Source organism: Rana temporaria, chromosome 2 (genome assembly GCF_905171775.1).
Source record: "Rana temporaria chromosome 2, aRanTem1.1, whole genome shotgun sequence".
In the NCBI taxonomy this organism is placed as follows: domain Eukaryota; kingdom Metazoa; phylum Chordata; class Amphibia; order Anura; family Ranidae; genus Rana; species Rana temporaria.
This window is the reverse complement of record NC_053490.1, coordinates 15,854,545-15,980,312: the sequence shown is the minus strand read 5'-3', so window position 1 is coordinate 15,980,312 and position 125,768 is coordinate 15,854,545. Positions and strand designations below refer to the sequence as shown.

Sequence of the window (125,768 nt, the reverse complement as noted above, 5' to 3'; positions counted from 1 at the left end):
TAACTTTACGCCTGAAAACGCCTTAAGTAAACGGCGTATCTTTACTGCGACGGGCAAGCGTACGTTCGTGAATAGGCGTATCTATGCATTTTCATATTCTACGCCAAACTCAACGGAAGCGCCACCTAGCGGCCAGCCTAAATATTGCACCCTAAGATACGACGGCGCAGGCTGTCGTATCTTAGATAGGCTTAAGTGTATCTCAGTTTGAGAATACACTTAAACTTAGGACGGTGTAGATTCCGAGTTACGTCGGCGTGTCTACTGATACGCCGGCCTAACTCTCTCTGAATCCACCTATAAGACCTGAAAGATAGTCTGGGACCAGTTTCTGGAGTTCTCTGCCCCTCTGTGTTTTTTAGAGGCACCTGCTACTTCTTGGAACGAGTGTCATGTAGCTACCCTAGTGTCCATTTCTGGCATCCTCTTTGTGGGACACTCAGACACACCCCATGGAGAGGGTCCTTGAGCTTTGCATTCAGAACCCTTCTAAAAGGGTCTAACATCTACAAGCTTCAATCAGATCGCATCTCTGGGATCAGTAACCGTTATCACTGAGAATGAAAGAGAATGCTTTTTGTGCTCATCTTGTTCTTCTGGGGCTCCTTTTCACAATTCTGGGGTTGCAGAATACTGTTCATTCAGCAAGATGGTTTACAAAAGTTCTGTCCCCGGTACTTCACAGAGTAATCCACACACATGGTCATACGGAACGGACGTGTGTGACAGGAGCTCCGTATAGTTAGTCAGAGCTCTGTGGTGTAGCAGGTGCTCCCGAGTCTGCTCTCACCCAGGGCCAAGCCAGTTAGGCAGCAAGGATCCTAGGACAACCGATCCTCCATCCCCCCCTGACTTTCCCTCCTCGGCCTCCTCTGCCTTCCATAGGCAGCTTCTTCTAAGGTAAGGCCTGCACTATCTGGCCTGGTCTGTCCTCCAATCCGGGGATCAAATGTGGCCGTCCTTTTCAGGATAAGCCGCGGCTTAGATCCTGGGATTCGGACGACCAACACCCCCCTCGGCACTCCCATCGCATCCCTAACACCCCACCGTCATCTTCCCCATATCCCCCCGATATCCCCCACGGCCATCCTTCTACCATCTGAGGCCTGTGAAAGCCCCGCTACTGGATCGCGGCTGCCGCATCCAGGAAAGTCCGCGGCTTCAGCTGCGGCCTAGCGGGACTCCCTTAAAACTCTCCCTGGTCACTGCATCCTGTCGCACACCACACATTCAAAACTCCCCAGGCCCCCAAGGACTCTCCTCCACCTCCCCTACAGGGCCTTCTCTCTCCCCTCTCACTGTCCTCGTACCCCAGCCCCCGGCTCGGGCCTAGTCCCGGTCGGCGGCCATATTGGTACTCCCATTCAAGGGAGTTTCACCCTTACCTCCCCCTCCACAGCCTACATTGCCCTGAAATCAAGGTCACCCAGGGGCACGTATTCCCCACACCCCCATCCACAAAGGAATTGATCCAGGGTTTCTTATCACCGGTCGCCAGCGAGGGATCAGGAAGGAATTTTTTCCCTGGTCGTTGCAGATTGGCACAGCACGCCTGTTTTTTTTTGCCTTCCTCTGGACCAATCCGGGGAAGGAAGAATTAAACGAGTGACGGTTTCACTTAAATATTCTTCCTCCCAGTGCCCACAAAGCCCTCTAACCAACATTCACTTCCCTGCATCTTTCTGCAACCATGAGTTACTTGAAATACTCTGCAGAAACTATCTGGGAACTAAAACCATTCGCCTCTACACTTCCAACGGTCACCAAAAAAGAGCTAAAAAGTGAGCAACTGTTAAGAATCAACCAACGATTAACAGTAAAAAAACGCATGCAGGTACCCCAGCCCAAACGCATATCATGCGCTTTGGTTAACACAAGATCAGCAGTAAAACACTGGCAAGAAATCTTTGATTTCATCCTCCAACATGATCTAGATTGCCTCTTCATCACAGAAAGCTGGCTCACAGCTGATTGCAACACCATTCTGGGAGAACTGGTGCCAGCAAATTACCGCATTCAAATGCAGAACAGAGTGGGGCAAAGAGATGGAGGCCTGGCGGTGATCCACAAGACTCACCTCTCGATCACCAAACCAGTCCTTCAAAACTTGCTTCCATTCATGGAAACCCTCACTCTGCAGCTGCAAACAAATCCCCAAGACATGGTCCATATTCTCCTTTGTTATAGACCACCAGGCCCAAAAACGCACCTTCTCATGTCGCTGACAGAATTCATCTCCTTATACACCCTAAGCATCAAACACCTTTTGGTGCTTGGGGATTTCAATCTCTTGGCCAACTCCTCGTTGGACCCCGTCGCCGACGCTTGCATCGACCACCTGGAAGGATTAGGTCTGCAGCAACTAATACTAGCCCCCACCCATGCCTCAGGTCATACGCTCGACCTCATTTTCAAACAAGATTTGGAAATTGACGTCCTGGAAATCGAGCCGCTACCATGGACCGTTCATCATGCCATTGAGTTTAAAATCACCACCAACGCCAGCCCAAAAAAAACGACAAAACCGGTGACAACTCACTGATCGCAAAAGAAGCTTCACTCGGAACTCTTCAAAACAACACTAGGGAACAAAATAAAAACAATTAAACAAAAACAAACAGCCACAGAAACTCTTGACGCCATCACCAAGGCGCTACTACAGTCAGCTGACTTGGTGGCACCAAAACGCAAAACTTGCGTCCGAAAAAACAACTCCAGCTGGTTTAATGACCAACTGACGTTGCTAAAACAAGAGCGTAGAAGAGCAGAAGCTGCCTGGAAAAGGAGCTCTTCGGATAAAAAACACACCATCTACAAGACAATAACAAAAAAATATCATAAAGAAATCTTTATGGCCAAAAAAAATCACTTCTCCAACATCATCGCCAATGCCCTAAACCGCCCCCGCGAACTCTTCAAGCTGGTTTTGCAGACTATGAATCCTGCTTGTTTAGAGGCCCCCAATTCTGATTCACAAGAATTTTGTAACGAATTATTGGATTGTTTCATCAATAAAATTGAAAAAATCCGGGAAAGCATTCAGCAAAATTGAATCGTCACCAACCCTTCCCCAAATCCCAAACCAAATACCCACATAAACCTGCCACAACCCCCAAACTTCACTCTAAAACCCATTACCATCAATACCACAAAAAACATCATTGGGACTGTGCGTGACAGCACAGCACCCAATGACATCATTCCCACTAAATTGCTGAAAGAAAGTGCCGATATACTGGCACCAGCTATCACGCAGCTTATTAACCAATCATTCAAGGAGGGCATGGTGCCCACCTTGCTGAAACAAGGTACAATAAAACCAATCCTAAAAAAAAACACACTTGACCCCAAAGACCCAAACAACCGGAGGCCCATAACAGCTCTAAATGTCTTCTCCAAGGTAATGGAGAAAGCAGTTGTACAACAGCTGCAACTACATTTAGACACCCATAAATTACTCGACCCGTTTCAATCAGGCTTCCGTCTGGGCCACGGAACAGAAACGGCGCTGCTTAAAATATGGGATGACGCTTTAGAGGCCGCAGACGAAGGAGAATCTTGTCTCCTGATACTGCTGGACCTAAGTGCGGCTCTCGACACTGTAGACCACGGACTACTACTGGCTAGGCTAGCTGAAGTAGCCGGAGTCACTGAAGGTGTTTTACCCTGGTTCTCCTCCTTGGAAAACCGATCACAAATAGTGAAACTGTGGTCTTTCACTTCTGAAAAACGTACAGTGTCATGCGGAGTCCCTCAGGGATCTCCCTTATCGCCCGTATTGTTTAATATCTATCTTCGCCCTCTCTTTGAAATCATCAGTAACCAGAAGTTACTCTACCACTCCTATGCAGATGACACACAACTATATTGTTGCATCTGCAACAAAAAGGATCATTCTCTTGGACTAGAGAAATGCCTCACTCTGATAGATAATTGGATGACATCCAGTTATCTTAAACTCAATGGTTCAAAAACAGAACTTCTTCTGTTTCACGCTAATCGGAAAAGTCACCCCGCATCAACGTGGACCCCCCCGCCCAGAATGGGCAAAATCATCACCCCTAGCCCCAAAGTCAAAAGTCTCGGAGTCATTTTTGACACCTACATGACAATGGATGCACAAATAGGGTCAGTAGTCAGCGGATCCCACCATCTGCTGCGCCTACTACGCCGTCTCACCCCCTTTATCCCGAAAGAGGACATTGCAGTCGTGGTGGGAACAATCATCAATTCCAGACTTGACTACGCAAATTCCCTCTATCTAGGACTCCCCAAATACCAAATCACTCGTCTGCAAGTCGTTCAAAATACGGCCGCTCGACTTGTGACTGGAAAAAAACATGGGAATCAATCTCACCTTCACTGAGATCCCTTCATTGGTTGCCAGTAAAAGACAGAATCACTTTCAAGGCACTCTGTCTAATACATAAGTGTATTCAAGGAAACGCCCCCCCAATATCTATGCGAAAAAATAAAAGCCCATAACCCCAATCGCATTCTGCGATCCACCAATCAAAACCTCCTCCAGATACCCAAAGCCAGATACAAGTCCAAAGGAGATCGAAGATTTGCAGTCCAGGGACCTCGCCTGTGGAATGCACTACCAACCACCATCCGATTGGAGTCGGACCACTTGGCCTTCAGAAGAAAGATTAAAACCCATCTCTTCTGAGGTCAAGGGGTTTCCTTGCCCATGAAAATGGAAACAGCGCCCAGAGGCGATTCAGTTCGCATGTGTTGCGCTTTACAAGTTTCTCACTCACTCACTCAAGAGGAAGATAAACTTGTAGCAGAGGTAGTGAGACAGTCAACAGTAAATGGCTTCAAATACGGTATGCTCAGGACAAACACAGATCTATACTCAGACAAAAAAGTCTGCCTTTTTCTGCCGTCCCTTTTCAATGTTTCTATCCCTGTCTACCCTTGTAGGGTAGCTTTTGTGCACATTACCTATGTTTCTTAGTAAGGAAAATCGCCCTAAAAAGCTTACTGACACATCTGTTATGTCAGCCACAGGGGAGGATCAGCTTCAAAATGGCCCCTGCAGCTCTGAGGTAAATTCAACCTCCTCATACACTGATCTCCCAGATGAGAATCTGGGCTCCTGGGACTATGAAAATCACACAGCGAATGCAGAGATCTCTCCTTTACACAGTCCATCTTCTCAGAGCCCAGCTAAAGCTAAGATGAGATATGATTATACTGACCAGGCCTCAGTCAGTGACATGGCGTTGCTATGCCAACTATCCTACTTCAGGACAACCGGTCCTTGACACAACCATGAAGGACATGCTTCTGTCTCTTCAATCTTCTCTCATGGTGAATATTTCAACTATGTTTAATAGCTTTACTGTTGAAATGAAAGGCTTAGGTGAGAGAGTTTATCATATGGAAAATAAAATGGAAGAACAAGCTCATACTGTGAATGACTTGGTGAATGCCTATAGAGAGCAAATGGAAGATGCAGATTGGATGCGCACAAAAATCGAATTTGCGGGTGACATGATAGCGACTTTACTGCCAGACATATCCCCTATTGAAAGAATGATAGATCGCATACATCGCATCCCTAAGCCTAAACACCTAGAAGCATCCATCCCACGTGACGTTCTTATGAAGATCCATTTTTTTCCCACTAAAGAGAAGTTATTGGCTAAAGCTAGATCACAACCGGAGCTTCCTGCACCTTATAATGGGGGGGGGGAGTGAGGGGTTCTCCTTGTTGCTGGGTGTACCAAGATGGCCGCTGAACCGGCATCAGGGTCCAGGCTTGGGGCTAACTTTTTAAATTGATATGGTTCTGCTGTAACAATTCCGGTCGTTGTAGGTATCCTTTAGGGGTAGGGGGGGGGGGGGGGGGGGGATACTGAGCAGTTGGTGGAAGATTGCAGGGTGTGGGAGGCGGCGCGCCACTAGGCCTCAAGTGAAGCCGCGGTCTTTCCTAGATCGCGGCTGCCGCGATCTAGGATTCCCCGTGCTTCACTGTGGCGGCGTATCGATCGTGTCATCCCCTTTATAGGGGAGACACGATCGATGACGTCACACCTACAGTCACACCCCCCTACAGTAGTAAACACACACAAAGTGAACCCTAACTCCTACAGCGCCCCCTGTGGTTAACTCCCAAACTGCAACTGTCATTTTCACAATAAAGAATACCAGTGGTTCTCAACCTGGGGGTCGGGACCCCCTTGGGGGTCGAATGATGATTTGCCAGGGGTCACCAAATCCTGGCCTTTTTCTGAAGACCGCACCGCTCTCCCAGCCTTTTCTCGGCCGCCCAGCTGGGCTGTTCCTGGAGCCTGCGGGCGCCCACTCAGCCCTTTTTGCAGCCGCCTGTTCAGTTCACAGCATGGCTGGGGGGGGCAGAGACTAGAAGTCGGCTGACGGGTGAGGAAAGTGAAGTGGGAGGGGCTGAGGGAGACCCTATCTCCTGATTTCAGCATAGGTGTCACTGCTGCGAGACACCACTGTAGTACGGGTTCCACGCTACGAAAATAATTTTACTGTTAGGGGTCCCCACAATTTGTGAAATGTTATCAAGGGGTCACGACACTAGAAAGGTTGAGAAGCACTGGTATATACGCAGACCTGTCACAATACACTTTGAATTTGAGGAGACAGCTAAAATCTACCACAAAAGCCTTGAACAACCATAAAATTCCGTACAAGTGGAGACATCCAGCCACACTGCTGATAACCTATAATGGGACTACCACCACCATCTCTAAACCTTTGGACGGACTACGACTACTCCACTCATGGGGCATCATCCCTGAAATTTCTGCTGAAGAAAGAAAGGCTTTGGAAGGAGCCCGCCTAGGGAAAGGAAAACACACAGGATATCATAACCCCTCTGCAAAGTGACACAATGGAAATGTATTTATTATACCTGTTATTTTACATTGCAACAATATCCCCTGGATACTTGTCTTGCACCCTTTTACTGTTTGAACATTACCCACCATTTCTGTCGGTTTGATTTCTCTTTTGTTCATAGACGGACACAGCCTTCATTGACCTTAGGGTTATGCTTCTTCCTACCAGGAGATTTCTCCTGGTAGGAAGAAGCATAACCCTAGGGTCAATGAAGGCTGTGTCCGTCTATGAACTCAGAGAAATGGATTTTACGGTGAGTACAAAAATCCTTTTTTCTCTTTCGTTCATAGACGGACACAGCCTTCATTGACCTTAGGGTTATGCTTCTTCCTACCAGGAGATTTCTCCTGGTAGGAAGAAGCATAACCCTAAGGTCAATGAAGGCTGTGTCCGTCTATGAACGAAAGAGAAATGGATTTTACGGTGAGTACAAAAATCCTTTTTTTTACACCCGTCATTTTTTTTGTTTTTGTTTTTTCACTGCATATGTTATTGCATTGCTCATCGTCCCACGGAAGTATTTTTATTTTTTCTGGTAAACATAAGTTGCTATAGGAAAGCAACATTTTTTTTAGTTTGTTTTGCTTTAAGCAACTTTTTGCTACATATTTTCTCTTTGTTTTTGTTTTTCCTTTTGCTTTGTTCCACTTCCTTCCTTATTTGTTTTTTCTTTATATGCAGAGGTGATATTATATAAGTAAATATTTTCTTCATAAACCTCCAATCTCCAGAGTTTACCAACATATAATTTCCTTTTTCTCTACAACTTCTTTTCTTGGAAGTGAGTATTTTCTCATTTTACAATACAAGTTATTCAATTAATCCTTGAAATGTCTATTAATTTTCTAACGTTAAATGTAAAAGGGTTAAACCACCCGGCCAAAAGAACTTCACTGTGGAAATCTCCCACAACAGTGATGTACTTTGCGTACAAGAGTCGCACTTTATTCATGGAGCAGCTCCTCAATGTTGTCATAAATCTTTTCCACACATTTTTAAGGCTGACTTTTCCAAAAAAGAAAGGGGAGTCTTCATTGCTATCCGTGACACTCTATCTTTTCAGCTACTGTCTTGCACCACTGAACCTGGCGGTAGATTTATTATTTTGGTTTGTATGTTGGACAATGTCCTCTATACTATTGCTAATATCTATGCACCAAACCACGGTCAAATGAAATTTCTTAAATCTTTTACTTTATAAATTTATGAGGTACAGAAAGGTCATTTGCTAATTTGTGGGGATTTTAATTTGGTTCCAGATGTGACTATTGATTCATCCTCCAGTTCTAAAAGGCTATCATCTCCACTAAACTCCTTTTTTAACGATAATGATCTGTTTGATATATGGAGATGTTGTCACGCGACAGAGAAGGATTATACGTTCCTTTCTTCACGTCACAACACTTACTCCAGAATTGACTTGTTCGTGTCTGATAAATGGTTTTTACAAAACATATTAGAATCCTGTATCCACACTATCACCTGGTCGGACCATGCACCCGTTAGTATTAACCACTTAAGGACCGCCTCCTGCACATATACGTCGGCAGAATGGCACGGCTGGGCACATCAACGTATATATACGTCCTGTACTTGTACCCAGCCGTGGGTCGCGGGCGCGCGCCCCGGTCCGAAGCTCCGGGACCGGGACCGCGGGTCCCGCTGACCCGATCGCCGCTGGAGTGCGGCGATCGGTCCCCAGAGCTAAAGAACGGGGAGAGCCGTGTGTAAACACGGCTTCCCCGTGCTTCACTGTGGCGGCGTATCGATCGTGTCATCCTCTTTATAGGGGAGACACGATCGATGACGTCACACCTACAGCCACACCCCTCTACAGTAGTAAACACACACAAAGTGAACCCTAACTCCTACAGCGCCCCCTGTGGTTAACTCCCAAACTGCAACTGTCATTTTCACAATAAAGAATGCATTTTAAATGCATTTTTTGCTGTGAAAATGACAATGGTCCCAAAAATGTGTCAAAATTGTCCAAAGTGTCCGCCATAATGTCGCAGTCACGAAAAAAAAAAATGCAATAAAACTATCCCCTATTTTGTAAACGCTATAAATTTTGCGCAAACCAACCGATAAACGATTATTGCGATTTTTTTTACCAAAAATAGGTAGAAGAATACGTATCGGCCTAAACTGAGGAAAAAAAAAATTTATATATGTTTTTGGGGGATATTTATTATAGCAAAAAGTAAAAAATATTGAATTTTTTTCAAAATTGTCGCTCTATTTTTGTTTATAGCGCAAAAACTAAAAACCGCAGATGTGATCAAATACCACCAAAAGAAAGCTCTATTTGTGGGGAAAAAAGGACGCCAATTTTATTTGGGAGCCACGTCGCACGACCGCGCAATTGTCTGTTAAAGCGACGCAGTCCCGAACTGTAAAAACACCTTGGGTCTTTAGGCCTCATATTGGTCCGGGGCTTAAGTGGTTAAATTGGCTAATAACACTTCTAAACAAAATTCATATTTATGGCGTATCAATAATTATTTAATGCAAAATCCGAACAATGCTTCATTTCTTAACCAAAAATTGGCCAATTTTTTCTCTGACAATATTGGATCAGTGTCCGACCCGGCGGTGGTGTGGAACGCTCACAAGTCTTTTATGCGAGGCCTTTTTATCCAACTTGGATCACGGGCTAAAAAATTACGAATTAAAAAACTGGATGAACTGACTACCAAAATTGCAGACGCTGATTTAAAAAATAAAACTAACCCATCGCAATACCTTCAATCCTAACTATTTATACTTAGGCATGACTTACGATCCCTGCTCCTTGACTCTTATGAGTTTAAACTGAGAAAATTAAAAGCCACCTCATACACTGCCAACAATAAAGCGGGTAAGATTATGGCCAACCGCATTAGAGGTCTAAGATTCAAAACTAGAATAGCCTATCTCTATCACCCATTATCAGGAGATAAACGTATTAATCCTCAATCCAGTGCTGATGCATTTAGCACATACTATAATGACTTATACAATCTCAAACTGGACACCGACACACACCAACCAACATGCGAGGAAATCAATTCTTTCCTCGATCATATTAAACTTCCTACATTATCGAAAGACCAACTTGAACAGTTGAATGCCCCTTTTACGGAAACCGAGATTCTTAAGACCATAGACAATCTACCTCCGTCCAAATCTCCTGGCCCAGACGGCTACACTGGAGAATATTTTAAGTTATTTAAAAGCTTACTAACCCCACATTTGACGACTTTATATAACTACTCAGTCTCCTCCTCTTCCTTTCCGAACGAAATGCTTTCGGCCATTATAATAACTTTACCCAAACCCGGTAAAGAACCCACCTCCCCCTCCAACTTTAGACCAATATCCTTACTAAACGTTGACTTGAAAATATACGCCAAATTGATTGCAAATAGACTAGTTCACATTCTCCCAGGACTGATTCACACGGACCAAACTGGTTTTACCAAAGGACGCCAAACTTCAGACGCTACTAGAAGACTAATAAATATAATACATAATGTGGAACTGACGGGAACACCTTCTCTGCTTCTTTCTTTAGATGCAGAGAAGGCGTTCGACAGAGTTAATTGGGATTACCTGAACCTGACCCTTCAAAAATTTGGCTTTAAGGGTCCCATTCTCGATGCTATACTGGCCCTTTATACCACTCCCACAGCCCGAGTCTTTACTTCTGGCCTTCTTTCTAAACCTTTCCATATCTCTAATGGTACCCGACAGGGCTGCCCATTGTCCCCTCTAATTTTTAATATGATGATTGAACCCCTGGCTGAGCACATTAGAACTAATGACAACATATCAGGAATTCATATAGGAAAACTGGCCCATAAAATGAGCTTATTTGCAGACGACATAATCTTGATGTTAACCGATCCTTTTTCCTCTTTAACTGAAGTTCAAATTTTTTTATCCTGGTTTGGTGAGGTCTCTTTTTACAAAGCGAACGCTTTAAAATCATCCATTTTGGACATCGGAATTGATGCTGTGTCCAGAAATTTATTACAGCACCAGTTCCCTTACATCTGGGAGGACACTAAAATTCCATATTTGGGTATCAACCTCCCCAGAACTACCAAATCACTATATGAATATAATTACCTTACCCTTAGAAGTAAATTACAAGCAGACCTTCAAAATCTGAGCCAGCACGAATTCTCTTGGTGGGGCAGATTATCTGCTTTCAAAATGATTCATCTTCCACAGGTGTTTATATTTTTTTCGGAATTTACCTATTCCTATTCCCAATATTTTTTTTAAATCCTTGCAAACGCTTTTATCCAAATTTGTTTGGAAGGGAAAGAGGTCTAGATGTGCTCATAACAAATGAATTAAACATCGAATGTCTGGAGGAGTGGGATACATTGACTTTTAAGATTATTATCATTCCTCCATTCTAACCCAAGTGAGAGAGTGGTTTAACACTACTTCTACTACTCAATGGGGTAATATTGAATCCAGTTACTGTACGTATGGCCCAACCAATATTTGGTTGTATGGGGCCTTTTTGGGGGTTAAAATCCCAACACATCTACCACCTACAATGCTGTTTCCATTAAAACATGGCTTAAATTCTTGACCTCTTCTGAACTAACAGATCCCAGCATTGATATTAAAGCGGAGGTTCACCCGTATATATTACTTTTTCCCCTTAGATGGATGCACGTTTTGTCTAGGGGAATCGGCTAGATGTTTTAAAATATGAGCCGTACTTACCGTTTACGAGATGCATCTTCTCCGTCGCTTCCGGGTATGGGCTGCGGGACTGGGCGTTCCTATGTTGATTGACAGTCTTCCGAGAGGCTTCCGACGGTCGCATCCATCGCGTCACGATTTTCCGAAAGAAGCCGAACGTCCGTGCGCAGGCGCAGTATAGAGCCGCACCGACGTTCGGCTTCTTTCGGCTACGAGTGACGCGATGGATGCGACCGTCGGAAGCCTCTCGGAAGACTGTCAATCAAGAAGGAACGCCCAGTCCCGAAGACCCATACCCGGAAGCCGACGGAGAAGATGCATCTCGAAAACGGTAAGTACGGCTCATATTTTAAAACAATTAGCCGATTCCCCTAGACAAAATGAGCATCCATCTAAGAGGAAAAGATCAAACAATAAATAAATGGGTGAACTCCCGCTTTAAGGTCCCTATCCAAGCTTTATACCTTCTTATTAGTCACATTCCGATTGCTTCCTGGCACAAAAAAGGCATTAATTATCTACAGGACTTTTACTCGAATGGATACATTAAATCCTTCCAATCTATTCAATCCGAATATGACCTACCTCACATTAATTATTCTCAATATACACAAGTGGTACATTGTTTATATAAACTAGGCCATTTCTTTAAGCTCATTCACACTTCGGCTTGGTCCTATTTGACATCACCAGTACAACAAAAAAGAGGCGTTTCCTTATTCTGTAATTTAATGCAACAAAAACGTACTTTCACTAAATCTTCTTCTCATCTACAGTGGGAAAAAAAACTTAAATGTTCCTTTACAGATAACCAATGGCATATAGCTTGCAAAGCCAATCAATCTGCTTCTAAGTGCACCTCCCTATGGGAATTATCTGCCAAAATTACTCTACGTTGGTATTATACTCCAGCAGTAATGTCCAAATTTAATTCCCAATCCCCCAACACGTGTTGGAGACTTTGTACTGCTAAAGGGGACATATTTCATATATTGTGGAGCTGCCCTAAGCTTAACAACTACTGGACAAAAAATTTCCAAACAATTTCTGATTTGACACAAACACGAGTAACACCCGATCCGGCATCGGCTCTGTTATCCCTGGGAATAGAAAAATTCCCAGCTAATCTACAAAGAATTGTGACTCACTTCCTCTTAGCGGCTAGACTATCTATTACTAGGAAATGGAAAGATTCTAATCTGCCATCTCCCGATGATGCTGTTGACCTTACCAACCTTCATAACTCCTATGAAAAAATACTGGCATCATCCTTAGGCTTACTTCATAAATATACGATCCATTGGGCTACTTGGAATCTCTGGTACGATACCCTGACATGATTTGCTTCATTTAATTTAATACTATTATTTACTCTTTTTGTTTAGTTAACCACTTGCCGACCTCCTCATGTAGATATACGTCAGCAGAATGGCACGGACAGGCACATCAACTTACCTGTACGTGCTCTGCTTGACGTGGGTGGGGGGTCCGATCGGGACCCCCCCCGCTACATGCGGCGGTCGGTAAGCCTCGGGTCGCGATCCGGGACGACGGCGCGTCGATTCGTTTATAGCCGCTCCGTCGCGATCGCTCCCCGGAGCTGAAGAACGGGGAGAGCCGTGTGTAAACACGGCTTCCCCGTGCTTCACTATGGCGGCGCATCGATCGAGTGATCCCTTTTATAGGGGAGACTCGATCGATGATGTCAGTCCTACAGCCACACCCCCCTACAGTAGTAAACACACACAAAGTGAACACTAAATGTTACAGCGCCCCCTGTGTTTAACTCCCAAACTGCAACTGTCATTTTCACAATAAACAATGCAATTTAAATGCATTTTTTGCTGTGAAAATGACAATGGTCCCAAAAATGTGTCAAAATTGTCCGAAGTGTCCGCCATAATGTCGCAGTCATGAAAAAAATCGCTGATCGCCGCCATTAGTAGTAAAAAAATAAAAAAAAATAAAGATGCAATAAAACTATCCCCTATTTTGTAAACGCTATAAATTTTGCGCAAACCAACCGATAAACGATTATTGCGTTTTTTTTTTACCAAAAATAGGTAGAATAATACGTATCGGCCTAAACTGAGGGAAATTTTTTTTTTTATATATATATATGTTTTTGGGGGATATTTATTATAGCAAAAAGTAAAAAATATTGCATTTTTTTCAAAATTTTCGCTCTATTTTTGTTTATAGCGCAAAAAATAAAAACCGCAGAGGTCATCAAATACCACCAAAAGAAAGCTCTATTTGTGGGGGAAAAAGGACGCCAATTTTGTTTGGTAGCCACGTCGCACGACCGCGCAATTGTCTGTTAAAGCGACGCAGTCCCGAACTGCATATTGGTCCGGGGCTTAAGTGGTTAACATTTCTTATGGAAGGATTGCCTCGGGGGTGTTCGGGAGTGTTCAATCCTCCCTTCTACGATTGAAATTAGATTTTTGTTTCAACATTAAGTATCACTAGGAATTCTGGGCCTGATCCACAAAAACCCGGTGTAACTTAATTTTGCCCGTTTAAGTTACACCGCCGCAAAATCTCTACCTAAGTGCCCGACCCACAAAGCACTTACCTAGAAATTTGGAGCGGTGTAACTTAAATTCGTCCGGCGCAAGGCGTTCCTAATCTAATGGGGCAAGTCCCATTTAAATTAGGCGCGCTCCCGCGCCGGACGTACTGCACATGCTCCCGACGCGATTTTCCCGACATGCATCGCGCGAAATTACGTTACGCCGAGTTTTGTGAATCGCGCCGGGTAAAAAAAGTTGCGTCGGGAAAAAAAAGAGATGCGGCGGGAATTTTTTTTTTTTAAATAAAAATTTGACAGCGTCGCGGGAAAGAAGGGTCTACTTTTACAAGGTGTACTAACTTTACACTTTGTAAAAGCAGCCCTAATTTTGCGACGGCAAACTAATACTTACGGAGAAAAAACGAAGCGTAAAAGCTTTGTGGATCTCTGTAAGTGCTAATTTGCATACCCGACGCTGGATTTCGACGAGAAATGCCCCCAGCGGCGGCCGAGGTACTGCATCCTAAGATCCGACAGTGTAAGTCTGATCGTGTGTACCAGGCTTTAGTCTATTTCCGTGTGTCGGTTGTGATTGCAATATATATGTTTTAATTAACCGCTTGTCAACCTAAGCGCGACTATTTAGGTTGACAGAATGGCAAGGGCAGGCAGATTGGCGTACAGGTACGTCCCTTGAAATTTGCCGCCCAGCTCGCCCGCCGCTTGCCTCGCGAGTGCCGAGTTCCCGGGAGTCCCGCGATTGCGGTTGGCAAAGGCAGAACAGGGGAATGCCTTTGTAAACAAGGCATTCCCTCTATTCTGCCTAGCGACACTGGCCTGGATTCAAGAAGCAATTGCGCCTGTGTAACCATAGTTACACAGGCGCAATTGCTTACTTGCCCCGGCGTAAAGAATGCTCCTGATTCAGGAACCTCGTTACGCCGACTGCAGCCTAAGATATGCGTGGCATAAGGCTCTTATGCCCGCATATCTTAGGCTGCATTCTTGCGATGGCCGCTAGGTGGCGTTCCTGTTGTGCTCAGCGTATAGTATGCAAATTGCATACTAACGCCGATTCACAACGTTGCGCGAGCCCTGCGTACACAGTTTACGCCGTTTCCGTACGGCGGTTTTCGCCTAAGGCTGCCCCTGCTATTAGCAGGGGCAGCCAATGTTGCGTATACCCGTCGTTCCCGCGTCGCGAAATCTGAAATTTACGTAGTTTGCGTAAGTGATTCGTGAATGGCGCTGGACGCCATTCACGTTCACTTTGAAGCAAATGACGTCCTTGCGACGTCATTTGCCGCAATGCACGTCGGGAAAGTTTCCCGACAGAGCATGCGCTCTACGACGCGGGAACGCGCCTAATTTAAATGATTCCCGCCCCCTACGGGATCATTTAAATTGCGCGCGCTTGCGCCGGGCATTTTGCCGGCGCGCCCACGCAATTTACGGAGCTACTGCTCCGTGAATCAAGGGCAGCGCAGTAAATTTGCGGGGGCGCAGGGCAAAAACTTTGCCCTGCGCCTCCGCAAAAAAAGCGCAATTGTACCTGAATCTACCCCACTGTCACTGATGACCATTCCCCGTGATCGGGAACAGTCATCAGTGATGTGTCACGTGTAGCCACGCCCCCTAACAGTAAGTATTACTTCCTAGGGAACACTTAACCCCTGCAGCGCCACCTTGTGGTTAACCCCTTCACTGCTAGTGTCATTTTTACAGTAATCAGTGCATTTTTATAGCACTGATTACTGTAAAAATAACAATGGTCCCAAAATGGTGTCAAAAGTGTCCGATGTATCCACCATAATGTCGCAAGCGGGATAAAAATCGCTGATTGCCGCCATAAATAGTAAAAAAAATTATTAATAAAAATGCCATAAAACAGTCCCCTATTTTGTAGACGCTATAACTTTTGCGCACAAATATGTAGAAGAATACGTATCGGCCTAAACTGTGGAAAAAAAATGTTATATATTTTTTGGGGATATTTATTATAGCAAAAAGTAAAAAATATAGATATTTTTTTTCAAAATTGTCGCTCTTTTTTTGTTTATAGCGCAAAAAAAAAAACGCAGAGGTGATCAAATACCACCAAAAGAAAGCTCTATTTGTGGGGAAAGAAGGACGCCAATTTTGTTTGGGAGCCACGTCGCACGACCGCGCAATTGTCAGTTAAAGCGACGCAGTCCCGAATCGCAAAAAGTGGCTTGGTCTTTGGCCACCAAAATGGTCCGGAGCGGTTAACCACTTAAGGACCCCTTCACGCCGATATACGTCGGCAGAATGGCACGGCTGGGCACATCAACATACCTGTACGTTGCCCTTTAAGCCCAGCCGTAGGGTCGCGCGCGCCACGGGCGCGAGCACGCGACCCAGTCCAAAGCTCCGTGACCGTGGTCCCGATCGCCACTGGAGTCCCCGCGATCGGTTCCCAATGCTGAAGAACGGGGAGAGCTGTAAACACAGCTTCCCCGTTCTTCACTGTGGCGCCGCCATCGATCGTGTGTTCCCTTATTTAGGGAATCACAATCGATGACGCCACACCTACAGCCACACCCCCCTACAGTTAGAAACAGAGATGAGGTCACACATAACCCCATCAGCGCCCCCTTGTGGTTAACTCCCAAACTGCAATTGTCATTTTCACAGTAAACAATGCATTTTAAATGCATTTTTTGCTGTGAAAATGACAATGGTCCCAAAAATGTGTCAAAATTGTCCGAAGTTTCCGCCATAATGTCGCAGTCACGAAAAAAATCGCTGATCGCCGCCATTAGTAGTAAAAAAAATTTTTTTTATAAAAATGCAATAAAACTATCCCCTATTTTGTAAACGCTATAAATTTGGCACAAACCAACCGATAAACGCTTATTGCGATTTTTTTTACCAAAAATAGGTAGAAGAATACGTATCGGCCTAAACTGAGGAAAACATTTTATTTTTTTATATATATTTTTTGGGGATATTTTATTATAGCAAAAAGTAAAACATATTGCATTTTTTTCAAAATTGTCGCTCTATTTTTGTTTATAGCGCAAAAAATAAAAACCGCAGAGGTGATCAAATACCACCAAAAGAAAGCTCTATTTGTGGGGAAAAAAAGGACGCCAATTTTGTTTGGGAGCCACGTCGCAGGACCGCGCAATTGTCAGTTAAAGCGATGCAGTGCCGAATCGTAAAAACTGTCCGGGTCCTTTAGCTGCCTAAGGCCCCGTACACACCAGCGGATCTGTCCGATGAAAACGGTCCGCGGACCGTTTTTATCGGACATTTCCGCTGGCGGATTTTGGTCTGATGGCTGTACACACCATCAGACCAAAATCCCCGTGGAAAACAAACGCGGTGACGTGTCGCGACGTGGCCGCGCCGTCGCCGCGACGATGACGCGGCGACGTGCGCGACCCTGGAAGGTCAATGCTTCCACGCATGGGTCGAATCACTTCGACGCATGCGAGGGATGGCGGCCGATCGGACGTGTCCGGTGAGTCTGTACAGACGACCGAACACGTCCGACGGACAGGCTTCCAGCTTTTTGTCCGCTGGAAAACGGTCGGCTGGACAAATGTCCGCTGGAAACCTGTCCGGTTGGCCGTACACACGACCGAACATGTCCGCTGAAACTGGTCCGCGGACAAGTATCAGCGGACAGATCCGGTCGTGTGTACGGGGCCTAAGTGGTTAAAGTAGAGATCTTTAAAAAGATTTTATGCCATGTGATGTTTCTGCTCTCTCCTATATCGGTACGATTAGGTCCACTGGGAGATTGTTGTCTATTGGGTAACAGCAGAGGATCACACCGCAAAGATCACTGTAGAGCAGGCATGTCCAAAGTCCGGCCCAGGGGCCAAATGCGGCCCCCCTGTTGATTTAAAATTGCCCCCCTGGGGATTTTGATATATGTATTGTTTGTGGGCCCCAGGGCCACAAAAGATATAGGGCCAAATCCTCAAAAGAGATACGACGGAATAACTGCTGTTACTCCGTCGTATCCCTGGTCCTAACTATGGAACTGATCCACAGACTCAGTTTCCCATAGTTAGGACGAAGATCCGACATGTGTAATTGAATTACACTGCCGGATCTTAAGGATGCAATTCTAGGCCGGCCGCTAGGTGGCGAGGCCATTGCGGCCGGCCTAGAATATGCAAATGACCAGTTACGGCGATCCACGAACGCTCCGACGGGCCCGTCGCTCTAAATCTACGTCGTTTACGTCGAGTTCCGCCGCGTAAAACTAGGGCTGAGCCCTAGTTGTCTTAAGCCATGTTAAGTATGGCCGTCGTTCCCGCGTCGAATTTTAAATTCTACGTCGTTTGCGTAAGACGTCCGTGAATGGCGCTGGACGCCATTTACGTTAACTTCTAAGCAAATGACGTCGAAGCGACGTCAGTTAGCGCAATGCACGCCGGATAAGTTACCCGACGGAGCATGTGCAGTACGTCCGGCTAATTTAAATGGGGGCGAGTCCCATTTGAATAGGAACTCCTTGCGCCGGCCGGATTTAAGTTACAGCGCCGCAAATTTCCAGGTAAGTGCTTTGTGGATCGGCACCTAACGTGGAAATTTTGCGGCGGTGTAACTTAAATCCGAAAAGTTACGTTGCGCCGCTTCTTTGTGGATTACCCCCATATACTGTATTTATTGGCGCTGCCTTGGAGGGGACAGGGAGGGGGCAGGACGAGCGCCGTCAGATTACATGAAGAGAATCTCCTGTTTACTCAGCAGCGTCTCTATTGGAAGTCCCGTCTCCTGGGATGCCATTGGACGACTGTTCTGTCTATCATAAGAGGCGGGACTTTGTATAAAAGAGGCCACAGGGTAAACAAGAGCTTCTCCTGTTTGTAATCTGTCGGCACTCGCCCCGCCCCCCTCCCTCTGCCCTCCGAGGCTGCAGATGGGCATCGTTCAGGCTGCACTGATGGCAATGGTAAGGCTGCACTGATGGCAATGGTAAGGCTGCATTCATGGCACATGTGAGGCTGCATTTATGGCACATGTGAGGCTGCATTTATGGCACATGTGAGGCTGCATTTATGGCACATGTGAGGCTGCATTTATGGCACATGTGAGGCTGCATTTATGGCACATGTGAGGCTGCATTTATGGCACATGTGAGGCTGCATTTATGGCACATGTGAGGCTCCAATCATGGCAATGGTGAGGCTGGTGGACACCCCTGGTGTAGAGGATTGCTTCCGTAACAGGGAAGGTGCTTTGAGCTGTTTTATAATCTGACCAGTATTGAGAGTCGTGAGTTCATTTAGGGCATTAATGGTGGTGGATCATATATGGATGCTGCATAGAGAAAACGTTGCAAAGAGAATTTGAAGAGACTTTTATGTTATAGGTTTATGTTATAGGCTCGCGGAAGTGTCCGTGCTCGCCGGGGTCCACGGGACCCGGCGCAACACGGATCACGGTGAAGAGCCAACGATGGCGGCTCTTTACCACCTGATCGCACCCTCGAATGAGGAAGCGATCAGAATGTAAACAAAAAGAGGTCACGCTGAGGTCTTACTCTCTTCTCTCCTCACACCGATACAGCGTGTGCGGAGAGGAGAGGGAACAAAAGTGAGTGGCTTTTTTTTCTGTGCCACAGCAGTGACTACAGTGCCCTTCAGTGCCACACAAGTGCAATCTGTGCCCTACAGTGCCACTACACTACCCATCAGTGCCCCTACAATACCCATCTGTGCCACCAGTGCCACTACAGTACCCACCAGTGCCGCTACAGTCCCCACTAGTGCCACTATAGTACCCATCAGTGCCACCAGTGCCACTTCAGTGCCCATCGGTGCTGCTAGTGTTTGTCAGTGCTCCATCAGTGCCGCACCAGTGCCACTACAGTGCTCATTGGTTCCGCCAGTGCTCCATCAGTGCCACACCAGTGGCACTACCGTGCCCAGTGCCACTATAGTGCTCATCTGTGCCGCCAGTCCATCAGTGCTCCATCAGTGCCACACCAGTGACCAGTGCCACTAGAGTGCTCATCGGTGCCATCAGTGCCCATCGGTACCGCCAGTGTCTGTCAGTGCACCATCAGTGCTACTACAGTGCCCATCTGTGCTGCTAGTGTTCGTCAGGGCTCCATCAGTGCCGCACCAGTGCCACTACAGTGCTCATCGGTGCCGCCAGTGTCCACCAGTGCTCCATCAGTGCCACACCAGTGGCACTGCCGTGCCCAGTGCCACTATAGTGCTCATCTGTGCCGCCAGTGCTCCATCAGTGCCACACCAGTGACCAGTGCCACTAGAGTGCTCATCGGTGCCATCAGTGCCCATCGGTACCCAGTGTCATCTTAAGAGCATTATAGGCCCCCGGGCAATACAGTGCACTGGGGCCCTGTCTACACAATCACGCACGAGAATTTACTGACAAAAATCATAAAATTTACTGACAGAACCACATCTTTTACTGCCACTGCAAAAAAAGTACCTAAAATTACAGTTTTCAGTGTCGAACAATGCAAATGTCAGTATTTAAACTATAAACATATACAGTAGCTAGTGCTATTAGCAATGTGTTTAAGTTAAACAAAAGTAAAAAAAAAGAAAAAAAAATGTCTTCATTGACATGAAGGTCAGGTTACTATAACCCAGCCAGCACAGAGTTTCCTCTTACATCAGAGTCTGCAGGATTCCCCCTTACAGTGAAAGGGAACTCTTATGTAAAGGGGAACGCTGCAGATCATGATCTAAGGAGGGAACTCTGATGTGGAGGAGGGCTCTGGTGACCAGAGACCACCTTATATAAGAGTCCACTGCTTTCTTTTTCCCACTTACATCAGGGTCCGCAGACTGAGTTCCCCCTTGCATTGTAAGGGGGAATCCTGCAGACTCTGATGTAAAGGGGAACTCTGATGTGGGGGGCACTCTGGTGACCAGAGACCACCTTCCATAGAGTAAATACACTAAGGTAAGGGGGGGTCACTAATATAGGAGGGGGAACCTTTATCAGTGCCCCCTTACATTTTTGCATTCACTCCCCCCTTACATCAGCAACCCCCCGCACTCGTGGAGGATCAGATCTTCTCTGTGATTTCCGCAAACTGGGCATGGGCAGTTCTAACCCGTCACTCTCCACAATTTTTTACTTGCTGGGCAGCCGGTGGGGCCCCCCAGGCAAGCGGGGCCCCCGGGCAACTGCCCAGCGTGCCCAATGGAAAAGATGGCCCTGTCGGTACCGCCAGTGTCTGTCAGTGCTACTACAGTGCCCATCTGTGCTGCTAGTGTTCGTCAGTGCTCCATCAGTGCCACACCAGTGCCACTACAGTGCTCATCGGTGCCGCCAGTGTCCGCCAGTGCTCCATCAGTGCCACACTAGTGGCACTACCATGCCCAGTGCCACTATAGTGCTCATCTGTGCTGCCAGTGTCCGTCAGTGCCACTACAGTGCTCATCGGTGCCATCAGTGCCCATCGGTACCGTCAGTGCCACTACAGTGCCCATCTGTGCCGTCAGTGCTCCATCAGTGCCACTACAAATTTATGAAGAAAAATTACTTATTTGCAAAATTGTATAATAGAAATGAAGAAAAATTCATTTTTTTTTTACAAAATGTTCAGTCTTTTTTCATTTATAGCACAAAAAATAAAAAACCCAGAGGTCATCAAATGCCACAAAAAGAAAGCTCTGTTTGTGGGGAAAAAAGGACGAAAATTTCATATGGGTACAGTGTTGCATGACTGAGTAATTGTCATTCAAAATGTGAGAGCACCGAGAGCTGAAAATTCGTCTGGTTAGGAAGGGGGTTTAGGTGCCCAGTGGTCAAGTGGTTAAAAGTCAGAAACTCAGAATTCTGTAGAATTTTTAATTTTATAATTTTCAATTCTGACTTTTAATCTCAGAATTATGATTTTCGAACTCAGAATTCTGTATTTTTTTTTATGATGGTCCCAGGGCTCTTCCATACAGCAATGTATGAAGATAAGTTGCTGTAGGTCGTCATTGTTTTTCGACGGAGTAAATTCACAGCAGCCGAATGCTTCAGTGCTTACTTAGGATCCCAGACTATGGAGTTTGTTCTCTCTGGCCCGGATTCACGTAGGAGAGCGTATATTTCAGCGGGCGTAGCGTATCCTATTTACGCTACGCCTCCGCAACTTAGTCAGGCAAGTGCTGTATTCACAAAGCACTTGCGTCCTAAGTTACGGCGGCGTAGCGTAAATGGGCCGGCGTAAGCGCGCGTAATTCAAAGTAGGCTGGTAGGGGGCGTGTTGTATGCTAATCAATCGTGACCCCACGTAATTGACGCTCTTAACGAACGGCGCGTGCGCCGTCCGTGAATGTATCCCAGTGCGCATGCGCCAAATTACGCCGCAAATAGTCAATGCTTTAGACGTGAACGTAACTTACGCACAGCCCTATTCACGTACAACTTACGTAAAAGGCGCAAAATTCGACGCTGTCCCGACATCCATACTTAACATTGGGTACGCCTAAGGCCTCGTACACACGGCCGAGGAACTCGACGTGCCAAACACGTCGAGTTCCTCGGCGAGTTCAGCCCTGAAGCCGCCGAGGAGCTCGGCGGGCCGAGTTCTCCCATAGAACAACGAGAAAATAGAGAACATGTTCTCTATTTTCTCGACGAGTTCCTCGGCGGCTCCATCGGGCCGAAAGTGTACACACGACAGAGTTTCTCGGCAGAATCCGGCTCTGACCGAGTTTCTCGGTGAATTCTGCCGAGAAACTCTGTCGTGTGTACGAGGCCTCATATAGCAGGGCTAACTTTACGCCGGAAAATACCTTACGTAAACAACGCATCTTGATACGCCGGGCACACTTACGTTCGTGAATCGGTGTATCTAGCTCATTTTGCATATTCGGCGCGGCCAGCGTAAATATGCACCCCAATATAAATATTTAATAATAATAGTGTGTGACTGTGGGGGGACATTAGAGTGTAAGCTCCACTGGTACAGAGACTGATGTGACTGGCTGTGTTCTCTGTACAGCACTGCGGTATATGTCAGAGCTATATAAATAAATACCTTGGATTACGAGCAAAATTTGTTCCAGAAGCATGCTTGTAATCTGAAGCACTTGTATATCAAAGCCGTTTTCCCCATAGGAATCAATGGAAACGCAGATCATTTGTTCCAGTGCCTCTGTTGAGTGTATGCAGTACTGCATGTGGCCAGAGGTGGGGGGGGCGCCGGAGACACTCGGAAGCGCTTGGGAACACTCCGGCGCCCCTCCACTTCTGGCCACATGCGGTACTGCACACCCCAGAGGCCTGAATCATGCTCATCTTGTGAGACAGCGCTCGCAATTCGAGTCAGGATTTAAAAAAAAAAAAAACGCTCGTATTGCGAAACACTCATAAACCGCATTACTCGCAGTCTGAGGTTTTACTGTATTTAATAATAGTGTGTGACTGTGGGGGGGGGGGGAGACATTAGAGTGTAAGCTCCTCTGGTGCAGAGCCTTATGTGATTGGCTCAGTCTTTTCTGTACAGCACTGTGGTATATGTCGGAGCTATATAAATGTATAATAATAATAGTGTGTGACTGTGGGGGGGCATTAGAGTGTAAGCTCCTCTGGTGCCAAGACTGATGTGACTTGCTTAGTGCTCTCTGTACAGCACTGCGGTATATGTCAGAGCTATATAACTATAATAATAATGGGCCAGATTCACGTAGTTCAGCGGATCTATAGATCCGTTCGATCTACGTGAATTAAGATCCGCTCCCGCAAGTTTAGGAGGCAAGTGGCTAATTCACAAACCACTTACCTCCAAACTTGCGGCGGCGGATCCTAAATCCCCCGGCGGAATTCAAATTCCGCGGCTAGGGGAGTGTACTATTTAAATCAGGCGCGTTCCCGCGCCGATTTAAATGCGCATGCGCCGTCCGCGAAATTTCCCGGCGTGCATTGCTCCCACTGACGTCGCTAGGACGTCAGTGGTTTCGACGCTTATGTAAACGACGTCCGTCCGTATTCGAGAACGACTTACGCAAACGACGTAGGAAAATTCAAATTCGACGCGGGAACGCCGGCTATACTTAACATTGGCTGCGCCTGATAAAAGAAGGGGTAAGTATACGACGGGTACGCCGCTACGGAAACGTCGTAAGAAGACTGCGTCGGGTCCGCGTACGTTCGTGAATTTGCGTATCTCGCTGATTTACATATTATTTATCGTAAATCAGCGGGAACGCCCCCGGCGCCATTTTTAAATTGAAAAAAAGATCCGACAGTGTAACACAGTCGGATCTTAGCCCTATCTATGCGTAACTGATTCTACGATTTAGGCGCATAGATAGGACCAGTGTAAGTCAGAGATACGATGGTGTATCAGGAGATACACCGTCGTATCTCTTTGTGAATCTGGCCCAATAGTGTGTGACTTTGGCGGGACATTAGAATGTAAGCTCCTCTGGTACAAAGACTGATGTGACTGGCTCAGTGTTCTCTGTACAGCACTGCGGTATATGTCAGAGCTATATAACTATAATAATAATAGTGTGTGACTTTGGCGGGACATTAGAGTGTAAGCTCCTCTGGTACAGAGACTGATGTGACTGGCTCAGCGTTCTCTGTACAGCCTTACAATATATTTCAGAGCTATATAACTATAATAATAATGTGGGACTGTGGGGGGGGGGGGACATTAGAGTGTAAGCTCCTCTGGTACAGAGACTGATGTGAGTGGCTCAGTGTTCTCTGTACAGCGCTATGGTATATGTCAGAGCTATATAAATGTATAATAATAGTGTGTGACTGTGGGGGGGGGGGCATTAGAGTGTAAGCTCCTCTGGTACAGAGACTGATGTGAGTGGCTCAGCGTTCTCTGTACAGCCTTCCAGTCTATGTCAGAGCTATATAAATAAATAACAATAATAGCGTGTGAAGATATTCACCCTCCCCGCTTCTTCGTATGTACAGAAATACCCAGAGAGGAGAACGCACGGCATTAACCCTTTCACCGCTCGCCTGCTCTTCCAGCCTCCACCATATACAAGTCACCCTCTTCTCCCCTCCGGCAGCCAAGGGGTTAATGACAAAGTGAAAAAAACACCAACGAGAGACAAACACATTTAATTATGCTGTCCTGAGGGGCCGCTGATTAGAAGAGAAACTCGCTTTCTTTCCATAATGGCCGACGCTCTCCCCTGAGATCTCACACTGGAAACAGAGTGCGGGGTGAGAGACTGTCAGACAACTGCGGAGGTCGAGACCGAGAGGAGCGCCTGGAGGACAAGACACCTACATGGGCTGAGGAAGAGGAGCGCCACGCCACAGCCGCGGGACCCGAGACATGCAGCACTTAACAGTAAGTATCAAACCATCTCCTCCCCACTGACAGGAGACACTGAAAGGAGCTTCCAGCATATGCTGAGACTTGTAGTTCCTCATCAGCTGAAAAGTCACAGGCATGAATAATTTCCTGCGTACCATGTATACACCGATAAGTATGTATACGGAGTATGTCAGAGCTGTATAAATGTATAATAATAATAGTGTGTGACTGTGGAGGACATTAGAGTGTAAGCTCCTCTGGTACAGAGACTGATGTGAGTGGCTCAGTGATCTCTGTACAGTGCTATGGTATATGTCAGAGCTATATAAATGAATGACTGGGGGGGGGGCATTAGAGTGTAAGCTCCTCTGGTACAGAGACTGATGGGACTGGCTCAGTCTTCTCTGTACAGCACTGTGGTATATGTCAGAGCTATATACCGTATTTATCGGCGTATACCGCGCACTATTTTGCCCTGAAAATCAGGGCAAAATCGTGGGTGCGCGATATACGCCGATACCCGCTTTCCCGCCACGAGTTTGAATACTGCGCCGGCATATACCGAGCGCAGTACACTCGTGAATCTTCGGGCGGTCTCGGCGCCTCTCGCACTGACGTCCTGAGCGTACAGGACGTCAGCGCGACAGTTGCCGAGCCTGCCCGAAGATTCACGAGTGTACTGCGCTCGGTATATGCCGGCGCAGTATTCAAACTCGTGGCGGGAAACGAGCGGGGAGGACGCGAGGACGCCGCAGAAGGACGCCGGACCCGCCGAAGAGGACACCCGACCCGCCGAAGAGGACACTCGACCCGCCGAAGACGGACGCTGGACCCGACGAGGCCACTGATGGACGCCGCGCAAGACACCAAAACTGTAAGTACAAAAAAACGTTTTTTTCCACAGGATTAGGGGCAACTTTAGGGGTGCGCGGTATACGCGGGAGCGCGTTATACCGCGATAAATACGGTAAATGTATAATAGTGTGTGACTGTAGGGCAGGGGTGGGCAATTATTTTTTCGATGGGGCCACATGAGAAACTAAAAATATTTTGGAGGGCCGGGCCAAAAGGCTAAACTCAACTTGCTTGTCTTGAAGGGAACGCCTATACCAGGAAGTAATCCCCGCTCGGAGGCATAGAAGAGATACGGCGATAACGAGAAGTACCAAAATAAAATAAAAAAGACCAGCATACTGCAGATGTCAGCAGTATGCTGGATCTAACTGCAAAAAGGTGATTTTTGGGTGAACTACCGCTTTAAGGTAGAAAAGCATAAAAATGTGTTATTTTACAAAACCCTCATACGGACAGGATACAGGAGATATCAGAGACAGCAGACAGAGATTGCATACAATGATTTTGAACAATCTCACCGCTGCCATTTTTGTCTGGAAACTGCTGCCTGTGCCTGTATGACAGCAGAAACCCTTTAATGGTTAACAGCACCATTATACCTAAAATCACTGATAATCCACAAGCTAATTGCTCATCAGAATAAGGGGTTTTCTTTTAATTAGCACATCAAGTTCAGGTAACTGAAAACATCATGCATGCTGTTAAAAAAAATTAGCTAAAATAGAGCATTTTTAATAGCAACCACGCAGAGTGCTGTCAGACAGGCACAGGCAGCAGTTAACAGACAAAAATGGCAGTGGTGAGATTGTACAAAATCATTGTATGCAATCTCTCTGTTGTCTCTGATATCTCCTGTATCCTGTCCATGTGAGGGTGAGCAGGGAGGCAGCCAGGCTGGAAAGATTTATTGATGGTGGAGGGGGCTCAGGTGGACCTGTGGTAGGTCCACCTGAGCCCCCTCCTCCCTCCACCATCAATTAATCATTCCAGCCTGGCTGTCTCCCTGCTTACCCTCACACAGTCAACGGCGGGCAGCAGGCTCCACAAACTTTACTCACTCAGTCGGGCAGGTACTGGCAGGGGTCCGTTCGTTGCTCCGGTGGGGCTCTGTTATCCAGTCCACCAGTCCCGACTGGTCAGGCTCCCTCCGCAGCCGCTCAGGTCACAGACCGTGACTCTAAGATTGCTCTGGCTCCACCGTCGCGTCTGCCTGTTCATAGGCTGGCGGGAAAATGCGCTCACTGCATTGGCTGCACGGGCAGGTGGGCTGGGCAGGAGGTAGACTCGGCGGCTCAGCATCGGCACCTTTCCCTTACATTTACCTACAGGGGAAAAGCGCCTTGTTTTAACAAACTGTCCGTGGGCCGGATTAAAAGGTCCGCCGGGCCGTATACGGCCCGCGGGCCGTAGTTTGCCCACCACTGCTGTAGGGGGACATTAAAGTGTAAGCTCCTCTGGTACAGAGACTGATGTGACTGGCTCAGTGTTCTCTGTACAGCGCTGCGGTATATGTCAGAGCTATATAAATGTATAATAAAATGTGTGACTGTGGGGGGACATTAGAGTGTAAGCTCCTCTGGTGAAGAGATGTGATGCAACTGGCTTGATTTTCTTTGTACAACACTATGGTATATGTCAGAGCTATATAAATGTATTATAATAGTGTGTGTGATTATGGGGGGGGGGGGGGATTAGAGTGTAAGCTTCCCTGGTACGGAAACTGATGTGACTGTTTTCTCTGTACAGCACTGTGGTATATGTCAGAGTTACCTGTATATAAATGTATAATAATAGTGTGTGACTGTGGGGGGACATTAGAGTGTAAGCTCCTCTGGTACAGAAACTGATGGGACTGGCTCAGTGATCTCTGTACAGCGCTGCGGTATATGTCAGAGCTATATAAATGTATAATAATAGTGTATGATTGAGGGGGACGTTAGAGTCATAGGCGTGCGCACAGGGTGTGCCAGGTGTGCCCAGGCACACCCTGATCACCCTGTGCAGCATAGATTCCCTTACTGCCCTACCCCCCCTTTCCCCCCACAAAGCTGCTGGCTCCCCCCTCCCTCTCCCGGTGGCTGATGCTGCGGGGATGTTTTAGGATGAACGGAGGAAGGGGCCAGTAAATATGTCATTTACCGATCCCTTACCTTTCTGAATGAACACAGTGGGCGATCAGTAGTTTGTAGTGTGTTTGAGCGTTGGGGTGAACACTCTAATGCAATAGGCTACGCACACCTATGATTAGAGTGTAAGCTCGTCTGGTACAGAGACTGATAGGAGTGTTCTCTGTACAGCACTACAGTATATGTCAGAGCTATATAAGTGTATAATAATAGTGTGTGACTCTGGGGGAACTTGGGGACATTAGAGTGTAAGCTCCTCTGGTGCAGAGACTGATGTGATTGGCTCAGTGTTCTCTGTACAGCACTGTGGTTTATGTCAGAGCTATATTAATATATAAAGTCATTAACCACTTAACCACCGCACGCCGTAGAATAACGGCGGCAGGGTGGTTCCTTAACTCTGGCAGGACGTCATATGACGTCCTCCCAGAATTGCGCTCCTGCACACACCCTGGCGCGCGCACATGGGAGTGTCCGAGAACCCGGCGCATCACGGTAAATCGCCGCTGATAGCGGCGGTTTACCATGTGATCGCTCCGTCCAATGACGGAGCGATCACTTGTAAACAAACCGGCGCCGGTTCCTCCCTCCCCTCTCTGTACCGAACGGTACAGTGTGAGAGGAGAGGGGAGAGAGCGGAGGCAGCAGCAGTGCTGCGGGCTGGATCTGTGACAAATGCAGTCACAGATCCAGCCATCCCTGCTCAGCCATCCCTGCCCCATACTAACAATACTCTGCCCTATACTGTGCAATCCCTGCAATGCCCCGCAATACTCTGCAATACCCCGCAATGCTCTGCAATACCCCGCAATACTCTGCAATACCCCGCAATGCTCTGCAATACCCCGCAATACTCTGCAATACCCCGCAATACCCTGCAATACCCCACAATACTCTGCAATACCCCGCAATACTCTGCAATACCCCACAATACTCTGCAATACCCCACAATACTCTGCAATACCCCACAATACTCTGCAATACCCCGCAATGCTCTGCAATACCCCTCAATGCTCTGCAATACCCCGCAATACTCTGCAATACCCCGCAATACCCCACAATACTCTGAAATACCCTGCAATACTCTGAAATACCCTGCAATACTCTGAAATACCCCACAATACCCCACAATACTCTGCAATACCCCACAATACTCTGCAATACCCCGCAATACCCCACAATACTCTGCAATACCCCGCAATGCTCTGCAATACCCCGCAATACTCTGAAATACTCTGCAATACTCTGCAATACTCTGCAATACCCCTCAATACTCTGCAATACCCCGCAATACTCTGCAATACCCCGCAATACTCTGCAATACCCCACACTACCCTGCAATACCCCGCAATACCCTGCAATGCCCCGCAATACTCTGCAATACCCCGCAATACTCTGCAATACCCATTTTTATTTATAATTTTTTGCGGAAAAACATGTCAAACTAAAATATAGTAAAGTAAAGTGAACAATAAAATATGTATATTTTTTAAAGCGCCCCTGTTCCCGTGTGCTCGCATGCAGAAGCGAACGCACACGTAAGTCCCGCCCACATATGAAAACGGTGTTCAAGCCAAACATGTGAGGTATCACTGCAAACGTTAGAGCGAGAGCGTGCCCGGCGGACATCGCGGCCGCCGGGCACGCGCATCGGGTCCCCAGTGACGCGGAGGCGCGTGTCCCCCTAGTGGCCTGGGAAGGAGAATACGTCATATGTCGGCGCTCGGTAGGCAAGTAGTTAAACATGAAGACTCTCTCTACACTTTACAAGACATTTCAAGGAGACAATATGTTCCCATAACCTCTTCCTGCAAAGTCATTCTAGCAAGTAAATGGGTTATTATATAAAGTGTCTAACATTAGCATATAAGCACCAAATATTGTCACCTAATCATCAGTAAAACTTAAATAATTATTTTTCTTTAATCACTGCTAGAGATAATGGATGTGGGAGTTCTATCCCCAGTAGTGTTGTGTAGTTTTGTCACGCTCAGAGTTAGTGTATCAACCTCTCTATAGACGTGTCACCTTATCACTGCTCACACCTGAGCTGCCTTCAAAGTGCTGCTCGATCCTTGGAGACTGCGAGTGCACTCATGCATCTTCCTGCCTAATGACCATTTTTCATCATAATCCAATGCAGTCCGGACATTGCTTTCCCAGATTGAACTACAAAACACCTGATCCCTATGTAATGGAGATGAGAAAAGGGAAGGTGTTTCGTAGTCCTGTCCTGGGGTGACAGCGCTGCTCCTCCATATATACAGTGCGGTGAGAAAGCATAGTCACTTTAGGAAAGAAAATTACCGTATTTATTGGGGTATAGCGCACTCCCGCGTATAGCGCGCACCCCTAAAGTTGCCCCCGAAATTCCTGTAAAAAAAAATGTTATAAGATTTTATTACTTACAGTTTTGGTGTCTTCCCAGCGTCCATCATCCGGTTCGGCGTCGGTCTGCGGCCTCGGTGGTGTCCTCCCGGCTTCTCCAGCGTGCGCCTCAAGTCGAGTCCCCGCTTCCCGCGCTCAGTTCGAACGCCTCCGCCGACATATACCGAGTGCAGTACACTCGGGTACATTCGGCAAGGCTCGGCTTCGCTCTGTGACGTTTATGCGTGAGCACGAGCGGAGCCGAGCCTAGCCGAATGTACCCGAGTGTACTGCACTTGGTATATGTCGGCGGAGGAATTCAAACTGAGCTCGGGAAGCGGCTATCGACGTATATCGCACACCCGCGATATACGCCGATAAATACGGTAGTTACTGGCAGGATCAATGGGTAAAAGAAGCCTGGGGAAAAAAAACGAATGCAGCCACCTCAAGGACTGGTAAGCTGCAATATATTTCATTTTTGTTCCACCCAAAAATGGAACTTCCGCTTTATGTGAAGGTGACTCCCCATTTGGCAATTTGGCATGTCGTTTTTTTTGGGGGGGGGGGTGGATTCCCCCCTTTTTTTTTAGAGGCATCCAGCTCCCACTTCCTCCAGGGGCTCCACGGCACCGGAAGTACGTTCACATCTCCCCCCACCCTCCATGCAGTCTTCTGGTCCCAGAAGATTACATGGAGAAAGGGGGGGTCCCAGGTCCCAGAAGATTGCCCGGCCACAGCCGGGACGCCCACAGTCAGAATTCGGGCACTACGGAGAGGAGAGGAGCGGGGCTTCATTCGCCCGCATTGCTAGATCGTGGGACCGGTGAGTGTCCAATTATTAAAAGTCAGCAGCTACACTTTTTGTAGCTACTGACTTTTATGTGGGTGGAACTCCGCTTTAACCACTTCAGGCCCGGGCCAATTCTGACACTTCGTTTTTACATGTAAAGATCATCTTTTTTTGCTATTTTTTGCTAGAAAATTACATTAAACCCCCAAACACTATATATATATATTTTTTAGCAGAGACCCTAGAGAATACAATGGCAGTCATTGCAACTTTTTATCTCGCACAGTATTTGCGCAGCAATTTTTCAAACGCGTTTTAAAAAAAAAAAAACTGTTTCATGCTTAAAAAAAAAAACCAGTAAAGTTAGCCCAATTTTTTTGTATAATGTGAAAGATGAAGTTTTGCCGAGTAAATAGATACCTAACATGTCACGCTTCCAAATTGCACACGCTCGTGGAATGACGCCAAACTTCGGTACTTAAAAATCTCCATAGGCGAGGCTTTAATTTTTTTTTCTGGTTACATGTTTTGAGTTACAGAGGAGGTCTAGAATTATTGCTCCCGCTCTTACGTTCGCGGGGACACCTCACATGTGTGGTTTGAACACCATTTTCATATGTTGGCGGGTCTTATGTATGCGTTCGCTTCTTCGTGCGAGCTACTGGGGACAGGGGCACTTTAAAGAAAAAAAAAATTATTATTATTGTTGATTTTTATCTCTATGATCTGCATCCGGGAGCCGGCGGTTCCTGTCACCGACTCACCGATCGCACAGGTGAGTCGGTAGAAGCACTGGAGGGAGGGGGGGGGACGTCCCCTTTCGCCGCCCGTAGGAACGATCAAGCGGCATAACAGGTGCTATGATCGTTCCTATGGTGTAGGGAATCGCCGGCTGAAAATGCCAATATCTGAATGATGCCTGTAGCTTCAGGCATCATTCAGATATGCAAAAAGGAGTGGAGTTGCGCTAAAAAATGTTAAATATATGTGACTTATCAAGTTATAAATAGTGAACACTATAAAGTCCCAAGGAAGAGAAGAAAATTCTTCTTAGACAAATATAAACGGTGTAAAAGTTCTGCGAATAATTAAATTCCATATAGAATCACAACGTGAAGAGAGATCTGGATCACTGCTCCCTGAAAATGCTGACCCTTACCGGATAATCAGATCCAAATGGATCAAGCCGAGCAAGTAGCCAAACACCTGGGCTGCACAGGAGATCTAAATCTTGATATGGTCTTCCCAGCAGTCCGTCAGTGGAACATCCAGAAAGCAAAAAAAATAAAACTAGATAGTGTGATATTGTCTGGTAATCACACACAAATTCTCCCCCTGTGACTGGCAGACGGACAGTGTGACATGCAAACCACCACCAAAGTACACACTGACCCTTACCAGAGCCCTGGATCTAGATAGATCAAAAACCGCAAGGGGGATATAGGCAGCCAATGGAAAGGATCTTCTCTCAAAACAGTCCTCGGATTCACCAGGCAATCTCATCTGCTGCCAATTCCTGCATTGTCTTCTCTATACAGTAGCCCCTCAAAGAACCACAAAGCCCAGGACGTCAAATGACGTCCTCTGGGCGCCAAGTGGTTAAGGTGAACCTGTACATACATTTAAAAATCCCACCTTAGAGTAGACTCTACAAGACGCCTTTGTTTACCTGTGTTTGGACTGATATCCTGCCTTGTGTGCCCCTCTGAATGAGTCTCACTTCAGGGCTAAAGCTGGCCCTACATAGCCAGTAGGCTGAAGAAAAAAAATGAACAGATTCCTCCATCCACTCAAGCAAGGTGAATGGAGAAATGCCCCCAACCCCCCCCCCACCCACCCCCAGGACATTATATTCTGAAAGTGTAAGTTCCTGCCAGACTATGGCCAGTTTTAGTTCTGCCATACCACTGTCCAGTCAGAGGACTTATCGGCAGTTGGTGGAATGTAATGACATTTAGAAAAAAACATACCTGTGGGTAATTGTCAGAGCTTTATAACACAGACATTTTTTAAATATTTGATGAGGTCTTCCATGTCTGCTCGGGAAGTGGAGTAACTGGAAAACCACAAGCACTGTATAGCTGTTTGTTTTTTTAATGGACATCCTCTGTAAGTGCTAGAGAGACATGAAAATGGATTATTTAACTCATTAACATATGCAAGTGCCATGTCCATTGTATAAATGAATATGGAAGTGAACCTATCCAGGAAACCGGTCTTCACACACCTAAAAAACTGAATTACGGGATAAACAAATATTGTCCAAAGAGGCATGTATATTCTCACTTAAAATCTTGGTAACTTCTTGTATTTCTTTGAGATCTCTGATAATTTTTTCTTGAAGCTGGGCACACATGTTGCAATCTGATTTAAATGTTCTCTATACAATTTTATTTAGCTTTACCTAAACAACAGATGCCACTTATGTCTGGTTAGGTAGGTTCTCCCACTATTGGTAGGTTTAACAGGGATTGTACAATCAGATTATGAGGTACGGTATATAGGCAAACTCAACCTTCCCCAAAGCATATGGCCAACCTCAACTCAATAAATCCAACCTTCCCCAAAGCATATGGCCACCCTTAACTCAACAAATCCAACCTTCCCCAAGCATATGACCAACCTTAACTCAACAAACCCAACCTTCCGCAAAGCATATGGCCAAACTTATCTCAACAAACCCAACCTTCCCCAAAGCATGTGGCTAACCTTAACTCAACAAACCCAACCTTTTATGGCCAACTTTAACTCAACAAACCCAACCTTTTATGGCCAACCTTAACTCAACAAGCCCAACCTTCCCCAAGCATATGACCAACCTTAACTCAACAAACCCAACCTTCCCCAAAAGCATATGGCCAACCTTAACTCAACAAACTCAACCTTCCTCAAAGCATATGGCCAACCGTACTTCAGAAAACCCAACCTTCCCCAAAGCATATGGCCACCCTTAACTCAATAAATCCAACCTTCCCCAAGCATATGACCAACCTTAACTCAACAAGCCCAACCTTCCCCAAGCATATGACCAACCTTAACTCAACAAACCCAACCTTCCCCAAAGCATGTGGCCAACCTTAACTCAACAAACCCAATCTTCCCCAAAGCATGTGGCCAACCGTACTTCAGAAAACCCAACCTTCCCCAAAGCATATGGCCACCCTTAACTCAATAAATCCAACCTTCCCTAAGCATATGACCAACCTTAACTCAACAAACCCAACCTTCCGCAAAGCATATGGCCAACCTTATCTCAACAAATCCAACCTTCCCCAAAGCATGTGGCCAACCTTATCTCAACAAACCCAACCTTCCCCAAAGCATGTGGCCAACCTTAACTCAACAAACCCAACCTTTTATGGCCAACCTTAACTCAACAAGCCCAACCTTCCCCAAGCATATGACCAACCTTAACCCAACAAACCCAACCTTCCCCAAAGCATGTGGCCAACCTTAACTCAACAAACCCAAACTTTTATGGCCAACCTTAAAGTGTAAGTAAACCCACCTATCATTTTCAGGCAAGGAAGCTGCCATCTTTGCCTATGTTTAATCTTCAACTGCCAAGATGCTGCACATGTGATCAGTTATGGCACCAGCCATTGGATGTTTGACAGTTTGGTTGAGAGCACAACCAATGTGACAGTTAGCAATCCAGGCATGCCGGAAATGTAACTGCTTTTTGAAACTGTTAGATCGATGGGTTTACTTCCGCTTTAACTCAACAAACCCAACCTTTTATGGCCAACCTTGACTCAACAAGCCCAACCTTCCCCAAGCATATGACCAACCTTAACTCAACAAACCCAACCTTCCCCAAAAGCATATGGCCAACCTTAACTCAACAAACTCAACCTTCCCCAAAGCATATGGCAAACCGTACTTCAGAAAACCCAACCTTACCCAAAGCATATGGCCAACTGTAACTCAATAATCCCAACCTTATATGAACAACCCTAACTCAACAAACTAGGGCTGCAACTAACTATTATTTTCATAATGGATTAATTGGCCAATTATTGTTTTGATAATTCAATAATTATAAAAACGTAAAAAGAAAATTTTAAATATAATATAGTTTAAAAAAAGATAATTTATTTTTGAATATGTATTAGCAGTGGTAAATATAAATAACCATCTATATGATTGAGGAAAAAAATATCTAATCTGCTCTGAGAATAACAGACAGATGCTATTAGAGGTTGAATCTGGTACATATCATCAGACTCGGAGATTACAATTTTTATATATATATATTTTTTTAAAAGACCTAAAATGCTGTTTTGCAGATTCTCATACAGGACTGTAATATAATATAATATTATGCATGAAAGAGTTCCTTGTCATAGGCAGGTAGCTTGAATGCACCTTCACCTGCTGTCACTTATGCCGGCCATGTAGAGTTACGTAATTCTTTTAAAAATGTTGGTTTTAAGAACGTTATTTAGATTTTCTAACCGTTATTGGGGTCAAATCGATGTTCATTTTCTATCACAGTGAAAATTCAAAGGAGCAGAATGAAAAATTCTTCTCAATCAAACTAATTATCGGACAGTGTAGTGTATGAGGTTTTCGTTTTGAAATTACATACATTTTAAAATTGAATGATAAAAGCAATTCTTCGAATGTACAAAGGAATTTCATCTTAAAATTTGTACGAATATTCTAGTCCAAAAATCGATATGTGTGTCGCCAGCATACATTTTAGTAGCAGCATGACTTCTTGTATCACCTGTCATGATGGAGTTAAAAACACAAATAAATAGCCCTGTAGAGAACAAAAACAGCATATAATCACTACTATAAGGGGTTAATTTATACTGTGAAGCATTGAAAGTAATAATTAAAATATATATTTATATACACATACAGTATCTCACAAAAGTGAGTACACCTCTCACATTTTTGTAAATATTTTATTATATCTTTTCTTGTGACAATACTGAAGAAATGACACTTTGCTACAATGTAAAGTAGTGAGTGTACAGCTTGTATAACAGTGTAAATTTGCTGTCCCCTAGAAATAACTCACCATAAGGTGCCATGTTGAACTTCCAGTGACCAGCATGAGAGAGTGAGAGTGATAACACCAAATTTAACACACCTGCTCCCCATTCACACCTGAGACCTTGGAGCACGAACGAGTCACATGACACCGGGGAGGGAAAATGGCTAATTGGGCCCAATTTGGGCATTTTCACTTAGGGGTGTACTCACTTTTGTTGCCAGCGGTTTAGACATTAATGGCTGTGTGTTGAGTTATTTTGAGGGGACAGCAAATTTACACCGTTATACAAGCTGTACACCCACTACACAACATTGTAGCAAAGTGTCATTTCTTCAGTGTTGTCACATGAAAAGATAGAATAAAATATTTACAAAAATATGAGGGGTGTAATCACTTTTGTGAGATACTGTTTGTGTGTATATATATATATATATATATATATATATATATATATATATATATATATAAAACCAGAAGTTGGATATACAGTATACAGTATACATGTATGAACAGTGTACTGAGCTGTATGTGTGCTGCAGTGTGTTTTCTGATATGCAAACAAATAATGTATTCTGCATGCAGGCCAACTAATCGGCTGACCAAATAATCGATTATGAAAATAGTTGACAATTATATTCATAATTGATTATGTAGATTAGTATGTTTCAGCCCTACAACAAACCCAACCTTCCCCAAAGCATATGGCCAACCTTAACTCAACAAACCCAACATCATCAAAGTATATGGCCAACCTTAACTCAACAAACCCAACCTTCATCAAAGTATATGGCCAACCTTAACTCAACAAACCCAACCTTCCCCAAAGCATATGGCCAACCTTAACTCAACAAACCCAACTTCATCAAAGTATATGGCCAACCTTAACTCAACAAACCCAACCTTCCCCAAAGCATATGGCCAACCTTAACTCAACAAACCCAACATTCATCTAAGTATATGGCCAACCTTAACTCAACAAACCCAACTTCATCAAAGTATATGGCCAACCTTAACTCAACAAACCCAACCTTCATCACAGTATATGGCCAACCTTAACTCAACAAACCCAACTTCATCAAAGTATATGGCCAACCTTAACTCAACAATCCCAAGCTTCATCAAAGCATGTGGCCAATCTTAACTCAACAAACCCAACACCATCAAAGTATATGGCCAACCTTAACTCAACAAACCCAACCTTCATCAAAGTATATGGCCAACCTTTACTTAACAAACCCAACCTTCATCAAAGTATATGGCCAACATTAACTCAACAAACCCAACCTTCATCAAAGCATGTGGCCAATCTTAGCTCAACAAAGCCAGCATTCCTCAAAGTATATGGCCAACCTTCCTCAAGGTAAGGAAATAGATAATCAAATATAGTAGGACAAACCCCCAACAAATCTTCAAATATATTAATAGTAAAAAGGTCAGGTTTAAGCTTGTAGGCCCTTTACGAAATAATCTAGAGTGGGTCACTGGGGACAAAGAGAAAGAAAATGCATTAAATGCTTTTCTCAGCTCTGTGTATACAAAGGAGCATGGGGGAGCTCATGTCCATAATGGGGGTGGTATTGACAAAGCCCCAAATGATCCATGATGGCTCAAAATTTATTTGGTCCAGAAATATTACAGAATAAGGGTGTATAAAGCACCTGGACCAGATGGCATCCACCCATTGATCCTTAAAGCCTAACTCCACTTTTGTTGAGAAAAAAACATTCCCCTCTGGGTGATCTATGTACATTGCAAGGATTAACAAATTGGAGCATGCTTTTCTGGGGTTTTTCCCCTTCCTCTGGATCAACCGTGGGTATAGGATTGTGTATATGGGATTGTATGTTTTATTTTTTTCCCCTTGGTTGAACTAGATGGACTTGTGTCTTTTACCTGACTAACTATGTAAGGTATATGGCCAACCTCAATAAATTGTCTGTCTATGACTGGTCATTAACACATTCTGTATCTTCATTTCCCCAGCCAGCCAACTGGAGGGAGATTGTCAACAAGAAGCTTAAGTTTCCAGTGTCCCTCATCAATGCCATTCATGATGGCAACCTCATCCAAGTCCAGCAGCTCTTACAGGTTAGCGATGGGATCCTGCGGCAACTGGACGATAGCGAGGACCGATCATGGCGGGAAGCTCTCAATCTCGCCATCCGGACGGGGAATGAGGAGATCATGAAGACCTTGCTGCACTGTGTAAAGTTTGACTTCAGACAGATCCATGAAGCCCTGCTGGTGGCCGTTGACACCAACCAACCACACGTGGTTAAAATGCTGCTGGACCGCCTGGACCAGGAAAAAGGGATCAAAATGGACATAAAGTCATTCTCCCTGGCTTTCTTCGACAACTCTATTGACAACTCCCGCTTTGCTCCTGGGGTAACCCCGCTGACCCTGGCCTGTGAGAAGGACCTCTATGAGATTGTGGAGATGTTGATGAAGAAAGGCCATATCATCACAACACCACACAAGATCTCTTGTGCATGCATGGAGTGCGGCAATGGACGAAAGTACGACCTGCTAAAATTTTCGCTGTCTCGCATCAACACATACAAAGGATTAGCCAGCAGGGCCTATCTGTCCATCGCCAGTGAAGATTCCATGTTGAGGGCCTTCAAGCTGAGCCGGGAGCTCAAGCGCCTTTCCAGGAAAGAACCTGAATTTAAGGTCTGATTCAGTAATACTGTTTTATAAGAATGCCAATGTAGGGGATAGCTGTATGGATATGCACGGGCACTTGCAAGCAATATCCACCATGTTCAAGTCAGTATTCTATTGTTGTTATTGCTCACCTAGGCTAACTGTCTTTTGCTGTCCACCCTTTCCTGTCACGTGTGTATCACTGCTTGAGTTTTGGCAATGAGGAGTTTTAAATGTTGCAAATAGAGTTGGAATGTATTGGGGGGGGGGGGGGTTCAACTTCCCCATACTTTATGAACATTCTGACAAATACAAGCATGCAAGTATTCTAATCTCTGATGAGATGTAGACACATACTTGGGTTGACAACAAAGCTGAGAATTCAGGGTACAAGAAAGCCACAATCCAATTACATAATTTCCGTTTATCAAACTTTATTGACACAGACGCTGTATGGCACCAGACCCATCTAGAAACCAGCCCCGCTGACGTGTTCCACTTTCCTAGTGAGACGTGTCATAGAGGGGCAGGAGGGAAAATATGTCCAAGTTTGATGAACAGAACTGACGTCATTGTATTTGTTATTGTGTTCTATATAGAGTTTATACAAAGCATGGATGACCTCCTATAGCCAGCACCCTACTGTTGTTGAATGTTGAGCATGCAATAGATTTGGTCACCCTTCCCCAACACACACTTTTCGTTGACACTCTTTAAATAGTCAGCTCTGTTCTACAGATGTTTTAGCTTCACTGACCAGGTACTCCAGCAATTAAGGGTTTGAAAAGAAAGGTCTCTCCTGGCCCTCCTAATGTCAGCCTGCTACAGGTCAACTCAACCCCCTACTGACCCCCTACTGACCCCCTAAGCTGCCTACCGTGTTTCCCCGAAAATAAGCCCGGGTCTTATATAAATTTTGTCAACAAAAGACCCAGTAGGGCTTATTTTCGGTGTAGGTCTTGATATATTCTCTCTCTCCCTGCCTGTCAGGAATGCCTAGTTTTAAAAAACTTAAAATGCCCAAATTCTTTCTTTTACAGTAGCACACAATACAGAATGTGTGTGCCCCTGCAATCCAACAGTGCTAAACACCTCAGCCTTCCTCCACCTCTCCTAGCCACCAGTGAGGGACCCCAGCCCCCCTCCCTCTGCAATACTCGAAGCAGGGAAGAGGGCACACCAGCAAGTGAGGAAAAAAAAATACCTGTAAACCTGTATATACCTTTTGGAGACCGGAGTATACATGCTGCATACCACACACATGTTGATTGCAGAGACTCTGCACCGTACGGAACTTTCAATGACCCGCCGAAGCTCTGTGAAGGGAAGGGGGGCAAGATCCCACGCAGATAGGCGGGAGAAGAGGAGACCAGCCGGGAGATCAGCTGAGCGTCGCTTTGTATCAAAAGCACCCGACACCGCTAGAGAGACACAATCACCTTAAACTAGGGCTTATTTTCAGGGTAGGGCTTATATTGCAGCCCTGATGGAAAATAGCGCTAGGTCTTATTTTCGGGGTAGGTCTTATTTTCGGGGAAACACAGTAACTAGCCCACTTCAGTTTTACTGCTACAGGGCAGCACCTGTGCGCCAGATCACGTATACACATGTGATCTGACACTTCCAAGTAGGGGGCAAGTGTGCATGCTGCCGGTGACTCACTTTCGCTGTAATTACACTTAGAAAAAGCCGATCGATGGGCGCATGGTTACCCAATGTCCTCCGGCACCCGCCGATCGTTAGGCAGGGAGGCAGAATAGCGATCTGCAATTGTAAAAACAGGCAGATCGCCTTTCTGACAGCAGGGAAGGGATGGAAGTTGTGTCCCTGCAAAGCAGGGAATAAATTCCATCTCTCCCCTAGTGAAAGCACCTCACACAGTACACATAAACACTGGTTAGGCACACAGTTTTCCCTTTAATCGCCCCTAATGTTAACCCCAGCCAGTATCAATAGTACAGGGACAGTGCATATTTTTAGCAATGATCACTGTATTGGTGTCACTGGTCCCCAAAAAGTGTCAGTTAGTGTCAGAATGTCTGCCGCAATATTGCAGTCCTGCTATGAGTCGCTGATCGCCACTATCGCTGATGAGTCGCTGATCGCCACTATTGCTGATGAGTCGCTGATCGCCACTATTACTAGTAAAAAGGAAAAGAAAAATTTAATAAATGTATCCCATAGTTTTTAGACCCTATAACTTTTTGCACAAACCAAACAAAATACGCTTATTGGGATTTTTTTTAACCAAAAATCTGTAGCAGCATACATATTGGCCTAAATTTCTAAAGAATTTTTTTTTTTTTTTTTAATATTTTATTGGATACGTTTTATAGCAGAAAGTAAAAAAATATGTCCCTTACATTAGTGATCAGTGAGAAGAATGTTCCTTACATTGGTGATCAGTGGGAAGAATGGGCCAGATTCAGGTACAATTACGTTTCTCCACGGCAGCGTAACGTATCTGATTTACGTTACACCGCCGCAGGTTTACAGCGTAAGTGCCCGATTCTCAAAACTCTTACCTGTAAATTTGCGGCGGTGTAACGTAAATGCGCTCGGCGCAAGCGTGCCCAATTCAAATGGGGCGGGCACCATTTAAATTAGGCGCGTTCCCGCGCCGAATGTACTGCGCATGCTCCGTCGGGTAAATTACCCGACGTGCATTGCGCCAAATGACGTCGCACGGACGTCATTTGTTTAGACGTTAACGTAAATGGCGTCCAGCGCCATTCACGGACGACTTACGCAAACGACGTGTTTTTTTAAATTTCGACGCGGGAATGACGGCCATACTTAAAGCGGGAGTTCAACCATTTCTTTTTTTTTTCCCTTAGCTTCCTGCTCGTTCGGTCTAGGGGAATCGGCTATTTGTATTAAAATATGAGCTGTACTTACCCGTTTTCGAGATGCATCTTCTTCCGTCGCTTCCGGGTATGGGTCTTCGGGAGCGGGCGTTCCTTCTTGATTGACAGTCTTCCGAGAGGCTTCCGACGGTCGCATCCATCGCGTCACTCGTAGCCGAAAGAAGCCGAACGTCGGTGCGGCTCTATACTGCGCCTGCGCACCGACGTTCGGCTTCTTTCGGAAAATCGTGACGCGATGGATGCGACCGTCAGAAGCCTCTCGGAAGACTGTCAATCAAGAAGGAACGCCCATTCCCGCAGCCCATACCCGGAAGCGACGAAGAGGATGCATCTCGTAAACGGGTAAGTAATGCTCATATTTTAAAACAAATAGCCAATTCCCCTAGACAAAACGAGCAGGAATCTAAGGGGAAAAAGTGCCCTCTAAGGGTGAACCACCGCTTTAACATGGCTTAGAACAACTAGGGCTCAGCCCTAATTTTACACGGCGTAACTCGACGGAAACAACTTGGGGATCGCCTTAACTAGTTATTTGCATATTCTACGCCGACCGCAATGGCCACGCCACCTAGCGGCCGGCCTAGAATTGCATCCTTAAGATCCGACAGTGTAATTCACTTACACCTGTCGGATCTTAGGGCTAGCTATGCGTAACTGATTCTATGAATCAGCCGCATAGTTAGGACGGGCGGAACACAGAGATACGACGGCGTATCAGGAGATACGCCGTTGTATCTCTTCTGTGAATCTGGCCCAATGTTCCTTACATTGGTGATCAGTGGGAAGAATGTTCCTTACATTGGTGATCAGTGGGAAGAATGTCCCTTACATTGGTGATCAGTGGGAAGAATGTCCCTTACATTGGTGATCAGTGAGAAGAATGTCCCTTACATTGGTGATCAGTGGGAAGAATGTCCCTTACATTGGTGATCAGTGAGAAGAATGTTCCTTACATTGGTGATCAGTGGGAAGAATGTTCCCTACATTGGTGATCAGTGAGAAGAATGTCCCTTACATTGGTGATCAGTGAGAAGAATGTTCCTTACATTGGTGATCAGTGAGAAGAATGTCCCTACATTGGTGATCAGTGGGAAGAATGTTCCTTACATTGGTGATCAGTGGGAAGAATGTCCCTTACATTGGTGATCAGTGAGAAGAATGTCCCTTACATTGGTGATCAGTGGGAAGAAAGTCCCTTACATTGGTGATCAGTGGGAAGAATGTCCCTTACATTGGTGATCAGTGGGAAGAAAGTCCCTTACATTGGTGATCAGTGGGAAGAATGTTCCTTACATTGGTGATCAGTGGGAAGAATGTTCCTTACATTGGTGATCAGTGAGAAGAATGTCCCTTACATTGGTGATCAGTGGGAAGAATGTTCCTTACATTGGTGATCAGTGGGAAGAATGTTCCTTACATTGGTGATCAGTGGGAAGAAAGTCCCTTACATTGGTGATCAGTGGGAAGAATGTTCCTTACATTGGTGATCAGTGGGAAGAATGCTCCTTACATTGGTGATCAGTGGGAAGAATGTTCCTTACATTGGTGATCAGTGGGAAGAATGTTCCTTACATTGGTGATCAGTGGGAAGAAAGTCCCTTACATTGGTGATCAGTGGGAAGAATGTCCCTTACATTGGTGATCAGTGGGAAGAAAGTCCCTTACATTGGTGATCAGTGGGAAGAATGTCCCTTACATTGGTGATCAGTGGGAAGAATGTTCCTCTTACATTGGTGATCAGTGGGAAGAATGTCCCTTACATTGGTGATCAGTGAGAAGAATGTTCCTCTTACATTGGTGATCAGTGAGAAGAATGTCCCTTACATTGGTGATCAGTGGGAAGAATGTTCCTTACATTGGTGATCAGTGGGAAGAATGTTCCTTACATTGGTGATCAGTGGGAAGAATGTTCCTTACATTGGTGATCAGTGGGAAGAATGTTCCTCTTACATTGGTGATCAGTGGGAAGAATGTCCCTTACATTGGTGATCAGTGGGAAGAATGCTCCTTACATTGGTGATCAGTGAGAAGAATGTCCCTTACATTGGTGATCAGTGGGAAGAATGTCCCTTACATTGGTGATCAGTGGGAAGAATGTCCCTTACATTGGTGATCAGTGAGAAGAATGTCCCTTACATTGGTGATCAGTGAGAAGAATGTCCCTTACATTGGTGATCAGTGGGAAGAATGTCCCTTACATTGGTGATCAGTGGGAAGAATGTCCCTTACATTGGTGATCAGTGAGAAGAATGTCCCTTACATTGGTGATCAGTGGGAAGAAAGTCCCTTACATTGGTGATCAGTGAGAAGAATGTCCCTTACATTGGTGATCAGTGAGAAGAATGTTCCTCTTACATTGGTGATCAGTGAGAAGAATGTTCCTTACATTGGTGATCAGTGAGAAGAATGTTCCTTACATTGGTGATCAGTGGGAAGAATGTTCCTTACATTGGTGATCAGTGAGAAGAATGTCCCTTACATTGGTGATCAGTGGGAAGAATGTCCCTTACATTGGTGATCAGTGGGAAGAATGTCCCTTACATTGGTGATCAGTGAGAAGAATGTCCCTTACATTGGTGATCAGTGGGAAGAAAGTCCCTTACATTGGTGATCAGTGAGAAGAATGTCCCTTACATTGGTGATCAGTGAGAAGAATGTTCCTCTTACATTGGTGATCAGTGAGAAGAATGTTCCTTACATTGGTGATCAGTGAGAAGAATGTTCCTTACATTGGTGATCAGTGGGAAGAATGTTCCTTACATTGGTGATCAGTGGGAAGAATGTTCCTTACATTGGTGATCAGTGAGAAGAATGTCCCTTACATTGGTGATCAGTGGGAAGAATGTCCCTTACATTGGTGATCAGTGAGAAGAATGTTCCTTTCATTGGTGATCAGTGGGAAGAATGTTCCTTACATTGGTGATCAGTGGGAAGAATGTCCCTTACATTGGTGATCAGTGAGAAGAATGTTCCTTACATTAGTGATTAGTGGGAAGAATGTTTCTTACATTGGTGATCAGTGAGAAGAATGTTCCTTACATTGGTGATCAGTGAGAAGAATGCTCCTTACATTGGTGATCAGTGAGAAGAATGTTCCTTACATTAGTGATTAGTGGGAAGAATGTTCCTTACATTAGTGATTAGTGGGAAGAATTCTCCTTACATTGGTGATCAGTGGGAAGAATGCTCCTTACATTGGTGATCAGTGAGAAGAATGTTCCTTACATTGGTGATCAGTTAGAAGAATGTTCCTTTCATTGGTGATCAGTGAGAAGAATGTTCCTTACATTAGTGATTAGTGGGAAGAATGTTCCTTACATTGGTGATTAGTGAGAAGAATGCTCCTTACATTGGTGATCAGTGAGAAGAATGCTCCTTACATTGGTGATCAGTGAGAAGAATGTCCCTTACATTGGTGATCAGTGGGAAGAATGTTCCTTACATTGGTGATCAGTGAGAAGAATGTCCCTTACATTGGTGATCAGTGGGAAGAATGTTCCTTACATTGGTGATCAGTGGGAAGAATGCCCCTTACATTGGTGATCAGTGAGAAGAATGTTCCTTACATTGGTGATCAGTGGGAAGAATGTTCCTTACATTGGTGATCAGTGAGAAGAATGTTCCTTACATTGGTGATCAGTGAGAAGAATGTTCCTTACATTGGTGATCAGTGGGAAGAATGTTCCTTACATTGGTGATCAGTGAGAAGAATGTTCCTTACATTGGTGATCAGTGGGAAGAATGTCCCTTACATTGGTGATCAGTGGGAAGACTGCCCCCCTTACAGATAGCTAAAAAGATTATTGGCGTTGGTTACTTGGATGATTTTTGAGTGACTGCAATTGCTCATCTCTCAATGAACCCCTAGCAACTGGCAATCTAGCATTGGTCCTGCAGCTGGATTTGTCATCAATCTGCATTCCACTTAAAGCGGAGTTCCACCCAAAAGTGGAACTTCCACTTAATCCACTCCTTGCCCCCCTACATGCCACACTTCCTGTCCCACTTCCTCCTTCCGCCCAGGGACCGCTTAGGCGATACGTCATATCGCTTACAGCGGCCCCTGTAGGCGATCGCCTGGGACACGTGACAGCTCCCAGGCGATCGCCTGACCAATCACAGTGCGCAGCGCCGCTCGGGCATGTGCAGTGAGTGCCCGGCCGTGAAGCCGAAAGCTGTCACGGCCGGGTGCCCACACTAAGAATGAAGACGCCGGCCGGAGAGGGGGGGAGAGGAGCGGAGCTCCGGCGGGCGCGTCGCTGGACAGTGGAGCAGGTAAGTGTCTGTTTATTAAAAGCCAGCAGATACACTTTTTGTAGCTGCTGACTTTTAATAAACATTAAAAAAGCCTGGAACTCCCCTTTAACGCTGCTTCTATTTGCTGTGCTAATGCTGCCATCTAATGGCCATTAAAGGTTAGTGCAGACAAAACTAAGACTATTAGGGGTTCCCACCATAGCTGTGGTGAGTTCCCAGGTCTGCAGAGATGCTGTGGCCATTATGAGAGTTTCCCAACTCTACATTCACTCCAAGAGTCTGTACATCTGTGACTGTGGGGGGACATTAGAGTGTAAGCTCCTCTGGTGCAGAGACTGATGTGACTTGCTTAGTGATCTCTGTACAGCCTGGTGTGGTCAGTTTGTGATAGGAAAGCAGAGGGACTGGCAGGAACACCAGGGATTTTACACAAAGAGAACAGTAGACTTTCTCATACAAGTACACATATGTCAGGAACATGATATTTTGGGTTGGCATATTCTTTAAAAGGAAGCAAATCAGAGAAGTTAATTGTTGGGGTTTCTGTAATTAAAATGTTTCTAATTCTGTGATTCTCGCAGCCAGAGTACCTGTCCCTGGAGGACCTGAGTCAGGAGTTCGCGGTGGAGCTGCTGGGCATGTGCCGCAACCAGAGTGAAGTAACGGCGGTGCTGAATGACTGCGGAGACGACAGCGACGAGGAAGAGTTGGACATTCAGGCCTTCGAGGAAGGGATCCCCAACCTGTCCAGGCTGCGGCTGGCTGTACACCACAAACAGAAGAGGGTAACATCTCCTGCCATTATTTCTGTAGATTGAGATAACTGCCCATTGCCAGGAGGCGGGCGCTGGTCATGTGACTGGGTGTATCCAGTGATGTCTGAATTATAGGAGGAGCCTGATGAGCTGGCTCGGTCCTTGGCTTCTTACACCCCAACGTCTTCTGTAACCACTTCCTGGACCGCCGCACGCCGATATACGTCGGCACTTCGAAGAGGGATATCTCTGTTATGGCAGGTTAACCCAGGTATCCATCTCTTCAGCCGGCGGTCCGGTTTCCGATAATGGTGGTCTCTGCGGTGGATTCGCCGCAAGATCACCGCTATCGGCGGCGGGAGAGGGCCACCCCCTCCCACCGTTCTCCCGCGCCCTCCGCCGCTTACCGGAGCCGTCGGTAGCGGTGGAGAAGATCGGGTCCTCTCTCGTGCTGGGTATGGAGACGAGTGAGGGGAAGTTGGCTCCCAGCCGTCTCCATACCATAGCAGGGGGCGGAAGTGACGTCAAAACGTTTTATCTTGCACGGTATTTGCGCAATAATTTTTCAAACGCCTTTTTTTTGGAAAAAAATTGTTTCATGAATTAAAAAAATACCAAAACAGTAAAGTTAGCCCAATTTTTTTGTAAAATATGAAAGATGATGTTACACCGAGTAAATAGATACCTAACATGTCACGCTTTAAAATTGCGCACACTCATGGAATGGCGCCAAACTTCGGTACTTAAAAATCTCCATAGGCAACGCTTTGAAATTTTTTACAGGTTACCAGTTTAGATTTACAGAGGAGATCTAGTGCTAGAATTGTTGCTGGCACTCTAACGCACGCGGCGATGCCTCACATATGTGGTTTAAACGGCGTTTACATATGTCGGCGGGACTTGCATGTGCGTTCGCTTCGGCGCGCGAGCTACTGGGGACAGGGGCGTTAAAAATTTTTTTTTTATTTCTTTTATTTTTTTACATATTTATTTATTTTTTTACACTTTTTTTTTATTTTATTTTTTTTATTATCACTTTTATTCCTATTACAAGGAATGTAAACATCCCTTGTAATAGGAATGTGTGTGACAGGTCCTCTTTATGGAGAGATGCGGGGCCAATAAGACCCCACATCTCTCCTCCAGGCTGGAAAGCATGAAATCGGTGAAAAAAACTTCACCGATCTTATGATTACTGTTGCTTAGCAGCCGCAATTGCGGCTTTGTTTACATACGGGGACCTGGGCGTGACGTCATCACATCGTGCCCGGGCCTCCGACGGTCATAGAGATGACTGGTGACCATCTGGTCACCAGTCATCTCTATGCTTCCTGCCTACGCTGGACGATTCTTTCTCGGGGGCCCGATGGCACGGGAGAGCCCGGAGAAGCACCGGATGGCGACGGGAGGGGGGGATGTCCCCTCCTGCCGCCTATAAGAACGATCAAGTGGCGCTATGATCGTTCTTATGGTGCGCAGAATCGCCGGCACTAAAAAATTATATCTGAATGATGCCTCTAGCTGCAGGCATCATTCAGATATCCCCCCCGCAAAGCCTAGGACGTCATATGACGTCCACCCAGGATGGGAGATCCCATCTGTGGACGTCAAATGACTATGGGCTAGTATTGAAGTGGTTAAAGAGCCCCATCCCGACGAGCTCACGTGCAGAAGCGAACGCATACGTGAGTAGTGACCGCTATGAAAATGGTGTTCAAACCACACATGTGAGGTATCGGCGCAATCGTAAGAGCGAGAGTAATAATTCTAGCCCTAGACCTCCTCAAAACATGCAACCTGTAGAATTTTTTTAAACGTTGCCTATGGAGATTTTTAAGGGTAAAAATTTGTCGCCATTCCACGAGCGGGCGCAATTTTGAAGCGTGACCTGTTGGGTATCAATTTACTCGGCTTAACATTATCTTTCACAATATAATAAAAAAAATTGGCCTAACTTTACTGTTATCTTATTTTTTTTTTAGAAAAAAATATATAGGGCCAGATTCAGAGAGACTTACGACGGCGTATCAGTAGATACGCCGTCGTAAGTCCAAATGAGCGCCGTCGTATCTTTGCGCGCATTCTTTAAATGAGTTACGCCTCACTGTTGCCAAGATACGACCGACGTAAGTCTCCTACGCCGTCGTATCTTGGCTGCATATTTACGCTGCCCGCTAGGGGCGTTTATGTTGATTTACGTGTCGAATATGTAAATGAGCAAGATACGCCCATTCACGAACGTACGTACGCCCGTCACAAGTAAGCTACGCCACTTACATAAGACATAAAACACCTCTATAGGTGGCGCAGCCCATGCAAAGTATTGACGTCGGAACTGCCGTCAGATTTTACGTCGTTTACGTAAGTCGTACGTGAATGGGGCTGTGCGTAAGTTAGGTTCACGTCGTACGCATTGAGCCGTCGTATCGTAGGGAGTATTTGCAACGTGATTCTGAGCATGCGCGCGCATGCGCCGTACCAACGACCATTCATTTACATGGGGTCACGGTTACTTTACATGTAACAGCCCCACTACCTGCCTAATTTGAATTAGGCGGGCTTACGCCGGTGTAGTGTCACCGTTTGCTCCCTATCACAGAATGCAGCCTAAGTCACGTGGCAGCGAACTACGCATGCGCAATGCGTTCCAATGCCAAATGTGATGCGTTCCAGGGGATTCACGACACTACCCCTCAGTGAACCCATCACAATTTGTCACGGAAGTGACGAGGAACCATAACGAGGAGGCATACACAGAGCGGGGGGCGGGACAGAGCAGATTCAGATCCAATGAGAAACCTACAAAGAGCGGGGGGGGGGGGGGGAGACGGAGGAGAAAGAGACATGCAGATACATTAGGCTGCATTCTGTGATAGGGAGCAAACGGTGACACAGCCCCGCCTCCAGCCCCGCCCCCAAAGCAGAGGCTTATTGAGGTCCGTAAAAAACATAGACTCTCTGGCTTTTAAAGCATCCCCCATGTATAATAAAATGTCACATTGTTTTGGTGTACGCAATAAAGACTGTGAAGAAAATGTGTATGTAGGAGGAGAGCTTCTGAATACCAACAAACACATTTCCATTTTATTCCTCATTTCTATGGGAAAGTTTAAGGTGGAACTTTAGGTTTGATTTATCTTTGAAGTGAAATGTTACCCAAAAAGTAAAGTTCCGCTCTTCTGTATTTTTTTAGGCTCCATGTACACGGGACCATCCTCACCCCCCCCCACCGCCATCCTCCCAGCTGCAGGGATCACCCCCCCCCCACCATCCTCCCAGCTGCAGGGATCACCCCCCCCACCGCCATCCTCCCAGCTGCAGGGATCACCCCCCCCCCCCACCGCCATCCTCCCAGCTGCAGGGATCACCCCCCCCACCGCCATCCTCCCAGCTGCAGGGATCACCCCCCCCACCGCCATCCTCCCAGCTGCAGGGATCACCCCCCCCCACCGCCATCCTCCCAGCTGCAGGGATCACCCCCCCCCCACCGCCATCCTCCCAGCTGCAGGGATCACCCCCCCCACCGCCATCCTCCCAGCTGCAGGGATCACCCCCCCCCCCCACCGCCATCCTCCCAGCTGCAGGGATCACCCCCCCCACCGCCATCCTCCCAGCTGCAGGGATCACCCCCCCACCGCCATCCTCCCAGCTGCAGGGATCACCCCCCCCCACCGCCATCCTCCCAGCTGCAGGGATCACCCCCCCCCACCGCCATCCTCCCAGCTGCAGGGATCACCCCCCCCACCGCCATCCTCCCAGCTGCAGGGATCACCCCCCCCCCCACCGCCATCCTCCCAGCTGTACGAATCACCCCCCCCCCACCACCATCCTCCCAGCTGTACGAATCACCCCCCCCCACCACCATCCTCCCAGCTGTACGAATCACCCCCCCCCCCACCGCCATCCTCCCAGCTGTACGAATCACCCCCCCCCCCCCCCCCCACCCTCCCAGCTGTACGAATCACCCCCCCCCCCCCCACCGCCATCCTCCCAGCTGTACGAATCACCCCCCCCACCACCATCCTCCCAGCTGTACGAATCACCCCCCCCACCACCATCCTCCCAGCTGTACGAATCACCCCCCCCCACCACCGCCATCCTCCCAGCTGTACGAATCACCCCCCCCCCCCCCCACCATCCTCCCAGCTGTACGAATCACCCCCCCCCCCCCACCGCCATCCTCCCAGCTGTGCGAATCACCCCCCCCCATCGCCACCGCCATCCTCCCAGCTGTACGAATCACCCCCCCCCCACCGCCATCCTCCCCGCTGTACGAATCACCCCCCCCCCCCCCCCCCCTCCTCCCAGCTGTACGAATCACCCCCCCCCCCACCACCACCATCCTCCCAGCTGTACGAATCACCCCCCCCCACCACCATCCTCCCAGCTGTACGAATCACCCCCCCCCCCCCACCGCCATCCTCCCAGCTGTACGAATCACCCCCCCCCCCACCGCCATCCTCCCAGCTGCAGGGATCACCCCCCCCCACCGCCATTCTCCCAGCTGTAGGGATCCCCCCCCCCCCCCCGCCATCCTCCCAGCTGTAGGGATCACCCCCCCCCACCGCCATCCTCCCAGCTGTACGAATTACCCCCCCCCCACCGCCATCCTCCCAGCTGCAGGGATCACCCCCCCCACCGCCATCCTCCCAGCTGTAGGGATCATCCCCCCCCCCCACCACCATCCTTCCAGCTGTAGGGATCAGACCTGTAGTAAAAAATCCTCGGACCTGTGAAAAAATCGTACCGCGTCACTTCCGGTGCTCGTATGCCAGGAGCACAGCTGATCGCGGGTCCACGGCGCATGCGCAGCTGCTTTTTCTTTGGTCCGTGAATATCCTAGACTGGGGTAGGTCACTTGTGCCCGTCATACGCAGCCAGTGTGCCCACTATTTGCAGACACTTGTGCCCGTCATACGCAGCCAGTGTGCCCACCATATGCAGCTACTTGTGCCCGTCATACGTAGCCAGTGTGCCCACTATTTGCAGCCACTTGTGCCCATCATACGCAGCCATTGTGCCCACTATATGCAGTCACTTGTACCCGTCAAACGCAGCCATTGTGCCCACTATATGCAGTCACTTGTACCCGTCATACGCGGCACTTCCTTCTTCTTCTGTAGCGGCGGCTGTGGCTCCTGTGTCCGCTTGGCTCCTCAGGCTTCCTCCGTCATGTCTCCTTTTCCGCCAATGCGTTAGGCATCCAATAGGATCGCCTAAAGCTTTGGCCAATCGGGAGACAGGTTTTACTGACCTGCCTGCTGATTGGCAAGGAGGAACTTTAGTGTGAAAATAGCTTCTGGCTCTTATCACGTGCTTCACGGCAGAGGTGACGGGCCCACCATGCAACCATGCAGGGGCCACCACTGGTCTTTGATCTCTGTCAAGTGCTGGGGTCTGGATCGCCTCCGCTGCTTTTCCTCCAATCGGGCCAAAGAAGCTGAGTGCGAGTTTACCTATAGCCCTCACACTGGAGACTTGCACACCATCATCATGGCATCCCAGGACGGTGGGTATCAGGTCACGGGAGGGCAGAGCGCATGTGTGTCCCGCTTTGGGGTCACTGGTGGCTTAGGGAGAAGGAGAGGGCCCCTGGGTGTCCGTGGCAGAAGGAGAGGGCACCCCTATCTCCCCCGGAGGACGGGGACACCCTTCTCTCCCCCGGAGGACGGGGACACCATTCTCTCCCCCGGAGGACGGGGACACCCTTCTCTCCCCCGGAGGACGGGGACACCCTTCTCTCCCCCGGAGGACGGGGACACCCTTCTCTCCCCCGGAGGACGGGGACACCCTTCTCTCCCCCGGAGGACGGGGACACCATTCTCTCCCCCGGAGGACGGGGACACCATTCTCTCCCCCGGAGGACGGGGACACCATTCTCTCCCCCGGAGGACGGGGACACCGTTCTCTCCCCCGGAGGACGGGGACACCATTCTCTCCCCTGGAGGACGGGGACACCATTCTCTCCCCCGGAGGACGGGGACACCGTTCTCATTCCCGGAGGACGGGGACACAGTTCTCTCTCCCGGAGGACGGGGACACCGTTCTCTCCCCCGGAGGACGGGGACACCATTCTCTCCCCCGGAGGACGGGGACACCCTTCTCTCCCCCGGAGGACGGGGACACCCTTCTCTCCCCCGGAGGAGGACACCGTTCTCTCCCCCGGAGGACGGGGACACCATTCTCTCCCCCGGAGGACGGGGACACCCTTCTCTCCCCCGGAGGACAGGGACACCCTTCTCTCCCCCGGAGGAGGAGGACACCGTTCTCTCCCCCGGAGGACGGGGACACCATTCTCTCCCCCGGAGGACGAGGACACCATTCTCTCCCCTGGAGGACGAGGACACCATTCTCTCCCACGGAGGACGAGGACACCAGGGCTGGACAAGGAGAAGAGGTGAGCGCTGCGGGGAAACAGAGCATCATGAGGGACGGGGGATAGAGGAGCAGGAGAGGAACAGAGAAGCATGTGTGGGAACAGAGAAGCAGGGGGGGGGTATCAGTGGAGCACAGGGGGGACCAGAGAAGCATGAGGGTAAGAGGAGCATGGGGGGGGATAGAGAAGCATGTGGGGGAACAGAGAAGCAGGGGGAGAACCAGAGGAGCAGAGAGGGGGACAGAGGCGCATGGGGGCCGGCCGCCATGGGAGAGACTTGTCAAAGTGTATGAAGTCCAGGGCAATATTTTTGTCCCAGTCCAGCCCTGGTGTCCCTGTCCTCCAGGAGAGAGAATGGTGTCCTCGTCCTCGGGGGAGAGAATGGTGTCCTCCGGGGGAGAGAAGGGTGTCCTCCGGGGGAGAGAAGGGTGTCCTCGTCCTCCGGGGGGAGAGAATGGTGTCCCCTACCTCGGGGGAGAGAATGGTGTCCTCGTCCTCGGGGGAGAGAATGGTGTCCTCGTCCTCGGGGGAGAGAATGGTGTCCCCGTCCTCTGGGGGAGAGAATGGTGTCCCCGTCCTCTGGGGGAGAGAAGGGTGTCCTCGTCCTCTGGGGAGAGAAGGGTGTCCTCGTCCTCGGGGGAGAGAATGGTGTCCCCGTCCTCTGGGGGAGAGAATGGTGTCCCCGTCCTCGGGGGAGAGAAGGGTGTCCTCGTCCTCGGGGGAGAGAAGGGTGTCCTCGTCCTCTGGGGAGAGAAGGGTGTCCTCGTCCTCTGGGGAGAGAAGGGTGTCCTCGTCCTCGGGGGAGAGAATGGTGTCCTCGTCCTCGGGGGAGAGAATGGTGTCCCCTTCCTCGGGGGAGAGAATGGTGTCCCCGTCCTCTGGGGGAGAGAATGGTGTCCTCGTCCTCGGGGGGAGAGAAGGGTGTCCCCGTCCTCCAAGGGAGAGAATGGTGTCCTCGTCCTCCGGGGGTGAGAAGGGTGTCTGTCCCCGTCCTCCGGGGGAGAGAATGGTGTCCCCTACCCAGGGCCGATCCGCCCCATAGGCTCACTATGCAAGCCGCTTAGGGCCCCCCAAATTACTAGAGCCCCCGCTTCTCACTTTAATGTAAGATGTCATTTCCGACAGCAGAACACCCCCTCCCCCGCTTCTCAACTTTAATCTTTGTGACACAATGTGACATGTCATTTTGCTTAGGGCCCCAGGGAGGTCAGGATAGGCACTAATGTATGTGATGTGGGCCCCAGGCAGAGCATTCTGTACTCGTACTGTGGTACTAGTCCTGACTCCTGGTGGGGTGATACTAAAATCTGGGGGCCACAGGTCACCCTATCACCACTCTAGGTCTGTCCCTCTTATGTGGTCGGGCGCTCTCCAAGGGGATTGGTGAAGAGTTATGGGTGACGGCATCACGGGTCAGGTAGAGGGCCCCTTAGCAAATTTTGCTTAGGGCCCCCGGTTAGGTCAGGATCGGCACTGCCCCTACCTCTGGGGAGAGACTGGTGTCCCCGTCCTCCTGGGGGAGAGAATGGTGTCCCCGTCCTCTGGGGGAGAGAAGGGTGTCCCCGTCCTCCGGGGGAGAGAAGGGTGTCTGTCCCCGTCCTAAGGGGAGAAGGGTGGCACCCTCTCCTCCTCCAACCACCCAAGGATCAGCTCTTCCAATTTTGGCCAACACTGGGGCCCATCTGCTTCTCCTTCAAACAGCCAGGGGCCCACTCCTTCTCTGCCAACCACCCAGGTTCTCTCTCCTTCTCCCCCGGCCACCCAGGGGCCCTCTTCTTCACTAAATGGCCACCCAGGGGCCCTCTCCTCCTCCAAACACCCAGGTGCCCTCTCCTTCTCCCACGGACACCCAGGGGCCCTCTCCTTCTCCCACGGACACCCAGGGGCCCTCTCCTCCTCCAAACACCCAGGTGCCCTCTCCTTCTGCCACGGACACCCAGGGGCCCTCTCCTTCTCCCTAAGCCACCAGTGACCCCAAAGCGGGACACACATGCGCTCTGCCCTCCCATGACCTGATACCCACCGTCCTGGGATGCCATGATGATGGTGTGCAAGTCTCCAGTGTGAGGGCTATAGGTAAACTCGCACTCAGCTTCTTTGGCCCGATTGGAGGAAAAGCAGCGGAGGCGATCCAGACCCCAGCACTTGACAGAGATCAAAGACCAGTGGTGGCCCCTGCATGGTGGGCCCACAATGCATGGACACCGCCCCCGTCACCTCTGCCGCCCTCCCTATTCATGTGCGTGGCCCCTTTTAGGATGCCGGACACATGAAATACTATGGCGGGAATAGGCGGGGTGTGTATTTCGAAGCACGTGATAAGAGCCAGAAGCTATTTTCACACTAAAGTTCCTCCTTGCCAATCAGCAGGCAGGTCAGTAAAACCTGTCTCCCGATTGGCCAAAGCTTTAGGCGATCCTATTGGATGCCTAACGCATTGGCGGAAAAGGAGACATGACGGAGGAAGCCTGAGGAGCCAAGCGGACACAGGAGCCACAGCCGCCGCTACAGAAGAAGAAGGAAGTGCCGCGTATGACGGGTACAAGTGACTGCATATAGTGGGCACAATGGCTGCGTATGATGGGCACACGTGGCTGCAAATAGTGGGCACACTGGCTGCGTATGATGGGCATAAGTGGCTGCATATAGTGGGCACAATGGCTGCGTATGATGGGCACAAGTGGCTGCAAATAGTGGGCACAATGGCTGCGTATGATGGGCACAAGTAGCTGCAAATAGTGGGCACACTGGCTGTGTATGATGGGCACAAGTGGCTGCATATAGTGGGCACAATGGCTGCGTATGATGGGCACAAGTAGCTGCATATGGTGGGCACACTGGCTGCGTATGACGGGCACAAGTGTCTGCAAATAGTGGGCACACTGGCTGCGTATGACGGGCACAAGTGACCTACCCCAGTCTAGGATATTCACGGACCAAAGAAAAAGCAGCTGTGCATGGGCCGTGGACCCGCGATCAGCTGTGCTCTTGGCATACGAGCACCGGAAGTGACGCGGTACGATTTTTTCACAGGTCTGATCCCTACAGCTGGGAGGATGGGGGTGGGGGGGGGGGGGTGATTCGTACAGCTGGGAGGATGGCGGGGGGGGGGGTGATTCGTACAGCTGGGAGGATGGCGGTGGGGGGGGGGGGTGATTCGTACAGCTGGGAGGATGGTGGGGGGGGGGGGGGTGATTCGTACAGCTGGGAGGATGGTGGTGGGGGGGGGTAATTCGTACAGCTGGGAGGATGGTGGTGGGGGGGGGGGGTGATTCGTACAGCTGGGAGGATGGCGGTGGGGGGGGGGTGATTCGTACAGCTGGGAGGATGGTGGTGGGGGGGGGGTGATTCGTACAGCTCGGAGGATGGTGGTGGGGGGGGGGGATTCGTACAGCTGGGAGGATGGTGGTGGGGGGGGGGTGATTCGTACAGCTGGGAGGATGGTGGTGGGGGGGGTGATTCGTACAGCTGGGAGGATGGCGGTGGGGGGTGGGGGTGATTCGTACAGCTGGGAGGATGGCGGTGGGGGGGGGGTGATTCGTACAGCTGGGAGGATGGTGGTGGGGGGGGGGGTGATTCGTACAGCTGGGAGGATGGTGGTGGGGGGGGGGGTGATTCGTACAGCTGGGAGGATGGTGGTGGGGGGGGGGGGTGATTCCCACAGCTGGGAGGGTGGCGGTGGGGGGGGGGTGATTCGTACAGCTGGGAGGATGGTGGTGGGGGGGGGGTGATTCGCACAGCTGGGAGGATGGTGGTGGGGGGGGGTGATTCGCACAGCTGGGAGGATGGTGGTGGGGGGGGGGTGATTCGCACAGCTGGGAGGATGGCGGTGGGGGGGGGGTGATTCGCACAGCTGGGAGGATGGTGGTGGGGGGGGGTGATTCGTACAGCTGGGAGGATGGTGGTGGTGGGGGGGGGGTGATTCGCACAGCTGGGAGGATGGTGGTGGGGGGGGGGTGATTCGTACAGCTGGGAGGATGGTGGTGGGGGGGGGGGGGTGATTCGTACAGCTGGGAGGATGGTGGTGGGGGGGGGGTGATTCGCACAGCTGGGAGGATGGTGGTGGGGGGGGGGGATTCGCACAGCTGGGAGGGTGGTGGTGGGGGGGGGGTGATTCGCACAGCTGGGAGGATGGTGGTGGGGGGGGGTGATTCGCACAGCTGGGAGGATGGTGGTGGGGGGGGGGGTGATTCGTACAGCTGGGAGGATGGTGGTGGGGGGGGTGATTTGTACAGCTGGGAGGATGGTGGTGGTGGGGGTGATTCGCACAGCTGGGAGGATGGCGGTGGGGGGGGGGGGTGATTCGTACAGCTGGGAGGATGGCGGTGGGGGGGGTGATTCGTACAGCTGGGAGGATGGCGGTGGGGGGGGGGTGATCCCTGCAGCTGGGAGGATGGCGGTGGGGGGGGGGTGATTCGTACAGCTGGGAGGATGGCGGTGGGGGTGATCCCTGCAGCTGGGAGGATGGCGGTGGGGGGGGGGGTGATCCCTTCAGCTGGGAGGATGGCGGTGGGGGGGGGGGTGATCCCTGCAGCTGGGAGGATGGCGGTGGGGGGGGGGGTGATTCGTACAGCTGGGAGGATGGCGGTGGGGGGGGGGGTGATCCCTGCAGCTGGGAGGATGGCGGTGGGGGGGGGGTGATCCCTGCAGCTGGGAGGATGGCGGTGGGGGGGGGGTGATCCCTGCAGCTGGGAGGATGGCGGTGGGGGGGGGGGGGTGATTCGTACAGCTGGGAGGATGGCGGTGGGGGGGGGGTGATCCCTGCAGCTGGGAGGATGGCGGTGGGGGGGGGGGTGATCCCTGCAGCTGGGAGGATGGCGGTGGGGGGGGTGATCCCTGCAGCTGGGAGGATGGCGGTGGGGGGGGGGGGTGATCCCTGCAGCTGGGAGGATGGCGGTGGGGGGGGGGGGGTGATCCCTGCAGCTGGGAGGATGGTGGGGGGGGGGGTGATCCCTGCAGCTGGGAGGATGGCGGTGGGGGGGGGGTGAGGATGGTCCCGTGTACATGGAGCCTAAAAAAATACAGAAGAGCGGAACTTTACTTTTTGGGTAACATTTCACTTCAAAGATAAATCAAACCTAAAGTTCCACCTTAAACTTTCCCATAGAAATGAGGAATAAAATGGAAATGTGTTTGTTGGTATTCAGAAGCTCTCCTCCTACATACACATTTTCTTCACAGTCTTTATTGCGTACACCAAAACAATGTGACATTTTATTATACATGGGGGATGCTTTAAAAGCCAGAGAGTCTATGTTTTTTACGGACCTCAATAAGCCTCTGCTTTGGGGGCGGGGCTGGAGGCGGGGCTGTGTCACCGTTTGCTCCCTATCACAGAATGCAGCCTAATGTATCTGCATGTCTCTTTCTCCTCCGTCTCCCCCCCCCCCCCCGCTCTTTGTAGGTTTCTCATTGGATCTGTATCTGCTCTGTCCCGCCCCCCGCTCTGTGTATGCCTCCTCGTTATGGTTCCTCGTCACTTCCGTGACAAATTGTGATGGGTTCACTGAGGGGTAGTGTCGTGAATCCCCTGGAACGCATCACATTTGGCATTGGAACGCATTGCGCATGCGTAGTTCGCTGCCACGTGACTTAGGCTGCATTCTGTGATAGGGAGCAAACGGTGACACTACACCGGCCCATTTGCGCTACACCGACGTAACTTAGGGAGCAAGTGCTTTGTGAATACTGGCCTTGCCTCACTATGTTACGTCAGCGTAGTGCAAATGGGATGCGATACGCCGGCCAAAAGATGCGCCCAGGTACGTGAATCTAGCCCATAATGTTTGGGGGTTTTAAGTAATTTTCGAGCAAAAAAAAAATTGTTTTTAAATTGTAAACACCACATCTGAAAAAGAGGCTCGGTCCTTGTGTTCGGAATGTGTGTTCCCACACGCCATGAGATCTTCCAACCCACTTCTGTGCGCTGCAGCTCCTCCTGCTACATAATATGAGGAGAATAAAAACCCAGAAGGGATGGTAGAAGCCTCTTATTATGGGCACATCAAATGTTCAGAAAAGAAGAAACAAAGATGCAAACACCCCCTAGTGCATTATTTTTAGCACTTTATTAACCACTTAAGACCCGGACCTTTAGTCAGCTAAAGGACCCTGCCAGGTTTTGCGATTCGGCACTGCGTTGCTTTAACAGACAATTGCGCGGTCGTGCGACGTGGCTCCCAAACAAAATTGGCGTCCTTTTTTCCCCACAAATAGAGCTTTCTTTTGGTGGTATTTGATCACCTCTGCGGTTTTTATTTTTTTGCGCTATAAACAAAAATAGAGCGACAATTTTGAAAAAAAATTCAATATTTTTTACTTTTTGCTATAATAAATACCCCCAAAAAATATATAAAACAAATATTTTTTTTCCTCAGTTTAGGCCGATACGTATTCTTCTACCAATTTTTGGTAAAAAAAAATCGCAATAAGCGTTTATCGGTTGGTTTGCGCAAAATTTATAGCATTTACAAAATAGGGGATAGTTTTATTGCATTTTTATTATTATTATTTTTTTTTACTACTAATGGCGGCGATCAGCGATTTTTTTCGTGACTGCGACATTATGGCGGACACATCAGACAATTTTGACAAATTTTTGGGACCATTGTCATTTTCACAGCAAAAAATGCATTTAAAATGCATTGTTTACTGTGAAAATGACAATTGCAATTTGGACGCTGAAGGGGTTATGTATGACCTCATTTGTGTTTACAACTATAGGGGGGTGTGGCTGTAGGTGTGACGTCATCGATTGTGTATCCCTATAAAAGGGATCACACGATCGCTGACGCCGCCACAGTGAAGAACGGGGAAGCTGTGTTTACACACAGCTCTCCCCGTTCTTCAGCTCCGGGGACCGATTGCGGGACTCCAGTGGCGATCGGGTCCCGCGGTCCCGGAGCATCAGACCGGGTCGCGGGTGCGCGCCACGGGCGCACGCCCGCGACCCACGGCTGGGTACTAGCACAGGGCGTACCTGTACGTGCTTGTGCCCAGCCGTGACATTCTGCCAACGTAAAGGTGCAGGAGGCAGTCCTTAAGTGGTTAAAGGATGATAGAAAACATAATATACTCACAAGCCAAGTAGACTGATAGCATATGACAAAGCACAGAATCCTGGGGTCCATTCTCTGACCTTAACAATAGAGAGGATGATGATACCAGCTTACACGTTTCAGGGACCTGACCCCCCCTTCTTCAGAGCAATGCTGGACTTCACAATCCTGTGCTTTTTTAAATGATATGCTACCAGTCTACTTGGCTCGATCACCCTTTAATAAAGTGCTAAAGACTATGCACTAGGCATTTGCACCCTCTTTGTTTCTTGTTTTGTGCAGTGTTAGTGTTCCCCGATCTGAGGAGGGCTGCACCGCTTTATCCTTCCGGTCTGGGTTGCCGAGTGGTCTTGATTCTTGTGGTTCTCACGGCAGGCGCCTCCATTAATCCTGAGTGCAGAAGTGTCAAGTTTATATATCTTCTTGTTTTTTTACATCAAATATACATAATGGGCACATCAGGTGTACAGACCTGGGAACTCGGCACAGGGATGGTGAGAACCCCTCATAATGGGCACAGCGGGTGTACAGACCCGGGAACTCAGCACAGGGATGGTGGGAAACTGCCATTCCACTCCTTGTCAGTGAAGGGTGTGGTTGCTAATTCCTTTGCTCCTGTGCTCCAGAGACCAGGGGCTAGAGTGGCTTCTCTGCCCCAGGAGGGATGCTGGATCCTGGGGAAGAGCCGGGCGGGGCCCCCCTGGATAGGCCTGTGGAAGATTCTGGGCCTACCCAAAGGAAAGATGAGTCCCTGTCAGCCTTCAGACAGAGGACTGTCAGTAAGTTGAAGAGGATTGAGAAGGAGGAGGAGAAATTGATGGTTTTGATGGCTGAGTTCAGGAAGAAAAAACAGATCTGTGCTAAAGTATACAGTAAGAAAAGACCAGCTCTGAGGCCTGAGCTGAAGGACCTGGAGCAAGCTGTAAGGAAGCAGAAAGAACTGGTGAGCTCTCTGAAGGAGAACAGCGGAATATTTAAAGAAAAATATAGGAATGAGGAGCGATTTAATCGCATGAGAAGAGGAGCCGCTTCATGCATGGAGGATGGGGAAGCCAGCGAGGAGATGCAGGTACAGGCAGGGTCGGCGGTGAGTGAGAAGGTGGGCCCGGAGGATGAGCCCATCAGTTCAACACCTCAGACATCCGCTGAGCCCTCTGCCCCCTTCACACCCCAGCAATGTGGCACATCTCAGGAGGGTGAAGGTCCTGCCATGCTGGATTTCATAACCAAGTTGGAATCCCCTCCAGATGCGGCTTCCCCAGATGGTGATGTCAAGATGGACACCATTTCTAGTCCTGTGGAGAGAGCAAGATCCACCATGGAGTCTGCAGCAGCTGAGGGAAGCTCTGGTCCCAGCCATAAAGTCGCACAGGTGACAACCCAGCAAGCAGGTACAGTGTGTGTGCAGGATGGTGGTGGGAACTTTATTAATGACAATAAGCTTGCTGAGGGTTGTAGTGCTGCAGGCAGTCAGCCCATAGACAATGTACAGCATACACCTGATAAAAACTGCCAGTCTGCAGAGAGGTCCATGGACAATACAGGGACTTTGCCTGGACCAGGCACATCGGCTGTACCTGCGAATGATGGAGGAGATGCTGGGTGCAGTGGTGCCACAACTCTGCAGAAGTCTGCATTGGACGGGACTGGAGCTGTGTGTACAGAGCGGGGGGAGGGGGTGGGTTCTGCCTCTGCTAATACAATCCCAGCTGAATCAGACGCTTTGCCAGCAGGTTTGAATGTATCTAAGGACAAGACTGTGAATACTGGGGGTGGAAGGAAATCCTATGCTGGTGTTGCTGCTGCAGGATCTGGGAAGGGGGAACAAGCAGGGAAGGAGCATGGGAATGGGTTGTCTTCCTCCCTGTTTAAAAGGAGGAATGTTGTGCAGCTGAGGTGGGAAGGCGGTGGAATCCCCCCACATAGGAGGGCGGTGGTGGATAAGATTCTACAGATGGGGTTCACGCCCGCAGATATCTTCGCCCTGATCAGTCCGGCAGGCTCCTATGAGTATGATTTGTCCTTTCTCCGTCCGGAGTCTTTGGACATATTTTGGGAGAAGTATGAACACGTGTGTAGGGGCCTGCCGGACTGGAAGGGGCTCATGCCCAAGCTTGTCTCCCGCCAGCCCCTCATTAAAATGGTCACAATTCTGGTCTGCAATGAGTCCATACCACCGGGGGATCTATGTGTATGGCTGAGGAGGTATGGAGACGTCCTGGGCCCCCTAAAGAAGATTCTGGATGACCGGGGAATATGGACGGGGGGATGGTCTGTACAGTTAAAACTAAAGATCATTGATAATGTTGTTCAGCATCTGCCATCCTCTGCTTTCCTGGGGAGGGACAGGCTGACCATCTTCTATCCGGGCCAGCCAAAGCTCTGCAATAAATGTGGAGACAAAAGTCACCTTGCATCCTCCTGTCCAGTGATGAAGTGCTCTCTGTGCCAGGGTATAGGACATCTGGCTAAGGATTGTAACCTCATAAGGTGCAATCTGTGCAATGCGGTGGGACATCCTTACAGTCAGTGTCCTGAGGCAATGCACAATAAGCCTGAGCTCATGAGGGAGTTCTTCCGCCTGGACATGGAGGATGCTCGGAGCTCAACAGCTGGAGGGCCTGTGAGTCCATCTGAGTCTGTGCCAACACCCAATGTGTCCGTCTCTCCGTCTCCCCAGTCGGTGCCAACACCCAATGTGTCCGTGTCTCCGCTTCCCCAGTCTGTGGTGCCCCAGTCTATGCCAATACCCAGTGTGTCGGTGTCTTCCCAGTCTGTGCCAATTCCCAATGTGTCAGTATCCCCCCAGTCTGTGGTGCCCCAGACTGTGCCAATTCCCAATGTGTCAGTGTCTTCCCAGTCTGTAGGTAAGGTGTCAGTTGCAGAGAATGTGTTCAATCCTTCTGTGTCTTCTAAAATTGCAGAGGCAGCAAGAGGTGCTGAGGCTGGTGCATCAGGGGTGGTGCCAGTCCCCCTCCCTCGACGCTGCAGGGCTCCTGTTAAGGATTGTGGGGTGCAGAGGAGTGGGGAGGATGGTGAAGAGGCTGGCCTGGTGGTGGACAAGGGAAGGGAGTATGGGGGGTGAAGGGGAGGATAGGTGTGGGGAGGCTGCTGACTCCGGGTTGTCCAAGGATGATATGGAGTGGTTGGAGGATAAAAGGAGGAGAGGCAAAAGGAAGGGGAAAAAAGGAGGTACAGTTACCTTAAGTCCTGAGGTTTTGCCTTTGGCGAATACATTTAAGGTGCTGTCTGATGATGATGATGAATGGGGCTCGTTTAGTTCAGCATCCTCTATGGATGATGAGTGCCAGGGTGCCACGAAGCGTGCTGGATCTCCAGGGAGAGGGAGGAGCCGGGCTAGGAAACGGCTGCTTCAGCCACCTTAATGGCAGTTCCCACTCATGTTATATAAAAGTCGACATGCATGGTGATGTTCTCTAGTCTCAATCTCCCGTAGGGATTATGTTGTGCGCAATTTGGTTTGCACCGTTTATTATGTCCTTATGTTTTTCTATTGTTTTTGTTTTTCTGTATGGTCCTATTCAATTATTTTGTAAATATGTTTTATTTATTATGGTTTTATTGTATATAGGTTGTTGTTTGTAAGATTTTTTCAATAAACAAAATTAACCCCTCATAATGGGCACAGCAGGTGTACAGACCCGGAACTCAGCTCAGGGATGGTGGGAGCCCCTCATAATGGGCACAGAAGGTGTACAGACCCGGAACTCAGCACAGGGATGGTGGGAACCTCTCATAATGGGCACATCAGGTGTACAGACCTGGGAACTCAGCTCAGGGATGGTGGGGACCCCTTATAATGGGCACACCAGGTGTGCAGACCCGGGAACTCAGCACAGGGATGGTGGGGACCCCTCATAATGGGCACACCAGGTGTGCAGACCCGGGAACTTATAGCAGGGGTGATGGGGTTTATTGACATAGCAAATGTGTAGAGCCATAGAGTGTGCGGGGATCTCACCAACAGAGTTCCCAGCAGACTCCATTTGTAATAAAACATCACTCACAGGTGGGGGGGACTGATAGATAACAACGCACATTATTGGGGTAAATCAGCGTGGTTTTGCGCAGGCTTTCACAGTTTCCAGCATTATTCATTTTTTCTCCAGTTTGTTCGGTGATCTCCGCTGTGATTTGTCTAATCCTTTCCTGTCTCCTTCTTCCAGTTTGTGGCACATCCCATCTGCCAGCAGGTCCTGTCCTCCATATGGAGTGGGAAGCTCTCCGGGTGGAGGGGGAGTAATATGATTTGGAAGCTCTTCATTGCTTGCACCATCTTCTTCTCCATGCCTTTCCTTTGCCTTATCTACTGGATGGCTCCCAAATCCAGGGTACGCTTGGGCTGGGAGAGTCCTGGGACATTCCAGTGTATATTTCATGTACAGAGGTATATGGGGGGGGGGGGGGCGGTGGTTCAGAAGTACGCAAATCCAGAAATTGACAAATTTACAAAGATTTTTCTTGCTTTCAGGATGGTGCAGTAGGTTAGCAGGGATCTTGTGCTGGATGAAAAAGTTCTTCCATTGTTAGTTGGGTTGTAAAATGTCCATCATGTTCCATCAAAAGACAAAAAAATATTAAACCCCTGAGAAATCCCAGAACACATTACCCTCTGTGCCAGGGCCGCCATCAGGAATTATGGGGCCCCTTGCACAGCTTAAGGCATGGGCCCCCTGAAGATGCCGTATGAAATAGAGAAGCGGGGGGGGGGGGGGGTGGGTCGCCTGACGAGAATTAAGAAGCGGGGGGGGGGCCTTTAAAAAAAAGAAGAAATAAAGAAAAATATATTGCTACAATCCGGGGGGCCCTTTAATAAAAAGAGAAAAATATATATAAAAACTATATATTTATTTTTCTTAAAAGAGGGGTTGCCATCTGGGGCCCTGGGGACCTCTGGGCCCTTTAATATATTTTTTTTTAACAAAAAAAAAAATATAGAAACCTTTGGGCCCTTTATACAAAAATAAAAAAATAAACATTTATAAAAAAAAAAGGGGGTGTGGTTTGCCACATGGGGCCATGGGGACCCCTGAGCCCTTTAATAAAAATATATATATATATATATATAAAAAAAAATAAAAAATTAGAAAAATAATATAAAAAAAATGTAATTTTATAAAAAAAGGGGGGTTGCCATCCGGGGCCTTGGGGACCTCTGGGCCCTTTATTAATAATAATAATATTAATATATATATATATATATACAGGGGGGTTTTCATCCAGGGCCCTGGGGATCTCCAGGCCCCTAAAAAAATTGTTGTCCCTTTAATAAAATATAAAATAAAAATATATTAATAAAATATATATTTTTTTTATAAAAATAAAATAAAAAAAGGGGGGTTGCTATCCAGGGCCCTGGGGACCTCCGGACCTCTAAAGAAAAATAAAAAAAATGTCCCTTTAATAAAAAAATAAAATAAAAATATATTTAAAAAAATATATTTTTTTTATGAAAAAAAAAAAAAGGGGGGTTGCCATTTTTTTTTTTTAAAGAGGGTTGCCATCCGGGCCCCTTACAGGTGTACTGCCTGTACCCCCCTAATGGCGGCCCTGCCCTCTGCTGATCCAGAGAAAGGCAAACAACCCTCATAAAGCACGGAGCAATATACTCCAATAGAGAGTAGACATGTGCACTGCCGAAAATTCGGAATTTGGTCATTCGGAAATTCGAAAATCCAAATTATCTGAATTTCAAATTCAGAATTTTCAAATTTTCGAATTTCGAATTTCCAAATTCCCGAAAAATTTTAATTTCACATTTTTGGAAATTTTGAATTTCCGAATTTTTCAAATTTTCCAAAATTTCAATATTCCGAAATTTTCTAAATTTCACATTTTCAGATTTTCACATTGCCGAAATTCCGAATTTGCAAATTTACGAAATATCAAAAATTCGTAAATTCGTAAATTCGAAATGTTGGAAATTCGAATATCCGAAAGTTCAGAAATGTAGAAATTCGGAAATTTCGGGAACTAACTAATTTGTCAAAATTGTTGGTATCATAGGGAGGAATAGTGCCCCATTGTTGGTATCATAGGGAGGAATAGTGCTCCATTGTTGGTATCATAGGGAGGAATAGTGCCCCATTGTTGGTATCATAGGGAGGAATAGTGCTCCATTGTTGGTATCATAGGGAGGAATAGTGCTCCATTGTTGGTATCATAGGGAGGAATAGCACCCCATTGTTGGTATCATAGGGAGGAATAGCACCCCATTGTTGGTATCATAGGGAGGAATAGCACCCCATTGTTGGTATCATAGGGAGGAATAGCACCCCATTGTTGGTATCATAGAGAGGAATAGTACCCCATTTGTGGTGTCAGCCGGAGAAATGGTGCTCCATTGTCGGTGTCAGATGGCAGAATAGGGTCCCCTATCAGTGGGAGGTATAGTGCCTCAAGGGCCAGATAAAGGCAAGCAAAGGGCCGCATGTAAGCGGGAGGTCCTGATGTAAGGGGGGCTCTTATGTAGTCCTTATATAAATAGGGACTCTGATGAGGACCCTGATGTAAGGGAGGACTCTGATGAGGACCCTGATGTAAGGGAGGTCTCTGATGGGGACCCTGATGTAAGGGAGGTCTCTGATGGGAACCCTGATGTAAGGGAGGTCTCTGATGGGAACCCTGATGTAATGGAGGTCTCTGATGAGGACCCTGATGTAAGGGAGGACTCTGATGAGGACCCTGATGTAAGGGAGGTCTCGGATGGGGACCTTGATGTAAGGGAGGTCTCTGATGAGGACCCTGATGTAAGGGAGGTCTCTGATGAGGACCCTGATGTAAGGGAGGCCTCTGATGAGGACCCCGATGTAAGGGAGGCCTCTGATGAGGACCCCGATGTAAGGGAGGCCTCTGATGAGGACCCCGATGTAAGGGAGGCCTCTGATGAGGACCCCGATGTAAGGGAGGCCTCTGATGAGGACCCTGATGTAAGGGAGGCCTCTGATGAGGACCCTGATGTAAGGGAGGTCTCTGATGAGGACCCTGATGTAAGGGAGGTCTCTGATGAGGACCCCGATGTAAGGAATGTCTCGGATGGGATCCCTGATGTAAGGGAGGACTCTGTTGAGGACCCTGATGTAAGGGGAAACTGTAATGGGTGGCCTCTGTTGGGAACCCTGGTGTAAGGGGGGGGGGACTCTGATGAGGACCCTGATGTAAATGGGGATCTTGATCTATTCCTCCCACTGACACCAATGATGAGGCACTATTCCTCCCACTGATACCAATGATGGGACACTATTCCTGCAACTGACACCAATGATGGGACACTATTCCTGCAACTGACACCAATGATGGGACACTATTCCTGCAACTGACACCAATGATGGGACACTATTCCTGCAACTGACACCAATGATGGGACACTATTCCTGCAACTGACACCAATGATGGGGACACTATTCCTGCAACTGACACCAATGATGGGGACACTATTCCTGCAACTGACACCAATGATGGGGACACTATTCCTTCAACTGACACCAATGATGGGGCACTATTCCTGCAACTGACACCAATGATGGGACACTATTCCTGCAACTGACACCAATGATGGGACACTATTCCTGCAACTGACACCAATGATGGGACACTATTCCTGCAACTGACACCAATGATGGGACACTATTCCTGCAACTGACACCAATGATGGGACACTATTCCTGCAACTGACACCAATGATGGGACACTATTCCTGCAACTGACACCAATGATGGGGACACTATTCCTTCAACTGACACCAATGATGGGGCACTATTCCTGCAACTGACACCAATGATGAGACACTATTCCTGCAACTGACACCAATGATGAGACACTATTCCTGAAACTGACACCAATGATGGGGCACTATTCCTGCAACTGACACCAATGATGGGACACTATTCCTGCAACTGACACCAATGATGGGGACACTATTCCTTCAACTGACACCAATGATGAGACACTATTCCTTCCACTGACACCAATGATGGGGCACTATTCCTGCAACTGACACCAATGATGAGACACTATTCCTGCAACTGACACCAATGATGGGGCACTATTCCTGCAACTGACACCAATGATGAGGCACTATTCCTTTCACTGACACCAATGATGGGACACTATTCCTGCAACTGACACCAATGATGGGACACTATTCCTGCAACTAACACCAATGATGGGGCACAATTCCTCCTCCTACCGACCACAGGCACTATGCAATTTATTTACTCTGACTGACCACCACGTCTGAGGCATTGTTTATTTCCACTGAATCCAGGACTTTTTCTACTCCCAGGAGCCACATTCCGGCCCCCCTAAGGTCTGAAGAACAGTAACGGTGCCCTCTGTTTAGATAGTTTGGAGACCCCTGGCCTACATCATCCCTCCACCACAGAAAACTCCTTTTTTCGTTAGCAGGCTTTTGTTGCAGAAGAGAACATATTAAGTCTCTTCTCCAGTACAAAAATCGATTTTGTTCATTTAGAAATCAAACTTTACAATTCACATCAAAGCCACATTATCAGAGAGTCACCAGCAGGTGGCAGCATTTCTCCACACAACAAAAGAAAACTAAAAAGGGCCATATTCTTAGATATCTCCGGCGGCGTAGCGTATGTCCTTTACGTTACTCCGCCGCAAGTTTAACTGGCAAGTGCCTGATTCCCAAACCACTTACCTGTAAACTTGCGGCGGCGTAGAATTACCGGCGTAAATTACCCGACGTGCATTGCGCTAAATGACGTCTCACGGACGTCATTTGTTTTGACGGTAACGTAAATGGCGTCCATCGCCATTCACGGACGACTTACGCAAACGACGTTAAATTTTCAAATTTCGACACGGGAACGACGGCCATACTTAACATTGAGTACGCCACTTAGGGGGCATCTTTATCTTTACGCCGCGTATCGCTTACGGAAACGATGTAAAATCACTACGACGGGCAAGCGTACGTTAGAGAATCGGCGTGACTAGTCATTTGCATATTCTACGCTGACCGCAAAGGAAACGCCACCTAGCGGTCAGCGTAGATATTGCAGCCTAAGATACAACGGCGCTGGCCGTCGTATCTTAGGCATGTTTAAGTGTATCTCAGTTTGAGAATACACTTAAACATACGACGGCCTTAGAATCGGACTTACATCGGCGTATCTGCTGATACGCCGGCGTAAATCCTTTAAGAATATGGCCCCAAGTATCTATAGCTTGTCTAAAATAATAATAATAAATAATAATAATAATAAAAAAAAACATTCTACTATTACATCCAGACTATGATGACATCATGGAACTGAGAGATGCGCACTAATCATATTTAAACTGTAAGAAAAAATATTCTGGTTTTGTATTACAGCAATGGGAATATGAGATTCAATATTGTTATACCAGCTTCATTCATAATTGTAAAACATATAATTATTTCTTATATAATTATTGTGTCAATTGTCTCATTTGTGTACTAATATTATACTACTAATATGCACTGATATCTTGCGTATGACATCTTTAAAAGTATAAAAGGTACAGTATATTAGGATCCATAGTCAGCAATTATTAAAATGGTCCCCCCAGCCCTTTATAAACCTGACTACCTTCACCTTTTTTTTTTTTTCTTTTTTTTAACGTTCCCCCCTTCTGCCTTCTCCCCTCACTTACTATAACACAATAATAATACAAAATATATATACTGTGTTTCCCCGAAAATAAGCCCCGGGTCTTATATTAATTTTAATTTTTATATTAATTTTGGCAACAAAAGACACAGTAGGGCTTATTTTGGGGGTAGCTCACGCGCGCGCCCGCAACAACCGCTTCTTGAACGGGATGTACAGGTACATTCTTCTGCCTGCCCGTGCCATGCTGCAGACGTATATCTGCGTGCGGCGGGCGGCAAGCGGTTAAAGGAGGATTGTACAAAAAAGAATACGATTGGTTAAACGCGCAAGTGCTTATTTTACCACTACTATTCCTTTGTATTTTCTTTTAAAATTACAAATGAAGCAATTTAGAAATCATATTAAAGGTTTAGCACTGGGAAACACTTTTTCATGAATGAAAAGTGCATTTTATATACATCTATATAATTCAGACCAAAATGAGGGACAAATGAGGAGGAATGAGGGACAGAGGGACATTGCTCCAAATCAGGGACAGTCCCTCTAAAACCGGGAAAGTTGGGAGGTATGCTACTGTCTTAGAGGTCACATGATCCGAAGCCAGTCCCACTGACTGCCAATCTTTAGCCCCACATGTGCACTGCTGAAAAATTTGTTCATTTTAGTTTCATAATTTTCCGGGTCATTTGTTATGATCTAAATTTGTAAAAAAAAAAAAAATTTAAATTTTCAAATTTGTAAATTTTAAAATTTGAAAATCCAAAAATCAGAAAATACAGAAATTTGTAAATTCCAAAATTCGTAAATCCGTAAATTCAGAAATTTGTAAATTCCAAAATTTTAAAATCTGAAAATAAGAAAGAAAATCTGAAAATTCGACAGAACGAAAATCCGAAATAATAACTATAGCTAACTAACTAATAATAACTAACTATTAAGGCCCCTTTCACACTGGCGCATTTTCAGGCGCTTTAGTGTGAAAGCCCTCGGGCTTTCCCATTGGGATTGCAGATGCAGCTTCTTTCAGGCGCTTTACAGACGCTTTGTTTTTAACGCTAAAGCGCCTGAAAAACGCTCCAGTGTGAAAGGGGTCTAAATGATAGGTATTGGAATTTTCTTTCAAATTTGGCTGTTAGTCAACATAACAAATATGAATTTATCCAAAGTTATGAATTATCCAAAATAAGGAATGCTGTATCTAAACAAATAATAATAAAACTTTTTTTTTTAATTATTATTATTGTTATTTATTATTATTATTATTATTTGTTACGTTCCATTCTTTTAGATATGGCATCCGTTATTTCGGATAATTTGTAACTTCGGATAAAATTTGTATTCATCAACAGCCAAATTTGAAAGGGAATTCCAATACCTATAATTTAATACTTCGTAATAGTTAAGTTATTTTTAGTTGGTTATTATTTCAGATTTTAAAATTTTCATATTTTTTTTCAGATTTTCGTTCTTTAGAATTTTTGCATTTCCGAATTTCTGATTTTCAGAATTTACAAATTTGTTAAACAGGTTTTCGTTAATTCTGATTAACGAATTTGTCGAAATTTGTTAAAAAACTAAGGGCCAGATTCAGGTAGGAGATACGATGGCGTATCTCCAGATACGCTGTCGTATCTCTGAGTCTGAGGCGTCGTATCTTGGCGCCTGATTCAAAGAATCAGATACGCCAGAATTTGTCTAAGATACGACCAGCGTAAGTCTCCTACGCCGTCGTATCTTAACTGCACTTTACGCTGGCCGCTAGGGGCGTGTACGCTGATTTACGCCTAGAATATGTAAATCAGCTAGATACGCCAATTCACGAACGTACGCCCGGCCGTCGCAGTACAGATACGCCGTTTACGTTAGGCTTTTTCCGGCGTAAAGTTACCCCTGCTATATGAGGCGCAGACAATGTTAAGTATGGACGTCGGGCCAGCGTCGAATTTTCCGTCAATTACGTCGTTTGCGTAAGTCGTTCGCAAATAGGGCTGGGTGTAATTTACGTTCACGTCGAAACCAATGGCTTTTTGCGGGTTAATTTGGAGCATGCGCACTGGGATACTTTCACGGACGGCGCATGCGCCGTTCGTTAAAAGCGTCATTTACGTGGTGTTGCGATGATTTTGCATAAAACACGCCCACATCTTACAGATTTGAATTAGGCGGGCTTACGCCGGCCAATTTACGCTACGCCGCTGCAACTTATGGAGCAAGTGCTTTGTGAATAATGCACTTGCCTGTCAAAGTTGCGGAGGCGTAACGTAAATAGGATATGCTACGCCCGCATAGAGTTACGCGCTCCCTACCTGAATCTACCCCTAATTCAGAACGAAACAAATTGCACATGTCTAGCCCAAACTGAGAGCTTTCTTTGACAGCTCAGCCTTTGTGCTGGGAGTATACTCACAGAACATAAACATCCTCCTCCTAGTATGCATGATGTGTGCTACACGTGGATGTAAACCCGCTCTCATCCTTTCTAAACTACTGCCATAGTGCTGATCTATAAGGATATAGATGCCTCCTGCACTTATCCTTACCTGCCAAATGTCTCCCCTCTGTCTGTTATAAGAACTGAAAAACTGCAGATTCTGTGGGTGGGTCTGTTGTCTGGAGCTCGGTGGGTGGAGTCATGATGTCAGTAGACTCCCCGCCCACCTCTACACCCCCCTTTTCAACATGCATTTTTTTCCTTTGTATTCCCTAAACTAAATTCTGATCACTAACATCCAGTCAAAATCCAGAAAAGTAACCAATATGTGTTGGGTGGTCATAAAGGGGCTAAAAGTATATAAGGATGTTTATAGATTGCCCCTGGGATCTTTAGGCTGGGGGGTCCACTTTAACCACTTCCGGACCGCCGCATGTACATATACGTCGGCAGAATGGCACGGACAGGCACATTGGCGTACCTGTACGTCCCTGCCTAGACATGGGACGGGGGTCCGATCGGGACCCCCCCCCGGTACATGCGGCGGTTCCGTGGCTTCAGGAGCGATCCGGGACGAGGGCGCGGCTATTCGTTTCTAGCCGCCTCCTCGCGATCGCTCCCCGGAGCTGAAGAACGGGGAGAGCCGTATGTAAACACGGCTTCCCCGTGCTTCACTGTGTCGGCTGCATCGATCGTGTGATCCTTTTATTAGGGAGACTCGATCGATGACGTCAGACCTACAGCCACACCCCCCTACAGTTGTAAACACACACTAGGTGAACCCTAACTCCTACAGCGCCCCCTGTGGTTAACTCCCAAACTGCAACTGTCATTTTCACAATAAACAATGCAATTTAAATGTATTTTTTGCTGTGAAAATGACAATGGTCCCAAAAATGTGTCAAAATTGTCTATAATGTGGCAGTCACGAAAAAAATCGCTGATCGCCGCCATTAGTAGTAAAAAAAAAAATAATAATAATAACGCTATCCCCTATTTTGTAAACGCTATAAATTTTGCGCAAACCAATCGATAAACGTTTATTGCAATTTTTTTTCCCAAAAATAGGTAGAAGAATACGTATCGGCCTAAACTGAGGGAAAAAAAATGTTATATATATTTTTGGGGGATATTTATTATAGCAAAAAGTAAAAAATATTGCATTTTTTTCAAAATTGTCGCTCTATTTTTGTTTATAGCGCAAAAAATAAAAACCGCAGAGGTGATCAAATACCACCAAAAGAAAGCTCTATTTGTGGGGAAAAAAGGACGCCAATTTTGTTTGGGAGCCACGTCGCACGACCGCGCAATTGTCTGTTAAAGCGACGCAGTGCCGAATTGTAAAAACCCCTTGGGTCATTTAGCAGCATATTGGTCCGGTCCTTAAGTGGTTAAAGTGTATGTAAACCCTCTCTCATCCTTTCTACTGCCATAGGGGTTATCTATAAGGATATAGATGCCTCCTGCATGTATCCTCACCTGCCAAATGTCTGTTTATAAGAACTGAAAAACTGCAGATTCTGTGGGTGGGTCTGTTGTCTGGAGCTCGGTGGGTGGAGTCGTGATGTCAGTAGACTCCCCGCCCACCTCTACACCCCCCTTGTCAACATGCATTTTTTCCTTTGTATTCCTTACACTAAATTCTGCTATGATCACTAACATCCAGTCAAAATCCAGAAAAGTAACCAATATGTGTTGGGTGGTCATAAAGGGGCTACAAGTATATAAGGATGTTTATAGATTGTCCCTGGGATCGTTAGGCTGGGGGGTCCACTTTAAAGCTGACCTGTTACAACTCAGCCAATTGAAACTAAACATATGGGGCAGATCCACAGACGAAGTACGCCGGCGTATCTACTGATTACTTTCAAATTTCCCGCGTCGTATCTTTGTTTTGAATCCTCAAACCAAGATACAACGGCATCTGGGTTCGATCCGACAGGCGTACGGCTTTGTACGCCTTCGGATCTTAGATGCAATACTTCGGCGTCCGCTGGGTGGCGTTCTCGTCGTTTTCCGTGTCGGGTATGCAAATTAGCGATTTACGACGATCCACGAACGTACGCGGGGCCGACGCATTCTCTTACATCGTCTCTAGTCGTCTTTTTCCGGCGTATAGTTAAAGCTGTTTTTTTGCGGCGTATAGATAGACTTGCCATGTTAAGTATGGCCGTCGTTCCCGCGTCGAAATTAGATTTTTTAAAAATGTTTGCGTAAGTCGGCCGTGAATCGGGATGGACGTAACTCACGTCTAAGTTAAAAAAATTACGTCCTAGCGACGTCATTTAGCGCAATGCACGGCGGGAAATTTTTGGACGACGCATGCGCAGTTCATTCGGCACGGGGACGCGCTTCATTTAAATGAAACCCGCCCCCTACTCGCCGATTTGAATTCCGCCGCCAGAAATACACTACGCCGCCGTAACTTACGGCGCAAATTCGTTGAGGATTCGAAATTCCGCTAGGTAAGGTACGGCCCATGATGTAATAATAACATGCTAAAAGTAAAAAAAAAAGTCAGACTCTTTTCCATTATTCTTGAGCCTCTCTGTTGGTCCTTGTGGCTGTCCATCACAACAAAGGACCAATAGAAACGCTCTGGATATGGGGAGGGGGTGGATCCAAGTTTACCTTGCCGGAAAACCTAGATGTCTGTATATCTATTGATGAGAACCTCTGCTTTGTTTATTTTCTTATCCGATATGTAACTTGTCCTTGGCCTGTTCTCGTAGAATACAGGGTGTGTATTAATTGTATGATTTTCCGTCCATCCAGGTGGGGAGAATCCTGAAAATTCCGGTCATAAAATTCCTCCTGCACTCCGCTTCGTACTTGTGGTTCCTGATTTTCCTCCTGGTGGAGTCCATGATCATGGAGAAGAGGCACGATATATACGAGGGCCGAGATCAGAGCATCTGGCAGAACTCGCTGCACATGATCTGGGTTGCCGGTCAGTTTGTAGACTTTAAGAATTAATGCTGGCCATCAGGGGCGGACTGACAACTCATGGGGCCCCCGGGCAATAGAAGATTATGGGGCCCCCGGGCTTACAGATGGCCACCACGCCAGGAGGCAGGGCAGCTAAAATCTCAGGATTTTCACATCAAAAGCATGTCGGTTTTGGACATATCAGGGACAGAAAAAAAACATAGATTTTTACATACTGTCCCTGGTTTTACTGAGCCTGGCAACCCTGATGGGGCCCCCTAGTTGCATGGGGCCCTCGGGCAGTACCCGAGTGACTCATTGGTCAGTCCACCCCTGCTGGCCATAGACTCTACGAAAAATCGTTCATACCCATTTTCGGAAAAAACGAAGAGCAAACGATGCATGCCATCATGTTCAATAGATTCGGCAGAAAATTGCAAACTTGTCCTTTTTTTAGCTCAAAAAACGTCTCAACCGATTACCTATTTGTACCTTTTATAACCGCTTAAGGACCGCCTCCTGCACATTTACGTCGGCAGAATGACACGGCTGAGCACAAGCACCTACAGGTACGTCCTGTGCTAGTGCCCAGCCGTGGGTCGCAGGTGCGCGCCCACAACCTGGTCCAAAGCTCTGGGACCGCGGGACCCGCAGACCCGATTGCCGCTGGAGTCCCGCGATCGCTCCCCGAAGCTGAAGAACGGGGAGAGCTGTGTGTAAGCACAGCGTCCCCGTTCTTCACTGTGGCGGCGTCATCGATCGTGTGATCCCTTTTATAGGGATACACAACCGATGACGTCACACCTACAGCCACACCCCCCTACAGTTAGAAACACATATTAGGTCATACATAACCCCTTCGGCGCCCCCTTGTGGTTAACTCCCAAACTGCAATTGTCATTTTCACAGTAAACAATGCATTTTAAATGCATTTTTTGCTGTGAAAATGACAATGGTGAAAATGTGTCAAAATTGTCCGAAGTGTCCGCCATAATATCGCAGTCACGAAAAAAATCGCTGATCGCCGCCATTAGTAGTAAAAAAATTATTTTTATAAAAATGTAATAAAACTATCCCCTATTTTGTAAACGCTACACATTTTGCGCAAACCAACCGATAAACGCTTATTGCGTTTTTTTTTTTTACCAAAAATAGGTAGAAGAATACCTATCGGCCTAAACTGAGGAAAATTTTTTTTTTTTATATATATTTTTGGGGGATATTTATTATAGCAAAAAGTAAAAAATATTGAATTTTTTTTAAAATTGTCGCTCTATTTTTGTTTATAGCGCAAAAAATAAAAACCGCAGAGGTGATCAAATACCACCAAAAGAAAGCTCTATTTGTGGGGAAAAAAGGACGCCAATTTTGTTTGGGAGCCACGTCGCACGACCGCGCAATTGTCTGTTAAAGCGATGCAGTGCCGAATCGCAAAACCTGGCCTGGGCATTTAGCTGCCTAAAGGTCCGGGGCTTAAGTGGATAAACGGCACTGAAGAAATAAACCTCCACCACTACACAGGGGCGAATCCAGAGCTAGGGAGGGGCACTGCCAGAATTTTTTTTTTTGGGGGGGGCAATTTTTCGGGGAAATGGCTGGTGTTGGCGCAGTCATCCAGGCACCATGGTTGTTATGGTGTCATGATGATTGAAGCGCATTATTACTATTATGACATTGTTATATAAAATGAAATCATTCAACTCACCATAATGCAGAATCAGTGGGAGCTCCGAGTGTGTCACTTGCCACCGTCGCCTGCCACCAGATGCAGATTGTCACTTGCCACGCTGCCTGTCACCAGATGCGGATTGTCACTTGCCACGCTGCCTGTCACCAGATGCAGCTTGTCACTTGCCACGCTGCCTGTCACCAGATGCAGCTTGTCACTTGCCACGCTGCCTGTCACCAGATGCAGCTTGTCACTTGCCACGCTGCCTGTCACCAGATGCAACTTGTCACTTGCCACGCTGCCTGTCACCAGATGCAACTTGTCACTTGCCACGCTGCCTGCCACCAGATGCAGATTGTCACTTGCCACGCTGCCTGTCACCAGATGCAGATTGTCACCTGCCACACATTGCGGATTGTCACTTGCCACATGTTGCAGATTGTCACTTGCCTCATGTTGCGGATTGTCACTTGCCACGTCACCTGCCACACATTACGGATTGTCACTTGCCACGTCACCTGCCACACATTACGGATTGTCACTTGCCACGTCACCTGCATTTTGTCACTGCTGTGCCACTTTCCTGCTAAGGTGTTCTCTTGCAAGTCAGGCAGCATAGAGATGATGTCATCACTCTGCTTCCCGCGGCTGCCTGCACAGTGAGGGCAGAACTGCACTGCAGGGATGCAGGGCGGGCACCGGGCGGTGAGAGATGACGGCTTCCTGATTGGCCAGTTGTCTGCTCACCCACGAGCCGCCCAGCTGCTCGCCCGCTCTCTCACCAAACGAGCCACCTGACAGACCATCCCGCCCGCAGAGCCGCACGGTCTCTCACCCGTGGAGCAGCCCGCCCACTCACTCACCCGCATTCTCGGCGGGGGGGGGCAATTGTCACGTTGCCCCCCCCTGGATCCGCCCCTGCCACTACACCATTTGTAAATAAACGGCAATAGATAAGTCAAGAAAAAAAATGTGATAGGTGGTTAAAGATCCATTGTGTTCAAAAATAACTGTCGCTTACACATTTCTGCACAGCTGCCGTGGCGCTAGACGTGGCTAAAGCTGCTTAGGCTGCAACATGCAGGCGACTGTAACCTTTTGAGCAACATGGATTTAAATAAAGCACAATGTGGAGGAATTTATGTGTGCCGGCATTTCCATAGCTTCTGAATATTTGACCCCAGGAAGGTTTGACCATGCACCATGGTGGCAGAGAGATATTGGAGGTTGAGCGGTATACAGTACTCCTGCTTTTTATGGGGGGAGCATTAATTGGATGGGGTTACATTGTGCCTGCCCATTCATGTCTATCTGAGACTTATCATGTCTGTTTCTCATGTCTGCAGGATTTTTGTGGCATGAATGTAAGGAGGTTTGGATCGAAGGACTGAGAAGTTACTTCCTGGACTGGTGGAACTTCCTGGACATCGTCACCATCAGCATGTATCTGGCCTCGTTCTCCCTGCGGATCCTGGTGTCAGTGAGAGGTTACCTGTCCTGCCAAGATGACCCCGAGTCCGACATGTGCTTCTACTTCACCAAAGCAGGTAGTAGAACCGGCTGCAATAGGGTGACCACGTGTCCCGGATTGCCCGGGACAGTCCCGCATTTTGCAGGGCTGTCCCGGGCACCTTCATTCCAGGACAATACAGTGTCCCGGAATGAAACTGACACAGCCACCCCCCCAAGCCTAACTAATGACCCCAAAAAAGGCCGCCACACCACCACTTTACTCAATGACAGTACTTGTCCTGGCCGGGAATGCCTGGAGGAGCACAGTCCCGCCCCCTGCTTGTGATTGGAGAAATCATAAATCCCGCCTCTTGTTTTCAATCACTGTGCTGTGATTTGTTACAACACAAGCTGATTTTTGGGAAGGGAGGGTGTCCCTGAATGGTAGTTTGGAAATGTGGTCACCCTAGGCTGCAATGATCAGGCCTGCTAATGTTTTATTTTAACCAAAAGCAGACAGCCGTTCCAAAGAGCAGGTCCACTGAGGGGTATACAGGGAATAACAAAATGACAAAAAGATAGAACAGTACAGAAATTTTCCAAACTCTTTAACCACTTAAGGACCGCCTCCTGCACATTTACGTCGGCAGAATGGCACGGCTGGGCACAGGCACGTACATGTACGTCCTCTTTAAGTGCCCAGCCGTGGGTCTTCACTGTGGCGGTGTCATCGATCGTGTGATCCCTTTTATAGGGAAACACAATCGACGACGTCACACCTACAGCCACACCCCCTACAGTTAGAAACACAAATCAGGTCACACATAACCCCTTCAGCGCCCCCTTGTGGTTAACTCCCAAACTGCAATTGTCATTTTCACAGTAAACAATGCATTTCAAATGCATTTTTTGCTGTGAAAATGACAATGGTCCCAAAAATGTGTCAAAATTGTCCGAAGTGTCCGCCATAATGTCGCAGTCACGAAAAAAATCACTGATCGCCGCCATTAGTAGTAAAAAAATATTTTTTTTATAAAAATGCAATAAAACTATCCCATATTTTGTAAACACTATAAATTTTGCGCAAACCAATCGATAAACGCTTATTGCGATTTTTTTTTTTTTACCAAAAATAGGTAGAAGAATACGTATCGGCCTAAACTGAGGAAAAAAATATGTTTTTATATATTGTTGGGGGATATTTAATATAGCAAAAAGTAAAAAATATCGATTTTTTTTCAAAATTGTCGCTCTATTTTTGTTTATAGCGCAAAAAATAAAAACCGCAGAGATGATCAAATACCACCAAAGGAAAGCTCTATTTGTGGGAAAAAAAGGACGCCAACTTTGTTTGGGCGCCACGTCGCACGACCGCGCAATTGTCAGTTAAAGCGACGCGGTGCCGAATCGCAAAAACTGGCCAGGTCCTTTACTTGCCTAAAGATCCGGGTCTTAAGTGGTTAACCACTTCCCGACCTCCTCATGTACATATACGTCAGCAGAATGGCACAGGCAGGCACATGTACGTACCTGTACGTCCTCTGCTAGACGTGGGTGGGGGGTCCGATCGGGACCCCCCCCGGTACATGCGGAGGTCGGGTCCGCTCGGGGAGCGATCCGGGACGACGGCGCGGCTATTTGTTTATAGCCGCTCCGTCGCGATCGCTCCCCGGAGCTGAAGAACGGGGAGAGCCGTGTGTAAACACGGCTTCCCCGTGCTTCACTGTGTCGGCGCATCGATCGCGTCATTCCCTTTATAGGGAAGACACGATCGATGACGTCATTCCTACAGCCACACCCCCCTACACTAGTAAACACACACAAAGTAAACCCTAACTCCTACAGCGCCCCCTGTGGTTAACTCCCAAACTGCAACTGTCATTTTCACAATAAACAATGCAATTTAAATGCATTTTTTGCTGTGAAAATGACAATGGTCCCAAAAATGTGTCAAAATTGTCCGAAGTGTCCGCCATAATGTCGCAGTCACGAAAAAAAATGGCTGATCGCCGCCATTAGTAGTAAAACAATTTTTTTTTATAAAAATGCAATAAAACTATCCCCTATTTTGTAAACGCTATAAATTTTGTGCAAACCAACCGATAAACGCTTATTGCGATTTTTTTTTACCAAAAATAGGTAGAAGAATACGTATCGGCCTAAACTGAGGAAAAAAATATGTTTTTATATATTTTTGGGGGATATTTATTATAGCAAAAAGTAAAAAATATCGATTTTTTTTCAAAATTGTCGCTCTATTTTTGTTTATAGCGCAAAAAATAAAAACCGCAGAGGTGATCAAATACCACCAAAAGAAAGCTCTATTTGTGGGGAAAAAAGGACGCCAATTTTGTTTGGGAGCCACTTTGCACGACCGCGCAATGGTCAGTTAAAGCGACGCAGTGCCGAATCGCAAAAACTGGCCAGGTCCTTTACTTGCCTAAAGGTCCGGGTCTTAAGTGGTTAAACTACACAAAAAAAAACTGAGAATTTTTATTTATTTTTTTTCATCTCGCAGGTCGCTCAGACTGGAACACGGAGGACCCGCAGTTCATAGCCGAGGTTCTGTTTGCTGTCACCAGCATGCTGAGCTTTACACGTTTAGCTTATATCCTTCCTGCACATGAGACCCTCGGGACCCTGCAGATCTCCATTGGCAAAATGATTGATGACATGATAAGGTAAGAAGTGGGACCCTCTGGGGTGGTGCTCAAATAGACACTGTGAGATCAAATGATACCTCCAGTTCTCTGTAAAAAGTAGCACAATCACCCCTCTGGTCTCCTGTGTCTCCTACCTCCCCTCTGTTACCTGTAATAGAAGAGGTATAATGCTCACCACTATGGAGGCCTGTATCTTCCTACCTTCTTTTCATTCCCTGTAATAGGAGAGGACTTATACTCCCCTCCCCTTCATTATCTGTAATAGATAAGGTATTATACTCCTCCCTCTGGTGTCCCATGTCTCCTACCGTGTTTCCCCGAAAATAAGACCGGGTCTTATATTAATTTTAGTCACCAAAAACACACTAGGGCTTATTTTCAGGGTAGGGCTGGTTTATTTATGGTAAAAACAATAAAACAAGTTTGTCGCCAAAGACTGGAAAAGTAATTATACAATAAAAAAATCGAGAAAATAAATCGATGGTTGGCTGCAATAATTAGAAGATTCCGATAATCAAGCTAGGGCTTATTTTCGGGGTAGGGTGTATTTTCGGGGAAACACGGTAACTCCCCTCCATTCTCTGTAATAGAAGAGGTATTATACTCACCATGTCTCCTACCTTTCCTTCTACATCCTAGTACTGCAGTCTCTATGTGGCGAGGTCCCCGGACTTCTAGAGGCCTAATGGTGACCTCCAGAGTCACGGAGTGCTGACATCCTTCTTGGTAGAGTGGGTTACAAGGCAAGGTGGGTGTAATACAAGCTGAAGTACTCGGGGCCAGACACTTTTTGAATGCAAAGTGTTTTATTGCCTCTTGATCAAGAACTGTAGGAGAGAGGGTTAAGTAGATGCAATGACAATTGGAGCACTCCAAGACTTCTATAGGTAGACAGCTATGCAGTGGAAGGCCTTCAGCTGGACACCACTTCTGTATAGGTAGGACCGCTGTCTCCTTTGGCAACAAATCTTGTAACAGTCACTAACAGTAATTGTACTAAACTATTGGTAACACAATAGTTCCCCTCGCATGCTACAGTCTCTCACTGTAAGTCTTCACCCATTGAGCTCCCAGTCTCTCTCATCGGATTCTCAGACCCAATCGCCACTGGATCCCCTGAGCTCTTCCACTTCAATAACTCAGTATCTTCCTCAAGCGTCACCCCCGCTTCCCTGCTGGGTCCCTGGCTTGGCACTCACAGATACTCTTCAAGTGTAACCCCTGAGGACATGCTAGATTCCTGGCTCAGGACTCTAGCTCCACAAGTGTCACCCCTCCGCACTGGGTGACACCCTCTAGAGGGGTGACACCATCCCGTTTTTTATTTTTTTTCGCTGACATGCCCAGCCTGCCCTGTGCAATTCCAGCCTGCCCTGTACCACCCCAGCCTGCTCTGTGCCACCCCAGCCTGCCCTTTACCACCCCAGCCTGCCCTGTATCACCCAGCCTGCCCTGTACCACCCCAGCCTGCCCTGTACCACCCCAAACAGCCCTATACCACCCCAGCCTGCCCTGTACCCCCCAAACAGCCCTGTACCACCCCAGCCTGCCCTGTACCACCCAGCCTGCCCTGTGCCACCACAGCCTGCCCTGTACCACCCCAGCCTGCCCTGTACCACCCCAAACTTTTCCATGCCACCCCAACTTGCCTGTGCCACCCTAACTTGCCCTGTACCACCCCAATCTGCCCTATGCCACCATAACTTGACCTATACCACCCCAACCTGCCCAATGCCACCCTAACTTGCCCTGTACCACCCCAACCTTTCCCATGCCATCCCAACTTGCCCTATGCCACCCTAACTTGCCCTATACCACCCCAAACTACCCTATATCACCCCAACATGCCCTATACCACCTTAACCTGTCCTATACCACCCCATTACACCAACCTGCCACTATACCACTCTATACTACCCTAACCTGCCACTATACTGCCCTATACTATCATTTACAGGGGCTGGTTTGGGGTGCGCCCCGTGCCTGTGCGCTGCCTGCTTGGTGCTGGGCAGCCTAAACAGAGGGGGGGGGGTGACACCATGTTTTACCGCACCGGGTGACACCAACCCTAGTGACGCCACTGCCGATCACCTGACTCTACCCAAATAAATAGGTTCTCCCAGCAGGCAAAGGGACTAAAGAAACCCCTGCCAATTGGCTGAGACACCCCATTCATTCATAACCTGACTTTGCTATGCCCTTGTCTATCTAATGTCACCAGCATAATGCCATTTAGCGACAGAAGAGACAAATCTGTGGATTTTCTAACAATTAACCAGGGCAACTACTGCCTGGCAAACAACATTTACTTAGCAACCCTGCCCAGGGCCGTCTTTAATATGGTTTGGGCCCTGGGCAAAATTTTTTTTGGGCCCCCCTCCAGCTTATTTTGGGCCTGGCTGGTTCACATGTATGTTTTGGCGGTCCTCATTTGTGCAGGTACAGCAGTCCATTGATTTGAATGGGCTGCCATGCCTTCGTTTCCAGCAGAAAAAAAGTGCATTCAGCATTTTAAAAATACAGTTGCCTTGAAATCCATTCTGCTTTTGCACCATGCTACTTACCTGCAGTTCTTGCACACACAAACGCACTGTGTATTTAAAAGCGTGACCTAAACGTCTAAAAATGCAGCAAGTTTGACAGTGCGGGAACTGCAAATAAGTCACAGCAGAATGGACAGACAGTGCTGTATTTCAGTGCTTGATGGGCATAGGCGTGCCGTGTGCGCAGCCTATTACATGAGGCATGCGCTTTTCTTTGCAGGAAACGCAGGCATGGCGGCCCATTCAAATGAATGGGCTGCTGTGCCTGCGCAAATGTGGGCCGCCAAAACACATACATGTGAACCAGCCAGGCCCAAAATAAGCCCATCAAGCAGTTAAATACAGACAGTAATGCCATGTGCTCTGAGGCCTTACTCAGCCTGGACTGCAGGTCTGGTCTGTGATTTAAAGAGTTCCTCTATTTTACACATGGCATGGCATGGGGTCCCATGGTGCTAAAGCAGAATGGACAGATGGTGCTGTGACCCCCCATGCCATGCCATGTGTAAAATAGAGGAACTTTTTAAAACACTGACCAGACCTGCAGTGAATCATCAAATATTATAAAGACTTTGGGCACACTCTACAGAAAACTTCTATTTACAATATAGATTAGCAAACAGTGACATACCTTGAGGAGCAGGATATGAAGAAGTCAGCCTCGGGAAGAGCAAACTGGGGATGTTATAAAATCACATTCTAATTCACTTTTATATACAAGCAGCACCCAGTGGCAGGAAGGGAGAAGTGCACGTCTAAAGGGAAGCCAAAACACTGAGAAGAGAAGCAGTACTGTCACTGGCTGCATTCCGCTGATGATTTTCAGCCTGATTTGTGGGCAGCACAGAAGGGGCTTAACGGGCGGCAGGGCCGCCATCAGGAATTATGGGGCCACTTGCACAGCTTCAGGCATGGGCCCCCTGGAGCAGAGAACCGGGATGGGGGGGTGCTGCCGCCGGAAATTGAGAAGCAGGGGGGGGGGGGGGGCTGCCGCGAATTTAGAAGCGGTGGGCCCTTTACAAAAAAAGAAATAAAGAAAAATATATATAAAAAAAGGGGTGTAGCCATCCGGGGCCCTGGGGACCTCTGGGCCTTTTAATAAAAAGAAAAAAAGAAATAAAATATATATATAAAAAATATATTTTAAAAAGGGGGTTGCCATCTGGGGCCCTGGGGATCTCTGGGCCCTTTAATAATTTTTTTTTAATAAAAATAAATTACAAAAAAAAGGGGGTTGCCATCCGGGACCTCTGGGCCCTTTAATAAAAAAAATATATAAAAAATAAACATTTATAAAAAAAAAAGGGGGGTTGCCATCCAGGGCCCTGGGGACCTCTGGGCCCTTCAATAAAAAAAAATATATAAACAAAAATAAAAAAATAAACATTTATAAAAAAAATAAAGGGTGTTTGACCAATGGGGCCCTGGGGACCTCTGAGCTATTTAATAATATATATATATATATATAAGAAATAAAATATAAAAAAAAATGTTTTTTATAAAAAAAAAAGGGGGGTTGCCATCCGGGCCCTGGGGACCTCTGGGTCCTTTAACCACTTTAGCCCCGGGCCTGTTTTTCAGAGTCGGTGTTTACGAGACAAAACCATTTTTTTTTGCTAGAAAACTACTTAAAACCCCCAAACATTATATATTTTTTTTTCTAACACCCTAGAGAATAAAATGGAAGTCATTGCAATACTTTTTGTCACACCGTATTTGCGCAGCGGTCTTACAAGCGCACTTTTTTTGGAAAAAATTCACTTTTTCAAATGAAAAAATAAGACAACAATAAATTTGGCCCAATTTTTTTATATATTGTGAAAGATAATGTTACGCCGAGTAAAATGATACCCAACATGTCACGCTTAAAAATTGCGCCCGCTCGTGGCATGGCGTCAAACTTTTACCCTTAAAAATCTTGATAGGCGACGTTTAAAAAATTCTACAGGTTGCATTTTTTGAGCTACAGAGTAGGCCTGAGGCTAAAATTATTGCTCTCGCTCTAACGATCGCGGCGATACCTCACTTGTGTGGTTTGAATACCGTTTTCATATGTCGGCGCTACTCGCGTATACGTTCGCTTCTACGCACGAGCTCGTCGGGACGGGGCGCTTTAAAAAAAATTTTTTTTTGCTTTTCGCATTTATTTTTATTTATTTTAGAATTTTTAACACTGAAAAAAAAAAAAAAAAAAAATTATCACTTTTATTCCTATTACAAGGAATGTAAACATCCCTTGTAATAGAAAAAAGCATGACAGGTCCTCTTAAATATGAGATCTGGGGTCAAAAAGACCTCAGATCTCATATTTGGGCTTAAATGCAAAAAAAAAATAAAAATTTGGAAATGTCATTTTTTTAAATGACAAAAAAAAAAAATGTTTCTTTAAGAGGCTGGGCGGGACTGACGTTTTGACGTCACTTCCGCCCAGCAGAGCTATGGGGACGGGCGAAGGAGATTTTTCCTTCAGTCTCGTCCCCCGCTCAGCTGCCGGATGGTCGCGATCTCCTCCGCCGCTACCGACGGCTACGTTAAGCGGCGGAGGGCGCATGAGAGCGGCGGGAGGGGGGGGGCCCCCTCTCCCGCCACCGATAACGGCGATCTCGCGGCGGAGACCGCCATTATCGTTAACACGGCCGCCCACAGAAGAGATGAATATCTCGATTGTGGCAGCAGCTGCTACCGTTACCGAGATATTCATCTCTAAAGTGAGGACGTATAACGACGGTGGGCGGTCGGCAAGTAGTTAATAATAATAATAACATTTATATTATATAATATATATATATATATATATATATATATATATATATATATATATATATAAAGAAATATATAAAAAAATATTTTTTTTATAAAAAAAAAAGGGGGGTTGTCATCCAGGGCCCTGGGGAACTACGGGCCCCTGGGGACCCCCAGACCTCTAAAAAAAAAAATTGGCCCTTTAATAAAAAATAAAATAAAAATATATTAAAAATATATATAAAAAAAAAATTGTATATAAAAATAAATAAAAAAGGGGGGGTTGCCATCTGGGGCCCTGGGGGCCTCCAGGCACCTGGGGGCCTCCGGACCCCTAAAAAAAAAAAAAAGGGGGTTGCTTTGGGCCCCCAACAGTGACAGGGCCCAGGGCACCTGCCCCATTTGCCCTGCGGTAAAGACGGCCCTGACCCTGCCTAAACTCCAGGGTGCTACATCTATCAGACCATTTGGCATTAAACACTTCTGGGAGAGTAGGATGCCTGTATCACTACACAACTACAGCAGCAATGTAGAGGTTGAAAGAATGAACCTCAATGCAAAGTGGGGGACACAGACATCAGACATTCCCAGAAGTGTCAAATACCAAACGCTCTAATAAAGCCATCAGTCCTGGAACAGAGGAGTCCCAGGCGCTGGAGTGGTGAGTATAATACATCTTCTGTTGCAAAGTACTGGTGCTTTCTTTGGTTAGAGACCTGATGGGGTCTTTTTAAAATGAGCTGCAGTTACATTACAGCATACATTCCTCTCCTGTCTATCCTCATCCCTGGAGATCTTCTATGTGGATGACAGGCCTGTAGGAAAGAGGAGAAGGTTTATATTGTCCCTAATACTACTAGGTACAGAGAATTGTTGTGTTATTGGTCAGTGTGTGGGCTTGCTAAAAAAAAAAAGTTTTAGTCGGAGTGCTGATATAATTTATGATCTGGGTTTAAAGCTGGCCAAAGACAGATCCAAATTGAGCCAGTTTAGCAGTGACCAGCCGAATTTCAATCCATCCACGGCCATTCCTCCTCAGGAAAAGTTGATCTAACAATTAAATATCTCTTTACAGTGAAAAAATTTGACCATAGATAAGACCTAGAAATAAGCCCCAAAATACAATTAATCTGAAATACAAATCAATAGAGTCCAAAAGTGCTCAAAAAGAATAATAATCTATACACACAATAAATTTCATAATGTGAATGTAAAAACAACAAAGTCCATCATTGTAGTGCTCCAAAAATATCTTTTAAAAAAAAAACGAAATATATAAGTATATACCGTATTTTCCGGCGTATAAGACGACCTTTTGGATGCAAAAAAATGCATCCAAAGTCGGGGGTCGTCTTATACGCCGGTGACAGTCTCCGTCGGGCTAAATCCATGATTTAAAAGCCGCGCCTCCTCCTCAGACAGTTCCGTGATAGGCGGAACACAAATTTTCCCAGCAGGGTCTCTGTTCAGTGTTCCGCCTATCACGGATGCCTTCTCATCCTCGGAACGAGAGGACATACGTGATAGGCAGAACACTGAACAGAGGCCCTGCTGGGAAAATTTGTGTTCCGCCTATCACAGAACAGTCTGAGGAGAAGGCGCGGCTTTTGAATTATGGATGCCCGCAGCCTGGAAGCCAGAATCTGCAGCAAAATAAGGTAGGGAAATTGTCTTGGCCCGCACAGTGGGGGCAAGTGATGGCACAGTGGGTACAAGTGATGGCACAGTGGAGGCAAGTGATGGCACAGTGGGGGCAAGTGATGGCACAGTGGGGGCAAGTGATGGCACAGTGGGGGCAAGTGATGGCACAGTGGAGGCATGTGATGGCACAGTGGACGCATGTAATGTAATGGCACAGTGGTGGCATGTAATGTAATGGCACAGTGAGGCATGTAATGTAATGTAATGGCACAGTGAGGCATGTAATGTAATGTAATGGCACAGTGAGGCATGTAATGTAATGGCACAGTGAGATTTGAAAAAAGCCTGTTTCTGTCAGTGGTTGTTTCTGTCAGTGGTTGTTCCGGCTACCCCTCAGCTTCCAGAAAGACTAGTAAGAAGGGGGTAGTCATATACGGCGAGTATATCCCAAAACCAACATTTTCCTGGAAAAATAGGGGGTCGTCTTATACGCCGGCAAATACGGTATATAAAAATTCATAAATGTGTAAAGTAAATAGTTCATCAATACAAAAAATATATAATAGTGACACTTCAGTGATATCTTGTATGCCAAACAAATGTGATAATAACACCCAATGTGATCCTCCACCAGTCGTACCACACTGACTCACCAGATCAAATGGCTGGTAAACCTAGCAACTGCACCTTTTTGCAATCAATGCTTAAATCCAAGGTGCTGTTTGCAATGCAGATCTCACCGCCACGGTCCCCACATATATATATGGCAAGGAAGCAGGAGGCTCCAATAGTGTGATTACGCTTTTTAAAAGGTTTATTTTAGAGTTGAAAATATGTTTATTGGTAATTTAACATAACAAACAAAAAACAACATGAGGTGTCACAATCTGCGAACAGTCACAAGTATGCTTGGGGAAAGAGTCAGCCAAATGGCTATCACCCACAGCGGGACTCCGACCAACATGTAAAACAGTATGAACAGCAATGACTGCAACTTTAAACAAAAATTAGATACGACCGCAAGGGCCTCTTCGTTTTTGGCAGAATTGTAACTAGAATTTATGGCAGAGAAATAACAAAGCCAAAAGAGGAAAAAAAAAAAGAAAAAATGACAGACAGGGCAAAAAAGTAAAATTAAAATGAGAAACGAGAGATCAGAAGAATACGAAGAGGTGTCAAAAGAAGGGGAAGAAAGAAAAGAGAAAGGGGGGAAAGAAGGAAGCGAAAAGAGAAACAGGCTAGAGGGTGAGTGAGTGAAAAAACTTATATAGCGCTGCACATGCGAACTGAATCGCCTCTGGGCGCTCGTTTGTCCATTTCTCCTTTGAACTCAAAAGAGATGGGTTTTGATCATTCTCCTTAAGGTCAAGTGATTCTCCTCCAACCGATTGCTGGTTGGTAAAGCGTTCCATAGTCTGGGGCCCTAGAGCGCAAATCTTCGTTTTCCTTTGGACTTGTATCTGTTTTTTGGTATTTGGAGTAGATTTTGATTGGTGGATCGCAGAACGCGATTGGAGTTGTGAGCTTTTAGTTTTTCGCATTAATATTGGGGGGCATTTCCTTGAACACATTTATGCGTCAGACAGAGTGCTTTGAAAGTAATTCTGTCTTTTACTTGCAACCAATGAAGGGTTCTCAGCGAAGGAGAGATAGATTCCCAAGGTTTTTTCCCAGTCACCAGTCTAGCAGCTGTATTTTGAACGACTTGCAAACGGGTGATTTGGTACTTTGGGAGTCAATATAGAGGGCATTTGCATAGTCCAGTCTGTAGTTAACAATTGTTCCCACCACGACTGCTCTTTAGGAATAAATGGAATAAGTCTGCGTAGTAGGCGCAGCAGATGGTGCGATCCGCTGACTACTGAGCCTATTTGTGCATCCATTGTCATGTTGGTGTCGAAGATGACTCTGAGACTTTTGACTTTGGTGCTAGGGGTGATGATTTGGCCCAGAATGGGCGGGGGTGTCCAAGTTGATTCTTTCGATTGGCGTGAAACAGGAGAAGTTCTGTTTTCGATCCGTTGAGTTTAAGATAACTCTTTGTCATCCAGTTTTCTATCAAAGAGAGGGATTTCTCTAGCCCTAGATGATGATCCTTTTTGTTGCAGATGCGAAAGTACAGTTGTGTGTCATCTGCATAAGAGTGGTAAAGTAGCTTTTGGCTACTGATGATTTCAAAGAGAGGGCGGAGGTAGATATTGAACAGTACCGGCGACAGGGGGGATCCTTGCGGGACCCCGCATGACACCGTGCGTTTTTCAGAAGTGAAAGGTCCCAATTTCACAATTTGTGATCGGTTTTCCAAAAATGAGGAGAACCAGGATAGATCACATTCTGCGACTCTGGCTGTTTCAGCTAGCCGAGTCAGTAGTAGTTTGTAGTCTACCGTGTCGAAAGCTGCGCTTAGGTCCAACAGTACTAGAAGACAAGATTCTCCTTCGTCTGCGGCCTCGAACATCATCCCATATTTTAAGCAGTGCTGTTTCTGTCCCGTGACCGGGACGGAAACCCGATTGAAAAGGGTGGAGCAAATTATGGGTATCTAGATGCTGTTGCAGCTGTTGTGCCACTTCTTTCTCCATTACCTTGGAGAAGACGTTTAGGCCTGTTATGGGACGACGATGTTTTGGGTCTTTGGGGTCAAGGGTGGGTTTCTTTAAGATGGGTTTTATTATGCCCTGTTTCAATTGGGAGGGCACCATGCCTTCCTTGAAGGACTGGTTTATAAGCTGTGTGATAGGTGGTGCCAGGATATCGGCACATTCCTTCAGCAGTTTGGTGGGGATGATATCATTAGGCGCTGTGCTGTCTCGCAGAGTACCGATGATATTGTTGGTGGCCTCGATGGTGATGAGTTTAAGCGTGAACTTTGTTGATTGCGGTGAGTTATTGTGGGTATTGGGCGAGTGATTGAGGGGGGGGGGGGTTAAAGGGAGTACTGTTTCGCTGAATGCTTTCACGGATTTCTTCAATTTTTGTTAATGAAGTAATCCGATAATTCATTGCAAAATTCTTGGGTATCAGAATTGGGGGCTTCAAGACAGACTGGATTCATGGTCTGGGTGACCATCTTGAAGAGTTCACAAGGGCGGTTTAGGGCATTGGTGATGGCATTGGAAAAATTTATTTTTTTGGCTTTAAAGATTTCTTTGTGATATAGGGGATCAGAAAGAAGAGCGTGACTTGCTGACAAGACAATCGGAAAAAGGCAAAGTAGGGCAGGCGTAAAGAGGAAGACCCTGGAGTAGGAACCCAGCTTGTCCCAGGGTAGAAGAACATATAGGGACGATCATGTCGGGGGTGACAACATGTTCGCCAGAGTGTCAGAGGAAGAGAAGTGGAGCCAGATGAGCCACAGCTGTTTATATTTATCAAAAGTGTCATTGTCAAGAGCCAACATCTCCTCCATTCTCATAGTGTCGTTCATAATTGAAACCCAGTGTGACAAGATAGGAGTGGTATAAGCTGTCTCGCTGAGGACATAAAGAAACAGAGGAGATTTCGCTTCTGTGATGTAACTGATCCCGGTAGTATAGAAAGGAGAGCAATCTTAGGAGAGGGAACCAACAATTCATCATAAGTTTTATTGTAACACTCAAATACCTGAGTCCAGAAGGGGCGGATCCTCTCACATTCCCACCAGACATCTAGATAGGTCCCCGTGGCTGCAGAGCATCGCCAGCCTGATGCCGGGGTGGACGGAAATATTTTGTGCAACGTGGAGGGGACCATGTACCATCTTGATAGAATCTTGTAGTTCTTTTCCTGTGAGTAGCAGGAAATCGTGGAATGAAATGAAGTCTGCCATTCCGGTCGCGGGATGTCCTCACCCAAGTCTGTGGACCACATCCTGGTGTAAGAGGGTAGCTCGGTGTGTGTGAGTGTCTGTAGGAGACTACATATGGCCGAGAGAAGGTGTCTGGGAGTCTCTGAAAGGGAGCATAGCCGTTCAAACTCTGTGCTTTGTGCATGTAGATAAATGTAGAGCAGTTAGCCAATCGTGGGATCCTGCCGGCGTCACCGATGACCCTAGTGTTGGATGTACAAACGAGCGCGCCTGTGGCCATTCAGTCCTTTTGAAGGGGCCTAACGTTGGTACACCGATACTCTGAAGGAAGGAAGGATTGTCAAATAGGGTGGTCAACGGGGAAGGATCGGAGGATAGGAGGGAACACAACCCCCTGTTATACCAAATCCTGAGAGAGGCTAGTGTTAGCGGGGAGGGAGGGGGTATGCGCACCAGGTCAGTCCTGTATCCCCCTAGCAGTGCTCGAAGGTCCACGTGAGCCAGGTCCTGCTCTACGGCAACAGAAGCTTTTGAGAAAGGACGCGGGAACCATTCTAAGACACGCGCTACATGGTTGGCCTTGTAATATGTCTCGAAGTCGGGGAGACCAGCTTCACCTTGCAATTTTGGGCGAGTGAGCAAATTATACTTCACCCTAGGTAACCCCCGGCTCCATAAGAATCTAATGGCGAGAGAAAGTAGGGAAATGAAGGATTTGGGGACTATAATGGGGGCCATTTGAAGAAGATATAGAAGTTTGGGGAGTGTGTCAATTTTCAGGGTGGATCACACCCGGGAGTAGAGGGGACAAACGATTGGCCAATACCTTGGCAAACAATTTTAGGTTCACATTAAGCAGGGATATTGGCCGGTAGCTGCTGCATTGGGAGGGGTCCTTGCCCGGTTTGGGTAAAATGGAGATATTAGCGGATAACAATGCCTTGGGCGGAGGGAGGGAGTCATCCATGGCATTAAACGCCTTAGTCATCAATGGGGCTAATAGTGGAGCAAAGGTTTTGTAGAAATGGCTGTGATCAGGATGTGAAATAAAGGGAATTGAGCATCATGATGGTCTAGGGTGTAGGACCCGTGCCAGATGTTTGGCGCATTTATTGTCTAGTGAGTAATGGAAATTAGTTACGTGCCCTATCCCAAGCTATTAAAGAATGTGAATCGAGAAGCTGGAGGAGATCTCTACGGGCATTCGATAATCGGACAAAAACAGCAGGGTCTAGATCACGTTTATGCAAAGGTTCGAGCTCCGCTATTAGTGGAGAGGAGGTGGCGGATGTCACTCGATTGTATCTTTTTGAGACGGGAGCCATGTTGAATAAGCACACCCCTAACCACACATTTCAGGGCCTCCCATTGAATGAGAGGGGAGGAGGTGTTCGAGGAGTGATCAGAAACAAAGTGTTGAATAGCGGCGGAAACGTCTGCCACACAGACGGGGTCCCGAAGCAAATTGTCATTTAACCTCCAGTGTGTGCCTCTATGTGACGACGGGGGGACGTGTAAGGGTCAAGTAGACCGGGGCATGGTCGGACCAAAGCAGTTGACCTAAAGACGCCTGGATGGGGGTATCTAACAGCGATTGGGATATTAGAAAGAGATACAGTCTGCTATAGGAATTGTGTGCCACTGAGTAATGGCTGTAATCCCTTTCTGTGGGATGCTGGACACGCCAAACATCCACCAGAAGGGAGGAATGAAGGAGAGCTTTGATGCGTGTCAGTGTAGAGTGTGGTATAGAGGACTTACCGAGGATGTGTCAGCAGATGGGGACATGACGACATTGAGATCTCCACCAATGATGTAGCAGGGACCCCCGAAAGAGGATAGTCTGGTGAGAACCGATGAGAGGAACCGAGCCTGACCACATTAGGTACGTAGATGTTGGCCACTGTGAAAAGAAATTTTTTTCGTTTCAGTTTGAGAAAAATGAAGCGGCCATTAACATCAACATGGGTGTATAAGACCTCTGGTTTAAAAGATTTATGAAACGCTATGGATACACCCTTAGACTTGGCTCAGGGATTAGCACTATGGAACCATTGTGGTAGTATTTGTTGCGCAGAGCCAGTATGGAATCAGTACGGCAGTGAGTTTCCTGCAGTAATAAAATATTAGAACTTTTTTATGGAAGTGGTAAAGGGTCTGACTCAGTTTCTCAGGTGTGTTGAACCTAGGGTGACCACGTAACCTGGATTGCCCAGATTTGGCAGGTCTGTCCCGGGCACATTCATTCCAGGACAACAGTGTCCCGGAATGAAACTGACACAGCCACCCCCCGGGCCAATCTGATGCCCCCAAAAAAGGCCGCCACTTCACCACTTTACTCACTGACAGCACTTGTCCTGGTCGGGAATGCCTGGGGGAGCACAATCCCCGCCCCCTGCTTGTGATTGGAGAAATCATAAATCCCGTCTCTTGTGTCCAATCACTGTGCTGTGATTCGTTACAGCACAAGCTGATTTTTGGGAACGAGGGTGTCCCTGAATGGTAGTTTGGAAATGTGGTCACCCTACATGCCTAGTGTCACTTCAGGGAACTCTGAAATATCTGGGGATAGTGGAGGTCCTAGCAATTTTGGACAACTCGGCAAGGATCCTGTGAATACTGGATGTACTAAGAATTCTGGTAACCCAGGAAGACCTGGCAGGGATTCTATGAGCACTAATTCTTCAATAGTTCAAGATAAGAACTGGGAGGACTAATGAGACTCATTGGGCCAGATTCAGAAAGAGATACGACGGCGTATCTCCTGATACGCCGTCATATCTCTGAGATCCGACGGTCGGATCTATGCGACTGATTCATAAGAATCAGTTACGCATAGATCTCCCTTGGATCCGACTGGTGTAAGTGACTTACAGCGTCGAATCTTAGGCTGCAATCTTCCGCTGTCCACTAGGTGGCGTTTTGTCTTTTACTCGCGACGAATATGCAAATGAGGAGATACGCCGATTCAGAAACGAACGCCCGCCCGTCGCTTTTTTTTTTACGTCGTTTGCGTTCGGCTTTTTCTGGCGGATACCCCTGCTATATGAGGGGTAGCTAATGTTAAGTATGGCCGTCGTTCCCGCGCCGAGTTTTGAATTTTTACGTCGTTTGCGTAAGTCGGTCGCGAATACGGATGGCCGTAATTTACGTTAACGCCGAAAACAATGATTTTCTAGCGACGTCATTTGGAGCATGCGCACTGGGAAATTTCGCCGGCGGCGCATGCGCAGTTAAATCGGCGCGGGGACGCGCCTGATTTAAATTGTACACTCCCCCTAGCCGCGGAATTTCAATTCCGCCGGGGGAGTTACGATCCGCAGGCGCAAGTTTGGAGGTAAGTGCTTTGTGAATACAGCACTAGCCTCGCAAAATTGCGCCGGCGGATCGTAAAAAATCACATAGATTACGCGGATCTAAAGATCCGCTAATCTATGTGAATCTGGCCCATTAAGATAATATTGAAAATTTATGACATGATAAATAAATCTTTTTTTCCTTTCTAAGTGAAATAAATAAAAAAAAAGTCCATTGTTAGGGGTTACATGCCCTTTAATCCTTGTGTCTCCCTCTTTCTCTCCATTCCTTAGGTTCATGTTTATCTTGATGATTATTCTCACCGCCTTCCTGTGTGGCCTCAACAACATCTATGTTAACTACAGCGAATCAGACAAGCTGGGAAAGTACGTATTTCACATTCTACACAAGTAATCCTGTCTCTGGACCGGAAATGGAAGCACCATTTTCTAAACAGAAAATAAAATGGTTGTGGGTCGTTTTTTTTTTTTTTAATCAAGTAATTTTAATTTGTATAAAAAGATAGAAAACAAATACACATTTATACATCCCTCACTTATTCTTTTCACCCACCACCCCCCGCTTTAGGCTACGCCGCTGTATATTAGCAGGCAAGTACATTGAGAATGATGTACTTGCCTAGCTAACTTACGGCGGCGTAGCCTAAACAGGCTAAGCTACGCCGCCGCAAGTTTAAGCCTTCGTACCTGAATCTACCTATATAACTTTTGCGCAAACCAATCAATAAACGCTTATTGCGATTTTTTTTAACGAAAAATATGTAGAAGAATACGTATCGGCAAGTACATTGAGAATGATGTACTTGCCTAGCTAACTTACGGCGGCGTAGCCTAAACAGGCTAAGCTACGCCGCCGCAAGTTTAAGCCTTCGTACCTGAATCTACCTATATAACTTTTGCGCAAACCAATCAATAAACGCTTATTGCGATTTTTTTAACGAAAAATATGTAGAAGAATACGTATCGGCCTAAACTGAGGACATATTTTTTTTTTTTTATATATATTTTTGGGGGATATTTATTATGGTAAAAACTAAGTAAAAAATATAATTTTTTTTCAAAATTGTGCTGTTTTTTTTTTCTGTTGAGAAACCCAAAAGGAAGCAAAATGAAGAATTTTACATGTAAAAACCACATACGAATCTAGAGAGCAGGTATGGGGCTGTTTGTGTTTCTGAGAGCTCCCAGGTCATTCTTTGTCTCTTGGCAATTTCAGCTTAAATGAGACTTTCCAGTTCCTGTTCTGGACGATGTTCCAGATGGTGGAGCGGACCACCGTGGACATGAACCACTACTACGTGGCAGAATTTGCAGGTCGAGCACTGTATGGAATCTTTACCATTATCATGGTGATTGTCCTACTCAACATGCTTATTGCCATGATCACCAATTCCTTCCAGAAGATTGAGGTGAGAGTTGTGCCCTAGTGTGAGAGATAATCGGGTGATGGGAACTGCTCCAATGATATATTACATGTTACATGTTTCAGCAGGTGGTTGGCGCCATTGTATTGGGTACAATTGTTAACTGTCACAAAGTTCGATGGACTTAATTAGCCAGATTCATAAAGACTGGCTTAACTTTGAGGCGGCGTAGCGTATCGCATATACGCTATGCCGCCGTAAGTCAGAGAGGCAAGTGCTGTATTCACAAAGCACTTGCCTCCTAAGTTACGGCGGCGTAGCGTAAATGGGCCGGCGTAAGGGCGCCTAATTCAAATGAGGAACAGGTGGGCGTGTTTTATGTTAATGACTCGTGACCCGACGTGATTGACGTTTTTAACGAACGGCGCATGCGCCGTCCGTGGACATATCCCAGTGTGCATTGCTCCAAAGTACGCCGCAAGGACGTATTGGTTTCGGCGTGAACGTAAATTACGTCCAGCACCATTCACGGACGACTTACGCAAACGACGTAAAATTTTTTTAAAATTTGACGCGGGAACAACGTCCATACTTAACATTGGCTAGTCCAGCTTTTTGTTGGACTAACTTTACGCCTCAAAACGCCTTACGTAAACGGCGTATCTTTACTGCGACGGGCAAGCGTACGTTTGTGAATAGGCGTATCTCGCTGATTTACGTATTCTAGGCGTAAATCAGCGTTCACGCCCCTAGCGGCCGGCCTAAGTAGAAAGCTAAGATACAACGGCGCAGGCCGTCGTATCTTGGCTACATTTAAGTGTATCTCATTTTGAGAATACACTTAAAGATACGACAGCGTAGATTCAGAGTTACGACGACGTATCTACTGATATGGCGGCGTAACACTCTGTGAATCCGGCTAATTGTGTCACCAGAGGTGGCACCCTACAAGCAGGCTGGACAGATGCCGATGCAACACAATTAGCAGAAACAAAGCCCAAAGGCAGGTGATCTGAGCATACAGTAGATTCAAAGCAGAGGGTCAGGACATAAAACCAATACAGGCCGACAGGTGGAGGACACTGAGTGGAGACCAGTGGAGGATTGGCAGAGAGGGGTGGTAGACACTAAGCAGAGGCCAGTGGAGGGATGGGTACAGAGTAGTGGAGGACACTGAGTGGAGGCCAATGGAATGATTGTCAGAGAGGGGTGGAGGACACTGAGTGGAGACCAGTAAATGATTCTCAGAAAAGGGGAAAGGACACTAAGTGGAAACCAATGGAATGACTGTCAGAGAGGGGTGGAGGACACTGAGTGGAGACCAGTGGAATGATTCTCAGAAAAGGGGGGAGGACACTAAGTGGAGACCAGTGGAATTATTGGAAGAGAGGGGTGGTAGACACTAAGCAGAGGCCAATGGAGGGATGGGTACAGAGTAGTGGAGGACACCGAGTGGAGACCATTGGAATGATTGTCAAAGAGGGATGGAGGACACCGAGTGGAGACCAGTAAATGATTCTCAGAAAAGGGGGGAGGACACTAAGTGGAGACCAGTGGAATTATTGGAAGAGAGGGGTGGTAGACACTAAGCAGAGGCCAGTGGAGGGATGGGTACAGAGTAGTGGAGGACACCGAGTGGAGACCATTGGAATGATTGTCAAAGAGGGATGGAGGACACCGAGTGGAGACCAGTAAATGATTCTCAGAAAAGGGGGGAGGACACTAAGTGGAGACCAGTGGAATTATTGGCAGAGAGGGGTGGTAGACACTAAGCAGAGGCCAGTGGAGGGATGGGTACAGAGTAGTGGAGGACACCAAGTGGAGACCATTGGAATGATTGTCAAAGAGGGGTGGAGGACACTGAGTGGAGACCAGTAAATGATTCTCAGAAAAGGGGAAAGGACACTAAGTGGAGACCAATAGAAAGAGTGTCAGAGAGGGGTGGAGGACACTGAGTGGAGACCAGTGGAATGATTCTCAGAGAGGGGGGGAGGACACTAAGTGGAGACCAGTGGAATGATTCTCAGAAAAGGGGGGGAGGACACTAAGTGGAGACCAGTAGAATTATTGGCAGAGAGGAGTGGAGGACACTGAGTGGAGACCAGTGGAGGATTGGCAGAGAGGGGTGGTAGACACTAAGCAGAGGCCAGTGGAGGGATGGGTACAGAGTAGTGGAGGACACTGAGTGGAGACCATTGGAATGATTGTCAGAGACGGTGGGGAGGACACTGAGTGGAGACCAGTAGAATGATCAGGGCCGGATTCCAGACAAGGCCAGGCCTCGGGGCGGCAGTGGGTGGAGGGGCGGCACTGCGGCTGAGAGGAGAGTGTGTTTTTTATTTTAATATGTATTATTTTTTTTATTATTTATTGCTATTTTTTTTCTTAGCCCTGTTGGGGGGCATTGGTAAGATATCAGGGGTCTTAACAGACCTTTGACATCTCCCCTTTGAGACAGAGAAAGGGACTAAGGACACAGATTCCCCAGTCCCTTTCTCAGCTGCACTGGAAATGAATGGACTGGAGACAGAGGCTCCTCTCCATTCATAAACTGAAGCATCGTAAACACAGTTTACTATGCTCAGTTATATGAATGGACAGAGTCAGTGATCACTGACTCTGTTCATTCTGAAAAGGTAGGAGCCGCGGGGGAGAGCAGAACGGAGGACAGCAGCGGCACGGAGGGGGAGAGCAGAACGGCAGCGGCACGGAGGGGGGACACAGCAGCATGGAGGGAGAGCAGAACGGATGGGGGAACTGGAGGGAAAGTCAGGTATCGGTAAAGTATCGGAGCATTTTCCCCGAGTACAAGTACTCAGGGAAATGCTTGGTATCGGTCCCGATACCGATACTAGTATAGGTATCGGGACAACCCTAATAACAAGCGCAGTGTAACCACAAGTAGCCTCTTGGTACTAGCGTGGCCTTAAATAGAATGGAAATCAGTCTGCAAGAAAGAGACATATTTTGGGTGTTGCACTCCCAGTAACATTGCACTACCAATGATTGCTGGAAGTATATACTACAAAAAGATTGAACGTACACATTGTAGATACCGATATGATAAAACTACCTCAATTGGTCTTTGAATTCTGGGGCTGAGGGCCTAAACACGCCAACATGTATAACCGGACAATGTATTGGCAGCATTAAGGGTATCCTAGTATGGCGGACCTAATAAGAACAACCAGATAAATAAAGTAAGATCATACTATAAAGTATTCAATGTGGCTGTACATACCCAGAGAAAGCTGATGCTACTAGAAATCCACGCTGACTAGTACCGGGCTACCGACTTGCTTGTTGATCATTATGAATCAGTGTGGGCCTATACAGTATACAATTTCCCAACATGGACACAAGCAGCTAAGACATCCTGGCAGGATATTTACCCTTCCCCACCCTATCCAAGGAAGAAACACATTCTGGCCCAGATTCACAAAGCACTTACGCCGACATATAACAAGTTACGCCGACGAAAGTGCAAATGTGGGCCGTTGTATCTGTGCGCCAGACCCACAAACAGATATGCGCCTAAAACCAGGCTACACCCCGCCGACGTAGCTTGCTTACGCCGGCGTAGGGTGGGCGCACATTTAGGCTGGGTGCACGGTGCCGCTCCCATTGATTAGCCATTCAAACATGCAAATGAGGTAAATACGGCGATTCACGAACCTGCGTGCGCCCGACGCAGGCTACGCGAGATGCGCGTAAGTTGTACGTCCAGCGTAAAGTTAAGCCCCATAAAGGAGGTGCAACCCAGCAGCAGACATGCACAGGTCTGCACCAGGGAACACAAGCCGGCGTAGTTTACGTTGGACGTGTGTCTGGCTGGGCGTAGGTTACATTCACGCCGTAGTGATCCAGCGTAGTTTAGGCAGTTGTTCCGACGTGGTTGTGAGCAGGCGCAGGGGGATGCGTCCACATCACGGCGCATGCGCAGTTCATGATATGTATCTGTCTGGAGCTCGGCCCATCATTTGCATGGGGTCACGCCTCATTTGCATGGGTCACACCCACTTCCACCTACGCCGGCGTACGCCTTCGAATCCCACGCCACGCTGGCGCAGCGTTGGGAGCACTGGCTTGCTGAATGCATTGCTTGATTGCTTGCCTCTCTGCGCTGCGTTGGTGTAGCGCACATTGGTTACTCTACGGCGGCGTAATGTACGCCTTGCTCTCTGTGAATCTGGGCCTCTGTGTCTGTGTGTCTATATATATATATATATATATATATATATATATATATATATATATATATATATATATATATATATAGTTAGATTCATAAAGGACATACGACGGCGTATCTCCAGATATGCCGTGGTATGTCCGAATGAGTGCGGTCGTATCTATGCGCCTGATTCATAGAATCAGTTACGCATAGATTTGGCCTAGATACGAGCGGCGTAAGTCTCCTACGCCATCGTATCTTAGGGTGCATATCTACGCTGGCCGCTAGGGGCGCTTCCGTAGATTTACGCGTAGATAATGCAAATGAGCTAGATACGCCGATTCAGAAACGTACGTCCGCCCGGCGCATTGATTTACGTCCTTTACGTAAGGCTTTTTTCGGCGTACAGTTACCCCTACTATATGAGGCGTAGCCAATGTTAAGTATGGATGTCGGGACAGCGTCTAATTTTCCGTCGTTTGCGTAAAACGTTCGAGAATAGGGCTTTGCGTAAATTACGTTCACGTCGAAAGCATTGACTATTTGAGACGTGATTTCGAGCATGCGCACTGGGATACCCCCACGGACGGCGCATGCGCCGTTAAAAAAAATACGTCATTTACGTGGGGTCAAGATGAGTTAACATAAAAAACGCCCACATCTTAGTCGTTTGAATTTCGCGCTCCTTACGCCGAAACATTTACACTACGCCGCCGTAACTTACGGCGCAAATTCTTTCTGGATAAGGAACCTCCGCTCTAAGTTACGGCGGCGTAGTGTATCTGAGATACGCTACGCCTGCCTAAAGATAGGCAGATCTTTGTGGATCTGGCCCTCTGTGTCTGTGGGCCAGATTCTCAAAAGCGATACGACGGTGTATCTCCAGATACCCAGGGATATGCAATTAGCGGACCTCCAGCTGTTGCAGAACTACAAATCCCATGAGGCATAGCAAGACTCTGACAGCCACAAGCATGACACCCAGAGGCAGAGGCATGATGGGACTTGTAGTTTTGCAACAGCTGGAGGTCCGCTAATTGCATATCACTGAGATACACCGTCGTATCTCTGTTTCTGAGCCCGGGTATCTATGCGAGTGATTCTTAGAATCATTTACGCATAGATACGGCGTAGATCCGACTGGCGTAAGTCACTTACACCGTTGGATCTTAGATGTAATTCCCCGCTGGCCGCTAGATGGCGTTTACGACGATTTCTCATTTGTCTATGCAAATGAGCCTGATACGCCGATTCCCGAACGATTTTGCGCCGCCTCGTCGTCGTTTACGTAGTTTCCGTAAGCATAAGGTTACCCCTGGTATATGAGGGGTAACCTTACGTCGGTCCGCTGTATGCCATGTTAAGTATGGCTGTCGGGGCAGCGTCGTGTTTTTCCGTTGTTTACGTTGTTTACGTAACTCGTCGCGAATAGGGCTGTGCGTAAATTACGTTCACGTCACAACCAATGTATTTGCGCCGTACTACGGAGAATGCGCAGTGGCCTACATTTAAGGCCGGCGCATGCGCAGTTCGTTCGGCACGGGGGCACGCTTAATTTAAATACAAGCCACCCCCTTTGATTTACGCGGGGATACGCCGGGCCATTTAGACTACGCCGCAGCAAATTACGGAGCAAGTGCTTGGAGAATACGGCACTTGCTCCAGTAAGTTGCGGCGGCGTAGTCTAAATGGCATACGCTCGTAGATACGCAGATCTACGAGAATCTGGCCCTGTGTGTCTATATATACTGTGTAAACTGGATCTCGTTTCCTGGCTTTGACTCCTCTCTCTCTTTCTCTCTCTCTTTGATGTCTCTGCAGGATGACGCTGATGTGGAATGGAAATTTGCGCGCTCAAAATTGTATCTGTCCTATTTCAGAGAAGGACTGACTCTTCCCGTTCCATTTAACATCATCCCTACCCCAAAATCTCTCTTCTACATCGTCAGGTACTATCCTCATCTCCAATGTCAGCCTTACTCCCTGACAGCCTGGGCATGGTTTACAGCAGATATTTTGGTGTTTGGTTAATAGAGTGAAAGCCTCTTCTACCTTTCAGGGGGGATCCCTATGCTGAGTTCCAGAGTCTGCAAACATATTCCACCTGGGAGCAGATCTGGGAAAATTATGGCAGGGAGAGTTCACAGTATGAGAAGTCACGGACCCACCAGACTTCACCTATAACTTAAATAATACTGTGAGGCGCACTGGCCCTTTAATTAGATGTAAAATATGTTTTTTGAGAAATAATTATTAACTCTTTCCTGATGGCTGTACGCATATATGTGGCAGCGCAGAAGTGGGCCTTATTTTGTGGTAGAAGTTCAGAAGAATGTTACCGCTCCAGACTGAATGAATGAGTGACTTGTATAGCGCTACACATGCGAACTGAGGGCTAGATTCATATAGACTTACGACGGGCGTATCAGTAGATACGCTGTCGTAAGTCCTAATCCCCGCCGTCGCAACTTTAGGCGTATGCTCAAACTGAGATACGCTTAAATGTTGCTAAGATACGACCGGCGTAAGTCTCCTATGCTGCATATTTACGCTGGCCGCTAGGGGCGTGTACGCTGATTTACGCCTAGAGAATATGTAAATCGGCTAGATACGCCGATTCACGAACGTACGCCCGGCCGTCGCAGTAAAGATACGCCGTTTACGTAAGGGGTTTTCACGCGTAAAGTTATTCCACCAAATACATGGCGCAGCCAATGTTAAGTATGGCCGTCGTTCCCGCGTCGAAATTTAAAATTTTTACGTTGTTTGCATAACTCTACCGTGAATGGGGCTGGCAGTAATTTACGTTCACGTCGAAAGCATGACGATTTGCCGACGTCATTTGGAGCATGCGCACTGGGATAGGTCCACGGACGGCGCATGCGCCGTTCATTAAAAACGTCATTAAATACGTGGGGTCACTAGTACTTTACATAGAACACGCCCCCAACCAGCCTATTTTGAATTAGGCGGGCTTACGCCGGCCCAGTTACACTGCGTCGCTGTAAGTTTCAGCGCAAGTTCTATGTGAATACAGGACTTGCTGCTCAAACTTACGGCGGCATAGTGTATCTGAGATACGCTACGCCCGCCTAATTCTACCTGAATCTAGTCCTGAATCGGCCCTAGGCGCTTTTTCCAGCCAGTGTCTGCTTGGCTGGTGCGGTCATTTTACCCCTTAGGATCTCGACACGCTTGAGACACACAGTCATACATATATATATACTAGGGCCAATTCGGACAAGATCCAATTTACCTACCAGCATGTCTTTGGAGTGTGGGAGGAAACCGGAGTAACCCGGAGGAAACCCACACAGACACAGGGAGAACATGCAAACTCCAGGCAGATGGCGTCATGGTCGGGATTCGAACCAGCGACCCTTTTGCTGCTAGATGAAAGTGCTATCCACTACACCACTGTGCTGATTGCATTGCCAGCCCCTGGAACACAGGGTGCAGGTTACAGAATGAAAATTTGTACCATTCCCAGTTTCCCATATCAACACAGACAGTGTTGATGTGGGAATCCCTCCTGCTGTGCCACTGTCTTCTCCCGGCGGGGGAAGCCGTCCCCACCAGGAGAAGACAGTGATTACTGCTAGTCGTATATTGTGAATCATATGTAAAATCCAGCAGGCTGGTTGTACCCAAGTTGATCAATCAATCAGCGGATTTATCCTTGGTCTTGTTTATATCACATTCAGCCTGCCCATACATTTGGAATCTCGGCCGGTTCAGCAGGATTCAAACCGAGGAAAGACTTGTGATAATATGAGTGTGATTGTCTTCTGTTGGACATCATGCCCTGTTACATATATGCGTATGCCTTTTGTGCTGGGAACCAGTGGCGGCTGGTGCTCAAAATTTTTGGGGGGGCGCAAACCAAAAAAAAAAAATGCAGCCTCACTGTGTTCATCAAATGCAGCCACTGTGCCATCAATTGTCAACACTGTGCCATGCCATCAAACGCAGCCACTGTGCCATCAATTGTCACCACTGTGCCATGCCATCAAACGCAGCCACTGTGCCATCAATTGTCACCACTGTGCCATGCCATCAAACGCAGCCACTGTGCCATCAATTGTCACCACTGTGCCATGCCATCAAATGCAGCCACTGTGCCATCAATTCGCACCACTGTGCCATGCCATCAAATGCAGTCACTATGCCATGCCTTTAAACGCAGCCACTGTGCCATGAATTGTCACCACTGTTCCATGCCATCAAATGCAGTCACTATGCCATGCCATCAAACGCAGCCACTGTGCCATCAATTCGCGCCACTGTGCCATGCCATTAAACGCAGCCACTGTGCCATCAATTGTCCCCACTGTGCCATGCCATCAAACGCAGCCACTGTGCCATGCCATCAAACGCAGCCACTGTGCCATCAATTGTCGCCACTGTGCCAATTGTCGCCACTGTGCCTATTGTCACCACTGTGCCCTGTAAAATGCCCCGCCCGGCACTTACCTTTACTGGAGTCAGCCATCCACGTCCTCGACCCTCGATGTCTTCTCCCGCCCTCGATGACGCTTCAGCCAATCAGGTTACGGGTAGCCAGAACCGGCCAACCTGATTGGCTGAGACGTCTGTCAGTCTTATCCAAGGAATGCACCCCCCGTGCGTTCCAAGGATAAGCTTCCAGGGACCCGAGGGCTGTAAAGCCTATCAGAGCCGCTGGCACTGTACAGCCAACCAGCTACCGTTATTCAGCTGGCTGGCGCTCAACATCCGGCCAGCTGAATAGTGGGCGGCAGCGGCGACAATAACATAGATTCGTGCAATGTATGAATCTATGTTATTAGACTCAGTGGCGGTGAGAGCCAGAGGGTGGGGGCGCTCCAGCGCCCTCTATGGACGAACCGCCACTGCTGGGAACATGCTCTTTCTCGCTCCTCCAGCACTGTGACTGTCACCAACAGCTCCCAGCCACCAACTAACAATTGGGAGCCAGTGGGATGGGGAAGCCTACGCACCTTCCAGCAATGGGCCTCTGGCATTATGATTTCCTTAAGGGGTGGTGTGGAATAACAGGATTAATGGGTAGAAATGTCATGGAATTTAGAAGCTTATTGGCTCTTAGGGCCAGATCCACAAAAGGGATACGCCGGCGTATCTACTGATACGCCGTTGTATCTCTGTTTCTATCTATGCGACTGATTCATAGAATCAGTTACGCATAGACATTCCTAAGATCCGGCAGGTGTAATTGTTTTACACTGCCGGATCTTAGGATGCAGTACCGCGGCCGCCGCTGGGGGGAGTTTGCGTCGTAATCCAGCGTCGGGTATGCAAATGAGGAGTTACGTCGATCCTCAAAGCTTTTTCGCGTTCGCTACGTCGCCGCTACGTTAGTTTCCCGTCGCTTAGTTACACTTTTGTGAGGCAGCCCTACTTTTACACAGCAGGCGTTCTGCTGTGTAAAGTATGGCCGTCCTTCCCGCGTCAAATTTTTAAATTTTACGTTGTTTGCGTAAGCCATACGGGAAAACGGAAATACGCTATGCGCCGCTCCGTTCCAAAAAGGACGTCACGTCGCGCAATGCACGTCGGGAAAAAAACGTCGAGAGCATGCGCAGTACGTCTGGCGCGGGAGCGCGCCTAATTTAAATGGGACCCGCCCCATTTGAATTGGCCCGCCTTGCGCCGGACGGATTTGAGTTACACCGCCGCAAATTTCCAGGTAAGTGTTTTGTGGATCGGTACCCAACTTAGGAAATTTGCGGCAGTGTAACTTAAATCTAAAAAGTTACGTTGCGCTGCCGGGCTGTGGATCTGGCCCTTAGTTCACAGAGATGCTTGGCAACCATTCCCAAACTTGCTGTCCTTATCTACTATAATGTACAATATCACTATGTGCATTGCACAGCTCAATTATAACACCAGTATTCCTTCCCAATCACAGGGCAATTTTTCAATGTATGTGCTGCTGCTACAAACCCAAGAAGAAGCAAGAATACCCACCTATCTCTACCATTGTAAGTATAAAAAAAAAAAAATTCTGTGGTTTCCATAAGCAAATATTTAACCAAAGTGAATTCTGATGGTTCTGGACAATGTTTTCCCATTCAGTTCAACAGGGGAGTCAGCGCTGGAGAGTCTGGGGAGAGCCGCATCTCGTACCGCCTGCAGGTGATCAAAGCTCTGGTTCAGAGATACATCGATACGGCTCGCAGGGAGTTTGAGGAAAGCAGACGAAAAGGTAAAAAGTAAAACTGGATCCTCGCCCCCCTTTCCCTAATTTTTTTTATTGGTCTTTGATGTGTGTGGAGCTGCTGGAAGATAATTATGTTTAACCACTTCCATACCGGGCAGTTATACACCTTCCCACCCAGACCAATTTTTAGCTTTCAGCGCTGTTGCACTTTGAATGACAATTGCGCGGTCATGCTAAACTGTACCCAACCTAAATTTTTATCATTTTGTTCCCACAAATAGAGCTTTCTTTTGGTGGTATTTGATCACCTCTGGGATTTTTATTTTCTGCAAAAAAAATTAAAAAATGACTGAAAATTTAGAAAAAAATACGTTTACTTGTTGTTTCAGTTATAAAACATTCTAAATAAGTACGTTTTCTCCTTCACGGTTGGGCACTGATGGTACTGCACTGACGGGCACTGATAAGGCGGCACTGATGGGCACCGATGAGGTGGCACTGATGTGGTGGCATTGATGATGGGCACTAATATGCGGCACTGATAGGCGACACGGATGGGCACGGATAGGCGACACGGATGGGCACAGATAGGCGGCATGGATGGGCACGGATAGGCGGCATGGATGGGCACTGATAGGTGGCACTAATGTATGTGTTGTACTAATGTATGCCAATCAGTGCCAAACAATGCCTGCCAATCAGTGATGTCCATTGTGGGCACTAATTGGCAACCGTTATTTGTACATTTTCATCCCTGGTGGTCTAGGGTGGCATACCTGTGGAGGGCATCCCTGGTGCTCTAGTGGCATCCCTGGTGGTCCAGTGTGGACATCCTCAGGGGGGCTGTGCTGATAATCATTCAGCACAAACCCCCCCTGTCAGAGGAGCAGCCGATCGGCTCTCTTCTACTCGCGTCTGACAGAGGCGAGTGAGGAAAAGCCGATTACCGAATTTTCTTGTTTACATTGTGATCAGCCGTGATTGGACACGGCTGATCACGTGGTAAAGAGTCTCCGTCAGAGACTCTTTACCTAGATCGGTGTTGCGGGGTGTCAGACTGACACCCTGCAACAATGATTGCCGCGCTGCGCGCCCCCGGGGGTGCGCAGCGGCTCAATATCCTGAGGACGTCTTATGACGTCCACTCAGGGTATTGAAACCACTTTGCCGACGTCTTTTTGCATAAGGCGGGCGGCAAGTGGTTAAAGTCCATCCTGAATTTCGGGTGACACTAAATTTGGCCTGAATTTCACAGATTCCGATATCCAAATTTCTCTGTTATTTATGGCTATTCTGATTCCCAAAAGTCATCCTATCTCTCGACTGCCAGTGCCACCAGGTCCCGAAATCTATCTTTCTAACCCTGGTATCATTTTTAAAGGAAGTGTCTCAGGCTGATTTTTTTGGCCCCATCATCTTGGGCTACCAGAAGCTTCCCAAACCATTCTACACAGTGGGGTGGATTCAGTAAGCAATTGCGTCTGCGTAACCATAGTTACGCAGCGCAATTGCTTAGTTGCGCCGGCGTAACGACTTTTCTGTTTTCAGAAAGCTTGTTACGCCGAGTGCAGCCTAAGATATGACTGGCATAAGGCTCTTATGCCGTCGTATCTTAGGCTGCATTCTTACGATGGCCGCTAGGTGGCGTTCCCGTAGTGGTCAGCGTAGAGTATGCAAATTGCATACTAACGCCGATTCACAACCGTACGCGCGCCCTGCGTATGCATTTTACGTCGTTTGCGTTCGTCGGGTTTCCGGTAAAGCTGCTCCTGCTATTAGCAGGGGCAGCCAATGCTAAGTATACCCGTCGTTCCCGCGTCGCGATGTTTGAAAATTACGTTGTTTGCGTAAGTGAATCGTGAATGGCGCTGGACGCCATTTACGTTCACGTTGAAGCAAATGACGTCCTTGCGACGTCATTTGCCGCAATGCACGTCGGGAAAATTTCCCGACGGAGCATGCGCACTACGTTCGGCGCGGGAACGCGCCTAATTTAAATGATCCACGCCCCCTACGGGATCATTTAAATCACGCGCCCTTACGCCGGGCAGTTTTAGGGAGCGCCCACGCAAATTACGGAGCTACTGCTTCATGAATGAAGCGTAGCGCAGGTCATTTACGGAGGCGCAGCGTTAAAACGGTACGCTGCGCCTCCGTAAGAGGGCGCAAGTCGTACCTGAATCCACCCCAGTGTTTCATCATTTGCTTCTCTGTAATGCACACTTTTTTCTAGCCTGGTTCAGACTACTGTTGACTTCACTAGGACTTCAGGATCAGAATTTTGGAGGCTCTGAAATGTGAAAAAAATAAGGCCAGCCACTCAGATTTGTTTTTTAAAATTTCAGAGCCTCCAAAATTCTGAACCTTCAGGAATCTATGTTATTTTCAGTGGCGGTGCGAGAGCCAGAGGTGGCGGTACTCCAGCGCCCTCTATAGACGCACCGCCACTGCCATGTAGTATAATTAAATATTACCAGGTGGTAATCGTTACCCAGTAATTTTTACACAATCCCTACCAAACACAGCTACAACATTTCATCCAGTTGGCACAGCACTGCTCAAGTCTTATGATGTCATCATGATGGCCCAGGGGTGTACAGCGAGAGCCGGTTCACACTGGGGCGACTTGGGATCCGACTTGAAGTCGCCTCAAGTCGTCCTGAGTCGCGCTGTCGAGAAAAACAATGCAAGTGAATGGGAGCGGTGTTAATACACACGACTGGAGTCGCTCCGACTTCAAAAGAAGTTCCTGTACGACTTCAATCCGACTTGTAGGCGATTTGTACCCATTGATTTCAATGGAAGTCGCCTCCAAGTCGGATCCAAGTCTGATCACTGTCTTAACTGAAGCGACTTTCCAGGAAGATAACATACATTTCTCAGGCAAACCTCTCCCTCCCCCTCCCTCCCCTAGAGCTGATTGTTATTTGATTGGCCACTGGAAAGTCTCCTGTCCTGGAGACGACTTCAAGTCGTGTTGTAAATCGCCCCAGATCGCCCTGTGCTTCATGCTCAAGTCGTGTCGGAGTCGCCTCTGAAAGTCGCGCTGGAAGTCGTGTCGCCCTAGTGTGAACGGACTCTGGATGTGATAACAGTGTTGGGTTAGTGCAATGTTATAGGACACAAGAACAGCTTTTTACATGACTACTTTTACCCCTACAGATCTTGGCAACCGGATCACAGAGCTGAACAAGAATGTCATCCGTCTCCAGTCGGAGGTGAAACAATTGCGCCGCTCCCTATCAGACAAGGGAGCGGTGGTTAATAATAATAATAAAGAAAGCGAGAACGTGCTGAGCCGGTACATCATGAAAGTGAAAAGCGGCTTCCAGAACTACGACCAGGAGTCTGTGGGTTCTGGAAAGGACTCGTCCGAGGTCACAGTGCATCAGGACAGCTTTAGAAGCATTTTGCCAGAGGATGACTGTCCACCATACCCGGATATTCCGCCTGCCGATGACCTGGAACAAAGCGAGGAAAAGGGAGGCAATGAGAACTCAGAGACGGGAGAGGACATGTAAATATGCAGAATTGGTCCACCAAAGTGGTATTTTAGTCAGAAGTAGATTCTGGTGGGCCATTGGCTTTTTATATGCCTTGGAAACTCCAACAATGAGATTTCCCATTTATATTTCCCGACTCTGTTCTTATCCACTTGGAAGTTTTGGGGCGCCTCCACCCACCTTTGTGTTTTCCAGCGCCTCCTGTTACATTCTTCATAATATAAAATACATAAATATTCAGCAGGAATGGTGGGAGCCCATAATGGGCACAGCAAGGGCGCAGACCCAGGAATTCAGTGCAGATTTAGTGGGGACCCCTCATATTGGATACGGCAGGTCTTCAGGCCCGAGAACTCGGTGCCGGGAAGGTGGGAACCCCTCATAATGGGCACATCAGGTGTACAAATCTGGAAACTCAGCACAGTAATGATGGGAATGCCTCATAATGGACACAGTATACAAACCCATGAGCCATGTGTAGTTATGGTGGGAACGCCTCATAATGGGCACAAAAAGTGTACAGAACTGGGAATTCAGGACAGGTATGCTGGGAACCCATCTTAATGGGCACAGCAGGTGTTGAGATTCAAGTACTTAGTGCAGGTATGGTGGGAAACCCTAATAATGAGCACATCAGGTATACAGACCCCGGAAACTCAGTACAGGGATGGTGGGAACCTCTCATAATGGGCACATCAGGTGTACAAACCTGGGACTTGGCACGGGGATGGTGGGAAGCCCTCATAATGGGTACACCAGGTGTACAGACCCAGAAACTCAGCACAGGGATGGTGGGAAGCCCTCATAATGGGCACACCAGGTGTACAGACCCAGAAACTCAGCACAGGGATGGTGGGAACCCCTCATAATGGGCACAGCAGGTATACAGACCCAGGAACCCTGTGTAGCTATGGTGGGAAGCCCTCATAATGGGCACAGCAGATGTACAGACCCAGGAATCCAGTGTAGCTATGGTGGGAAGCCCTCATAATAGGCTCAAAAAGTGTGCAGAACCGGGAACTCAGCACAGTAATGGTGGGAACCTATCATAATGGGCACAACAGGTGTTGACATCCAGATACTCAGTGTAGGCATGGTGGTAACCCCTCATAATGGACAATGGGTGTACAGCAGGGGTCTGAGCAGGGATAGTGGGAACCCCTCACAATGGACACAGCACATGTGCAAATTGGGATCTAAGGGGAGGAATATAAAGCCCCTTATAATGGCCAGAGCCGCCGTGCTCCACACAGCTCTACATGGCGCAAGCGCAATGACTATTACGCATGCCGCATGCTCCCGATGCTAGTGCTACTCTGCAAGGGGGCGGGATGATTTTAGTAATAAAGTACACGTCTTAGCGGGCCGTGTAAAAACAAATGAAGGGCTGGTTTTGCAATGTTGATGGGCGGATTTTGCTAAGACGTGTACTTTATTGGTAAAATCACTCCCCTTGCAGAGTAGCACTAGCATCGGGAGTGTGCGGCATGTGTCATAGTGATTGCGCATGCGCCGTGTAGAGCTGACTCTCAGCTCTACATGTCCGGCTATTTTTGGAGGCTCGGTTGAGGTTCGTACTGCGCAAGCGCCGCGCCTGCGCAGTACAGGGGGGTCCTAATCCGCCTGGGGGAACATTTTTGGAAGGACAGGGGCTCTGGGGATTCTGACGTGTAAGGGGGTACTGAGGACTTTGATGTAAGGGGGGTATGGGGAGCTGAGAACTCTGATTTGAAAGGAGGGCTGAGGATTCTTACGTCCCCATTGGAAGGCTTCCCTAACTTATTTTTCTGGGGAGTACTCTAACATTTTTGATTTCCCATTACTTCCTATCTCCATATGCTTAGGGGTTTATTTATAAAAAAAATAATAATAAAAAAAGATAAATATAAAATATCTAAATATAAATTTATAAATATAAAAATATCTAAATATAAAAAGTTTACCCAGTGAAAGTGCTTGTACATTCAATGGGGCAAAAAATTATTTGTATGAAAGTTTTTCATAGATTTAAAATGGAAAATACAGCATATATACGCTACACTAGGAAATTCCTATGGTACTTACCACCATCTAGTGGCCAAATGCAGTGCTTTCTGTTTTAAATCATTTTAAACATTTGTCAAAGCAACGGAAATAGCCTATTATTCATGGTTCTTTTTTGGCCCCATTCACACAGAATGAATTTGTATGAACTTTCACTGCGAAATGCTATGAAAGTTATTTTTTTATTTTTTATTACACCTGATAAGAGTGAATCTACCCAGACAGCAATAAAAACCTGACTGAGGTTCCAATTTTTCCTCACACTATCAAACGCAAAAAAAAAAAGTTTGTCCAGAGATACAATTTAACCACTTAAGATCCGGACCTTTAGGCAGCTAAATGCCCAGGCCAGTTTTTGCGATTCGGCACTGCTTCGCTTTAACTGACAATTGCACGGTCGTGTGACGTGGCTCCCAAACAAAATTGGCGTCCTTTTTTCCCCACAAATAGAGCTTTCTTTTGGTGGTATTTGATCACTTCTGCGGTTTTTATTTTTTGCGCTATAAACAAAAATAGAGCGACAATTTGGAAAAAAATGCAACATTTTTAACTTTTTGCTATAATAAATATCCCCCAAAAATATATATAAATAATTTTTTTCCTCAGTTTAGGCCAATACGTATTCTTCTACATATTTTTGGTAAAAAAAAAACGCAATAATCGTTTATCGATTGGTTTGTGCAAAATTTATAGCGTTTACAAAATAGGAGATAGTTTTATTGCATTTTTATTATTATTATTTTTTTTACTACTAATGGCGGCGATCAGCGTTTTTTTTGTGACTGCGACATTATGGCGGACTCTTCGGACAATTTTGACACATTTTTGGGACCATTGTCCTTTTCACAGCAAAAAATGCATTTAAATTGCATTGTTTATTGTGAAAATGACAATTGCAGTTTGGGAGTTAACCACAGGGGGCGCTCAAGGAGTTATGCTTCACCTAGTGTGTGTTTACAACTGTAGGGGGGTGTGGCTGTAGGTCTGACATCATCGATCGAGTCTCCCTATAAAAGTGATCACTCGATCGATGCAGCGCCATAGTGAAGCACGGGGAAGCCGTGTTTACATACGGCTCTCCCCGTTCTTAAGCTCCGGGGAGCGATCGCGAGGGGGCACCTAGAAACGAATAGCCGCGCCCTCGTCCCGGATCGCTCCCCGACAATTTCCGTTCGCCGCATGTAGCGGGGGGGGGGGGGTCCCGATCGGACCCCCGACCCGCGGAAAGGCGGGGACGTACATGTACGCCCATATTCCTGTACGTGCCATTCTGTGGACGTCCATATACATGCGGCGGTCGTTAAGCGGTTAAAGAGGAACTGCAGTCTGCTCACATAATTTGCAATAAAAACATATTTGCCATTCTGGAGCTTCCCTCCAACCACTTTGCATATTATTTTATGCATACTGTAATTCTGTACTTGCCAAATATGCTGCAGAAATCTCCCTCCACTAAGTCTGCTGCAGCCATTTTAACTGTGGGCAGCTGAAGCTGCTGTCTGTTCACTTCCTGGATTTACACAGACACACAGAGGCAAACCTCCAGCTCTGAAGCCCTGCAGCTCTCATTGGCCCTCTTATGACTGAAGCCCTAACAAACTCTCACAAGAGTGAGAGAGAGCTGTGCATGATGTCATAAGCCTAGGCTATTGACCAGACAAGAAACAGGAAGTGGGCTGTATAAGATATTTACTGGCAGAAAAAAAGTGTTTTATTATCCAAAGCTAAAGCAACAACAAGGGCAGAAGATTTAATAGCTTTAAAAGTTTCAAAAGGAAACTTCCAACCTGGGGTTTCCTTGTAAATCAGTTGGTAGCTTGAAACAGGCTGGTCTCCGGTTTACTGTTATCAAATAAAATCCATAAAGATTCCAATTTGCAGCTTTTCCTTTTCATGACTGTAGGTGTGTTGATGCCCAGGCCAAATTTAGCAGCATTGGTATGCTCCTGCCAGCTTGGCAATAACCTGAAATGAAAATAATCAGCTAATTGCCAACCTAAATGAAATAACCTTTACATTCTTTCTCCACCTCTAGCCCACCGCTTGAAAATGGTTGGGAGATGGATGTTTATTTCTGCTGTGCTGTTTATAAACACTTCAGAAATCACCTTTGGGCAGCCAGTATGTCCATTAATGGTGGTGCGGTGATGGCTTGGTCCGCAAACACAGTGTACAGAGCCGAGCCGAACAGCTCTGTCCCATGTGAATGCTGTCTTGACCAATCACACCAATGCAGGTGGCAAACATAAGGCCAAATCTTGTGCTATTAAGATGGGGGCGGAATTTTTCACGAAACTCAAACACATCTCCTAAACAAATACTGTATTTATCGGCGTATACCGCGCACTTTTTTGCCCTGAAAATCAGGGCAAAATCATGGGTGCGCGGTATACGCCGATACCCGCGCCGAGTTTGAATACTGCGCCGACATATACCGAGCGCAGTACACTCGGGTATAGTCGGGCAGTCTCGGCTCGTTCCGCGCTCACGTCCTGGACGTACAGGACGTCGGCGCGAGAGTTGCCGAGCATTGCCGACAATACACGAGTGTACTGCGCTCTGTATATGTCGGCACAGTATTCAAACTCGGCGCGGGAAAAGAGCGGGGAGGACGCGAGGACGCCGCAGAAGGACGCCGGACCCGACGAAGAGGACACCTGAAGCCGCAGACGGACGCCGGACCCGACGAAGAGGACACACGAAGCCGCAGAAGGACGCCGGACCCGACGAAGAGGACACCCGAAGCCGCAGACGGACGCCGGACCCGACGAGGCCACCGATGGACGCCGCGGAAGACACCAAAACTAAGTACAACATTTTTTTTTCCACAGGATTCAGGCAACTTTAGGGGTGCGCGGTATACGCGGGAGTGCGCTATACCGCGATAAATACTGTATATCTCTGCTATTCTTCCTACACTTGTTTGTGCGGTGTGAGTAGGAAGAATAGCAGAGATATATTTGTTTAGGAGATGTGTTTGAGTTTTCGTGAAAAATTCCGCCCCCATCTTAACAGCACTGCCCGTCATTACAAAATACGCCACCCTTCATGTAGGTGTAGCGATCACCCCCGAAGGAACCCCTGGTTATAGATTGGGTGGCATGTTACCTCTGTGACTCCGCCGTCTAGGGTAGTTGATGAGAGCCAAAGCAATGGAATGTCCACATTCTTTTTCTTGTGCTTTTATTTACCCAACAAGGTAAAACAGTAAATCTTGAGGTAGAGAGTAAAAATGTATGAGGAGAAGAAACGGCAGATTCAGGCCTAACGATACGGAAACAGTCCTGCTTCCAACGACACTTTGCTTTCCTCGCCACTCCAGCCGGAGTGGGTATAGTGTACCTGGACAGGCCTCTCACACCGACCTGGCAGCCAGCGTTTCACTCTGAACCTTGAGGGAAAAGATCTCTGCCACAGACTCTCCCTAGAACTTAGATCATGGAGACAATCCTCCTTGGTAGAATTTGTGCCTGGATCAGCTTCAGGTAGTTTTCCATTAGGTTACCGACTGACAGGTGGCTAACATCCAACCTTTCAGTGTCCGGTCACCTTGATCCCCGATGGATTGTCGAGGCCCTATTGCATACCTCCCAACCGTCCCGGATTCCGCGGGATCCTCCCGCAATTCAAAGTGTGTCCCGGGGTCCCGCGGACTAGACAAGATTCCTGCAAAACAGGGCCCTGGGCGCGACATCCGGTGGGGCGACATTCCGTGCCTCCATGTTTGGTTTGGGTTTCCCGCCGCCATGTTTGGTGTCTGGTGCCCTGTGATTGGGCGTATGGGGGTCATGTGCGGCGTGGGGCTGGCCTGTCTGCGATCGTCTCGAAGTCCCCCCTCTGCACATGACCGCTACACGCCCAATCACAGTGCGAGGTGAAATACGGAAGATGTAGGTGCAGCCATACACCATGGAGCGGGCTGCAGGCGGTGAGTCGGGACAGAGCGGTATTTGCACAGGAAACCCCCCCGCCCAACAACTTTGATCCCCGCCTCCCCCGCCAAACAACGTTGATCCCCGCCCCCCCCCGCTCAACAACTTAGATCCCCGCCCCCCCCCCGCTCAACAAGATGTCCCACATTGGATTATTTAAATGTTGTGAGGTATGCTATTGGATCGCCAGCCTCTCTTGGCTCTCCTCAGGCGGACTCCCCACCAAACAGCTAAGGTGAATGTACTAGGTGAATAGAGTGGTTGGATGTGAGGAGTCTGTGTGAATAAATGATGAACCCCCCCGCCCAACAACTTTGATCCCCGCCCCCCCCGCTCAACAACTTTGATCCCCGCCCCCCCCCCCCCCCCGCTCAACAAGATGTCCCACATTGGATTATTTAAATGTTGTTCGCTATCCTATTGGATCGCCAGCGTCTCTTGGCTCTCCTCAGGCGGACTCCCCACCAAACAGCTATCTTGCTTGGGATCTTCTCAGAATTGGGGACCCAGTCGATTACTGGGGCCCCGCCACAGCTTTAAATGTTCCGGGCCAACATGGTCCCGGAACCAGAAACACCGCATGGCACGCGCACCCCTGGTAGGCCATCTTGCCGGGGGGCCGTGATGTGTGGTCACCCTAAAGGTGGGCGCCACACTGGGAAAGAACCTTGCCTCAATGGCCTCTGTCCCAGAAGTACCCTCCCCAGCATGCCCCACGAGAGAAACTCCCTCCTGATTGGCTGCTGGCAAGAGGCACCCAAGCCTCGACTCCACTGGCGCCACCTGTCGCCCCCAGGGTGGTATAACACCCCAGAAACCATAGAATGAGCCCACAGAAAAGCCTAGCTGAAACAGAGACCCTTCTTAGGCCTCGTACACACGACCGAACATGTCCGCTGAAACTGGTCCGCAGACCAGTTTCCGCGGACATGTTCGGTCGTGTGTAGGGCCGACTGGACAATTTTCCGGCCTAGCGGACAGGTTTCCAGCGGACAAAAGTTTCTTAGCATGCTAAGAAACTTGTCCGCTGGAAGCCTGTCCGTCGGACATGTCCGATGGTCAGTACGACTCATCGGACATGTCCGCTGGCTCGAGAACCCGCGCATGGCGTCGAAGTGATTTGACGCATGCGTGGAAGCATTGAACTTCCGGGTTTGCGGACGTGGCGGCGTCAACGTCACCGCCACGTCACCGCGCTGTCTGTCCGCGGGGATTTTGGTTTGATGGTGTGTACAACCATCAGACCAAAATCTCCGAGCGGACATGTCCGATGAAAACGGTCTGCGGACCGTTTTCATCGGACATGTTCGCTCGTCTGTACAAGGCCTGAGAATTAAAATTGAGATCAGAGTCAAATTATACTCTGACTATCCCTTAAATTTTGTCAGCACCGGTACTTGGAAGTACCCCAGCGCTACATAGGCATCCGCCCCTCACATGCAACCATCATGAAGAAATCCGCCCCTTGCAGACTTGCACGGTCATCGGGAGCGTGTGTCAACTATTGTGCGCAGGCATAATGTAGTAAAGGGGGAATCATAATGTAGTAAAGGGGGAAAGGGGAATTTGGGACTTTAAATGAGGCCATGCCTGGGTAGAGACATGTGCTTCCATCCCTGTCAATTGACGAAGGAAGCAAAATCGCAGCAGGAGGCAGCAAGATTGCAAAGAAAAAAAGAGGGGTGGGACTTTAAGTGAAGTTCATGATGGCAAAAATGAATGCAGTGGTGGAATATAAAATATTTAATAATATCACATAACAAACATGTTTAACATACATTGAATTGCATATACAAAAAAATGCACCGCATAAAAGGTGCCGGTTTCCAAGCTGGCAATAACTAGTACTAAGATGTTTATGCATATTAATGATATGGTAAAATTCAGGGGACCCACCAATATTCATGATTAAGTATGAACATAACAAGGAAGCATCTGCACAATCCATAGTCTTTCTATTCCCTATCATAGTAAACATAAAATGAACACATGTTTGTGGGTAGATGTGTAACTTGGGATACACGGAGTCTAATAGCTTGACGCGTTTCGCGGCTTTCAACTGCTCTTCATGAGCAGACGTGTCAAGTATCTGCAAAGGAGAATAGGTTGGTCTAAGTAAGTTAGCTAAGTCACGTTAGAGAAGAGAGGGTGGGTAAAACCCCCCCCCCAAAAAAGACGTCTAGGACCAGATAACTTACAGATGAGTGTGCACAAAATGACGCAATGTCAAGAGCCATGGGCCATCCGAGGACATCGGTGTTGGGAGCCGAAGGGGTGCGCCTAATGGCAACACTCAAAATGGACAGGGGGCCCAGCAGGTCCAGGCTCCTTGAGCACTCCTAGTGTGAATAAAGGACAAGGTGAATGTACTAGGTCACAGGTGTCAAACACAAGGCCCTCTGGCCAAATCTGGCCCTTCAGGCCATTTCATGTGGCCCTCGCACCTCTCCTGCAGCTGCAGAAGATCTCCAGCCCTCCTCTGGCCCTCCTCCAGACCCTTACTTTCTGCTTTCAAGCAATGCATCCAGCATCTTTCCAGCAGCAGCATAAAGAAAGGGGCTGCACTTTGATGTAAGGGAGAGTAGGGGACTCAACTTCTGACGGTGGGGTGGCTCTTGACATCTAATGTAAGGGGAGGGGATGCGCTGGACATCTAATCTTACAGATACAACCGGCCCTTTTGAGGACAATCATAATGCTCATGTGGCCCACAATGAAATTGAGTTTGACACCCCTGTACTAGGTGAATAGAGTGGTTGGGTGTGAGGAGACTGTGTGAATAAATAATGATGGAAATGGACTGGTGAGTGGTGGGATAGCCACACAACCAGTGGAGGTAAGAGACCATGGAAAAGGTCATAACCAACCATAGTGTGAGAAGGGGGGGGAGGAGAGGGGGGCAGTGTGAATTCAGGGGGAGTGACAACTGGGTGGTGAAGTGGTGCCAACCGGGAGTAGGGGTAGAAGACCATGGTACAGGGTCCTCACCAAAACATCCGTTAGGAGGGAATGGTAGAAGGAAAGAGGTAAGGTATACCTGTGTTGAAGGCAGAGAGGAACCCATCCGAATTGGTGTAGAGCTGGTGTAAGGGAGAGCTCAGTGAAACCCAGACCACTGACAGGGCAGCCGCCCATATATATGTGCGCCGCCACAGACACGTTGCGTGCGCAGGCGGCGTCTACAACTGAGTGTAAATTCCGATATTCGGAGGCTTTCGCAAGCACAATACCGGGTGGGCATTTCTCATCGGAACACCAGCTCTGTGTGCAGCTGAGTTCATGGGCAGTCGGTCCAGCATATCCCGTTAGTAGTGGAGGTACCCGACGGCTCAGGCGGCTGTATGTTCTTTTAATCGACATCCAGTGGCTGCATCTTGAGGGTGGGCTTTTGAGGACTAGTGGCCATAAGTGCCATCTTACATCAGAGAGAATACAGATGTGAGGTTTGCTTTGGGGGGGGGGGGGCTGGGGAGGAAGATGTGTGCAGAGGTGGGGGGGAGAAGAGGTAGATTGGTGGGTGGAGAGGTCAGAACTCAGGAGAAGGTTGGAAATGAGATGTTGCGAATAGCAATATGGGTCCTTATCATCAATCCTTAGATGGACATGCGGTAGAGCTGCACGATTCTGGTCAAAATGAGAATCACGATTCTTTTGCTTAGACTAAAGATCATGATTCTCTCACGATTCTCAAAAACTGAATGTCAGAACCCCCCCCCCCCCCTCAAATAAATAATAAACCTGTGATTTATCTGAAAAAATTAATATATAAAAAACAGACCAGTGATAAGTCTATAATGTTAAAGACCATATAACTCCTATGAAAAAAAGCAGAATCAAACTTTGATTCTGCTTTTTTCATAGGAGTTATATGGTCTTTAACATTATAGACATATCACTGGTCTCTCTTATACATCAGAAGCAGTACCGCCAGCAACCATTGGGTGGCGCATGGATACACACAGTTGTACAGAACTGTGAGAAAGATTAATATATCAGAAGCAGTACCACCGGCAACCACTCGGTGGCGCATGGATACACACAACAGAACTGCGAGAGAAACCCAGGCATCCATCCAGCGACGCAGGCTGCTGACGTTGGTTTCCGATATCTGCGCCATTTGCGTTAGACACTGGTTACGTGGAACCGACAGTGACGCAGAAGAATCGCGGGTCATCCCGCGGGGAGAATCAAGATCGCGATTAATCGTGCAGCTCTAACATGCGGCCACCTCCTGGATTTTTATGTTCTGCAATACACTGACCCTGTTGGGGGTCGTCAGAGATACAGTATATAAACTCACAATTCAAGAGTAAAGATTTCCATTGGCATCAGTTCTAGAACACTCGCGGTTAGTTATAGATACCGTATCATTTCTGTTGTTTCTTGTCCTTTGATTTAATGCCGCGTACCCCCTGGACTATTCCTGGTTGGGATTGTGTTGTACGCAGACTATAAAGACTCGCTGGAATATTGCGTATCTTCTGCTTATTAGGTTGTAGAATCTGGATACGTCTTTCTCATTTTGGGTCTGATGGTAATGCCGTTTAACTACCCAAAGATGTATTTTCTGCAAATATTTTAATAAAAAAATACTTGAAGAACAAAATGATGGCAGTTCATTATAAATACAGTGAGAGCTGTATAGCACTTGTGATTTATCTAAGCACCACATCCCAATCACACAATAACACACCACATAAAAATAAGTATCTGTAACTCCTTAGTCTGCGTTCACACCTGAGTGTACCTGATTTACTGGGAAAGGGAGAGGCAGCCGCTCCAGGAAGGATATGTCTTAACCACTTAAGACCCGGACCTTTAGGCAGCTAAAGGACCCGCACAGTTTTTGGGATTCGGCACTGCGTCGCTTTAACTGACAATTGCGCGCTCGTGCGACGTGGCTCCCAAACAAAATTGGCGTCCTTTTTTTTCCCACAAAGAGAGCTTTCTTTTGGTGGTATTTGATCACCTCTGCGTTTTTTATTTTTTGCGCTATAAACAAAAATAGAGCGACAATTTTGAAAAAAAATTCAATATTTTTTACTTTTTGCTATAATAAATATCCCCCAAAAATATATAATTTTTTTTTCCTCAGTTTAGGCCGATACGTATTCTTCTACCTATTTTTGGTAAAAAAAATATCGCAATAAGCGTTTATCGGTTGGTTTGCGCAAAATTTATAGCGTTTACAATATAGGAGATCGTTTTATTGCATTTTTATAAAAAAAAATGTTTTACTTCTAATGGCGGCGATCAGCGTTTTTTTTTCGTGGCCGCGACATTATGGCGGACACTTCGGACAATTTTGACAAATTTTTGGGACCATTGTCATTTTCACAGCAAAAAATGCATTGTTTATTGTGAAAATGACAAATGCAGTTTGGGAGTTAACCACAGGTGGCGCTGATGGGGTTATGTGTGACCTGAAGTGTGTTTACAATTGTAGGGGGGTGTGGCTGTAGGTGTGACGTCATCGATTGTGTTTCCCTATAAAAGGGATCACACGATCGATGACGCCGCCACAGTGAAGAACGGGGAAGCCGTGTTTACACACAGCTCTCCCCATTCTTCAGCTCCGAGGACCGATCGCGGGACTCCAGCGGCGATCGGGTCCGCGGGTCCCGGAGCTTGTGCGGGTTTCTAAGCATACACACGAACGTGTTTGTCGAAAAACAGCCCGACGAGAAACACAAGGAAATTGAGACTGGGTACTAGTACAGGACGTACCTGCCGACGTATATGTGCAGGAAGCGGTCCTTAAGTGGTTAAAGACGACCCAACCCCCCCCCCCCCTATGAAACTGCCACCAATGTTCAAATGTGTAGTATAAAACAAATGGATATAATAAAAAAAATTGTTATTCTTTACAATTGCTTCTTTTGCACCTCCTTACCAGAAATCTGAGCCAGCAGCCTAAATGTAAACTTCTTAGGTAGGTGACCTTTTCTTCATGTTTTTTTTGTGCCAACCTACCAATGACATCAGCGCTGGATTTGGCACAAAGGCTGATATTGCTTACATGCTGCCATGGCTTTAGCAACATGAGCGATACAAAACCCACGTTGCTGGAGCCGTTGCAAGTAAAAACAAATTACTGGACTGTAATTATACAATATTGTCGAAAATCTAAATAAAATTTACCCTTTAAAAAAAAAAAGAAAGGAAAAAAAAAGTAAAAGCAATTACGTCATCTCTGGAAAAGATGACGTAATCTCCCTGAAAGGCAGTGGTGATGTCGCCTTTCCAGAGAGCAAGCTGTGAGGCCAGGCCTACGTCACCGCAGCCTTAAAAAAGAAAAAACATCAATATTAAAGTGGAACTAAAGTTAAAAAAAAAAAATCATTGCAAGCAGGAAGTCTATTGTAGAAGGGGAATGCTATGTATTTTCTGCAAAAAAAAACTGCCTGTTCACAATCTTCGTTACCAGTTGCCACTGGCATAATATGTGCGGTTGAAAAAGGGTGGGCATGAACGCTCACATGCTGTGCATATGCTTTACTATACGATTGATGTTTCTGTGCCGAGAGCGCGCTCACGGCACACTACCAGCAATGCAGCTCTCGGACCCGACTGCCGATTGGTAGCCGACAGGATGGCTTACAAAAATGTTACAGACAATCACAATGGTCACATGATCACCAATCCTTCCCACCCCCCTGGGCATTCAGAACCTTTTAAAGGGACATCGGCGTGACCGGGAAGGGGTTAAAATATACACTGAGCTGCACACACTCTGCATGATACCTGTGTGCCAGGATGAATGAACTCCTTTGCGTACGCTCAGGAGTTAGGTCATCCCATTCCCCCCAATCAAGACGGCCATTGGCTCCCGCTGCTGTCATTCAAATCCAATGACGCAGGCATGAGTCCATCATTCGGTCTATGGATGCAAAAGCCAGACTCTGGAGCACGCCCGCATGGTAACCCCAAGGGAGAGCGCTTCTCCTAGGCCATTTGATCACCTCTGCTGTTTTTTGCACTATAAACAAAAGAAAAGCAACAATTTTGAAAGAAAAAAATCAATATTTACTTTTAACTATAATAAATATCCCTCATTTTTTTTTAAAAACACATTTCTTCATCTGTTTAGGCCAATGTGTATTCTTCTACATATTTTTGGTAAAAAAAAAAAAAAAATCGCAATCAGTTTGTCTCCATGTGAGGAGGCAACTAGGAGCATGGTTATCCCTGACTTTGGATACAAAGTATTTGCGTTTGTAAGGACACTTACTACAAAACCAAGGACTGGTCAGACTACGGACACATATCGGTGGACACTCCAGGATATGCTGCGACACCTTCTATGACACTGAGGACAGACGTGGTTAACATATTAATGCCCGATGTGTTCATCTATCTGGTGAGTGTGAACCCCAAAGGGGAGTGTGACGCACAGACTCTGGTGTGAGGTGCACATTTATTTATCACAGTAGGATCACCATCTGTGTGTCATCTTGGACTTCTCTCACCACCTGTCAACTTTTGCCAGCCACATGCATAGGGTACCCCGTCGTGCAGCGGGCGCGCACCTGCTATGGTTCGAAAAAGGAGCCGACGTACAGGTACGGCAATTGGCGGGAACAAGCCACTTTGCTGACGTATAGGTATGTGAAAGTCCAAAATGCCACGCTTTAGTGAAAATATATATTTATATATATATGTGTGTGTGTGATAGTCCATGTGAAAAATCACTATGAAGTAAAGATGACGTGGAGCCTCTACCAAACTTCAATGTGCAAAGTAAAAGCACACCACACCCACGTGCTATCAAATCTGCTTACCAGAAAGATATGAAAACAGGCATTGTAATCATATGATGCAGGGGGGTCAGTGGTGAATGCAACACTCCAAACTTGATCGGCAGGTCATGGATCCAGGATCATCAATACCAGAAAGACACCAGGATTCACACAAACGGATGGATATATTGTGCGATCACCAGCAGGATATTAACCCAATGCAAGGAAGAAAGCAACAATAGTGAAGCCTGTAGAGGTAAAACACACAGGCCCGGATTTACGTAGATCCACGCATTTTTATGGCGGCGTATCGTATTTACGCTACGCCGTCGTAAGTCAGAGAGGCAAGTGCTGTATTCACAAAGCACTTACCTCCTAAGTTACGGCGGCGTAGCGTAAATGGGGCCGGCGTAAGCGCGCCTAATTTAAATGAGGATGAGGGGGCGTGTTTTATGTAAATTATTGGTGACCCGACGTGATTGACGTTTTTTACGAACGGCGCATGCGCCGTCCGTGTACATATCCCAGTGTGCATTGCTCCAAAGTACGCCGCAGACGTATTGGTTTCGACGTTAACGTAAACTACGTCCAGCCCCATTCACGGACGACTTGCGCAAACAACGTAAAATTTTCAAATTTCGACGCGGGAACGACGGCCATACTTAACATTGGCTACACCACCTAGGGGGCAGCTTTATCTTTACGCGGCGTATCTTTACTGCGACGGGCAAGCGCACGTTCGTGAATTGGCATATCTAGTCATTTACATATTCTACGCCGAAATCAACGGAAGCGCCACCTAGCGGCCAGCGGAAAAATTGCACCCTAAGATACGACGGTGCAGGCCGTCGTATCTTAGCTAGGTTTAAGTGTATCTCAGTTTGAGCATACAGTTAAACTTACGACGGGCGTAGATTCCGAGTTACGTTGGCGTATTTACTGATACGCCGGCGTAACTCCTTGTGAATCCGGCCCATAATATTTATTGTAGTGTACTTACAGGTAAAAAGGAACATAATGACATATAAAACTCTGCGGCTCTCAGCCTGACACGTTTCATCCTATGTGGATATCATCAGAGGCGCCTCTTGATGATATCCACATAGGATGAAACATGTCACGCTGAGAGCCGCAGAGTTTTATATGTCATTATTATATTTTTGTTTGCTGAATCAACAGACTGTGCTGGCTGCTTTTTCTTGTTTTCTTTTGAAAACAAGAAAAGGAAAATCCTTTTGAGTGGAGACGTCACAGGGGTAGCCTCAGCCACTACTCCCTTGTCCCCACTCTCCCCTTGTCCTACTTGAGTAATTTGGATGATGGTACGCTGCTATTTTTTACTATGTTCTTTAAATGAAGCCATACTCCAAATTTTTGCATCTATTCACCCTGCTTTTAGTTTATATGTATGTGAGCTGGTCGGCAAGTGTTTAATGCATTCTCTGCATTAAAAGGTACAAAACCTTCAATGCTAGCTCCTCCGGAGTCCCCCTAAATTCTTACCCGAGCCAAATCTCGATCCATCGCTGTGCCTAAGAGCAGAGGCTGCCTCCTATCTCTCCCTCCTCTCAGGAAATTGAGGCAGGAGCCA

General features: G+C 47.3%; 1 protein-coding gene across 1 annotated transcript; it reads left to right on the top strand.

The window, feature by feature from the left end:
* The first annotated feature begins 25,048 nt into the window (after window positions 1-25,048).
* On the top strand, window positions 25,049-110,587 carry LOC120928846 (short transient receptor potential channel 2-like). Its single transcript, XM_040339870.1, has 13 exons — window positions 25,049-25,385; window positions 38,485-39,177; window positions 46,856-47,059; window positions 64,651-64,815; window positions 75,296-75,470; window positions 78,464-78,664; window positions 81,088-81,250; window positions 95,536-95,628; window positions 96,479-96,671; window positions 102,622-102,749; window positions 106,709-106,781; window positions 106,876-107,005; window positions 110,123-110,587. Exons 1-13 carry the CDS (start codon window positions 25,371-25,373, stop codon window positions 110,479-110,481), a joined length of 2,592 nt encoding a protein of 863 aa, XP_040195804.1. The 5' UTR covers window positions 25,049-25,370; the 3' UTR covers window positions 110,482-110,587.
* Window positions 110,588-125,768: the final 15,181 nt, after the last annotated feature.

What these genes read in the sequence shown, in the direction of transcription:
- LOC120928846 (XM_040339870.1), top strand. An exon ending in ATTCCTTCCAGAAGATTGAG is followed by an intron (nt 96,672 to 102,621) that starts GTGAGAGTTGTG and finishes ATGTCTCTGCAG; the next exon opens with GATGACGCTGATGTGGAATG. An exon ending in TCTCTCTTCTACATCGTCAG is followed by an intron (nt 102,750 to 106,708) that starts GTACTATCCTCA and finishes TCCCAATCACAG; the next exon opens with GGCAATTTTTCAATGTATGT.